Here is a 144,179-nt window from a genome sequence, read left to right as displayed (position 1 = left end):
AGGTGGTTGTCACCGATGGAGGCTAAGGCTCAGAAAAAACTCAATATGGAGGCCAAATGGCCGAAATATTGGGAAATTTTGGAGCAAGAAGGAGACAAATTGAAATTGCAGAGTTTTGAGAAATTGAAAGATAAAGTGCGAGATTGGCTTCATTATTATCAAATAAGAGAGGTATATAATTTGGACAAAAAAATTGGCTTCCGGGTGGAAAAATCAAAGTTGGAAACAGAACTGTTAGAACCCAAAACTAAGATACTTTCAAGAATGTATAACTTGCTGTTAAAATGGAACACTCAGGATGAAATGGTTAAATCTGCTATGATTAAATGGGCACAGGACATTGGACATAACATTATGTTTGCTGACTGGGAACAGTTGTGGACCACAGGTATGAAATTTACGGCATGCAATGCCTTAAGAGAGAATATTATGAAAATGATTTACAGGTGGTACATGACACCAGTCAAGCTTGCAAAAATCTATCATTTGCCCGATAATAAATGCTGGAAATGTAAAGAAACTGAAGGTACATTCTTTCACCTTTGGTGGACGTGTCCAAAGATTAAGGCTTTCTGGGAGATGATCTATAATGAAATGAAAAAGGTATTTAAATATACCTTCCTGAAGAAACCAGAGGCCTTTCTCTTGGGCATAGTCGGCCAATTGGTGCCAAAGAAGGATAGAACTTTCTTTATGTATGCAACAACAGCAGCAAGAATACTGATTGCAAAGTATTGGAAGACACAAGATTTACCCACCCTGGAAGAGTGGCAGATGAAGGTGATGGACTATATGGAATTAGCGGAAATGACTGGCAGAATCCAAGACCAGGGAGAAGAGTTGGTGGAAGAAGACTGGACTATTTGCAGAAATACTGTAAAATTAATGAATGTTAAAATGATGTTGGATTGAAAATAAGTGGTATTGGTATTAAGATTAACAAGAATATGCAAATATGGATTGATAATGAATGGTTGAAAGAGGGTAAGGATTTGCTGAAATGTCTTTGTGAATGGGAATGTCTTTGTGAATGGGAATACAAAAAGGGGAGGTGAGAGGAGGTCAAGGAAACAAGTAAATGAGTCCAAAGATATTGAAAAATGGATATTTTTTTCTTTTTAAATTTCTTTTTCAACTGCTTGTTTTTTTTGCATTTTGTACCCTTTTTTATTCTTTTTTCTATGTGTGTTTTTTCTTAGTTCGTTAACTGTTGTTATAATTTTAGTTTGTTAATTGTTGTTATAATTTTTTCTATTTTGTAAACTTACGTTTTTTATTCTGTAAAATTTGAATAAATATCTTTAAAAATATATATATATATGGTCTTGGCGGCCACTGCTAGTCACCAGTTTAGCTGCTGCATTCTGGATTAATTGTAGTTTCCGGGTCACCTTCAAAGGTAGCCCCACATAGAGTGCATTGCAGTAGTCCAAACGGGGGGTAGTAGTAGTAGTATCATCATCATCATCATCATCATTATGGAATAGGACATTCCTATTTTCATTGGAGAAATGTTGGAGGGTGTGAATCAGAGGCTCATTTAGCATATATTTATTTTATAGTTGTATTTTTTAAAAAATAAGATTTTCTATTAAGACTTTTCATAATGCTTTACAATAAAAAAACAAACTAATATAAACAAAAGGGACACGGGTGGCTCTGTGGTCTAAAACACAGAGCCTAGGGCTTGCTGATCAGAAGGTCAGCGGTTCGAATCCCCGCAACGGGCTGAGCTCCCGTTGCTCGGTCCCTGCTCCTGCCAACCTAGCAGTTCGAAAGCACATCAAAGTGCAAGTAGATAAATAGGTACCACTCCGGCAGGAAGGTAAATGGCATTTCCGTGTGCTGCTCTGGTTCGCCAGAAGCAGCTTAGTCATGCTGGCCACATGACCCGGAAGCTGTACGCTGGCTCCCTCGGCCAATAAAGCGAGATGAGCGCCGCAACCCCAGAGTCGTCCGCGACTGGACCTAACGGTCAGGGGTCCCTTTACCTTTAAAATAAACAAAAATAAAAACGGGGGGGGGGGGGGGGAGGGATGCAAAGACCTCTTAACTTTGTAACACTTATTGCAGAAAAAGATGAACTCTCCCAGCTCTCACCTGGGAGCTTCCCTTTCTTCTCCCAGTCTCCCACCCTGGGAGATCTTCCCTTCCCTGCTTTCTCAGACAGGACCCTTCGCCAAACATCTATAACCTTAATCTGCATGCAGTCCCCTTCTTACCCCCAGAGGCAAGTGCCTATATTCTTCCATGTAGTGTGGTTCTGCAGTGGCACACAGTGTTAAGTGGCATTGCTGACAGAGCATGGAACCTCGAGAGATGTGCCCTGCTGCGCTCATGCTCACGCGCATGCACGCGCAAACACAAAGACATCTGCACATTCTCATTCAGAATCAAAGCAAATGTATGAAAATATTCCACATATCTCAGAAACCAAGCACAAACGCAGAAGCTTATAGACTAGCTGTGTAAAATAAACCAAGGCAAATCCCCAGGCCAGAGATGCTCAGATTCAAATGAATGGAATCAACATCCTGCAGATATGGCCATACGACATCATTCTGAAGATGCATCTATTTCAAGTATTTGACAGCTATTGGTTTCAGCTGCAATAATAGGCAAGTCTTCAAATACTTAGTAAGCTAATCTTCTTACAAGTCCTACATTCCGACCTAGAGAACTTGTCTCTCTTCTGTTGATGCTGAATAAAGGGGAACAATCTTCCCTGCAGATGCTTTTGCATGTCATGCTTCTTTTAGAGTTGCCAGATGTCAAGACTGACGTGGATTCTTCCGGTTTGCTTTGTTTCCTCAGCCCACACTCTACCCATGAGAAAATTTTGGTGGGACAGAACTAATGGGGGTGGGAGGTGGGGGATTCTGGTGACATCTAGCAAGTCTAGCTTCTGCTCATCATCAGTTAGTTACCAGATGCTGATTCATAAAGAAATCCACGAAGACTGAATTCTGTGGCATGTGATACGTAAGTAGCAGTCAACTACAACATTCTTTGTTTTCCTAGAGTGGACATGTGGTGGAATGCTTGGTCCAGCCAGTCAAAACCTTCCTGTTTCCTCCTGGCTGGGACATACTTCCTTTGCATGTGACTAGAGATGGGCATGACCTTACCTGTCCAGGTAACAAAAGGGACAAGGCATGCAGCACTCTTTCTCTTTCTGACTTCCTCCGTATTTGGAGCAGCTTTTTAGCTAGAGATGCTTCCAGCCAACAGAGGACACATGTATATACTTTGTAACTAAGTCTGCCTTCAGGTATTGAACTGTGAACAGAATGTGAGTAAACTACTTTTATATACAATGGTACCTCAGGTTAAGAACTTAATTCGTTTTGGAGGTCTGTTCTTAACCTGAAACTGTTCTTAACCTGAGGTACCACTTTAGCTGATGGGGCCTCCCGCTGCCACCGCGCCACCACCACACGATTTCTGTTCTCATCCTGAAGCAAAGTTCTTAACCCAAGGTACTATTTCTGGGTTAGCGGAGTCTGTAACCTGAAGCGTCTGCAACCTGAAGTGTCTGTAACCCGAGGTACCACTGTACTTTACACAAGATTGTGGTGTGTTTATTCTTTTAAGAGGGATATAAGGGAACTTACCAGCAACTATACAATTTGATCTGAGACAAACTAAATTGTATAATATTGTGAGGCTTACACAAGCCTGCAATCAGCTACCCGCTGTGCGTTTAAAAGGGGAATGTGAATCTCTGCTAAGGAAAGAAAGTTGCTAGCACAAGTTAGGAAGGATATTAATAAACAATATATCTTCTCCTGCCTCCCTGAACATTCCCACAAATTCTTCAAGCATCTCTGGGTCCTGAAAAAGCCAGTCATGATGGCTATGCTCTGCATCCATGCTCAGAGGCAATAATGCTTCTGGACACAGTCACTGGGAACCACAATTGGGGACATGGCTCTTGTGCTAGGGTGCTGCTTCTGCACTTTCAACAGGTATTTGATTAGCCTCTGTGAGAACAGATGGCTTGATCTTATACCCTCCAACATTTCTCCAATGAAAATAGGGACACCCTATTTAACAAAAATAAAAAATAAATATAACAACAACAACAACAACAACATTTCTATTCATACCCCACCCATATGCCTGGGTTGCCCCACCCTGGGCCGCTTCTGCCACATATAAAAACATAATAAAACATTAAACATAAAAAACTTCTCCATACAGGACTGCCTTCAGATGTCTTCTAAAGGTTGTATAGCTACGTATCTCCTTGGCTCAGGGGTTTCAAAGCTCCATAAAGGTAAAGGTAAAGACCATTAGGTCCAGTCGTGACCGACACTGGGGTCGCGGCACTCATCTCGCTTTATTGGCCGAGTCATGTGGCCAGCATGACTAAGCCGCTTCTGGCGAGCCAGAGCAGCGCACGGAAACGCCAAAGCGGTACCTATTTATCTACTTGCACTTTGACGTGCTTTCAAACTGCTAGGTTGGCAGGAACAGGGACTGAGCAACAGGAGCTCACCCCGTCGTGGGGGTTCGAACCACTGACCTTCTGATCAGGAAGTCCTAGGATCTATGGTTTAACCCACAGCACCACCCGCGTCCCTTCTCGAAGCTCTATACCCTCCCACATTTCTCTGATGTAAGTAAGATTTCTCTGATCTTACCATACCCTTCAACATTTCTCTGACGAACATAGGGATGTCCCAAGGAAAAGTGGGACACTCTGGTATCAAATTAGAAACCAGGGTGGCTTCTGTAAATCCAGGACTGTCCTGGGAAAATAGGGACCCTTGGAGGGTCTGTGATCCAGCAAGCTCTTCTTATGTCCTTAAATTCACCTCTTGCTTGGGCCTATGTTACTAACCACTTGGTAAGAAAGCATGCGATAAACCTGCCTCTCTGCGGGAATATTTTTTAAATCCCCTTTTGTTCAATGAATAGAATAATGAAGAATTTAAATAAATGTGCAATATCTTAGTATGGAGAAAAGCAAGAATTCTTCAATGCAAGATTCGGGGAGTGCTAACCAACTGAACACATATGAACAGAATTTACACACCTTATCTTAGGATATTTGCAAATAGTCTTAGTGTTATTAGTGTCCCAGACCCAATTCTAAAGAGCACCCTAACTGGTTTTCTACCCTATTTGTTACACAAATCTGTATTTTCATTGCTAAGCAACTTGTAGTGCCCACTTGAAAAGGGAGATGTGGTAATAACTCACTAATAATGGGTGCCATGTGGGGAAGGGAGGGGAGGAAAAGGCAATATTGCCTACCTAAGAAACATAAAATGTGGTTTATATTTTCAACAGTTTGAAAAGTGAAATGGAAACGGAATATTTGGTGCACCTGTAAAAACACATTTGATCATAACAGCAAGTACAGCATTCTTTGTATTGGATTCATATTTCATAAGTTGTGTTCGAGCAAGAAAAATGATGATAATATTAAGTATTTCCTGAGTTTATTTTGATGGATGGCAGCAGACGTATCTTTTACTTATTAAAATACAGATTGGTATAATTTAATAGATGGGTGTAATACACAGATGTTCCAAGGTTGCTTGACTAGGGTGATTATTAATCAACTTCTTTTGCACAACTCTTCTTTCATATTTATAAAGATATATGCAGAAGCCAGAATTTTTATTAGACCTGCATGCTAAGGGCTGGTATCAGATATCAAGCGCCTTATTTGAATCATGTTAGGGGATCAAAGTGACTTTTGATTAATGGATCTGTAAACATCCCATAACTTGTACAACTTTTCCTTTTACTCTTGCGGGAACATCCCTTAAAACAGCAGCCGCTTTTCAGAAGCTACCGCCATTCATTCTGAAACACTCTCCTTCGTGGGGTTCCTAGCAATACCCCCCTTCCCTTATGTGCTTTATTTTCCTCCCTCCAGTCTCCCAGATTGCTCTCCTCCACTCCATGCTCCCCATTTCAAAAAAGAGAGATGTTTAATTTGACAACACCTGTGAAATAAAATATGCGGTTCCATTCCTGAATTTTCTTGTATACTTGTAGGCAGATTGGATGATCTACAGAATGATCCTGATGGAAAAACCACCAGAGATTTTTTTTTACAGATGGAGGGATAGTATCCCCCCTCCCGCCTCTTTTACACACATTCAAGAGAGTGGCATTAAGTCCTGTTGGAATTTGCCTGGGAATAACAGGGGGCAAATTAAATTTGTGTGTGGAATTTGGGAACAATGGCAATATTTCCCGAAAGCTAGTAATTCTAGCAGAGCTACTTGAATGGCCACATTCTTTGCAAGTTGCCATGGGAGATTAGCTCTTATTATATAACTATAGAACCTTTTTGTAAACTAGGTCTCCGGTAAACATCATCATTCTCCCCATAATTATTCAAAACACCGGGCTGAATCTTAGTTGCCCTTCGCCCAACTTTGTGAAGAGACAGGGCATGGCCCAATAATGTCAGAGGACAAGGCAGGAATCCTACATGTTCTACTAAAGCATCATGGAATAATATATAAAACCATTGGAGGCTGGTCCATTAGAGTGAATGGGGCATTGCCCCACAAACTTTAGTCTGCAGTTCAGGACAGAGGGCAGGGTTAGATTCAGTTTTGCCCTTGTAGGACTCAAAGCTAAAATTAGTTGGCTCTACCAGTCATTGGATGTGGTGCCACCTACTGTTGACCTTCCTGCCTTCTGTCCTACCAGTTCCAACAGGCACCAGCCACCACTGTCTATAGTAGGTAAAGGTTAAGATACCCCTGACCGTTAGGTCCAGTTGCGGACGACTCTGGGGTTGTGTGCTCATCTCGCTGTATAGGCATAGACAGCTTCCAGGTCATGTGGCCAGCATGACTAAGCCGCTTCTAGCGAACCAGAGCAGCAGATGGAAACACCGTTTACTTTCCCGCCAGAGCGGTACCTATTTATCTACTTGCACTTGACATGCTTTCGAACTGCTAGGTGGGCAGGAGCTGGGACCGAACAACGGGAGCTCACCCCATTGTGGGGATTTGAACTGCCAACCTTCCAATCAGCAAGCCCTAGGCTCTGTGGTTTAGACCACAGTGCCACCCGCGTCCGTATATAGTAGGTATAATGCACTATAACAAGCAGAAGTCCCATATTGGCAAATGATGCTATTTGGTCACGTCTTGCCTCTTCACGCAGTTGAGTGGGGGCACAACAACAACTACATTTTACCATAAAATTTTACACTGAAACAACAATCGACAGGTATAGAGAGAAGCCCAGTTTACAAAAGGATAAGAATGAAGAAAATGGGAGATATTTAGGTGGGATAATCTTTCACTTTCAACCCTGCAGAAAACAATACACAAGTTTCCTTTGGGTTTGTTGCACAGTATATGTAAGTAGATATGTGGTTTCATACCCTCCAACATTTCTCTGATGAAGATAACGATGTCCTTTTCCATATTCTCCAACATTTCTCCAGTGAAAATAGGGACATCCTAAGGAAAAGTGGGGCATTCTGGGATCAACTCAGAAACCAGGATGGCTTCTGTAAACCCGGGACAGTTCCTGGAAAATAGGGACATTTGAATGGTCTTCAGAGTCTGTGATTTTGAAAGTGGGGGCATCTAAATTTCAGCTGTTGGAGCAGGTTTCAAGGCTAAGTGAATGCATGTTTTGCACAAAGAAGTCCCCATGTTCAATGCCAGATACCTCCAAGTTTGGAAGACAATGTTCTGATACCCTAGAGCAGGCTTCCCCAAACTCGGCCTTCCAGATGTTTTGGGACTACAACTCCCATCATCCCTAGCTAACAGGACCAGTGGTCAGGAATGAAGGGAATTGTAGTCCCAAAACATCTGGAGGGCCAAGTTTAGGGGTGCCTGCCCTAGAGAAGGACTACCATTCAGTACAGATAATACCAGACCAAAGCCTTTCTTGATACAAAACAGTTTCTTATATACCATACAGATCAGAAATAAGACCAGAAAAGTTATTACCTCACATATCCCAGTACTAGACACCTGTGGCCCTGAAGAGGTAATGGAGGGACAAGGGGAATGAGACTTCTCTGTCCAATCACTTGAGAGGTTCTGATGTGCCACTCAGTGAGTGACAGTTTAAAGCTGGGATGGGGAAACCTGTGGTCTTCCAGATGTTGCTGGACTAGAACTCCCAACATTCCTGGCCATTGTCCATGCTGGTTGGGGTTGGTGGAGGTCCACAGGATCCTCACCTCTGCTTTAAAGCTTGGCATAAAAGCACAACATTGGATGCAGGACAGACACCTGTCAGCCCAACTCAGCCCCATTGAGCTCAATAGGATCTACTCCTCATGCTGTGCTTGGCTTCAGTGGACGACACAACAGTCGCTGTTTCAGAGCCAGGTTGGAAGCAGATGATGTATGCTGGATGCCTTTTTGAATCTGGTGTCCAGCATTTCTACTGTTCGAACGGTGGACCTTTGGACATTGTGCATTGTTTTTAAATTAACTGAAAAGCAATTGCTCTTGAAGGGTGAAAGCATGAAGAATTATGTGCAACCTGATTGGCTCGGTTTCTTTCCCCCCCTCCCAACGTCCTCTTGATCTCTGGTAGCTCTAAATCATTTTGTTGGAGGAGTTATCGCTTTGCAGAGCACCGGCTGGGTTTTGCTCTGCCTCTGCTCAGCTTATCGGGAAGCCTCTCTCCCCCTTTGTCTGTGTATTTGACTCTCCTCCTTGCAAGCGTTGCCTCTACTGACATCCACTGGTAGCTGCGGGAGAGCTGTGATGAGGTAGAAAGTGCTTGTAAGCCATGTCAAGTTGCTGATTTAGTACCGCACTAGATGTCAGCCAAAATGTAAGGTCAAAATAATGTAACCCTTCCTATTTTTCTCCCCCTTTTCCTCTTCTTACTGGAGGGTGGTGAATAAATTTGAGAGAGCAAAGCCTGTTAGTAATATCTTTGGTTGTGCTCATCAATTAGCAATGCAGAGAACTCAATATATTTCTTGGTTCTTTAAAAACAAAGCAAAACATGAGCTATTGTTTGAAGAGTGGACTAGATTTTGGCTCTATCTACACTATACATTTAAAGTAGTATCATACCACTTTAATTTATTTCCCTCACAAAGCTGCAGTTCCCAGAGTTCCCTGGGGAAAGGGATCACCTGTTAAGCCACTCTGGAGAATAGGGGGTCTGCTAACAAACTCTCAGCACCCTTGATAACCTACAGTTCTCAGAATGCTTTGCAGGAAGCCACAACTGCTTAAAGTGTCATGATGCTGCTTTAAACGTCTAGTGAAGATTGTGCCAAATTCATAGAAGATTCAGTTTATCAGTGGTGACTAGTTGTGGTGGCTACAGGCAACCTCCAAGTTCAGTATTGCTATAGCTCTGCCCAACTAGGTGAGCTTCCCTTGTATAGTAAAGGTAAAGGGACCCCTGACCATTAGGTCCAGTCGTGGCTGACTCTGGGGTAGCAGCGCTCATCTCGCTTTATTGGCCAAGGGAGCAGGCGTACAGCTTCCGGGTCATGTGGCCAGCATGACTAAGCCTCTTCTGGCGAACCAGAGCAGTGCACAGAAATGCCATTTACCTTCCCACCAGAGCAGTACCTATTTATCTACTTGCACTTTGATGTGCTTTCGAACTGCTAGGTTGGCAGGAGCAGGGACCGAGCAATGGGAGCTCACCCCATCGCGGGGATTTGAACCGTCAACCTTCTGATCAGCAAGTCCTAGGCTCTGTGGTTTAACCCACAGTGCCACCCGCATCCCATTCCCTTGTATAGCCTGATAGAAAACTCAGGTGCTGAGTAACGGCAGGTGTGTCAACAAATCAGGGCTGTCGAGAAACAAAAGGGAGGTATCTTCATGTATGAGAGAACCCCAAAGTTGGCAGAAGTAGAAATCTATATTAGGAAAAGAAAACACTCCCAACACAGCCCAGTGAGAACTGACTATGCACAATGACCACAAAATATTGAGCATCATTGTTGGGGGGAACACAAGAGAGAGAGGGAGGGAGGAATGGAATCTCCTGAAATGGCAAGCTCGCTGGCTGGAAACGTAAACATGAGCATGCCACACTGCAATGCTTCTTTGCACTTCTATTGCTCAGAAGCTCTGCCTAAGGTGCATCTTGTGTGTGAACGAGGTGTTTCTCTGCATGTGGGCATGGACTGTTGATTTCGCCTTTTGACAGTTGTTTCTTGTGCCATACAGAACGCCACCCCCTCTCCACCTTCAGAAGCAACTCTGCTTGGGAGCTAGGTCTGTGGTGGGAAATTGGACAGGAGTCAGAACAGCCCTGGTAGTCTTCGTTGGACTATGTTTCTCTGTAACTGTTAATGGGAGGTTCTTAAGTAGCATGTTACCATTTGTGGACCCCTCAGGGAGTCTGACAACAAAGTGGAAGCTTTGCAAACTGTTGCTGTTCATAATTTGTGAATGCACTGGTTGGTTGGTTGGTTTTTTTGTTTTCTGCAAGACAAACAACCATTTGCAACAGCTTTTGATATGAACTTGAAAGGGAATCTTTGATTTAAAGCAGAGAACCAACACTTGGGGACTACCGATATTCCATGTGCTGGGACATCCATTAATAGTTCGTCTAGTGGACACAGAAAAGGGATGTATGATTTAGACAGATTCTAAATTGGAGAGGAGCAGAGAGATTGTGTGTGTGCGTGCGTGCTCGCGCGCACACACACACACATGTTTGTGGGGGGAGACTGAGCATCAGGGATCTGAATGTGCCTTCTCCTCACAGAAAGTTCAGTGCTTGGGAGTTCTTAATCAAGATTGTCAGACATTTCCTGCTCCTTTTCAGCCACCAACGGCCAGGCTAGGTGACTCCCTCCTTGCTGCTGAGGGGCGAACCAAGCAGGACTGTGTGATCTGCTGCCCACTGAACCACCTGCAAGTCGTTTTGCTCCAGCTGTAGCCGACCTCATGCAGAAAAGCATCCTAAAAAAGAGCTGGCTCTTGGCCAACGACACTGCTAGGGGTTTGCAGCTTAATTCTTTCGCTGACCTCCTCTTGAGGAGCATAATTCATTAAATACAATGCCATAAAGGCCACAGAGATTAGAAACAGAAGATGCTTTGCCACCAGTGAAGGCAATAACAATGGCCAGTGTGCTTTTGCTAGAAGCATGTTTTGCACAGCAGACAAATACATATTTTGTTGTTGTGATGGGGAATAGCATGGGAGAAAAGATCTCTTGCATGTTTGCATACTTGTGATCTACAGGTGCATAGTCCATAAACAGCAGTGTGCATAAACTGAATTTTTTGAAACATTGTGCAAGCCAAAACAAAGCTATACCTTGAAAATCACATTTATCCAGAAGTGGCAATGCCGTTCTCCAACCAAGAAACGTGTACAAAAAAATGTGTATACTAGGGCAAAGTGTACATGTAAATGCATATATTAGTTTAAATTGTTTGGCTGAAAAAAATGCATACAAAAACATGTTAAATTAGAAGAATTTTGTACTGAAAGGATGGTGAAGTTTCATGAGGATTTGTTAGGTACAAAATAGATGGGCTCCACTTGAACCACGTTGGAACTAGACTGTCGTTGGCAGAGTAGCTTTTAAACTGGTTGAGGGCGGTGGGAAGCTGATGTAGATAGGGCTGGCATACACCTGGGTTTCCCTGGACACGACACATCTGGGAATCGGGCTGCAAAATGGAGTCCGGGTGGATTTTTGCTTAATCAGCAAAATGTGCCAGATGTATGGCAAGTAGAGCATTTTTTTTAAATTTAAAAAATGCTTTAAAAATCCACCCACAGTCCCAAAACATCAAGACATAATTGGGGAGGTGTTCAACAACTTCAGATTTTCACTTTTGGGAATATGGCCACCCTAATGCAGATGATAAATACTGGAATCCTAAGCGGCAGCATTCCACAAGGAGTCATTTTGTTACAGGACCCCCTTGGAGACATAAACTAGAAGTTCATAACTTTCACCTGAGACGTAATGGATCAAGGGAGTCGTTCAGTTCTGCACACCCCAGCCCCCCGAAACCTTGCAGCCAATGGAAAACAGGACCACCCATGAGGCAGTTTTGTGCAATTTCTTTCTTTTGCTCCCATCTCCATTTTAAGTCATTTTGGATATCACAGTTCAAAGGAAATTGTCGGCGCAAGAATGCGCTGATGTGGTAGGTAGTTCCTCGTGTTTTCTTTCTTTCTTTCACCCCCGCAGTGCAATACTAAGAAGAGCGAGTTTCAGGAAGGCAGCCTGGAATAAGCTCATTCACCATTTCATTATTCGACGTGAGCCGAGTATCTTCATTAAAATGATAAGTCTCTCTAAAAGCTATGGGTGACATGTGACCTTCTAATGCAATGTGGTCCTACTTAGCCTGCAGGAAGATATTAAATGTCAGGACATTTGATTCCATGGATTTGATATTTATGAAGGTCAGCTGAAGTGTGAGTAATATAACATAGTATTCAATTTAAAGTAAGATTTGTGTTCATAAAAATGTGTTGGGTTTTTTTTTTAAAAAAAAGAACACACACACACACACACACCTGCTGCGACTTCTGTGTTAGATTTAATGCATAGTTTAAGTTTGCAATAGACTGGCAATTAAAAACTGACACAGTATTTCAGTTTAAATGAGGGTTAAAATATTAAGTCTGGCAAGCTTCCAAGGTATAGCCTTAATTTTTTTAAAAAAAAGTATGGAGACATACATTAGGTTGTGCATGCACATGTTAAACAGGCTGAACACAAGACAAGAGCCTGTCTTCTGTATTTTGGAGATGTACAGAATTTTCCTTTTGAAGATCATATAGGCACAAGTCCAAAATGTTTTAGAGGTTTTCTGGGAAGAGACGGAAAAGTACTTTTCTTTTGAACCTCCGCTACAGTACATCGTGCATTTGCTCTTTCTCCCTCTCCACAGGAGATTTCATTAGCTGCTCCTGGAGAAGTAGAAATAGTCAGAGAGAAATCTAATAATTATGGATGTGAGGGTTCGCATTACCACCACCCGGAGGGGGGCTACATAGGTATGCACTATCCATTAAGGTAAAGGTCTAAACCACTGAGCCTCTGGGGCTTGCCGATCGGAAGGTTGGCAGTTCGAATCCCTGTGACGGGGTGAGCTCCCGTTGCTCTGTCCCAGCTCCTGCCAACCTAGCAGTTCGAAAGCATGCCAGTGCAAGTAGATAAATAGATACCGCTGCGGCAGGAAGGTAAATGGCATTTCAGTGTGCTCTTGTTTCCATCACAGTGTCCCATTGCGCCAGAAGTGGTTTAGTCATGTTGGCCGCATGGCCTGGAAAGCTGTCTGTGGACAAACACTGGCTCCCTCGGCCTGAAAGCGAGATGAGCGCCACAACCCCATAGTCTCCTTTGAGTGGACTTAACTGTCCAGGGGTCCTTTACCTTTTACCTTGTACTATCCATTGATAGGCATAGTTATTTCAGTGTACTCAGTACAGTTACAGGTAGGTAGCCGTGTTGGTCTGCCGTAGTTGAAACAAAAAATAAAATAAAATAAAATAAATAAAAAAATTCCTTCCAGTAGCACCTTAGAGACCAAGTAAGTTAGTTATTGGTATGAGCTTTTGTGTGCATGCACACTTCTTCAGATACTAGTATAGGCCAGTGTTGAGCAGTTTAGACATGGATCTGTATTCAAGTCCCATATCATTCATGGAGTTAGACTGGACTGAATTGGCTGGGTCCTCTCCCCTCCCTGTTTTGCTCTCACTGTTTGCTTGAATCCCTGTGATTGTGCTGGTGGATTGACTAGGCTAAGGTATTTGGGAAGCTCATTCACACCCTCAGTTTGCCATTTTGGAGGGTACTCAAGTCCACAGGGTGACTAAGGACTTTAGAGAATACCTGATGTAACTTGTGATGACCTGTTAATGATGCTGTCTGACTCTGCCATTTGAAAACCTCTCCTGAACCATCCCCATTTGCCTTGAGATTTGGGCAGCATGCACATCGCTACTGTTTAGCCAACATGCAGGAGCCCATATGCAATTATGTCAAGATGAACAATCAGTGCATCAAAATTTTGTTTCCCAGCTTTTTATCAGTGTGTTTCAGGACACAGAGAGGGAGGAGATGCAGATGATAATCAACTTGCTTTACTTATTTACTAAATTCAATCACCAAGGCTACAGGTTCGATCCCTGTAAGGCAGCCTTTCTCAACCTGTGGGTCCCCAGATGTTGTTGAACTACAACTCCCATAACCCCTAGCTAGCAAGGCCAGAGCTCAGGGATGATGGGAGTTGTAGTCCAACAACATCTGGGGACCCACAGGTTGAGAACCACTGCTGTAAGGGGTAGCTGCATATTCTTGCATTGCAGGGAGTTGAACTAGATGATCCTCAGGGTTCCTTCCAACACTACAATTCTATGATCCCATGATTTGAATTGACTTTGCCCAGAACTGACATGACCTGCTTGCCCTTACCGGCCCCAATCCCAAGCAGCAGAACAAGTGCCTGGTTTGATCAGTTGCAGATTGAATGCTGGACTGGATGGATCTTGGCCTAGTCAAGCAAAGGAATTTTTAAATGCTTATGGAAGATCAAACCCATTTTTAAAAAAGGGATTGGGTAGACAAAGGAGCTAATGTAAGAACACCCATAGTGTGTGAAGTCCAGAGTCCATTAGCCCAGCATTTCATCTTTGACGATACCCATATGTTTCAACGCTTTGTAACAGTGAAAGATATCCGTACAGTAATCTCTTTTTTTCTGTGTTCACTGCCAGGGTGCTTCTCGGCTTCACCAGTGCCAAATTAGGAAATGGACCAGAAATTAAATAAGGAAAGAGATACCTGTTCTTGTTGGGATCCATATTTTACACAATGTGTGTGTGGTGTTTTGGGATTTTTTAAAAAATAAAATCTTCTAGGATTGTTCCTGCCGGTAAGTTTGTTTCAGCAGCTGTCAGGCAGCACAATCAACATCTGGCCTGTGGGTGTCCAGTACACTGAGCCAAGCATTGCTGCGTTGCTCTCAAAAGTTCTGTGATATGCAGAGAAAGCCTGTATCTGGAAGCACCTCGGTGTGTTTAACATTTAAGGTTTATTTGAAACACACCGAGGAACCACATCATACAAGATACAGAACAGAGCGGTAGAAATTGGGTATGTTTAGCCTGGAAAAGAGGAGACAGAGAGGAGATATAGATAGCCATCTTCAAATATCTGAAGAGTTGTCTTGTGGAAGGTGGAGCAAGCTTGTTTTCTCCTGCTCCAAAGGCTAGTACAGTGGTACCTTGGGTTACAGACGCTTCAGGTTACAAACCTTCAGGTTACAGACTCTGCTAACCCAGAAATAGAACCTCGGGTTAAGAACTTTGCTTCAGGATGAGAACAGAAATCGTGCGGCGGCGGCGGCGCGGCAGCAGCAGTGGGAGGCCCCATTAGCTAAAGTGGTGCTTCAGGTTAAGAACAGTTTCAGGTTAAGAACGGACCTCCAGAATGAATTAAGTACGTAACCAGAGGTACCACTGTACCAAAACCAATGGATTGAAATTACAAGAAAGGAGATTCTGACTAAACACCAGGAAGAACGTTCGGACAGTAAGAGGTGTCACAGTGGATCGGACGCCCTTGGGAGATATGGACTCTCCTACAATGGAGATTTTAAAGCTGATGTTGGATGGCCATCTGTCATGGATGCTTTAGTTGAGATTCCTGCATTGCAGGGGGTTGGACTACATGACCCTCAGGCTCCCTTCCAATGCTACAATTCTAGGTTTCTATGAAATTGTTTTTTGTGATTTCCACACAAATTAAGCAAACTAGCACCACAGAGAAAGGACTGCACTTCCTTGGTGTGTGTGTTTAGTAGGTTGCAGGGAGATTTTTTACCTGGAGGCAATGTGATATGATGTCCCAAGTCTACATGTTGTACAGTCCAATACTCTACAACCTTTCTCTCCTACCTTCACAGTATACAATTGTATACTGTAAATCATTCTGTGGTCCTCGGATGAAGGGTGATATACAGTGGTACCTTGGGTTACAAACTTAATTTGTTCCGGAGGTCTGTTCTTAACCCAAAACTGTTCTTAATCTGAGGCACACCTTCATGCCGGCATGTGATTTCCATTCTCATCCTGGGGCAAAGTTCTCAACCCAAGGTACTACTTCCGGGTTAGTGGCGTTTGTAACCCGAAGTGTTTGTAACCCGCAGCGTTTGTAACCTGAGGTACCACTGTATAAATTAAACTACATAAATAGAGGGGGTGGAGCCTAGGAGAGGTGAACAGGAGACTCAAAGGACCTCAGCCCATCCCTGGCCTTTTTTAAAGCAAGTTGCTCACTTGGAGCTCTCCGTGGTGCTGCAACACTTGTCCTGCCTTGCTTGTCCCCATGGATTCCTTTGCTGGACCAGAACAGGATGGCATGTGCGAGTGTGCATGTGCACGTGAGAGGGAGAGAAAGAAAAAACTTGCTCAAGGCCACTTAGTGAGCCCACAGCAGAGGCAAGATTCAAACTGGAGACCTCCTGATTCACACCTCAGTCTCTTAACCACTTTGCTACACCAGTTGAAATAGTAGTTAATAATTTATAAGGCGCAGAATTTTAAAAGCTAAGGAAAACAAAGTCTTTGTATACCACAGGAACTTCCCAACCGTGGTCTATGGACTGCCAATTGACTGCAAGTTTCTTTCCAGTGGTCCATGGCCCACTTTAAACATTTACATTGATTTTTTAAAATGTAATTTTATTGCTTCTCTTATTCCTTGTATTACATTCTGAATTCAATGGAATTCAAATTGTAATTAATATAATATAAGAAATAAGAGAAGCAATGGAAATTTAATTTAAAACAATGCAGCATCTAACGCAGCACATTACAATAGCTACATCAGGCAGGGAAATCATTAAATGGTCCACCAAGAACATAAGAAATGTTCAAGTGGTCTGTGTGGTGGGGTGGAGGGAGTCCAGAAACCACTAGCCTAAAACCAGAAAGACAGAGTGAGCATTGTGTGAGCTTTTGTGGGGGATGATTTGTATAATGGGATGTCACTACCAAACAACAACAACAACAACAACAACAACAACAACAACAACAACAACACCCTCTCTCTAGTTGCCACTCACCTCACCCCAGGTGGTAGAATCCTCCTGAGGAGAACTTCTCCCAATGATTTCAGCAAACCGGCAGGTGGTTTAGAGGACAGTTGTGTCTCCAGTTTACCCAGTTTATCCCAAGCCACATGAGGCATTAAAGGGAAGCACCAAATTGTGACTTGTGCAATAAGCATCAATGTAATAGGATTCCAATTTCTGGTCCTAGTTAGTAGCTTAGCAGCCATAGTCTCAATTAACTGCAGTTTCTTTAAAGGCAATTCCACATTACATTACAGTAGTTGATCTTAGGTGTTACTAGCTAGAGCAAGGATAGCCAGCATGATGGCTTCTGGATGTTATTGCCAAATCTGGCTAAGGCTTATGGAACTTGGATGCCAACAACATCTGAAGAATACCATGTTGACTACACCTAAACTAGGCCACGGATTAGTGTATTAGTCTACTTCCTGCTAATACAGCTGCCCACCCCATGTGATGGAAGAATGAAAGATAACACTGTGCATGTTGAGTGTGCCATGGCACTCACTATTCTAAACATGGAACAGTTGCAACATCTAGAAGCCCAGTTGATATTCAATGTTGGATCACAGTCCAGTAGTTGGGAAGCACACATAGAGCAAGGAAATGTAACTCATGTTTCATAACTTCACATGTTGTATCTTGAACATCTGGAAGATGTCAGCGAAGACGGATTCATCCTGGCTGTAACTGCATCTTGCTTACCAAGTTTCTATTTAAAAATAAATGAATTGGGAGGCAGTCTTTCTTTATGACTCACCTCTCTTAAAGATGACAACAGAGCTCTCCTAGCTGATAATGGGCTATCATATGATGGAACAAGATGTTCATTTATTGTTCTAATGTATGCTATAAAATAACAATTCTCAGCCTTCATATAGCACAGTTTTGCATGTCCAAAGTACTTTGGAGGAATGGTTTCAATGATCCCAAAATAATTATGCAAAATAGGTTGGTGATATTATTCCCATGTTACTGATAAAGGGGTGGGGCTACAGCCAAGTGGGACAATGACTTGACCAAGGTCATGAAACAAGTTCAGGAAATTTTAAACCAGGAACTCCATAGCTCAAATATGACTCAAACTCCAAGCTCTCAATTGTCAGGAGTTCGTCCTACACTCAAATAGGACCCAGGCAGAGACACATGCCCGACTGGCATGTTCCCTCCCTCCTTGTTGATCGTTCGGGAGCTTCAAAAGCTTTTTTCAGCCCAAACATCACAGCAACCGGTGCCAACAGACATCGACACACTTAGGGATCCACAGAGTCTTTGCAGCTTGCGTGACAGACCTCAGAAACTCAGCATTTTGGCTAATCTACTTTATTTACATATAAACACACACGGAGCACTGCAACATGGCTCCCTCTCTCTCTAGTATCAGACAGCAAAGAGAAAAAGAACAAAGGACAATAGTCCCACTTCACGGAACACAGTAACACAAACATCCTGTCTCTGACACTTCCCACTCTGTGGAGTCAAAACATATACCATCATGTGATAGACAACAATCCCATGACTGCAATCACGGAACAGGAATTCTAACATCAATAAGTATTAAAGTGTGGTGGCTGTAGGAACAGAGACTTGCCTAGTGAAAAGGTGGGTAATCTGGTGCCCTCCAGATCTTGTTGGACTCCAACTCCCATCAGCCCCTGGTGGCATGGCCAATGGTCAGATGAAATGGGAGTTGTAGTCGCCTGACATCTGGCAGCCAATGATCTTGGAACCAGATATTTCCCAGCTTAAACATATTGCCATTGCGCCAGTTCTGGTTACTTTTGAATAGAAAGGCAAAATGTTTCTACAGAGAGAGAGAGAGAGAGAGAGAGAGAGAGAGAGAGAGAGAGAGAGAGAGAGAGACCTATTATTGTGCTGGGAAAAAGCAGATGAAGACAATTCAGAGGCAGGAAAATTGTACATCAATACATTCTGAACACTCTAATATCAAAGGAAAATGGCTTTTCTGTCATGTTTCCTGACACAAAGAACAAGGAAAATGAGCACATATTGTATTGTGTGTTGCTGAAGCTGGTAACGGGCTTGTTATTCATGATGGTGATGGGGCTTGCTATTGTTTCATTAATAAGCAATTTCCTAGATTTCTACCAGCTGCACTTGAATGCGTACAAGCAATCTTGCCTGTAATTTAACTTCATTTTTTGAAAGGGGTAAAATGAAACTTTAAAAAAATAATAAAAAAATCACAGTTACTTCTGTTTTAACAGCTTGCAGTCAAGGACACACGATTCCCCCACCCCAACCTGTTTTTTCCCCCTTTTAAAATTTATTTTATAGCTTTAAAAGGATTTCTGTAATTTGCAGTCTTTACTCTGATGTGTGGGAGAAGACAAGGGAAGCATTTCCTCCAGAAAAGCCATGTGCTGCCTTTCAAAGGGAGAAAGATGGATATTAGCTTGGTGCATGTGTGCTTTCCCCACTTTTGAGCTTTGCACAATGTTTGAGCGTTTTAATGGAAAGAGTTTCTTTGGGTTCTGCAAACTATGAAGTTTTCCTGTGCAAGCCCCATTGAAAAGGGATATGGACAGTGAAACATGCTCATCCATTTCCATGCCCTTCCCTTCCTTGGCTTCTGAATTCATTTCATGAGGACTTGTGCAGGGTAATCTCCTGGTGCACAATGTCCACTCAAGAGTTCAACAAACAATTTTCAACCTCTTGCCATTTGGTGCAAAGATAAATAAAGAAAAAGAAAAGAAAAGAAAAGAAAGACAAAGATTGAGGTTTTTAATATCAGTTCCCATTGTTCCTCTGTCAGCCAGGCAGCAATTGTATATAACTGAAAGACATCCAGTTGATAAAAAGAACATATTTTTTACTGGCGGCAGAGTAACATGAGTTCAAAGGCTGCACATGCCAAGAGCGCATAACTCTGTAATGGCTGACATACTTTTACAAGTGTTTAGTGGTATTACTGACAGGAGGACTGCTTTGGTCCAAGACAGATGTAAAATACTTCATTTACCAAATATTTACTCCACAATTATCTGTAAACGTAGAACGTACAACTTGACATGGTCAAATATCTAAAGAACCTGCTTAGAGGGAATTATTCCCACATAATTGTCCAAAAGAATAATTTTAGGGAAGGTGTTGTTAGTAATAGGTTCCCATATTTCACACCTCCTGAACAGTAATTCAAGTTTGTATCCACTGCAAGCCCTGGCTTAGGGAGATAATGGTGGCTGCTTGAATAGAACTGATGGTTATGTGGTTACCTCAGTCATTTTTCAGTTCTATACAACTAAGATTGTAACTGCCCCCTTTTTATTATAAAAATAACTTATTATTAATTAAATATATTTCTTTCAAATCTCATATCTGGCCAGATGGGTGGGGGTATAAATAATTACACACACACACACACACACACACACACACACACACAATATTCTGGGGCAAATTCTCCTTCATTAAGGATACGAAAGGAGATCTGGGAGCATAGATTTCTCAACCTTCAACTTTTGTTGAGCTCTTTTGCCATTGGGTCATCGCTTCTCATTCCCATCTATGACAAATTGCTGTAAATATAGTCTACTTTCCTAGTGCAATGAGTACAGCACAATACGGGGCATATGTGCTCAGCTGAAGTTGCTAGTAAGTGCCGTGGAACTTTCCTCCAGGTAGAAATACTGTAGGTGAATACAGCTTTTTGGTTTTCCAAGTTTCTCATTTTTTCAACATTAAAATCAGTTCACTACATTTCTTCAGCCATTTGCATTAAAAAAACAAACAAACAAAACTCATGATAATCAATCACAGCACCTTCATGTGAAAATTTCCCAATAAATGGGTTTTTTTGCTATGCTAATATATACATATTATCAATTTATGAATTGCCTCCATTCAGTTTCTGTCTTGTTTTGGGATGTGTGAAGCAGGAAGGTTCACAATTAAATTTATTTCCCAGCCCTGCTCAACGAGTTACAATTCCCAGAGTTCCCTGGGAAAGAGGGATTGATTTTTTAAAACCTCTCCAGAAATTATAGCTCTGCGAGGGCTCCTAACAACTCTCAGCACCCTTGGCAAACTAGTTCCAAAGATTATTAGGGGAAAGCCATGATTGTTTGAAGGGGAGTGTTTCATGGAGGATAGAGCTACAAGTCATGCTCTTCTCCCCTACAGAAGAAGAAGAGTTTGGATTTGATATCCCGCTTTATCACTACCCGAAGGAATCTCAAAGCAGCTAACATTCTCCTTTCCCTTCCTTCCCCACAACAAACACTCTGTGAGGTGAGTGAGGCTGAGAGACTTCAGAGAAGTGTGACTGGCCCAAGGTCACCCAGCAGATGCATGTGGAGGAGTGGAGGCATGAACCCGGTTCACCAGATTACGAGTCTACCGCTCTTAACCACTACACCACACTGGCTCTACAGTTGGAGGTAGTACATAATGCCTCCAAATACCAGTTCCTGGAAACCGCAGGAGGGGTTTCTTGTACTCCTGTCCTGCTTGCGAGTTTCTGGTTGGCCACTGTGAGAACAGGATGTTAGACTAATGGGCAATTGGCCCGATCTATCAGCCTCTTTCTATGTTCTTAAGTGGTATGTTACTGTTTTAACTACATCGTGCACATGTGGCCAGATACAGCCCCCAGTGAGAAAATGTACACAGACAGTCCAGCAACCGAAACAGAGACCTTTTTTTTTTTTTTAAAGACCACAAGCTCTTCTGCTGAGCTACGGTAACAGTTCACTTGGTCAATAATGTCATGCCAACAAAGAGAGTAACTTGAGGAACCGGCAGCCACCATGTAATTGCAGATTCCAATTTGATGTCAAAGACTCTCACTGATAGATTCCATGCCCTAGTTGCATAAAACAGTGATGAAAATGTTAGAAGAGGCCTTGGAAAGCCTAAAAAGGAGTGTTATTTTTGCAACAGTGGGAATGAACAAACGCAAAGGGTATGTCGTTTTCAACACAGCCCTGGTAAGGCTTTTCCGAACCAGACCACACAGTGAGTTCACAGATGAATTCTGATATACATCCCAATGTCCTCTTGGACATTCTAGCAGTCATATTTCTGTACATTTTATCTGCACATAAATATGTTTTGTAGGAGTTATTGGGTGATGTTCCACCATTTCATTTCTCTGATCAGGGTCTTATGCCAGGAGAGAGATTCTAAGTACCTTTCTTTTTCATGGCACTTTCTGAAACAGTTCAAACAATATGTCCTCAAGCGTAAGAGAACCTAGAATGCAAATTAGTTGGAATAGCCACATAAATATTGTTGACATTTCTTGGTTTCCTTGAGAACATAAAACATTTCTCGGGCAGCAAGAAATACCAACAGACGTCTAGGTTCTTAAGACATTTGCCCATCTGTTAAATCACAGGCACGTATGGGGTTTAAGAAATACCACTTATATTTGGGTGTCTGAATGTGGCATGAGTCGGTCATGCATCTTGTAAATATTACAGCTACACCAATGGGTTGGTTTCACTGGGAAGCTAGGTAGGAAGTCCGCTTTGCTTCCTGTGACATGGTGCCAGAAATCAGGTTTTAAATGCATACATTCCTAACAAGAATGTATGCATTCTCACAGCCACTGTCAAGAACCTAGTGACTAAACTGTAAAATGACATGATCCATACAGCTCTTCTCTGTATCCAGGCATGCCAGGTGGTGGGGGCTGAGGGGTCTTCAGCTCCCCCCATTTTTTCAAGGAGGGGGCTGGGCTCCCCCCAAATCCTGTGGCCCCCACTCTGCCTCCTCTTCCCTGCCTAATAATAATAATAATAATAATAATAATAATAATAATAATATACTATTTATACCCTGCCCATCTGGCTTGGCTTCCCCAGCCACTCTGGCCGGCTTCCAACAAAATATTAAAATACCATAATACATCAAACATTAAAAGCTTCCCTAAACAGGGCTGCCTTCAGATGTCTTCTAAAAGTCTGGTAGTTGTTGTTCTCTTTGACATCTGGTGGGAGGGCGTTCCACAGGGCAGGTGCCACTACCGAGAAGGCCCTCTGCCTGGTTCCCTGTAACTTGGCTTCTCGCAGTGAGGGAACCGCCAGAAGGCCCTCGGTGCTGGACCTCAGTGTCCGATGTCACACAGGGAGAAGGAGGCTGAGCGCGAAGCTCTGCATTCCCCATTCACAACCCGGCACATGAGCGCTCGCAGGCTAGGTGGGGTAGGGATGCGTCACATGATGTGTTATGTGAGGGGCACACAATGTGAGGGGCAAGTCATTGCCTTTGCCAATATGTCAGAGGATTCTGAGGCATAGGCAAACTCAGCCCTCCAGATGCTTTGGGACTACAACTCCCATCATCCCTATCTAACAGGACCAGGGGTCAGGGATGATGGGAATTGTAGTCCCAAAGCATCTGGAGGGCCGAGTTTGCCTATGCCTGCTCTAGAACCTTGCATGTATTGAGATCAGTGCTATCTCCAGGGTTTGAGGAGCCTTCAAGCGTTGTACCATCAATGGTTGCCCTAACTTGGAAGAGTTAGGGCGTGCAAACTGAGAATTCTCCAAGGCCAAATCTTAGATGCTCTCTGCAAATTGGAAATGATTGCATTGTTAAGTTGGGGGGCCTTCTGCTGGTCTTGGAGACCTGACAAATTCCTAACCTTGCTGATTTTTTGGCATTGGCCTAATTGACATTGAGCTCTGCATCTGGTGAACCAAACACCTTTTATAAGAACTTGCCCACCACTCAGTTTCACAGTTTCTCACTGTGAAACTCCAGGGAACCACATGGTTCTCAGAAACATAGGGTCAAAACCACTGTTTTAGCTCTTCCCCTCCATGTGCATGGGAAAATGTCCAGAGCACAAATTTGCCTTGTGCAACAAAAATCCATTCATCTCATTCACAAAATATTTGGAGCTTGTTCATATCGTATACATTTCTAACATCATTGACCAGCAGACAATTCCTGCCCCCTCCAACTGACACAATAACAGCCTTTGGATCTGCTTAGTAACACCCCGTCCTGAATAAACACAAAGGTGAAGTTGCACACTTTAACGTCAAAGATTTTCTGTTTGTTTTGCTGTGTGCAAGAGACGGGGAGGGAAACAGATACCATTTAAAGATGAAAAGCAGAGTAGAAATAAAGTCTACTTGAACCCAAAAATAGTTATACCCACAGAACTTATAAAAACATTCCTAAGTAATGTAGTGTGATGACCCTTATTCATAATCACAGCAAATCTATCCAACTTTTTGATTTTTTAATAACCCCATCATTAATCTTTGTTGAAAATAATAGAGATTTTATGAAGAAGGTTCACCAAAGAACTTGGAAAACTTACAAGACATTTAACAGCTGAACAGTGTATCTTCCAAGCAGCCTTTAAGGGTGCTCTTTCAAAATAAAGCCTTTTTGATCTAGTTTTATAGTCTGGAGTTGCTTTGGTCTAAAACCTCATCTATCCTTTCCAACTAATAAGGAAATTGTCCTGCAATGCAGAACTCCCAGGACCCAGAGAGAAGCCATTTCTACACACATTGGTATTATTCTTGTGCTATCGACATTGGATTTATTGGTTCTTTGAGGGCATCTTGTTTTAACAGATGGATTTTTGTGTGTTGTCTTTAAAATGACATTAACAACTAACATTGCTTGTTTCTGTGTGCAAGCCTGCTACAAAAAAAGGGGGGGTCATTTTTATAAGAGTTGGACAATGTTTCTTCCTATAACTTTAATCTGGATTTCCTTTCTGATAAAGAACTGCTTGTTTGAAGATCCACCCTTCAGTTTTACGAGGATATCTTTCAGACATCACATTTGTAAAGCAAACTTGAAGGTAATCCAGCTGTACTTATAAACAAACATCACAGGCACAATTAATCCGCTTAAAGGTTTTATGAGGGGAAACATAAAATATCAAATAAAGGCTAATTGGGAGTATTTAAAAAATGCCTGAGCTAGTAACCGTCCACAATGTTGACCAGTAAATGGACGTTCAGAAAACAAAATGTAACTTAACAACTCGTTCTGATTTTAATCCGCTAAAGGGTTTACCTCCCATCCTGAACTGCATGATTCAAGTATAATGATGTTTTGTGACTTTGTGACAATGATGTTTCTTTTGGCTCTTGAGAGCCTAACTCAAAGAGAAGAGAACGTAAAACCCAAAGCATCAATAAAACACTGTGTTTCCGAGTTCTTATTAATCCAAGTCCGGCTTCTGCTTCCATAGCACGAATTAAGGCCTCTCATTATTTGTCTAAGAAAGATATGCATATTGGAAACCATTGCAATATGTGGTGTAGTGGTTAAGAGCGGTGGACTCGTAATCTGCTGAACCGGGTTCACGTCCTCGCTCCTCCACATGCAGCTGCTGGGTGACCTTGGGCTAGTCACACTTCTCTGAAGTCTCTCAGCCTCACTCACCTCACAGAGTGTTTGTTGTGGGGGCAGAGGGGAAAGAAGATTATTAGCCGCTTTGAGACTCCTTAGGGTAGTGATGGGACGCAGGTGGCACTGTGATCTAAACCACAGAGCCTAGGGCTTGCTGATCAGAAGGTCGGTGGTTCGAATCCCCATGACGGGGTGAGCTCCTATTGCTCGGTCCCTGCTCCTGCCAACCTAGCAGTTCGAAAGCACATCAAAGTTCCAGTAGATAAATAGGTACCACTCTGTCGGGAAGGTAAACGGTGTTTCCGTGTGCTGCTCTGGTTCTCCAGAAGTGGCTTACTCATGCTGGCCACATGACCTGGAAGTTGTACACCGGCTTCCTTGGCCAATAAAGCGAGATGAGCTCCGCAATCCCAGAGTCGTACGCAACTGGACCTAACAGTCAGGGGTCCCTTTACCTTTAGGGTAGTGATAAAAGTGGGATATCAAATCCAAACTCTTCTTCCTGAATCAAGCAGGGGTGTGGTTGGATGGAGCAATTCCACTAGCTCTCCATTAAAATGAAGTAATTACTGATCCCAATACAGCCTGCAAAACATCGCATATTAAATTCCAGAAGAAGATTAGAACTCATTCATATTAATGACTACTGTTTTGATCCTACGGTGGGATGCAGTCAGCCTCTCTGCAACAGAGTTGGAGCTGCTTTCCTGGATAGAGTTGGGGTACAATGGGGCACAGTCAACACAGAACTGATATTACCCACCCACCAGAGTAACATCAGCTGATCGACAGGTGTGCTGTTGGGGGAAAATGGCTTTGTGGGCCAAACTGGAACCACTAGTGAACCAGGGTTGGACCATAGCCGGGTGGTTCCTTACTCGTAACTTAGATGATGAACATTCCTCTTCTGAAAAGCTGGTTTTCTGAGTGGAACACAGAGTGCTAAACACAGGAAAAAAGCAGGAGCCACACACACAAAGGTCTATCAGCACTTGGTTCCTCATCAAGCTGCACATGTTTTCTTCTTAGCTCAGGACCACACTTCTTCAGGCGAGTCTTCTGGTGGCCACATAGTCATGGCTGTGGGGCCTAAGGCAAGGGTGGTCAGAACAACGGCTGTGACTCACCAGCCACACAAAAGCCAGGTGTTTCTCTACATCAAACTTTGGTTCCCAGCTGTTGTTGGACCACAGTTTGCATTATCCCTGACCATTGGCCCTGCTAGCTAGGAATGATGGGAGTTGTGGTTCAACAACAACAGCTGGGGACCCAAGATTGAGAAGCACTGCTTTACATGCAGACCCCCTTTCATTCTCCATCAAAACAGGCAAGAGGCATTATTGCTGTTCAAGGACACATTCCAGCAGGAGAAAGCACCTGAGGAAGGCGCAGGGCAGGGCCACTGAGAAGTGTGACCTGGGATGAAGGTATGGTCAGGGAAATTCCCAAGGACCAGATGTAGAGCTGGGTTTGGCCCCCAGGCCTGAGCTTTTCCTCACTTCCTCTAGCTGGATCAGTTACGAATGGTCCACATGTATATGAAACAAGGCCTTTCCTCTGTCTTGCCTTCAAGATGTTTGCAAGCAGCTACTTTATGCCTTCCCATGAAAGCAACAAATGATATATCCATGCAGCCTCCATAGCTAATGTGATCCAAATGTATCACAAGGAAAATACCAACTTGGCATTTTGAGCAAGTGTTGGCCGCTGCTTGTTTCAGCGGATTCTCTGCTAATGGCTGGGGATATATTACTTATACACCACTATGACATAGCCGAGCCCTACAGATGGGGGAGGAACCAATCAGGGATCTGCTTATAGGCCTGTGGTAGTGTTGCCATATTTCAAAATGTGAAAATTTGAAGCCAAAAGATTTGCCCAAAGTTGTTGAGCTTTTTTAAAAATTGAAAACTCCAAATTTGGCACTACCAACATGGGCTGCCATATGTCCAGATTTTCCCAGACATTTTAGCAATTTCCGCTAAAATCATGCAAAAATGTGTATATTAGACAAAACTGCATATTAAAAATATGTAAGGTAGGATATATTCACATTAAAATGGTGACAAATTCTCATAGCAACTTTTTGAAAAACAGTTTGTAAACTGATGTGGAAATGTGGATTGGGGGAAAAGGAAATTGGCATATTCACTCATCCCTACTTTTAAGTCACACTGATGGCCTCAAAGGCATTCCCTGTATATCTTCCTGAGAACTGCTTCTTTCCATACATTTTGTGGCCTGGCTCTGATCTGTGGGTATAAAAATACATGGGAAGAACAGCCCTTAAGAACTGCTAGCCTTGTTGCGATAGCGCACACACTGCAGTTATTACTTATAATATGTGTGCCCATGCTGAGGAGAATTGAATAGGAGAGAGAAAAGTAGGTAAAAACATGCAGAGAGTCAAGGACCAGTAGGTTTCCAAGAAGGGGAAGGGCACGGTGCCTCTGGATTCCTTCCTCTTGCTGCCTATGAGGAATTCTGCTATCCTGGGATAACCGCACTCCTTGTCATATGTTATGGTTTGCATGGGCTCAGAACTGTCATCACGCCTCACACAAGCATATTTTATTTTCTTCACCTGCTCATGTGGTGCACACCTGGAGTTTTACTTATGGAGTGCTTGGCTCCAAAAAGCACAAGAGGGTTGCCAGATTGGAAAGGCTGCCTTGTTCCCTTCATGTACACTTTTCTGAATTTTATTCCCCGTTGCTTTTATAGAGTAGTAAAGCATAACGTTGAGAGAACGAGGGGGAAAGTGTTGGTTCTCTTGCACACCTAGGAAAGAGGGGTGGGTGGGAGTGTGAGCTTATGGAACCAAAACCCCAGCAATGTCTGCCTGCTACTTCACATGAGAAGCTCTTCGTCTTGATGTGTCTGTCTACAGGAAGTCTTCAGTTTTTGTTTTTCAGATATGAGCTTCGGAATCAAGGGTTGCAGTCCACTCACCACTCACCCAGACCAGTTGATACATTCAGCAGAACTGTGTCGTAAAGCTCCTTTCCAAGCTGCTGGAGGGGAGGGGTATGTTTGAAAGAAACCTGATTAAAGTATTCTTTGACTGCAGATTCAGCACAGTCTTCTCCCAGTCACTCTGGGCGGCTCCCAACAGAATATTAAAAACACGATTGTGGCGATCACACAGGGTCCCTGGACGTTTAATGGTCTATTGATCCCTGTGCCACCACTGTGCTCGCTTCCCCGCTGCCACCAACCCGTTACTCTCGGGTACACACTGAGTCCAGACAGTTATTAAAATTGAACCAAATAAACAAGTTTATTTTATAAGCATTAACAAATTTATGGTTTCTCAGATAATATTCCTGTTAGTTTCTTTACCGGCCTATACCTTCCTAATACCTTCTGACTGATTATCTCATCTGTTTGACTGACTCCTCTTAACAAATTCTCTCATTCTCTCATATCAGACTAGCCCAACCCACAGACTTATCCTCTGTGTCCCTTCTCTAACTCCAGACTGACTTCTCAACCACCCTAACTCTAACTCTAACTCCTCCCCTTGGGTTCCCATTGGTTAGTCATTTTACAATTAGTTAACCCTTTCCTTATGAACCCAGTATGATGTCACACACCTAGGAGGGCAAACGCCACATGATAAAATATCAAACATTAGAAACTTCCCTAAACAGGGCTGCCTTCAGATGTCTTCTAAAAGTCAGATAGTTGTTTATCTCCTTGACATCTGATGGGAGGGTGTTCCACAGGGTAGGTGCCACTACCGAGAAGGCCCTCTGCCTGGTTCCCTGTAACTTCACTTCTCGCAGCGAGGGAACTGCCAGAAGGACCTCGGAGCTGGACCTCAGTGTCCGGGCTGAATGATGGGGGCGGAGATGTTTTTCTAAGTTCATCACAATGTTTTTCTCCCATAAGAGAGCATTTAGACATGAAGCTCTCATTTCCCCACAAACTAGGTATGGGGATCCTGCTGCTGCTGTCCCTACCATGTTGGTTCACAATCCCCATCAGCCCCAGGCAGCATGGCCAATGGCAAGGAGTGATCAGAACTGCAGGCCATCAACATTGGAAAGGACTCTGGATTTTTATGGGGGAAAGGCAAATTGATATTCTTTGCTGTTAACCATACTCCTAAATATTTAACCTCTTCCCCCCAATCTTTCAACAGGATATATCTTGTAGTTTAATCTTAACATTATCTTTAATATTTTTTACCAGGAGCTTGGTTTTATTTTTATTTATTTGAAGACCTGCTACTTCTCCCTCCCCCCAAAAAAATTCTCTTCTAGTGCCTTCGGAATTGACTGTGTTGGATCATTTATAGATACCACCACATCATCTGCAAAACCTTTAACTTTGTACTCTCTTTGTCCCACCCTTATTCCTTTAATATCCTGATTACATCATATTCTTTGCACCAAAACTTCTAAAACTACTATAAACAATAAAGGTGGCAGCCTTGTCTAGTTCCTTTTGTTATTTTACAATTCTCAGTCAACACATTATTCACCATCAGTTTTGCTGACTGCTCTGTGTATATTGCCTTGACTCTATTTATGAATTTGTCTCCAATTTTGGTTTCTCTCAGTGTCATGCTTTTTAAATTTGAAGCTCAGTTCCTCACATTTCTGCATCGGTTTGTAATTTTCCATTTTAAAAGTCTCCATAAAAATTCATCAATATTTTAATACAGATTTCTCCTTATCTACACTTTTTTCAAAGCTATTTCCCCTGATATATTGCTTTTTTGTATGTTGTTTTCACTAATATATGCATTTCTACACCTACCTAGGTATATGCATTTTCATATGCATTGCTTGGATGTAAAACTACATTGCAAAATTCATAGAATGTGAATTTCGAAGGTTACCTTTGTCTAGGATTCATGCATTCGTTTGGAAATTGTGAATTAGGGAGGGACATCCTTTAAAGCAAAGTGAATTGACTTTATCTCCCATCCCTACAACATTCCCATTGCTAGTCTATAAACTGGCACTTATCCTGAAGCAGTTCAATCTATTTCACCAAAGAGCTCTAAAATTTTAGTCACTTATTAGCTTTGCATTCCAGGCTTCTTCCAAGTAATCTGTTGCAACAGTCTGACAATAACCGTGTATGGTAAGCAAGACTGAGAGGGATTCATATGTCCAAGGTCACCTAGAGAAATTTAGGTCGGAGCAGGATTTTGAACCTAGAATTTCATTGGGTTGTGTTCAACAAGGCACTATGGTAATCATTCTGTCAGCGCAAGGATTTCTGCTTGCACAGCAGAACTTTCCCCCTCCTCTCCTCCCATATGCCCTAAATCTGTTGTAGGGGTTTCCCCAACCCTTTGGAGTAGATTTGGGGAGGTCACAGAATACGTGCAGGGAGAGGAGCTGGGTGGAAGTCTTGTTGCACAACAGATAATTCTTGCGGTGACGGGACATGGTGGTAGATTCATAGAGTTGCAGAAGGGTAGTCTATTTAGTACATGGGTCGGCAAACTAAGGTCTGTGGGCTGGATCAGGCCCAATTGCCTTCTGGATCTGGCCCGCGGACGGTCTGGGAATCACCACATGGATCGCCAGCGCTCACGTTCTTTCCCTCTCCCTCCCTCTCCCTCACACTGTGGCACTTTTCTCCTCAGGGACGGAGCAATCTTGTCCCACATCAGGCGCCGTTGATGGCGGGAGTCAGCTCACCCGCCTGCCCACCTCAGCAGGGCGGCGCTGTGAGGGGTGTGTGTGACACCGGCTGCTGGCTGCTGCTGTGTTTTCCTCCTGCTTCTCCTCCCTCTCCCTCAGTCCGCCCTTCCTTCCTTCTCCACACCCCTTTTCTGCGCCGCTTCCTTGCTCACTTTCTTTGTCGTCGCCTGCCTCCCTCCCTCCCTCCTGCATTACTCCCATGGCGTTCAGGTGGGTTGTTGGGGTGGCCGTGGCCACCGCTTGTGGGTTGGCAGGTGGCTTTTTCTTCTTCTCCGTGGTGCCCCTTGGGAAGCAGCAGCAGAAGGTGGTGTGGGTAAAAGCTCCGGTGATGCCCTGTGTGGCGATCACACAGGGTCCCCAGACGTTGCACCGTCTATTGATCCCTGTGCCACCACTTTATTTCTCGCTGCCACCACCCAGGCCCTACCTGGTACAATACTGAGTCCAGTCAGGGTTAAAATGGAACATAAACTTCTGTTTATTTATTGCAGTGTGGTTTCATAAATGGTATCGGTCCATTACAATCATGGGGTGCCTATCCAGACCTATAATTTCCGCTACCTGCTCTCACTCACTAAACCACCTCTCAGATATTTACTTGTCTTCCTAGCTCCTAACTGTTCCTGACTCAGCTTATTTCGCTGCAGTAACTCAACCTACCCACAGACTCTATCCCAATTCACTCCCACTCCAACCAACCACCCAACTCCCAATGAACTCCTCCCTTCGCCCCTCCCAGAGCTGGTTTTATATTCCCTCTGACTCCACCCCCTGGATTCTGATTGGGTAACCTGTTTAACTATTTCACCTCCAGCACTCTCATATGTTAAAGTCACACCCTGGTTCCCCTACCTCCATCTACAGTTCCTCCGCCGGGGCTGCTGCTTCTGTCTTCACCAGCCAACGCAGACTCCTACTCCTCCACGGCGCCTGGCTGGCTGGAGAAGCCCAACTGTGACTATTGGGATGACAACTGGGGTAAAGCAGGTAAAGCAAAGTATCTTCAGGCCTCTTCGCGGGCAGGCGAAAATTGTTCACCCACAAAAAACATATAATCCAGCCCCGACAAGGTCTGAGGGACAGTGGACCGGCCCCCTGCTGAAAAAGTTTGCTGACCCCGATTTAGTCCAACCACGTGCTTGATGTCCAAGCTTAACATTGTACACATTTCACTACCCTCAAGCAGTTTCCATTGTCCTCTGTACATGATAGAAATTATAATCATGACGAAACACACACAAATCCACCTAACTTAGAAGTTAGCTAGGTGTCGCGGAATGGCTGTTTTAGTTACAGTAGTGTAATACCTCTCCCTCCCTTCTTGGTGGTTAGAACTTCCTGGAGTAAAAGAAGTGTCATCTGTTTGGCTTAGAGCTGGCTGCCACATTTATAGAGGAACTGACCTTTTTGCTGGTTTGAACTAATGAGCATTTTAAAACAACAACAACAACATGATTTCCTAGTACATATTTTTCGTGGCCATGAAATGCTTCCACCGTTCTAGGCATCAACAAGCCTTATAGATCAATCATCTGCAAGTCTTCTCAGAGTTCGTCAAGTTCAACGGGGCTTGCCCCCAGGTGAGTGGGTGCAGGATTGCCTCCTGAAATAAGGAGCAAGGTACCAAGAGGCAAAATTCTCTATTGCATTTATCCTCATTGCAAAACTCAGATAAATTGCTCTTTATCGAGGGGAATCGGAGGCTGAGGCCAGGAAATGGAGTTTCTCAAGACCACGGTGGGTGATCTTTCATGGCTGAACGCAATTTGAAGCCAGGCCTCCCAAACTTCAAGTAACTGCACTAATACTGGCTCTGGAGAGATAGTGAAATAGGCATGGAGAATACGCTCCCTCAAGGAAACTCCTTGAGTTTTCTTCACAAGGCAAGTTCCCTCAAGCTTCACTAGGGAGGAAACTGCATTCCAGTGATGTCCCTCTGGAAAATCTATGGACTGGACACAGTTGCTCATAGATGGCTCTACACTCTGGGGGACAGGACCTCAGTCCAAGGAAAATTAGTGGCACTCAGGTTCCCCTTGAAATGAATGGACCAAGGCAATCACAACTAACTTAATCCCCATTGATATCAATAGAAGCTAAATGGGACTAGCGCTAGCTGAATAAGGACTGAGGGATGCATGTTTATGCCATGTAATTAAGATTTTTTAAAACAAACAAAAAAAGCCCATTTCCCCAGGTACCTCTTGTAACTTAGCTCTGGCAAAATCTCTAGAAAAGTTTGCGAAGAGTGCTGGAAATTGTAGCTCTATGCGGGGTAGCTACAGTTTCCATGATTCTTTGGCAGATGCCATGTATTAAATGTATTGTGTTGAAGTGACCAATGTTTTTTCCCCAACTATAAATTCCTGGAGGTTTTCAGGTCAAATCTGTGACACTTAAACTGGCATAGTTTGTTTGTTTGTTTGTTTGTTTGTTTACCGCCCTATACCTGGGGGTTTCAGGGCGGTTCACAGAATAAAATCAAGATATAAAAGCACAAAATACCTAATAAAAATAAAAACAACAACCCAATAGCTCCCTTCTCCCACAAAACCCACACATTTTAAAAGGGCATAGGATGTAAATCAGATCAACCAAAGGCCTGGTTAAAATGGAATGTTTTTGCCTGGTGCCTAAAGGTGTGTAATGAAGGCGCCAGGCAAACTTCCCTGGGGAGAGCTTTCCACAGATGGGGAGGCACTGCAGAGAAGGCCCGTTCTCGTGTTGCCACCCTCCAGACTTCTCGAGGGGGAGGCACATGAAGAAGGGCCTCAAAAGATGATCTCAGGGTTTGAGTAGGTTCATATGGAAGGAGGCGATCCTTGAGGTATTGCGGTCATGAGCCATTTAAGGCTTTATAGGTCAAAACCAGCACTTTGAATTGGGCCCAGAAACTAACTGGTAGCCAGTGCAGTCGGACCAGGATCTGTGTAATATGCTCAAACCATCTTGCAACCTGGCCGCTGAATATGTGAATAGTCTTCTTATGAAAGACCATATTCCCATCAGTCCTTCATACAAACCTGCTCAGGTTCTGAGATCTTTTTTTTGGGGGGGGGCTCCTTCTTTCATTCCCACCACCTTCATAGTGAGGACAAGGGAGAGGGCCTTCTCAGTGGCTGCTCCCAGACTTTGGAACTGCTTCTTGAGAAAATTAGACTGGCTCCCTCCTTGTTGTCCTTCCACCAGCAGGTGAAGACTTTCTTGTTCCAACAGGCTTTGGGCAACTGACTGCTTTTGTTGAAAGGGCTGGTGCCGTTCTGTTTTTATTGCAATTATTGGCAGGGTTTAAAAAAGATTTCATATATGCATGTAGTTTTAATTCCATCAACGGTTTTTCCATATTTTTAGTAGTTTTTATTTTTATCTGTAAGCCACTTTGAGCCCTGTCACGCTGCTGATAATAACGCCAAATATATTGTTCCATTTTACACATATAAAAATGGCCACATTTTAAGATGCAAGCTCTATTTGCTAAATTCAGTTGCCTGCATCTGCTTTGGACTGGTTTCCCATTTTCTCCCTGTCAACTTGTTGGAATGATAGAGGAGGCAGGTGGCAAAGATGCTTCCTGCTAAACTTCGGAATCTCGTGGATATTCATCAGCCCTGGAATCAAGAGGACCAACAGAAGTACATCTGTATAGCTGTATGTTGTGGGAGCCCAGCCAGTTTAAAGAACAGGGACCATTTGCGAGATAGAAATCTGCTTTATTTCATTACCGGTAACTCTTTCGGGGCAACTCAGATTTTTGTGGCTCGCTGCTTTGCTGCTGATTTATATACATATTCTATCCAGTTTGCATATTACATGTGTCTTCCACATGCATGTATATGTGTGGGATCAGTTGGAAACACTGGTGAGGGCTGCTTGTTTGTGTTGGTATGTCTGAACCATTCCTAAGAGTGTATCTCTCTCGCCTCCCCTCCCTTCTGTCTTGTTTCATCTCTTTGTTGTTTGATGGGAGCATGTCCACAGAGCCTTTCTCTGTTTCTTTGTGTGTGTGCTCAAGGGAAACGGGCCTCAGCTAAGAATGCAAAAGGCTTCAGTCCAAGAAAACAATAACCAGAACTTCGGTGCTAATAAACTGAAATGGTCTGGGGATTGATGCTTCAGATACGCTTAAAATGTAAATATAAACCATTTAGATGCAGACAACCCAGGCCTCTCAGACAAGTGTTGTTCATTTCCCAAACCTGTCTCTGGAGTAATCTGCCGTAATTTATTGCCTCGCTGTGAACAGCAAGTTCTCCTTTGTGTGGGACTCATTTGTTTGAAATATTAATCAGTTCCACGAGAGGAGTTGCATTTATGAACGTTTCCCACTGATAAATGGCAGAACCTGAAGTCATTTCTCTTTGCTGCGGTTTCCCCTAAAGGGCGCTAGACCCACGTTCAGGCACTGGCGGGATGGAGAGCTTTCTCAACACCTGCTACCGCAGCTCCAAAGCAAGAAACCAGCACACCATCTGCTTATAGGGGTTTTTAAAGGAACCGTGGCTGGCTCAAGACATTTTGCTGCCTGGGACAGTGTAGCAAATGGCAATCCTCCCTCAAAGTCAAGGCCAACCAAGTTCTTTTGGCACCTGAGGCAGAAAATCCCACAAGCACCTCTCCTCTTCGCCACCCCTAATTGTAGGGTCAGCCTGTTAGGGACACCCAAAGGCCTCTTAGTTTGGGAGGGGGGAAATTAGTATCCTCTTTCATTTTGTGAAAGGAAGGAGGGAGGTCCTAAAAGTAGAAAAGGACCTGCTCCCCTGGTCATCCTATCCACAAACTCTTCCCTTCTAGGACCGCGTCTGGAGAAATCTCTCCACTCATTAGGAACACTGGAAGTTGCCTTATACCAGCACAGACTATGTGCCCTTCTAGCACAGCATCTCCTGCTCTGATTGGCTGTGGCCCTTCAGGGTTGTGGGCAGAGGTCACTGCTGTCTCCTGCGACCTGCTTTGTTTTAACTGGCAATGCAAGGCAGGCACTGAACCTGGGACATTCTGCATGAGAGACATGTGCTGTCACTGAAGATTGCCTGCTGGGACTGGTTGGGATGCCGGCTTTATTTATAGCTCTGCAGACAACCAGCCAGCCAAGCTATTGGTGCCTCTGAGGATGCTGGGGAGTGGAGGGAGAGAGAAGCTAATGGGCTGTATGTTGATTAAATCTGCAAGTCAATAAGAGCAAATCCCTCCATGGAAATCTAGGGACCAGTAAGTGGAGTATGGGTGGAGATGATGTAACATATTTGACTCCAAGTCAAGATCTTACATTTTCGTTTACCATTGTCGGTGCTTTCAACAGGGCTAGATTCAGGTTCTTTGCTGCACCAGCCTGGAAACTGGTGCAGTGAAAGGATAGTTTTATCTTGCTTCTACTTCCAGACAGGGCCCTAAATGAAGTGATGCAATTAGCACCCGAGTAGAGATTTCTGGGATCACGATAATCCGTTTCCCTCTAATATCTGTAACAAAAGGTCCATCACATAACTTCATATCAACCTGAACTATCAACCATTTCAACTGGGATACTCTGGGCTAAGGCCAACCCTTTTACATTGGGGTATCTTTCCTTAGGATCAACACACATGTTATGCTACTGATGTAGTTTGCCTTTATGTGCAAGATGTTTTATTCACATATAGCTAGTGAGACTGGTGCTGGAGGAGACTCTTGAGAGTCCCATGGACTGCAAGAAGATCAAACCTATCCATTCTGAAGGAAATCAGCCCTGAGTGCTCACTGGAAGGACAGATCCTGAAGCTGAGGCTCCAATACTTTGGCCACCTCATGAGAAGAGAAGACTCCCTGGAAAAGACCCTGATGTTGGGAAAGATGGAGCGCACAAGGAGAAGGGGACGACAGAGGACGAGATGGTTGGACAGTGTTCTCGAAGCTACCAGCATGAGTTTGACCAAACTGCGGCAGGCAGTGGAAGACAGGAGTGCCTGGTGTGCTCTGGTCCATGGGGTCACGAAGAGTCGGACACGACTAAACGACTAAACAACAACAACAAGTGAGACTGGGACCCAGACACTGGCAACAAGTTTTTTTTTAATGCTTTATCTCTGTCATAGTCTCAATCCAGACTGGCAACTGTGGGGGGAGGGAAAATGTTGCATGGTGAAAAGTTTCCTTTCCTTAAAATAATAGGTATGCCCCCCAACCCAATCCAGATTGTGACCATAGGAGTGGGAAGGGTTATAGGCCCAACCCAGGGTTCCAATCTGGATTAGTATTCCCCCTACCCCCACCTCAAATATTGGCTATTTGTGAAAGAAAAATATTGCACTCAGTGGAGACCACGTGATTAGTTTGGCCCTTTGCATATCACACTAAAACAAATTTCTGTCCGCATTTCTGGACATGATAGTTTGAAAATCTATTTTACAGCTTTGCCTCCTGAGTAGGAATGGGGAACCCCACTGGCACATATGAAACTAAATGATGTGATAAAAATGACAATACAGTGGTATCTCGGTTTTCGAACGTAATCCGTTCGAGTTCCGGAACATTAAAAAACCGAGGCAGTCTGCAAATCTAATAGAGATAATTGGAAAGAAAAAAAATCTCAGTGGAAGCCGTTCAACTTCTGAGGCGTGTTCGAAAATGGAAGCATTTACTTCCCGGTTTTCGGCGTTGGAAAACCGAAATGTTCGACTTTCGAGACATTCAAAAACCAAGGTACCACCGTACTTTTCTTTCTTTCTTTCTTTCTTTCTTTCTTTCTTTCTTTCTTTCTTTCTAGAAATGTCCACCTTATAAACTATGTGCCTTTCTCCTTTTTTTTGCACTTTTGTAAATTACTCCATAGTGATTTACATCTTTAATAAGAAGGGACTGGCTGTGGAAAAATCCATCATATATCACTGGCATAGGTTTCCGTGTTAGCTGGTGCTTATTCATTTCAGTACTTGCTGAAACTATTTGGTATATAGTCAGATGAATTAGTGACCTCTGGCAGTCAGGCGTGTCCCATTCTTTGTGAATTCACCAGTTCTCCATTACATGGATATTTATTCGTTCAGGTTCATCCATGGGGAATGCCTGTAGGTCTCCGGTGGAACATCTACTTTGCATGGAGAAGGTCCCAGGTTCAGTCCCTGGTGCTCCAGAAAGGAATAGCAGAGAACCCTTTCTGAAAATCTGGAGAATCACAGGCAGTACTGGGCTAGAGGGATCAATGGTCCAACTTGGCAAAGGGCAGCTTCCTGTGTTCCTGTTTATTTAGGTTCATAGCTTGCCCTGTCCCATTGGCTTGAGGTGAGTACAGTGGTACCTTGGGTTAAGAACTTAATTCGTTCTGGAGGTCTGTTCTTAACCTGAAACTGTTCTTAACCTGAGGTAGCACTTTAGCTAATGGGGCCTCCTGCTGCCGCATGATTTCTGTTCTCATCCCGAAACAAAGTTCTTAACCTGAGCTACTATTTATGGGTTAGCGGAGTCTGTAACCTGAAGCATCTGTAACCTGAAGCGTCTGTAACCCAAGGTACCACTGTATTGTCAGGAACATGCCACTCCAGGGCACAGCAGAAGGGTCAGCCTCAGAAACTGAGCAAGGAGATGACTCTTTAGCCGAGAGCTGTCTGTCTTAGAGAAGACAGCTCGGGGCCCCTCCTTCCCAGGCAAGACACTGTTAGCTCTCAGGGTGAAGGAGAGTTGGAAGACAGCCAGAGCGAAGCCGGCCTGCCAACAGGTAAGCGAGAGACAGAGACAGTGTCCACTGAGAATGGGGAGGGGGAAGGCCAGACTTTCAGTACTAGGAGATTGGAGAGGCTCAGAGAGTTGTGGAAGGGGGGAAGGAGAAAGGCACGGTTCTGGCGCCCTTCCTGTTGGGGGAAGGATTCTGAGTCAGACTGAGCTGAGAGATGGTGGGAAGCTTTGCTGTGGATGTATTTTTTTCTTTGTAAATAAACTTACATAAAGCTGACGGAGACTCATTACTGGTTGCATGCCAGAGATCATTAGAAGTAATTAAAGCATAAACAGCTCAGGGCCGCTGAAGGACTGCCTCTCTCCATATGAAATGACCTGGACCCTGCAATCATCATTGGAGGCCCGTCTTTGTGTGCCTCTTCCACGAAAGGTCCAGAGGGGTGGCAATGTGAGAATTGGCCTTCTCTATAGTGGCTCCCTGTTGGTGGGACACTCTCCCCAGGGAGGTTCTCATGGTGCTTTCACTATATATGTTTAGGTGCCAGGCAAAAATGTTCCTCTTCAACCAGGCCTTGGGTTGATTAATATTCTACCTTCTTGACCATTGGACCCACTATTGGTCTCATCCACTCAATCCATCACAGCCTGTCTTTGCATGCAGGGGGAAGCCCCTAACTCACCAAGGGTTTGAGACCCATTGGCTACCCTAACCTGGTTTAGCTGGCCAATTGAATTCATTTCCCGGGATGTGGTAGTTATCACATGCTGTCAGCTTCTAGGAGCCACTGATGAGAGCTGAGTGCAAGATGGGGACCAAAGATGGACAGACTACCCCAGAAGGAGCACATTGTGTCTCCACCTAACACCCCATACATCACTGCTGGAGTGTAGATACTGTACAATTTTATGGTCATGGTGAGTGGGATACGCCAAATTTTGTATCCCACTCACCAATGGCATGTGGTACCCAGAAGGCTTCTCATGAAGGAATGCATCCCATGGGCTGTAAAAGATTCCCTTCTTCTGCTGCAAATGGAATATAGCCCATCTTGACTCTTCTGTTGGAATGCTTAAGTTAGTGTGAAAACTCCAGAATAAGTCCTTTGGGGAGTGTGGCTGAATTCTCTTCTGAACCCTTTTTCTTTTTTTGTGGGGCAGCTATATCCCCATACCCATCCTATTGCCCCACCTCGGTCAAACTCGCCCTGAGCAAAATCGACATTCCTCTACTTGGCAAAATCTCCAGGACGTTTCTTCCTGCTTGCTTTCCTGAATGTTACATTCCAGAATTGCCAATCACTTAAATCATATGGATCTCGGCATATTAGCTTTGGCAAAAATAGACCCCTGACATGCTGAAGAATAAGAATTCACACCTTCCCTGCATGGCTTCCCCCCTCTTTCCTTCCTTTCTTTTTCTACGTGGAAGGTTCTCACTTTGCTGGTAGTTTCAGAATAATTGCTTTTTCGCAAAGGGGGAAAGTTTCGAGTTGCTGATTGGCAACATAACTGATGCATCATTGTCAAGCTGGGGAGCAAGTTATGAAATTTTACTTGTGTTGACGTGTTGTCTAAAAGTGATATAGAGGGGAATATTTCCGAGCCAATGGAGTGAAGGTGTAAGTTTAAACTGAAGATTGCAGCATTATTATTACTAATTTTTGTTCATAGAATAAGTTCTACTATTGGAAAACACTGCCTGCCCACCCACTCTGTCTCATCAAAGACCTCATCCAGTAAAAACAGGCATTCATCAGTATACACCAAGGAAAAGAGGCAAAGTATTTTTAATGACATTTTTTTGCAGGTGTAGGAAATCATACCTCCTCATTTTATATGCAAGTTCTCGTTTTGACAAGAACTAAATGTTCCTCTCATCGGCAATGTAGAGGGTCCCATGTCCCCCTCTTAGGTTAATTGTTTTCTACGGCAGCAGCCTATAACTTTGTCAACTTTTCCGCTGCTAATCCCCCTTTCCATTATAGGAGAGTGTATTCCACCTTCTGTGTGGCCTGTCCTGTTTTCAGATTTGCTTTCAGATGGCCTCCTTCCTAACCAGAAGCCTGTTCAAGCAAGAGGCAAGGGAGAAAATTACTGCATTCTATTGCATGTATACCCTAGTTTGCTTTGTGCTGGAGTGATGTTTTCTATCATTAAGCTTTATTTACACCACATATATGGGAAGGACAATACCTAAACATACTCTCCAACATTTCTCTGATGAAAATAGGGACGTCCTATTCAATCATAATCATAACCATAATATTTATATAACAACAGCAGCAACAACAACAGCAACAACAACAACACAATAATTTCCCCAGCCACTCTGGACAGCTCCCAACAGAATATTAAAAACATGATAAAACATCAAACATTAAAATCTTCCCTAAACAGGGCTGCCTTCAGATGTCTTCCAAAAGTCAGATAGTTGTTTATTTCCTTGACATCTGATGGGAGGGCGTTCCACAGGGTGGACACCACTACCGAGAAGACCCTCTGCCTGGTTCCCTGCAACCTCGCAGTGAGGGCACTGCCAGAAGGCCCTCAGAGCTGAACAATGGGGGTGGAAACGCTCCTTCCTGTATTCTGGCCTGAGGCCATTTAGCGTTTTAAACACTTTGAATTGTGATTGGAAACATACTGGGAGCCACTGTAGGTCTTTCAGGACCGGTCTTGGTGGCCACTGCCAGTCACTAGTCTAGCTGCCACATTCTGGATTAGTTGTATTTTCCGAGTCACCTTCAAAGACATCTGACTGGATTGCCTCAGCCACTCTAGTCACATATATAAAAACATAACAAAACATTAAACATTTTTTTAAAAAAATCTTCCCTATGCTTTAAGATGTCTTGGAAAATTTGTGTCGTAACTTATCTCCTTGACTCGGGGGTCGCATAACTCCATACCCTCCAACATTTTTCTGATGAAAAAAGGGACATCCTAAGGAAAATGGGACATTGTGGGATCAAATCAGAAACTGGGGCAGTTTCTGTAAATATGGGACTGTCCCTCATAAATAGGGACACTTGGAGTGTCTGAACTGAGTGAAAGAGTATCTGCTCCACATACAGGAAGTCCCACGTTCAATTGCCAGCATCTCTAGGAAAGTAAGGAGAGAGCCTTGACTGAAACCATGGAAAGTCATTGCCAGTCAGTGTTGACAATACTGGGCTACATGGACCAATGGTTTGACTCAAGATAAGGCAGATTTCTATGTTCCTATGATACAAAAAAATCCTGTTTTCAGACTTTGGAGAGTTTTTTTTAAAAAAATATGTTGTAGGGCAGTCAAAAATCCGTAAACAATTCTGATGCGCTTCTAAATGAGTGTATGACTGAGGACCAAGCACATGAGGATGAAGGAGAATTTCTTTTGGTTCATGTGAACCAAGCTGTTTTTCAATTCCTGGATTAATGCATGAATTGGACACTGTTCTCAATGGCACTATGCGCATCTCTGGATTTTGCGATGCAACTCCATTAAAAAAAAAATGTACAAAAATGCACATATTTGGCAAGAACAACATTCACAAAAAATGTTTATTTGGGGGAAATGAACAGAAAAGCATACGAAATGGCATATTTTAGGGAGATAATAAGTGTAAAATGTGTGTTTTGGGGAAAAGTTTATAGCAAAATGCATATTTTCTGTTGGAAATGTGTACAATTTAAATGCAATTTTTGAGAAGGGACCGGATGGTTAAAGGTATACAGGTCGGAGCTAAACAGTTCAAATTGAGAGCATTTGCAGATGACCTAGTTTTGACACTACAGGAGCCAGAATCTAGTACTAAAAGAGTTTTAGAATTAATTCAAGAATTTGGTCAGGTTGCAGGGTTCAAATTGAACAAGTTAAAAATTAAGGTTCTTGAGAAAAACTTAACACCGACTGAAAGAGAGAAGTTTCAGAATGAAACAGGACTGACTGTGGTTAAGAAAGTGAAATACCTGGGGATTAATATGACAGCTAAAAATGGGAATTTGTTTAAAGATAATTATGAAAAATGTTGGGCTGAAGTGAAAAAAGATCTAGAAATCTGGTCAAATTTGAAGCTTTCCTTGTTGGGTCGAATTGCAGCTATAAAGATGAATGTATTGCCTAGAATGTTGTTTTTGTTTCAAACATTGCAAATTTTGGACAAAATGGACTGTTTCAAGAAGTGGCAGAAAGACATTTCTAAATTTGTCTGGCAGGGCAAGAAGCCTAGAATAAAATTTAAGATATTAACTGATGTAAAGGAAAGGGGTGGATTTGCCCTGCCAGACTTCAAACTCTACTATGAATCAGCAGCATTCTGCTGGTTGAAAGACTGGCTGCTTCTTGAGAATACAGACATTTTGGATTTAGAAGGTTTTAACAACGTTTTTGGGTGGCATGCATATTTGTGGTTCGACAAGGTTAAAGTACATAAAGCATTTAAAAACCATATTGTCAGGAAAGCATTGTTTAATGTTTGGATTAGATATAAGGATTTGTTGGAAAATAAAACCCCAAGGTGATTGTCACCAATGGAGGCTAAGGCTCAGAAAAAACTTAATATGGAGGCCAAATGGCCAAAATATTGGGAAATTTTGGAGCAAGAAGGGGACAGACTGAAATTGCAGAGTTTTGAGAAATTAAAAGATAAAGTGCGATACTGGCTTCATTACTATCAGATAATGGAGGCTTACAATTTGGATAAGAAAGTTGGCTTCCAGGTGGAAAAATCTAAATTGGAAACAGAACTGTTAGAACCCAAAACTAAGACTTTGTCAAAAATGTATAATTTGCTGTTGAAATGGAATACTCAGGATGAGACGGTTAAATCTGTAATGATTAAATGGGCACAAGACGTTGGACATAATATTATGTTTGCTGACTGGGAACAGTTGTGGACCACTGGGATGAAATTTACAGCATGTAATGCCTTAATAGAAAATATTATGAAAATGATATACAGGTGGTACATGACCCCAGTCAAGCTTGCAAAAATCTATCATTTGCCCGATAATAAATGTTGGAAATGTAAGGAAAACGAAGGTACATTCTTTCACCTTTGGTGGACGTGCCCTAGGATTAAGGCTTTCTGGGAAATGATATATAATGAATTGAAAAAGGTATTTAAATATACCTTCCTGAAGAAACCAGAGGCCTTTCTCTTGGGCATGGTCGGCCAATTGGTGTTAAAGAAGGACAGAACGTTTTTTATGTATGCTACAACAGCAGCAAGAATACTTATTGCAAAGTATTGGAAGACGCAAGATTTACCCACTCTGGAAGAATGGCAGATGAAGATCATCGACTGTATGGGATTGGCAGAAATGACTGGCAGAATCCGTGACCAGGGAGAAGAGTCGGCGGAAGAAGATTGGAAGAAATTTAAGGACTATTTACAGAAACATTGTAAAATTAAAGAATGTTGAATGATGTTGGATTGAAATTAAGGGGTTTTCAGCTGTAATGTTTTGAGATAAGGATTTGCTGAGTAAATAATTTGAATTGGAATACAAGAAGGGGAGGTATGAGGAGGTCAGGGAAATATGTCATTGAAAATTAAGTATTGAGAACTGTATGTGTTTTTCTTTCTTTTTGCTTATTTCTTTTTGTTTGTATAAAATTGGAAACTTAATAAATATCTTTTTTTAAAAAATAAATAAATGCAATTTTTGGACAGTATTTTTTTTTTTAAAAAAACAACTTCATGAGCACATGCAAAACTTACTTGGACTAGAAAGAGGTTGATCCACCCATCCTTGGCCAAATGTCTTACAGAAAAATATCTACATATACATACCTCATTTCCCCAATCTTAAACCCATTTCCCTGCATTCCTACATCAGTTTTAAGTTTTTTTAAAAAATCCTCATTAAAATCCATCATCACTTTAATGTGACATACTCCTAATATGCACATGTTTGTGTGCAATTTTGCCTAATATACCCACATTCACAAGCCACCATTCCCAATTTAGTGCAAGTCCAATTCTATCACTTTAACCAGCTTTAATTTTAATTGTATTGTATACCTTATTCACAGTTTAGAGATGATTCTAATTAAGCAGTATCTCAATTGCCCAAATAAATAAATGATACATTTTGTATGTTGTTTTTATGATCTTATGTATTTTTACAGACAATTTATCCTAGCGTGTGCATTTCTGTACATACTACTCAGCTAGAGAACTGCATTGCAAAATTCGGGGAACTGAAAATTTCAAAGGATGCCTGTGTTTCAGTTCATGTATTTTTGTTTTTATTTTGAAAGTATGAATTAGGTAGATTCATGTTTAAATGTGCACTGAGTTGAATTTCTTTCAATATACTGCAGTATTATGTTATTTACTACATATACATTGGGGACGCGGGTGCCGCTGTGGTCTAAACCACTGAGCCTTGGGCTTGCCGATCAAAAGGTTGGCAGTTTGAATCCCTGCGATGGGGTAAGCTCCCATTGCTTGGTCCCAGCTCCTATCAACCTAGCAGTTAGAAAGCACGTCAAAAAGTGCAAGTAGATTAATAGGTACCACTCCAGTGGGAAGGTAAACAGTGTTTCCATGCACTGCTCTGGTTTCAGTGTTCCATTGTGCCAGAAGCGGCTTAATCATGCTGGCCACATGACCCGGAAAAACTGTCTGTGGACAAATGTTGGCTCCCTCAGCCAGTAAAGCGAGATGAGTGAACCCCAGAGTCGTTCGTGACTGGACTTAACTGTCATTGGTCCCTTTACCTTTACCTATACATTATAAACAATTCCTCTAAAGAATTTACGATCGAGGCAACCCGTGTAGAATATGATCCGAGGCAGCTTTGCACTGTAAATGTAGGTTGAATTGTGAGCCAGGATGTGTGATGGTGCAGCTGTCACTACTTCTTCACCCCTAAAAAAATATTTCTGGCAATGGAATATGGTCGTTTTGTTTTTTTGGCTATTTTTAAAGGAAACCTTGGGGTTTAAAAAGCAAAGGCTTAATAAGTCTTCAAGTTTTAGCACTATATAAAAGGAAAGGTTTTACATCTCTATTAAACAGTCACAGTTTAGTTTGGAGGGGGAATGTCTGTTCCTCCAGGCTGACTTTTCACTCGCAAAGGTGTGGCTGGCTTTTGGTCTCCTGGTTTTAATCTCTTCATCCGTTCCACCTGTTTTGTTTGCAGTGCCACCAAGATACACAGAATGTTGGACCTTTCCGTCTTCAATTACAAGAAAGAAAAGAAAAGAAAGAAAGAGCACTTGTTGGCTCTTCATGAGATTTGATCTTTCTTATGCCTGCAGAGTTTATTTTTTTTCTTCCTCCCAGTGTTGATTCTCAACTTTATTAACTGTGCACCTCCAAGATAATTTGTTTTGGCTTGCGCATCTCTGCGGAAATGGGACAGCAAACTTATGTCATCTGTAAGCTCAATGTCTCCTCATTAAAGAGGAGATTCCTGTGGGGTCCCACCCCACCCATCTTGCAGTGTTATACAAGTTGCTATCGTAAACCCAAACCATTTCCCCTAGATTTGAAGCTGTAGAGCTTAGTAGTGAATCCCAGTAGAGAAGCCAAGGTTTATCGGAAAATGATGTTATCCTGGGACAAATAGATTTAGAGGTCACTTCCGAGTCCCAAAATAAAAGCTGTTACCTTGATGACAGTCTTCCCTCCCTTGCTTCAAATGTGCTGAGGGTTCCAGTCCAATTCCTATTGGACAGGTGTCCAGCACACGAAGGTCACCAGCTGGAAATGACTACACTTTCCCTATAAAAGTAGGTGGTTATTGCTAGCACAGCATAAAAAAGGCTGCTATAAAGTCCTCCTAGTTACCACAGCAGCTGTTATACAAACTCTGAATTCTGTTTGTTAAAAGAAAATTGTGCCCAGATGCTTGTGGTAAAAGTTTATGGCCTGTATTCTGCCTCCTGCCTCCAACTCCCATAGATTTCAATAGAAATGATGTAGATCCTTTTAAAATCCATTTTCTCAGCCCCTGGAGTGAAACAGGGAAGGCACAAGAATATATTCTGAGGAGGCACAAGGTGATAATGGGTATCTGCAATGTGCCAAATCCAAAGCAAGATTCTCTTGTGCATTTATTGGGCCATTAAGGGTTACAGCCCTGACAGTAAACTTTTAGGTTATATAGATTTAGGTACTCGGAACGGAAATAAACATGAATGTTACAGGCTTGTAACAAGAGTTTCTTCAAGGCTTTCGTTTACTGTAAGAGTTCAATGGCAGTGTCGCGGAAGAAGAAAAAGAAGAAGAAGAAGAAGAAGAAGAAGAAGAAGAAGAAGAAGAAGAAGAAGAAGAAGAAGAACTAGAAAGACTCCACAGAAGCAACCCCTCTGTGCTGCAAATTCTAGGATTATTCATATTTTTCTTAGAAGCATTCACACATTACGATCAGTTGAGCTGTATGCTTGCACAGTTATTCGACTATGTAATGTTCAATGAGTGTACAATCTGTATACTATGTACACAGATAGTTGAACTGTATGTTTGTGTAATGTTCAATGAGTGAACGAACCATGTGCTTGTGTACACAAAAGTTGAGCTGTACAAATTGGCAAGTGTGTGCTCTGTTACACAAGCACTTGTGGAAGCAGCTTGTGCCTGTGTTCAGTGTTACAGTGGTACCTCGGGTTACATACGCTTCAGGTTACATACGCTTCAGGTTACATACACTTCAGGTTACAGACTCCACTAACCCAGAAATAGTGCTTCAGGTTAAGAACTTTGCTTCAGGATAAGAACAGAAATCGTGCTCCGGCAGCATGGCAGCAGCAGGAGGTCCCATTAGCTAAAGTGGTGCTTCAGGTTAAGAACAGTTTCAGGTTAAGTACGGACCTCTGGAACAAATTAAGTACTTAATCCGAGGTACCACTGTATTCACGAGCAAACGTTTTGTTAATTCCTGTTTTCGCAATCCTGGAAATGCTTGTGAAAAAGTGTGCCTTCTTGAGTCATCCGATACATTTTGAGTGAAAGAAAGAGCATGAGAAGGTTTTCTGATCAACAGGGCATTTGTGTGAAGACCCTGACTCATATGTTCTTTGAAGAACATGGTGGAATGGTGTGGTGACACCGGCCTGGTCATCCTCTGTACAAGCATTATCTCTAAAAATATACGATCTGGGACTTGCTTGCCTTAAAAATAAAAATAGAACTCTGTCTGCAATCCTGTGCATACTCAGCAGGGAGTAAGTCCTATTGAACTCAGTCCTACACATATTTATGATGGAGGGAGCCCATTGAGCACAATGGAATTTGCTTTTGAGTAGCCATGTTTCAGACAGAATTGCACCGTTAATTACCCACTTTTCTGTTACAAAATTAGAATTAGTTTGATCCCCCCTGTCATTTGCTCTGGCTTCATCTACTGTTGGTCTCCTAACCTTCTGCGCCATCAGTACCAGCAGTCACCAGCCTCCACAGGGATGCAGGTGGCACTGTGGTCTAAACCACTGAGCCTCTTGGGCTTGCCAATCAGAAGGTCAGCAGTTCGAATCCCCGGGATGGGGTGAGCTCCCGTTGCTGTTCTAGCTGCCAACCTAGCAGTTCGAAAGCATGCCAGTGCAAGTAGATAAATAGGTACCTATGCAATGAGAAGGTAAACGGCATTTCTGTGTGCTCTGGTTTCCATCACGGTGTTCCATTGTGCCAGAAGCGGTTTAGTCATGCTGGCCACATGACCCGGAAAGCTGTCTGTGGACAAACGCCGGCTCCCTTGGCCTGAAAGCAAGATGAGTGCCGCAACCCCATAGTTGCCTTTGACTGGACTAAACCATTCAGGGGTCCTTTACCTTTTACCTTTTACTCATTGGAACCTATACAGTGGTACCTCGGGTTAAGAACTTAATTCATTCTGGAGGTCCGTTCTTAACCTGAAATTGTTCTTAACCTGAAGACCACTTTATCTAATGGGGCCTCCTGCTGCCACCGGAGAACGATTTCTGTTCTCATCCTGAAGCAAAGTTCTTAACTCGAGGTACTATTTCTGGGTTAGCAGAGTCTGTAACCTGAAGCATATGTAACCTGAAGTGTATGTAACCCAAGGTACCACTGTACTGGGATTCCGCCATTGGCAATGAATGCCACTGTCTCAAAATCACTCAATACTCCCAGCTGCCAACACGTCTATCCTATCTGAACTGAGTGTAACTATTATCACAGCAATCCACAAATGGTCCTTTCATGACCCCACACCCTCTGATCTCTTGAAGCTTTTCAGTGAATCCATTTGGATCCCTCTCATTCTGATCCGTAGGGACGCGGGTGGCGCTGTGGGTAAAAGCCTCAGCGCCTAGGGCTTGCCGATCGAAAGGTCGGCGGTTCGAATCCCTGCGGCGGGGTGCGCTCCCGCTGCTCGGTCCCAGCGTCTGCCAACCTAGCAGTTCGAAAGCACCCCCGGGTGCAAGTAGATAAATAGGGACCGCTTACCAGCGGGAAGGTAAACGGCGTTCCGTGTGCTGCGCTGGCTCGCCAGATGCAGCTTTGTCACGCTGGCCACGTGACCCGGAAGTGTCTCCAGACAGCGCTGGCCCCTGGCCTCTTGAGTGAGATGGGCACACAACCCCAGAGTCTGTCAAGACTGGCCCGTACGGGCAGGGGTACCTTTACCTTTACCCTTTACATTCTGATCCGAGGCTGCTCTCTCAGTGACTTTGGACTGTTTGGCTTCCTCTGCAAAACCAGTTTGTGCTGCAGTTGAACCCAGCTGTTCAATAAGCCTCTCTGTCCCTTTCCCCATTTTTTGTGTCGTGTGTAAATCTGTGGCCAATGACAGTCTTGGTATATGTCAGCTGCTCTAGGAGCATTTTGGCTGAAGTGCAGGTTACAAAATGCTAGGACTAAATCGGTATCCTATGATTGATCAAAAGTTCCACTCCTATTAAAGGGATTGCTTAGCAGCCTTTACGTGTTGGCTGCATCCCACCAGCTACTTAATGGGAAGTTCTTGTGCTTTAAACAACTTAGGGCTGTGGCTATCAGGCTGTAAGATATCTTAAGTGGCTTAGGGCACCTGTGGATTGCCTTGTTGTAAATCACTTATTATTGTATTGCGGCAAAAATGTATTATGAGATTGCCTGCCTCCGCCCAACTAACTATATATGAGATCTCGGGGGGGGGGGGATATTGCTAAGATTCCAGTACTTCTCCCTGCAAGATCTAGCAGCCTGATTTATATTATTATTATGATTAATTTTTGCTGCGTTAGCTTCTCCCAGTTAGTTTCTCCAAGGAAAGAACGAACAGCAATTCTGAATAATGGCTATTTGTGTAACAGTTAGAAAAGCTGCTTTACATTTGACTTCCATCCAACACATTTCTTGGGATCTTATTTCTCCCATCCCCCCCCATTCCATCCCAAAGATCAATGTTTTCCAAGCTATCAAAATCAATTCCAGCTGAAAAGTTGCTAGGTCTCATGTTGTTAGTATTATGAATCAGTGGACCTTCTGTCTCTATTGTCATTGAAGGGGGAAAAGATGGATTTTCTCCAGAACGGAGACCGCAAACCAGAAGCGAGTATGTATGAATCACTGTGGTTTACACTCACTTAGGAATTAAATTATTTCTAGTTCTTTCAGTGTTAGCAAATCAGCAGCTTGCTTCTCAGCCTTCCATCCACTAGTAACTCCTTGATTGGAACCAGCTAAGCCTAGTACAAAACCCCACCGGGAGAGTCCTGTGTTGCAGATAAACAGCTTTACAGCAATTTTCCCTCTGACCTTTCTGTATGTTTCACCACAGTTTCAGACTGGGGTAATATCCCTTGGAAGATAAGTACTTCCTTCTCTCTCTCTCTCTCTCTCTCTCTCTCTCTCTCTCTCGGGGTTAGCTGTTTGGAAATACTGTACACTTCAGAACGGAGAGTTAGCGACGAATATTTAAGAAAGTACACAGCTTCTTTTTGAGTCTCACTGAAAATATTATGGTTGAATGGGGAAGAGTATTCAGGATTGTACCATAAACAGTGACTGGGTCAAGGTGCTCTTCATGTCTGATTAGGCACTTGAACCTTGGTCTCTCCCAAGTCCTGGTCTGATGCTCTAGCCACTACAATGACTTAAAACAAAAAATCTAGCTGGCTAGATTGGCTATGGATTTAAAAGATAAATAAATTTATTTAATTTTCAGATTTTGAAATTTACAAACAATCATCAAACTACCAAACAAAAAGAGAATTCCATAAATTCCCATGGACTTCCCTCGTCCTCTTTGTGGGTCCTTGTGTTAACTTTTTCCCTCCTGCATCTTCTCTATTAATCTAGTTCTATTAGATCTCCATTACAACCATAGTCCAACATTCAGCTACAAGTATCATTCCATGATTTTAAGGATAAAACTATATATTTTCCCCATTCCTTATTAAAATTTTGGTCTTCCTGATTCCTAATTCTTCCAATCATTTTTGCCATTTCAGCATAGTCTATCAATTGAATCTGTCATTCTTCTTTGGTAGGGACTGTGTCTTCTTTCCATCTCTGGGCTAGTAACATCCGGGCAACAGTGGTCACATACATAAATAGTCTCTACTGGTCCATTGGTATTTAAGCACTTAGAATTCCTATGAGAAAAGCTTTGGGGTTTGGGGGGTTTTTTAAAAAAGAAAATGTTATTTTAAACATTTTTTTTCAGTTTATGATATATCATTTCCCAAAATTCTTTTACTACTTTACAGGTCCACCACATGTGATAAAAGGTGCCTTCTTTTTCCTTACATTTCCACTATGCATTTGACCTTGCTTTATACATTTTAGCTAATTTGCTAGGGGTTAAGTACCAGCAATACATCATTTTCAAACAATTTTCTTTCAGAGTATAACATGCTGCAAACTTTAAATCCCAGTTCCGAAACCTCTCCCATGCTGCGAGTTGTATATTATGTCCAAAGTCCCTCACCCAGTGTATCATAACTGATTTGAACTGTTCAATGCCATTATAATATTAGTTTATGCGTTTTAGAAAGCAATTAAGTCTTTTTTCCCTAACAGCTCTTTTTCAAATTTAGAGGTTTCATTAGAAAAGCCTTTGGCTATGGATTAATAAGGGCAATGGGGTAGTGGGAAGTTTCCATTTCCCCCAGTTGCTCTCTTAAAGCTGTCAAATTTTGGCAGTTTTGGCATCAACCTCATTCAGTAGGACAAAAAGGTAAAGGACCCCTGGAAGGTTAAGTTCAGTCAAAGGTGACTATGGGGTGCAGCACTCATCTCGCTTTCAGGCCAAGGGAGCCAGTGTTTGTCCACAGACAGTTTTCTGGGTCATGTGGCCAGCATGACTAAACCGCTTCTGGCGCAACGGGACACCGTGACGGAAACCAGAGCGCATGGAAATGCTGTTTACCTTCCCACCGCAGCGGTACCTATTTATCTACTTGCACGGGTGTGCTTTCGAACTGCTAGGTTGGCAGGAGCTGGGACAGAGAAAGTGTGACTAGCCCAAGGTCACCCAGCAGCTGCATGTGGAGGAGCGGAGACGTGAACCTGGTTCACCAGATTACGAGTCTACTGCTCTTAACGACTACACCACAGTGGCTCTCTTCAAGCCCTGTCACACATGGATCCACCTTTGGGTATGGGTGGATCCTTGAATATTATACTCAGTCATTTGTGGGGGGTGGAGAGCAGCTTTGGAATTGGTTCTGTATATAGTGTAAAATTGGATTGTTGATTTCACACTAGCTGCCATACTCACTTTTCAGTATAACCTGGAGTAGCTGAGGAGCTCAAGCAGTTGTAAGGAAGTCGAAGATCTTGTCATCTCATTCAGCAAAGTTATTAACTTACTGCCCTTTGGGAGGGAAAGAGGTGGGGGTTACAAACACTAAAGCAGGCCTATTTTTAGAGAAATATCCCTCCTGACTTCAATAAATCATACTCTAGTTTAATTACAAGTCCATTACCAGGAGACCACAGCGCTGTGGAAGTTAATTGTTCAGTAATAAATAAAGAGAGCTTGTGTTCCTCTTGCCGCTACTTTTGACAGTGTCTGAAGAAAATCAAAATGGTTCTTTGCGACTCCTTCTCTATTGTCCGTTTTCAGTTTTTAGCTTACTTTGTTTTAGACCTGGAAGGGGTGGGGTGGGGGTGGGGGTGGGGGGTATAGGAGAAGAGAAATGGTTAACTCATCAGGCTCCCTCTCAGGTGAATGTCACAGTTGGTGGTGGGATGAATGGACCAGCCAGGCTCCATCTGATGGCGAAGGCAAAGAGCTGCAAAATGTACAACCCTGCAAAACAGTAGATGGGCATCTAACGGCTCCTTCTTGTGAAGTTATGGTGCGGTGACATGTCAACCTTGACGTTGCTTGTGCTTTCCTGTCCTCCTGGAGTTCCTGATATACTGGGGTGGTGGGGAGAGGAGAAGATTGGTGTAGTGTCATAATCAAAATGCTTCTTTATTTTTAGATCAGTGTTTCCCAATCCGAGGGCCAAATGGCATCCTGGGGGCCCTGGGATATTCCAAGGGGGCCACAGGTGAAAAATCACGTAAATGGGGGGGGGCACAGCCATTTTATGATTGGGGTAATATCAACTGGATTTTGCTTCCGAATTCTCTGTTTAGAACTATAGTGAAGAACTGATATCCTTTTAGCACTGCCTAAGAATACACCTCTTCTCCCAGGACTTTGAGAGAAATGGATTTGGTAAGACCACCTGTAATTGATTAGGTCCATCTGTTTTACTGGTATGGTGTGATTTTTAATTATAATTTTAATGATATATTGACTTGTATTGCTTTATTGTATATGTTGTAAACCACCCATGGGTCTTAATTGATAAAGAGTGGCTTAGAGATGGTGTTAATAATGGTAGTAATAATAATAATACCATTAATAATAAAAAAGTTGACTGGGTATATATCACATTTTCATTAGTAGTGTTGCCAACAGGTCATATGTGGGCATAAACCTAGTGTAGTGAGACCTGATTCATCCTACAACCTCTAGACTAATCAATTGGAGGGAGGTTTCTAATTTCTGATATGATCATGTCTCCCACTGCTCACATATTTATGAATTCATCCTAGGTGGGAAAATATTTTGTTCTCTGCTAAATCTGCCAGGGAATTGCCAGGTATAATTACCCTAAAACTAGGCCATCATCTAAACATCTCTCCTCATCTTGCCCTTTTCCATGTGAGTCATTGAGTTAAGTTGGAGTTAGATATGATGGCTAGAGTGGTGTTTCATTTCTGAAAGAACACTTTCTAGACTTGTGATGATGATAACAACAACAACAACACAATAAAACAGCAAACCTTAAAAACTTCCCTAAACAGGGCTGCCTTCGGATGTCTTCTAAAAGTCAGATAGTTGTTTATTTCCTGGACATCTGATGGGAGGGCATTCCACAGGGTGGGTGCCACTACGAAGAAGGCCCTCTGCCTGGTTCCCTGTAACTTTGCTTCTCACAGTGAGGGAACCGCCAGAAGGCTCTCAGAGCTGGACCTCAGTGTCCGGGCTGAACGATGGGGGTGGAGACGCTCCTTTAGGTATACTGGGCCGAGGCCGTTTAGGGCTTTAAAGGTCAGCACCAACACTTTGAATTGTGCTTGGGAATGTACTGGAACTTGCTTCCACACAGTCTGGAGTATGAGATCCTAACAGGTTTTGACAAGGCAAAGATAAACACAATTGTACATTTCCCAAAAGGCTGAGCCTCAAAACCTGTACCTCAAATATACTGAGTAATATTATTTACCAGCATAAGCCCTGGTCAATAAGGGTTGGGTCACAGCTGCAAAGTGTCAAGCACTATGCTGAATATTCATATAAACCCCCTCCAGCCATTCAAGCCCCATACAATGAGGGTGAGAGCAGGGATGAGACTCCTGTCTCTCCTGCCAAGTTCCTGTTGCCAGCTTCATTGCTTTCCACATGTTGGGAATAGAACTTCTGCAACAGAGATTCTTTTGAACTTCTGTAGGCTTCCCATTCAGTCTAGTAACCCAGGAAGCTCATAAATCTAAATCTTGCAGGGAGCCTAGAAGAGTACATTAGGGTCCCCTGTGGAAGCAGTTCCCTTCCCAACACATGGAAAGTGATGGTGACCCTGTGTCCAAGAGGAGAACATCCGAAGATGGCTATATTTGAATGATTATCAGGCAGAAAGTGGAGAAGACATATCCAAAGAAGGTCACAAACAAGTTGCCTAGGTCAGTGTTATCATTTCTGAATGGTTTGCTGTGGGGGAAATTAGCAGTGCTGCATGGTAGAACCCAGAATCAGTGCACTGTATATCTTAACGGTGGTCATTCGGTGGTTGATTGTGTTCTCCATTGTGAAGTCTTTGATTTTAATCGGATCATTGTGTGCACATATGGATATTCCTGGTGGCCTAACCAATGAATGTAATTAAAAGAAATGATGGGCTTTCACTTTAAGCAAACATCTGGTTTTACTTGAAACAAGATGACTTAGCTGTTTCAGAAACATACTTGTAACCCCGGATTCACATTTTCATCTTAAAATATATATTTTCTCTGTTCGAGCAGCATGCTAATGTAAACACTATATATAACTGACAACCCAAATTTTTAGAAATATTTGGTGCTCTGGGCATTAGTGAGACCACAAGAATTATTACATTTTTGATTTGATCTCTGTAAATCAGTTTCAACAGTCACTCTGATTTAAACAATTATTCTGATTTATATTCCGAGAGCTATAATTTGTAGAGAATGTAACCATGCGAGAATATATATATATATATATATATATATATATATATATATAGTCTTGGCAACTTGGCTTTGTTGTGATGTCATTGCTTTAGAGTTAATGGAAATACTGAGGGAATAGAAGGAAAATAAGCCCCTCTCTTTGAAGTGTGTTTTGCAAAATTTCCTTCTATATCCCCATAAAGTATACTCTAGTTCATACATTCTGCTGGGTCTCTGATGTCTGAAATAGCATATGGCAGAAGAGCCTCTCCCATCCTTCACACAGATAGCCTACGGCAGCCCACCACATTCTGGTTTCCTCCAAATGCTGGGGACCTGCTAATCCCAACAGCTCCAGCAAGCATGACCAATGGCCAGGGTAGTGGGATTTGGGATCCAAAACATACGGAGGGCACCTGCTTGGGGAAAAGCTGGGCTGCAGTGTGAACTGGTCCTTCTCTGTGAGGTCTTGACACATGCTTTGCAGGTTCAATCCTTGCCATGAGGGTCCTGATTCAATCCCAGGCATCTTCTTCTCCAGGCTCCCATCTAAAAGCATTGTTTACCAAGGACTGGAAACCCCTCATAGACTTTTGGTATGAAAAAGGAAATAAAACAATGACATATGGATTTGGGGATTGAATAATATGTTGGTTTATAGAAAGTGGTTTTGTTGGGTGTTGGAGTGGATGAAGTGACTACAGTGGTACCTCGGGTTACATACGCTTCAGGTTACAGACGCTTCAAGTTACAGACTCCGCTAACCCAGAAATAGTACCTCAGGTTAAGAACTTTGCTTCAGGATGAGAACAGAAATCGTGCTCTGGCGGCACGGCGGCAGCAGGAGGCCCCATTGGCTAAAGTGGTCTTCAGGTTAAGAACAGTTTCAGGTTAACAACGGACCTCTGGAATGAATTAAGTACTTAACCCGAGGTACCACTGTATTGTTTTCTATTCTCACTTTTAAGTTGTTTTCTTTCTTCTTATCTTTTTCTCTCTTTTTCTCTCGTTTTCCCCCTCCTCTTTTCCTTTTCCTCAGCTAGTCTGCCCTCAGCAGCCCCCGGCTGGTTGCCCAGGAAAGTATAAAGACGAGGAAAAGTTTCTTACAGTCCTTTTTTATTTCAAACATTACAGAGAGAGGCTATAGAACCCAGCCTCTTGGATAATGTCATCTTCCCAAGTGAATCTCCACCCCTCATCCACTGGCGGAGGAGGGGGAGTACGGTGAGGGCGGTTCGCCTTGGATGTCATCCCTGGGGGGTGTGACATCGCCGTGCCACCCCCCTGGGATGCTCACTGCTTGCGGTGCTCCCCTGGGACGCTTGCCATGGGCAGCGCCCCCACGGGTGGCTAGCCCTGCCCCCAGATGCACAGCATGTGTGCTGCTCCAGGTGCCAGAATAACTAGCTCCACCTTTGCCCCTGTCTCTCCCCCTTTCTCATTCGTCATCCTCATCATCTCCTCTATGGGTGCCACTAAGTGCCCTCTGCCTTTGAGCTCTTTGCTCTCCTACTTTTAATGCTCGCCAGGTTCTGGGATATGGAGGGTCTGGAATGCTTTCTAATGACAATGTATCAGCCCACTGCTGCTCTGACTCTTCCACAATTTCCTAACTTTCCCCCTCATCTGTGACCTCCCGCAATCCCCTGCTGTAAATATATACTGTCTTCCTCTTCCTCCTCCCTGGAAGGGTCAGGATGGGGAGGCGGTCTCCACCCCTCCTCCTCCTCTGCCCAGCCCTTGACATCTGCTGCCCCCAACATCACAAGTCTTGAAGTACATTTCAACTACCCTCCAGGTTGGCTCTTTACATGGAATGGGGATAGGACGCCATCTTGCCTTCACCACAAGCAGTAATATGCCTTGAGCTGGCCATGGTGAGGAGAAGAATGACTGGAGCAGATCATAGGAGCCAACTGCTAGGGGCTGAGGTCACTTTGCCACCCCAGTAAAATATTTGAAGGGGCCAGGCCCCCCAAAGTTGATGAGCATTGCGATTCAAATGTTGTGCATGCACCACATCTTGTGATCAATAATGTTGGGCAAAGCTTACCTGCCCCACCCCCAATATTTTATTCAAGTTGGCACCCCGGGGCAGATTTTGAAGTACCATAACATCGTGTGAAGCGCCATTTCTGTTTAATTATCATTTGCTGATGTTTAGAGAGTTAATTTTATTGTGTATTATTATATTCTCATAGAAGAAGAAGAAGAAGAAGAAGAAGAAGAAGAAGAAGAAGAAGAAGAAGCAGAGGAGGAGGAGGAGGAGGAGGAGGAGGAGGAGGAGTTTGGATTTGATATCCTGCCTTTCACCCCCTTTAAGGAGTCTCAAAGCGGCTAACATTCTCCTTTCCCTTCCTCCCCCACAACAAACACTCTGTGAGGTGAGTGGGGCTGAGAGACTTCAAAGAAGTGTGACTAGCCCAAGGTCACCCAGCAGCTGCATGTGGAGGAGCGGGGAAGCGAACCTGGTTCACCAGATTACAAGACTACCGCTCTTAACCACTACACCACACTGGCTCTGAATATGACTGAATATTTTCTTTATTTGATATAAGTTGTTCTATTTTAAAGTTATGTTTTATTATGACTTTTTGTATTGGATCGGATTATTATATGGCGTGTGTTCTTTGCTGTGTATTTTCTTGCTGTAAAACACCTTTTCTATAGTAATATAGAAAGGTAGTATACAAATTAAAGGTGATTTTTTTATTATTATTAAAAGGGAGAGAAAGATCTTCACTACCATAGGGGCAAAGGCGATTTGGAGTTCTTGTGTCGTGAGCTGTGTCTGTGTAAGAATGAAAGAAACATTTAAGCACTGGTAGAAAGATTTCCTCACTTAGCACTTTTACAGTCTTATCAGTTAAGAACATTTGTTTGTATAACGCTCCTTTTTAAGAGTCAAGAATTCTTTTGTCTTTATCTCTGCAAAGCTAGATTCCCAACAATGACATATACGCACCGCACTCAGATATCCCAAGATGGGGAAAATGTCATTTATCAGCGGCAGAAGAAAGAATGGAACTTTCACCATCGGAACGCTATCTAAACTAGTTTACTGTGAGATCTGAGGGAGGACAAGTGTGTTTTATTAAAGTGCTAGTTCTCATGCACTTCATCACATCTGCTTTCTTAAAAAAAATAAAAGAAAAAGAAACAAAATAAATGCAAAGTTATTAAGAGAAGCCCTTCATTATGAAAAGCATACGCAACTGCTATATACAATAGAATGAAAAACAGTGAAGAAAAATCTATTCATATGGAAGCCATCTATCTGCATACACCTAGATAGGGTACTTGGGGATTTCCAGCGCTATTGAAAAGGTTATCCCTAGTACAATATATTAAAAATATGCCTTATGTGATTTAGGGATTTGAAGCAACGCTTCAAGACTTTCGGAGAGGGAGGGAGGGAGGGAGACAGATTTGAGTCCATGCTGGAAATGTGGAATTTTTTGTGTACTTTGCCAGACAACTGAAAAGAAGAGAATATAGGTTGTGTGTGTGTGTGTGTGTGTGTGTGTGTGTGTGAATTTATTTCCATGTAAAACTACAAATAAGTTTGCTTGCTAAATCCAATTTCTTATAATGCCTCTCCCACATTTACCCTCTGAAGGATAAATTCAAAAGTTGTCCTTATGCCAAAAATGTGCTTGACCTGACAAAGACATCTATGCAGAGTGTTTTATGGCTACCGGGGGATATTTTATTGATGCAGCTTCAGATTTATGGTATTAGGGTGCAACCTTGTGTGATTCATAAGGCACAGAATATCCTAATGTGACCAGTATTCATATATGGGCAGCTGCAACTGTGGTGGCTGGACTTATTTCTCTCTCCCTCTCTTTCTCCGATCTGTTTATCACATATAACAGATCACCCCAGACCAGACAACTGGACAAAGTATTTCTTAAAAATCTTAGAATTGTTGAGTTGGAAGGGAAGACGAGGGTCATCTAGTCCAACCCCCTGCAATGCAGGAATCTTTTGCCGAATGTGGGGCTCGAACCCACGTTCCTAGATTAAGAGTCTCAGGCTCTAACAACGGTGCACAAAGTGATATTCCCCATTTGGAATATCATGGATTATCTGACTGAGACTTCATACACATACCCTGTGTATTGGGTTAGGCTGCTTCTGCTGCCTAATTCCCAGTTTGAGTGTGTGTATGGCAAAGAACACGGGACACGGGTGGTGCTGTTTGTTAAACCACAGAGCCTAGGACTTGCCAATCAGAAGGTCGGCAGTTCAAATCCCTGCGACGGGGTGAGCTCCCGTTGCTCAGTCCCAGCTCCTGCCCACCTAGCAGTTTGAAAGCACGTTAAAGTGCAAGTAGATAAATAGGTACCACTTCGGCGGGAAGGTAAACAGCGTTTCCGTGCGCTGCTCTGGTTCTCCAGAAGTGGCTTAGTCATGCTTGCTACATGACCCAGAAGCTGTATGCCGGCTCCCTCGGCCAATAAAGCGAGATGAGCGCCCCAACCCCAGAGTCAGCCACGACTGGAACTAATGGTCAGGGGTCCCTTTACCTTTATAGCAAAGAAGGAAAGTGGAACTTGAGTCAAAAGCTAGTTCAGTTAGATATCTGATGATAACACTGCTCATCTCCAACTAAAATAGCTGATCAGTCTATTGTAGGTACAGCCATACCTTGGTTTTCGTACACCTTAGTTCTCAAACGTTCTGGCTCCTGAATGCCGCCAACCCGGAAGTGAGTGTTCTGGTTTGCAAACTATTTTTGGAAGCCGAACATCCGATGGGGCTTCTGCAGCTTCTGATTGGCTGTAGGAGCTTCCTGCAGCCAATCAGAAGCCACGCTTTGGTTTCTGGATGTTTTGGAAGTCAAACAGACTTCCGGAACAGATTCCGTTTGACTTCCAAGGTTGTATTTGACAACCGTTTGACTTCCAAGGTTGTGTTTGACAACCACTCAAATTGTACGTACCATTTCGATTAATCCTCCAACTCGTGCCCCCCCATTTGAGAAATAAAACCCCTTATTTTGTGAACTGGCAACTGTTTCAGTTCCACCTGCACAAGTAAATGAGCAAAACTTTAATCGGACATGACCTCAGCTTGAGCTATATATCACGCTCTTTCAGCTGTAGTCGATATTTTTACAAATCTCTACAGTTGCATCCATATTTTTGATTCATTCGCAAGATTTTCTCCAAAAAGATGCCATTCACCTTTCTTTCTTGCTACAATAAATAAAATTAATGTTCAGGCATTATGAAAAGCTACAGTACAGTCCCTGGTTCCTCTTTTGGGATGGTTGCTTTTGCAGTTGGTGAAAGAAATGAGGTTGAAATGAAGCCTGCCTCTGTAGGCATGTTACAAGTGATTTTAACGCTCGCGTTGAAGCTGAATCAGCCCCACTTCCATGTTTGCAGTTCCAAGGTCTTCTGCAGGGGAGCCTTTCAAACAGAAGCTCTCCTAAGGCTGTGCAGAAATCAGAACTGAGAAAGGGGAGAAGTGGCAGATAGGTTAACAGAGGACAATAAAGCTTTCATACAAAGACGCGAGTGCTGAAATGATGTAGAGTAGCTTAGAAAAGCATTAGCAAGTATATGGAAGCAGTTTGTCAAAATTATGTCTGATTATAAGAGTAAGAACAGGCCTTCTCTGTTCGCTAATTTATAGAACTCAAGGTCAGAGGTATCTGTTGAACACAGCCATGGCTTGCTTAGTTTCTACATTGCACTGTATGTCAATCTCTGAAAGCAGAGAAGGCTGGAGAGAGAGAAAAGGGTTGATCTATAAGTCCTTAAGAATCATGTGACATTAGGGAGGGAGGAGAAATTTGATTTAGTTTTCATTTTAAGGCAAACCAACCTAATTCACACTTTCTGAAACAATGCCAGAACTGAAAAACAGCCATCCTTCTGATGCTACACGTCTCTGAATTTTGCAATGAAGTTCTTGAGCTGCATAATGTGTGCAAAAATGCATTTACTGAGGTAAAGTGTGCATAAAGGGAATATATTAGTGAAAAATAATACACAAGACCCCCTAGATCATTTTCACATTAACTATCGGCAAACCAGGTGTTCCCCATCTTATACTTGTGTAGCTGGTTCTTCCTGACTGTGTAGAACCTTATAATTTGTCCCTATTGAAATTCACTTTGTTAGTATTGGTTCGCTACTCCAATTTGTTAAGGTCAACTTGAATCCCAATTCTGTCTTCAGCAGCATTGGTGACCCCTCCCAGTTTGGTGTCTTGAGAGTCCTATGAAGATCAAACCTCTCCATCCTTAAGGAAATCAGCCCTGAGTGCTCACTGGAAGGACAGATCGTGAAGCTGAGGCTCCAATACTTTGGCCACCTCAGGAGAAGAGAAGACTCCCTGGAAAAGACCCTGATGCTGGAAAAGATGGAGGGCACAAGGAGAAGGGGATGACAGAGGACGAGGTGGTTGGACAGTGTTCTCGAAGCTACCAGCATGAGTTTGACTAAACTGCGGGAGGCACTGGAAGACAGGAGTGCCTGGCATGCTCTGGTCCATGGGGTCACGAAGAGTCGGACACAACTAAACGACTAAACAACAACAAGTTTAACATAACAATACACTGGGTTCACATCATCTATCTTTTCCTTGGGTTCACTTACCAAAATACAAAGTCATTTGTCTCATTGGGGGTTTCATTATAAGGAGCAGAGGGAGAGATAGGAAATGTACAGTCGTACCTTAGCAGTTGAATGGAATCCGTTCTGGAAGTCTGTTCGACTTCCAAAACGTTCAAAAACCAAATTGCGGCTTCTGATTGGCTGCAGGAAGCAGCCAATCAGAAGCTGCGGAAGCCTCATCGAATGTTCAGGTTGCTTCCAAAAGTACGCTAGCAAACTGGAACAATCACTTCTGGGTTTGCGTCATTTGGGAGCCAAAACTTCCTAATTCCAAGACATTCGGGATCCAAGGTACAACTGTACTGTGTTTCTAACCAAGTAGATTTCCACCTTCCAGCATCATGGAAGAAAATCAGGAATTCATGTAATGGACTTCTCGTCATCCCCTGTTTAACTGCAGAGAAAGGAGAAGGAAATTAATAATCCACCAAATATTTCTTCTGAATTTTTCCTGCCCTTCTCTGTCAATTCATGAGAAAAGAAACTGCCTACAAAATAATTTGCTTCTGCACTTCCCACGGGCATCCTATTGGCCACTGTGAAAACAGGATGCTGAACTAGAATAGCCTTTGGTTTGACCCAGTAGGCCTTGTCTTATATTCTTATGGGATTCTGAGCCAGCACATTCCTTTTTTTAAAAAAAGCCTTAAAATGTATGGGATCAAACAAATTATACATATTCCAAACTCAAAATTAAAATATTGAGAGAACCATGGAAACTCCTTTTCAGAAAGACTGGCCAGAACAAAAGTATCCCAAACCAGGACTTCCGAGTTAGCGCCATCGGCTAATGGCGGATTCCCTCCGAGCTCCGGAGGGAATCGGCTCCGCAGGATTGGGTGTTGACCGCTGCGGCGACGCGGGGACCCTCAAAAATCACAGGTGGTGAAGCCTGTGAACCTGGTGACTCGGCGGGCACCATTTGCGCCCCCCGACCTGTGAAGGAGCCTTCTTAAAGGCTTCGGAGCGGGGGACGGGGTGAGCGGCGCGGTGCTGAGAGTCGACTGCTTCTCCTGCGGAGTGAAGCCGCATTGCCATGGTCGGAGAGCGCTGACTTCTTCTTGTGAACAATTGGACTTTAAAGCAACAACCCGTGAGTAGTACAGAAATTGGAAAGAAAAAAAAATTATTATTTTTAATTAGGCACGATCGGGGAAGGCGCAAACAGGAAGTCCGTCTCCCCGTCTTGTAAATAATTTAAAGCAAGGACCTGCTAACTAAGGTCGAGAGAACCCTTTCTTTTTTACTTGGTAAAAGACATTAATTTCACGATTTGGCAATATAAGTAATCTTACTGGAGGATAAAGAGCTAATCTTGGGAGCTGAAGTGCCACCCCCCCGGACCTGGGAGTGCTCCGCGAGAGAGCCTGCTGATGAGGTATTGAAGAGTTTGACAGCTGTCAAATTTAGCTGTCAAGACGGGAAAAGAGAACTTTGTTTCTGTTGTTTCTGCTGGCTATATTTGTTACAATTTGGTTACAATTTGTTGAAAACAAGGAAGAACTGTTACAAACTAACTTGATTTTTGGATTTGAACTGGAAGGAATATTAAGTTACCAAAATCCCTCTAGAGGCGGATTTGGGACATTACAAGAATGGCTGGAGGAGGGAAAATTCAGGCTGGGTTGGACAAAATTTTTGTTCTCTTGGGAAAGTTACAAGGCCAAATTGATGTTTTGGCTACAAATGTTGCAACTCTGAACTTAACAGTAAATAACATCACTGAATTTGATAAGGATTTGACTCAGGAAGCCCATGCAGCTGGACAAAAAGAGAAACTTTAGAGCTTTGAGAGTGTGGAGAAGGAGATATATGTTGTTCCTGAGGAAAAGGAAGGAGGAGCTGTAACTTTGCAGATGATAAAGGAGAGCCAGAGGCCTGACAAGATGGCTACAAAGGAAAATAAGAACTTGATGTCGAAAATCTGGCTTGAATTGGAGATTGAAGAATGGAGAGATCTCCTCATGTGGAGATCTGAAGACCCAAGGATTACAAATTTGCTTAAGGTGGAAGTTGGAGCTTTGGGGACATTTGGACTTGAAAGGAATAAGAAAAATGATTTGGGCTCCACTTTTAAGTATGGAGGTCTGGCTGGAAGAAACATGGATCCCGTTGGGCCAGAGCTTCTCCGAGATCTGGTGTTTAATATTAAGGACTATAAAAAAAACCGGCAGAGAGGAATTGAGAGAGAATTAAGAGCCTCGGACATGAGATCTCCAGGCTGATAGTAGACTAAGACTGATGGACATTTGTTGGGGATTGAAACCAGGAATGGGGGGGTGGAGTTTGGGAATCCAAAGGGTGTATAATTACAATCTGTTTTATTTTTATTTTATTTTGTTATTTGTATGAAAATTGGGGAATTCGTGGAAGGGAAATTGGGTCGACGTTAGAAAAATGTTTTAAGAATGAGTATTGATGCATAAGTATTGTGTTTAAGTTTGGATAAGGCAAAATTGGTTTTTTAAAATGAACTAAATAGAAAAAGGTTAAAATTAGGGATAAGAACTTGCTGAACTAACATTTTGAATTGGAATATAAGAAGGGGAGGTGTGGGGAAGTCAGGGAAATATGTTATAGAAAAATAAGGATTGTGAACTTTATGTGTTTTTAAACCTTTTTGTTTTTCCTTTTTTGATTCTTTTTTAATGTATTAAAGTTGAAAATTTCAATAAATATCTTTTTTAAAAAAACAAAAACAAAAGTATCCCAAACCAGCAAGCAGAATTGAACAAATATTTACCAGAAATCTATTAGATACCTGCATATTTTGCAGATGGGACATGGGTGGCGCTGTGGGTTAAACCACAGAGCCTAGGACTTGCCGATCAGAAGGTCGGCAGTTTGAATCCCCGCGACAGGGTGAGCTCCCATTGCTTGGTCCCTGCTCCTGCCGACGTAGCAGTTCGAAAGCACGTCAAAGTGTAAGTAGATAAATAGGTACCGCTCTGGCGGGAAGGTAAACGGTGTTTCCGTGTGCTGCTCTGGTTCGCCAGAAGTGGCTTAGTCATGCTGGCCACATGACCTGGAAGCTGTACGCCGGCTCCCTCGGCCAATAAAGCGAGATGAGCGCCGCAACCCCAGAGTCGGTCACGACTGGACCTAACGGTCAGGGGTCCCTTTACCTTTACCTTATCTTTTGTAGACTTGACCACAAAGCATTTTATTGAACAACAGCTACTTCTTCAGTGTAACCAGGCTTGTCAAAGAATACATTTTTCTAAGTTTTGCATGTAACAGATTCTGTATACTGTGCATGATTTTGTGTGGCAGCAGTTAAGTAAAATATAAGGATACTTGAGTATTTGCTTGCTTATGGGATGAGAAATAACCACACCATTTAGGGATTTAAATGCTGGTTTCAGAGTAATCAAAAACTTCATGCAGCACTTAAGAATATTCCCCCCCTTTTTTCCCTCCCTTGCAAAAATAGCCTTTGTTGACTTAGGTTATGATCCCGTTCTTAGGTGGAATCTACACACATATTAAAAAAAATGTTCTGAAAAAGCTTTTCATCCAAGCACATAATAAACAGTAAGACAATCTAGGGATACTCATCAAAGAAAGTTCTCTTGGCAGAGGTTCTGGTGCTATACATAGAAAATATGTGGAGCAGATATTTCACCTGGACCACAGTGTGCAGCTGTAGCATACCTGTTATATAGATGTAAAGCAGTTATGTCCTTTGCTATGAGCAGAGAGGGCGTACTCCCTAGGAATTTGAATGAAACTGAGGTATAGGCAGGGATCAGAAGCATTTCTGGAATGTTATCTTATTTTTTATCTCATTTTTTGTTTGTTTAAAGAAAAGCACATTTGCTAAAATGCTTACATTAGTATGATTTTTGGTGCTCTCTTTCTGAGCTAAGCACTTCCCTGAGACATCTCGTTCACAACTTTATTTACAGAGAAAGATGAACTTGAGGCCGTTTGGCGCAGCTTTGTTGAAAGAGTCTTCCTCTTACAGCATCGCTCCAAATGGTTTGTTTGGACTGTTTCAGAGGTGACATCCAATACGTAAGATTCCCAGCCTGACAAGTGGGGAAACGGATTATCAAAGGAAGCGAAGTATAGAAACAGGAATATACAGTTCCCTGGCATTTGACATCATTCCCTCCAGAGTAGGCAAATGGAATTGGAACATGTTATGGAGCAGTCAGCCGTTAGCTTTTCTGCATGGTCATATTGGTGATGTGGGGAGAGAATGATAGGATCAGCCAGCCTCGCCTAATGTGGTACCCACGAGATATATTGGGAATTTTAGAGAGGGACACCATGTTGTGCAAGGCTGGGCTACGCTCACCTCCTGTCCTCAAAATTTATCTCACACTTCTGCAGACATAAGGTGTCAGTTTGCATTTCTTGATGCAGAAAGTATTGATCGGACGCGTAGAGAGCCAGTGTGGTGTAGTGGTTAAGAGTGGTAGACTTGTAATCTGGTGAACCGGGTTCGCTTCCACGCTCCTCCACATGCAGCTGCTGGGTGACCTTGGGCTAGTCACACTTTTCTGAAGTCTCTCAGCTTCACTTATCTCACAGAGTGTTTGTTGTGGGGGAGGAAGGGAAAGGAGATTGTTAGCCGCTTTGAGACTCCTTAGGGTAGTGATAAAGCGGGATATCAAATCCAAACTCCTCTTCTTCTTCTTTCCCATTCTAATTAATTCAAGAGGGTTCTGGAAGCTTCTCTGTGTGAAAGAAACTGGAAGTTTCTAGCCGACACACAAGTTTCTATTCTGCCTAGAAGCATGCAGAAGGTTCATGATGTTTGGATTATTCCTTCAGAGAAGCTGAGTACAGCTGGCTTAAACTGGTTCTGTTATCTCTTTCTGTCAAGGTCATGCTGACTATAATAAGTTGAGGTGAAACAGGAAGGTGCTCCTCCTCCTCAGGCATCCAGCTCACCGCCACCATTGCCCCTCTACCTAAGCCTTGCTTACCAGGGTCACCCAGCTGCAGCTTCTGGGTTATGGCAACATCTGATGAGAAGCCTATGAGATCTCAACAGAATCCGGAAGCCACAGCCACTTCTGCTTGCTTCTTCAGTGGGGAGTGGGGGGATGAGCAGGGTGCTTCTCCCACCACAGTAGTGAGGAGAAGCAGTGGCAGCAGCAAGATTTCATAAGAGTTCTATGAGATCTCGCCGGAAGCCATCGCCACTTTTCCTTGCTTCTCTGGCAGCGGCAGGGGTGGGTAAGTGGGATTCTACAGTCCAAGGCAGCTGCCTTAGTCCACCTAATGAGTGGTCAGATGTTTTAGCCCCTAGGAGACCCTGCTTCAATGGACCAGTGAAATATCTCACACAGAGACACGCGCACACAGTTCATGCAATGTTGGAATGTTCTTTTGATCATAGAATCCAAATTGTAGAGCTGGAAGGGACCACAGGAGCCAGTGTGGTGTAGTGGTTAAGAGCGGTGGACTCGTGATCTGGTGAACTGGGTTCTCATCCCCACTCCTTCACATGTAGCTGCTGGGTGACCTTGGGCTAGTCACACTTCTTTGAAGTCTCTCAGGCCCACTCACCTCACAGAGTGTTTGTTGTGGGGGAGGAAGGGAAAGGTGAATGTTAGCCACTTTGAGATTCCTTAAGGGGAGTGATAAAGCGGAATATCAAATCCAAACTCCTCCTCCTCCTCTTCTTCTTCACGAGGGTCATTCAACCCCCTGCAATGCAGGAATCTTTTGCCCAACGTGGGGCTCAAACTCATGACCTTGAGATTAAGAATCTCATGCTCTACTGACTGAGCTATACCAGTTTTCACTTCACCCATCATTTGGGAAGATATGCAAAAGAAAAGAATATATATATATATATATATATATATATATATATATATATATATATGATTATATAAATGACCCCTTGATTTGTTGGGCAAAGTTGACACTGAACGAGTCACATTCTGCTGAACTTCATCACCGTTTCTTCTCTCTCTCTCATTTTTCTTTCTTTTTTGTATCACTCTTCCTGCTCAGGCCCTGACAATTTAGCCTCAAATGTTGACACATCAAGAGAACAAGGCTGGGAAAATGCCTCTCCCACCAAAATCAAGCCACAAATTGCAAAATCAACACTGAGCCATTTCAAAGCTATTAATTCTGCCATGGCAGGATTCAGACTTAACATCCTCTGATCCGAGGTACCGAGATAATATATTCCCCTGTACAACAAGAAAAACCCACAGTGTCCAAAGGAATTAGCCTTCTCTCCAAGCTGCAACAATTATGTGAAATATTTGCCTTGCCAAGTACAAGGAGAGCAATTCTTTTAATATCACACCGGCTGTCGTACGTCATTTTAAATAGAAATGTCAGGTGGAAGTTCACCTTGCCGGTTTTGTTCACTAAGAATCTGGGGATTGATTACTTAACCCAATCTGTATAACTCTTCCCTCAAGAAGGTATTGAGGTGTAGTGGTAAGAGTGCTGGAGCTGGGAGGACCTGGGAGACCAGGGTCAAATCTTTATTCAGCCTTGTCCCCCTCTCCACCAGATACCCACGACTCACTCTGGGCCCTCGCCTTCCATTAATAGGAAGCTGCTGTAAACTGTGTCAGACTACTGGTCCATCTAATTCAGTCTTGTCTATGTTATCTGGCAGTGCTTCTCCAGGAGTTTAGACAAGGGTCTCTCCCAGTCCTCTGGAGTTACCAGGGACTCAACTTGGGGTCTTCATCATGCAATGCAGATTAGATATCCCTGAGCTATGGTCCATCCCTGCCTCTTAAACTAGATTAGGCCCAGTTCATGAAGAATGTAACATAGACCCTCCAAGTGTCCCAGATTTTTCAGGGACAGCCCTGGATTTACAGAAACTGTCCCAGTTTCTGATTTGATCCCGGAATGCCCCGCTTTCCCTTAGAAAGTCTCTATTTTCATTGGAGAAATGTTGAGGGCTTGGTAGGACGTCCTTATTTTCATTGGAGAAATGTTGGTATGTATGGTAACATGAATTCATTTTGCTCGGAGTGGATCCACAGTGGGAAGCAATACCAAGCAATAGTGCTATTTTTCTAGAAAAAGAGGTGTCGGAGCTCCCCTTTGTTCTCTTAGAATGGCAGTTGTGCCCACCTAGGAGGTGCCAGAGCTGAGCTCTGGTTGAAAAAAATAAGCCCTGCCAATCAAGGCAGGTGACAAGGAATATTTCCTTCTGCCATGATAAAGGTGGTTTTTGTTGTTGTTGTTGTTGTTGTTTTTTAAAAAGCGTTAGCCCTTCTTCAAAAGCAAACCTTTCAAAAGCCCAGCAAATTGCTAGAGTTTACACAACAGAGACATCAAACAGACTTCATCAGCGAGTAGCACACCGTTTTGTTGGGCCGATGCCTAATTACTCTTCGAGCTTTGTTCCTTCGCAGGGATTTCTCTCCAAAAGTCTTTAAACAGCAATCTGTTAGTCTTGGCAACCTTCGGTCTGGAGTGTAATATTCATCAGGGTCTTTCTTTTTCAGTTTCAAAGGCAATACTTACATATAATGATTTTGCTGAGAAACCAAACAGAAAATGTGTATTGTGGTGCTGAAAACACATTTCGTGGAGTTGTTACAGGCTTCTTGGAAGAAGGCCCTTCGTTTAATGAGTCTTTCTGCATTTGTGTCTGTGTGTTTGTATTTCTTCCCTTCAAGTTTTTATTAAGCTCTGCAGGGCTCGATACCCCAGAGGACGCTCCGCGGAAAGTTACGCTGGGCTGAAACTGTGGTGCCTTCTCTTTCTCTCTCTCTTTCTTTCTTTCTTTCTTTCTTTCTTTCTTTTTTTACACCTGGTGAATTTCCACGATTCCTTCATGCTTAGCAGTGCAGCATGGAAACCTACTGTGAGGGATCAAATGATCTGTTTTCTTTTCCCTTGAGGTGAACCACATTTTGCTTGTGTGAGAAAGCAAACGTTCCTAACTAGACCAGAAAGCTGCCTACTGCTTTGGAGAGGCTTCGAACAGGATTGATATAAACTGCTGACCTTCCTTGATGGGCCTCCTTGCGGTCATGAATGGCACCCCCACCACCCGCCTGCCCCCTCAGCCCGTCTGTTTTAGACATGTGTTTATTAGTCATGTCAATGGAGTTTTGCTTTAACTGTGTTAAAACCCTCCTGAGCTGATTATTCTATGAAACCTTATATCCCCCAAAAGTAGAGGATTCCATGCCCAGCCTTGTGAAATGGCAACAGTGGGAACTCTAATCGCATTGGCCTTGAGGGCTATGTTGGTGTCATGATTCCAAAGTCCAGCAAAGCTAGAGGATCAGGCACTGTGGTCAAGTATCGTGGAAGACTGTGCAGGAGAAGTTTTATCTTCCGGCAGAGAATATTCTTTTGAACTATATACCTATTGTGTAGAAATTAACAACGGGACAATGGAAATGGATTCTACGCTCCGAACGGTGGCCAAGAGACTGATACCGATGTATTGGAAGAATAAAGATGTGACCATTAGGTCCAGTCGTGGCTGACTCTGGGGTTGCGGCGCTCATCTCGCTTTCCTGGCCAAGGGAGCCAGTGTACAGCTTCCGGGTCATGTGGCCAGCATGACTAAGCCGCTTCTGGCGAACCAGAGCAGCGCATGGAAATGCCATTTACCTTCCCACCAGAGCGGTACCTATTTATCTACTTACACTTTGACGTGCTTTTGAACTGCTAGGTTGGCAGGAGCAGGGACCGAGCAATGGGAGCTCACCCCGGCGTGGGGATTCGAACAGCCAACCTTCTGGTTGGCAAGTCCTAGGCTCTGTGGTTTAACCCACAGCGCCACCCGCGTCCCAAAGATGTGATAGATACCCTTTAAGCAATGGACCGACAATATGACAACAATATTCGCAACTTATGAACAGACTGCTTACAGGCGTAGGCTTTGACAATATATGACAATATTATTGAACAGGTTTATACAGAACGTAGTAGGCTATTAACATCTATATATGTATTAGGATAATAACACTATATCAATGTATTTAAGAATGTATGGGATTACAGTGGTACCTCTGGTTACGAACTTAATTCGTCCCGGAGGTCCATTCTTAACCTGAAACCGTTCTTAACCTGAGGTACCACTTTAGCTAATGGGGTCTCCTGCTGCCGCCGCGCCGCTGGTGCACCATTTCTGTTCTCATCCTGAGGTAAAGTTCTTAACCCGAGGTACCACTTCCAGGTTAGCAGAGTCTGTAACTCAAAGTGTTTGTAACCCGAGGTGTTTGTAACCCGAGGTACCACTGTATAGTACATTGCTTTTTTCTTTCTTTCTTATACACATCCCTTGTGATTAATATAATTCTAAACACTGGAATTGCTTGAGCAATATGGAACTAAGGGGCATCCAACCCTTGAGCCATCTATTATTATTATTATTGTATATTTGAATGTAACATATCACATTAAAAAGCCGCTGCCTCTCTAGTTCCATCATATATGGATAGGACTTAGTCTAGGGCCGTGTGCAGCCCTGCAGACTCTCTAGGACTCTGGCTTGGCCATGCGACCTCCCCAGGCCACACACTGGAGCAGGCTCTGCTCCATAACCTGCTCCAGTTTTTGTCTGGCTAGAATTCATCCTTGAACCGTGAGAATGCTTCCTGCTTTCCTGAATGGACAGGTGTGTATGTAGAAACCTCTGCCTTTTGTGTGATGGGAATACAGCTTACCATACAAAGTTCTGGTGTCATGTCTGTTGAAGTAAGGGTAGCTAAGGAGCTCAAATTCTATATATGACTGACACCCTTCTTTGGAAATTAAACCAATGTCCAGACTTTCACATTCAAAAACTTGCCTTGCAAAAACTTAGAGATGAATTAAAACTTAATATTTACAGTCACACGCTCATCCAATCATGGGCTGACAACCTCTTCTTCTAACTTCCAAACAACTGTATTTTCCTCTCTTCCCAGAGCTCAGCCCTCAGCCTTCTGTATCTCAATCAGGCTGTGCCTTGCAGCTCCTATGAGAGTTTTCCGCTTTTACCTTCTCCTGCAGCTTTGCTCTCTTTCTTTCAAGAAGCACACCAACACTCTATTCAACTTAGCAGTGTTCACAGTGGATTCTAAAACAGAGCCCTCTTGCTTCACATAAAATGGAGTCTTTCCTTCACTGGATATCTCCCATGTGATCAACGTTAGCCAATCACATGAAAACTACTGTAGAACTCTCTAGAATTCAGCTACCAACCAATCAAATGTAAAGACATAGCAATGCATGCAAGCATTTACAATATCGGTGAATTAAATTACTGTACTTAACAATATCTACGCACCATTTGCTTGGACCTGGGAAGTTTGTCCACAAGGAAATGTAGTCCTTGAAATGAAAAAATGTCCCCCCCTTTTATTATCTGTGTTTAGTAACACCTACACTAATTGGACTAAGCTCAAAGAATTATTATTATTTGGCCAGGATACCCTGTTATATGGGGACGCGGATGGCGCTGTGGGTTAAACCACAGAGCCTAGGACTTGCCAATCAGAAGGTCAGCGGTTCGAATCCCAGTGACGGGGTGAGCTCCCATTGCTCGGTCCCTGCTCCTGCCAACCTAGCAGTTCGAAAGCACAAAGTGCGAGTAGATAAATAGGTACCGCTCTGGTGGGAAGGTAAATGGCGTTTCCATGCGCTGCTGCTCTGGTTTGCCAGAAGTGGCTTGGTCATGCTGGCCACATGACCTGGAAGCTGTACGCCGGCTCCCTTGGCCAATAAAGCGAGATGAGCGCCGCAAGCCCAGAATCGGCCACGACTGGACCTAATGGTCAGGGGTCCCTTTACCTTTACTTACCCTGTCATAATTCATATGAAAAGGGATATAGAACACCAAAGGGAACATGGATTGTATCCACGGTGAGACTTTTATTTGTGAAAGTGTCATGATGTTGCACAAAATATTTAGAACTTGCTGTGGTAAATATTCTGGCTCGGTATCAGGGAGAACGGCATTCAAATTTAGCTAAATCCCCTTCAGAATCATTGAATGGTTTTGTTTGTTTGTTTGTTAATGCCACCAATAAGGGTGCCTCTGCTGTAAAATTATGAGCACATGAGTCATCAAGATTTTCACTCTGCTCTGCTATTTCTCTAACGGCCCATTAAAGAATGGAAAAACAACATGGTTTGTGTAAGCATAAAGCAGCCGAACTCTCAGAGTGGGGACACTGAAAACCAAACTGAAATGAATCATCGGCCTTGTATGGAAGCTTATAAAAACTCAGTTGTTCCCTGGGGTTCAGTAGGCTCATTTGAAAACTACTGACTAGCATTTCTCAACTGATGACAACATATGGTAAAGATGCAGAGGGTATCCACTTTAAAGCCTGGCTGGCTCTCTTGTGTCTTGCCAGGTCTTGTAAAAGCAAGCCCTCTGTCATGAATAAGGGGATTCCTCGACAGATTTCAGAGGACCATAAGCAGTGGGTTGGTTAAAAACTGCCTCAGTCAGCAAGGGACAGCTTCCCTCTGTACTTGAAAGCATGACAGGGTCCCAATGTAGCCCCCCCTCTCTTTTGGTTAACAAAACAAAATTCCACTACCTTTCTTCGTAATTTACGAGGTGTTTCTTGGAACGTATTTTGAAGCTCGAGAATGAGAAGAGGAGAGAGGAAGAACAAATGAATTTACATAACTTTTGGTGGCCACTAATGGTCATTAGTTTGAAGAAATAAAACCAGGGGATGGTGGATGGGCTTGTTTCAAAACAGGGAACTGGGATTTGTGAGATGCAATGCATTCTTTATGTCTAGCTAGAATGTTCTTGTTGTTTAGTCGTTTAGTCGTGTCCGACTCTTCATGACCCCATGTACCAGAGCACGCCAGGCACTCCTGTCTTACACTGCCTCCCGCAGTTTGGTCAAACTCATGCTGGTAGCTTCAAGAACACTGTCCAACCATCTCGTCCTCTGTCGTCCCCTTCTCCTTGTGCCCTCCATCTTTTCCAGCATCAGGGTCTTTTCCAGGGAGTCTTCTCTTCTCCTGAGGTGGCCAAAGTATTGGAGCCTCAGCTTCAAGATCTGTCCTTCCAGTGAGCACTCAGGGCTAATTTCCTTCAGAATGGATCAGTTTGATCTTCTTGCGGTCCATGGGACTCTCAAGAGTCTCCTCCAACACCATAATTCAAAAGCATCAATTCTTCGGCAATCAGCTAGAATAGTCATCAATAAACCCCTACTTTCTTTTCATATCCCTCCCCCAAACCGACATCTTTCACAAAGCCTTCTACTTACCTTGTCATCTATCTATCTATTTATTTATTTATTTATTTATTTATTTATGAACAAACATTTATATACAGTCGTACCTTGGAAGTTGAATGGAATCCATTCCAGAAGTCTGCTTGACTTGCAAAACGTTCAGAAACCAAGGCGCAGCTTCTGATTGGCTGCAGGAAGCTCTAGCAGCCAATCAGAAGCCACATCGGATGTTTGGGTTCCAAAGAATGTTCACAAACCAGCTCACTTATGGGGTTTGTGGCATTCGGGAGCCAAAACATTCAACTCGCAAGGCATTCGGGATCCAAGGTATGACTGTACCACCTTTCTTTCTCAAAAGAGTCATGCTAGCCAACAGCAGGAGAGATTGGAAGGATTCCAACTCTCATTCATTGGGGCATTCTGGGAATCTACATATGTCCCGCCCCGCCCCCCTCCAGTGCAGCCATGCTAGGGCTGGATTTAAGTTTGATGAGGCCCTAAGCTACTGAAGGTAATGGGGCCCTTTATATGTCCAGCTGTCCTTTGTCAAAAACAAATTGTCACTGGTTTTGGTGTTGAATATATGCTATATGGTAACTTATGGACCTAAGTAGATCTATAGATCTAAAGCCATTTGCACATGTTGCCACGCAACCAGTCCATGCAGAATGTAGGCACCCTATATATAGAAATGAGCAAACCAGTGATATTTTAGGGAGCCAGCTAGCAGGCGGGGCCCATTACTTACATCATAGGAGCCCACACAACACTAAACACTATTGCTGTATGTAGGTTTTATTTTATTTGGTTTTTTATGTTATGTTTTGGAAATGTACATCCAGTTTTTTCCCCTTTAATTTTTTTGGGGGCCCCCAAGAGATTGAGGCCCTAAGCTACAGCTTGTTTAGCTTATATGTAAATCCGGCACTGATTCACAGTGATGCCGCACTCTCGTACAAGTCAGTGGGCTCCCACAAGAGCTGACAAATGCTGCCACGTGAATGAGCTGGCTCTCACGAGAGCGTGGCACCAAAAAGCACATGCTTTGATTTCCATCAGAGGAATGTTGGAGCATATGGGATTGCTGAAAAGCATGTTGAATACCTGCCAAATTCCCTGCGGTTCCTGACTTCATAAGAAGCTGTTGCATATGCTGGCCATGCAGCCGAATTGTTCGTAGTCCTCAGGAATCAATGGAAGACTACTCAGAAACTATTTATTTATATTTAAATTGGAACTCACGCGATGACAGGTGAGAAGACAACTAAACAGAGGATCTTTGCAAGTGAGACATTCCATACCCAAATCCAAGTATGGAAAGTATGCTTGTGAGTGCAGGCCATTGGACATAAAGATCGGTTCATTCCTCGCTTCCATATGGCTGGGTTTCTGTTATGGAAGCGTTCAGAAGTGTTGTTTATGGACGTTGCGCAACCATTAATGCCAACAAAAATAATGTTAACTAATCTGGCCCAAACAGCATTTAGCAAGATCCAAACCAATACATTATGCGCACATATACTAATAACAAATCTCAAATTGTTTTAGAAATGGCATCAGGAGAACATTAGCCAATTTTGATCCTAATAATTATTTGCTTCCTGAGCTCAAATCTATTCAATATGCTTTTTTGCAAGAATAAATATTTGTTCTGCTAATTGTTCTCCAGTTCTCATGGTTATTTTTAAAGGACGGAAAAGCTATGCTGGGCCAGCAGCTATCCATGAGAGAGAGAGAGAGAGAGAGAGAGAGAGATCTGGTTGTGTGAGGTTGTTGTTGTTGTTTTTACTTTAATCATCCTAAAGTATTTGAAGAAATTAGTTTATCCAGTACTTCTGTTTTCTATCCAGATTTCAGTTGTCTGTATTTTTGTATACCATTATAAACTACTTTTCAAGTAAAACTTTGCCAGACTAAACCCAGTTTTTCCTCCTAGGACTTTCCATTCACCCCCCCCCCCAATATATTGTGGCCACCTCAGAAATATTCATAAAATGTGGATTCCTGCAAAGTTAAGCTAGGTAGCTATTTCAAGGACTCTTGTATTATTTGGTATCTTATTAAGAAATTACCATCCCATCATGTCAGTTCTATGGAAATAATCTGCCTCTTTGGGCTACGGGTGAGGGGAAGGATTCAAACAGATAAAGGATATACATGGATTAAGTGCTTAAAAATAGATTTTTTTAAAGCAAACATAGGGTGTTCCTAGCCCAATTCCTGAACTATAGAGCTATGCACTATTTTGTCAACACAATTCTACATAGCTGCCAATGTTCAGTACCGTAGAAAAGGCCCCCAAACTCACATAATAAAGAGAGTAGATGTATGGATCCCCATTTTTAGATGACAAATATTGGAAGAACCAAATTATGTTTCAACTTGGGATTTCTCTTGGCTGGGATTCTAGGGGCTTTCATCCTGGTTTTCTGCTGCATGTTTGCCTCCTGTTTTATGTGCTAATTTTCCTCCATGAGATACCTTCTAAGGAGACATTTCCACCCATGACAAAGCTTCACTGACAGTTCTATAAGGTTTTATTTTTTTGCTTTTGTTTTAGAAAATGTATTATAAAGTTACACATAACTGAATCCATGCAGATCAAGAAAGCAGTGCGTAAGTTCAAAGGGATTTATTTCTGGACAATTTCCGGGATTTAATTCTACTATAAAACACACACACGCGCGCAAATATGTTGTAAGGAAGAGAACAGAGAATCGAAAGATGCATCCAAGTCGCTATCAAAGCTGATTCTGGAAAGCGTGACTGTCGTTCTTCCACCCATTTTAACAAATGATGTGTAATTTCTCCCACAGGTCTGTTGCCACAAATCTTGGGTGCTCCCAAACAGCTGGAATTTGAGAATACAATGCAACCTTGACCGCATTCCACTGAAGCAATGCTCAGTTGCTTGGAGAATCCATTGGTGAATTCCTTAAGTCTCATTAATCACTTAAGGAGTGACACGGCAGGGGAGACCTTTACTTTTCTATTTCTCATTTGTCCTTAATATTCCCTGTTTATTACAAAATCCCTTCCTTTTACAAAAGTGATAATGTAGCTGTTTTCCAATACAGCTTTATCTCTTTTCACTCCCTTTAGGAGACAGCCCATGTGTGAGAACTTGGAACGAAATGGTTTTGGATGAACGTGGACCGCAGGGTAGATGTGCTCAGGAAACCCTTCAGAGTACAGAACACCTGATGGACATGCATCACAATAAAATCTTCTTGCAAAACCTGCCTGCCTTACATTTAAAAATACATTTAAGGTATTTTTAATCTTTGTTGGAAGCCACTCAGAGTGGCTGGGGAAATCCAGCCAGATGGACGGGGTACAAATAAATTATTATTATTATTATTATTATTATTATTATTATTATTATTATTATTATTATCCCTTCCCTTGATTTGCCTGAGAGAGAAGCGAAAAAACCCTTTCATTTACTATTCAGGGCCTGCAGCAGCTGAGACAGAGCATTTGTGTTGACTGGCAATGGAAACCTTTGTTCCATATTCTAGTTAATGTTGTGTATGTTCTCCTTGCCTCGTCATCTTTGGAACACCACAGTCTTCATCTTTCACTTTGTCTGCTGTCCTGAAGTAGCAGGAAAACTCCTGTAAGGATCTTTGAATGCACAAATAGTGAACATTCAGGGTTAACACCTCTGAGGCCACACACTCAGCATTTCTCTGAGGGAAATGGTGTTCTGGTGAGGGAAATGGTGGCCTTCATCGGTGGTCGCCATTTCCCATCCACTGCGTGACATAACATCATGTCAAAACATTGAGGGTTTCCTGAAGAAGAAAAATGGTGACTGACCACTAGTTGGAGCCAGCATTTCTGTTAAGTACTGAGCTGAATAGGATCCAAAATGCAGCAGTCTGATTGGTCCTAAAACAATAGGATTCAGAATGCAGGAGTCTGATTGGTCCTAGAACAATAGGATCCAGAATGCAGCAGTCTGATTGGTCCACAGGAGCCACCCAATCCAGCTCCACATGGAAGTGAATCCACAACCTGATTGGCCTACAGGAGAATCCCGGAATTAGCCAATCACGTGGGGCCCATTCTGTAAATAATGCATATAAAGCAGACATTCTAGGGAAACTTCCATTTCTCCTCACCGCTATGAGCTGAATAAAGAGCATGAAATCTACTCTCGACTCCTAGTATATTTCAATTTCCACACACACACACACACACAGACAATTTTGAGCTGCAAAATCCTGCACTATATAGTATTGTTTCTCCAAGGGGAGTTCAGGGGAAAGAAAATGGTGGACATCTCCATTTCATACACCCTGAAAATCCACCAAAAATGTCTCTGCAGGGGATTTAGTACATAGCTTTAGTACATTATTTCTACATAACGATGCTTTCCCAACATGTGAATGGCAGAATGGGAGAAAAAGGGCCAATTGTTGGTTTCATAGCTGTCAACTTTTCCCTTTTCTTGCGAGGAATCCTATTCGGAATAAGGGGATTTCCCTTAAAAAAAGGGAAACGTTGACAGCTATGGTTGGTTTGCAGCTTATCAAGGAAGGAGCTGTTTCCTGATGTTCGAGCAGCCCCTCCACCCAAAATGGGCCATCTCTAATTTTAAAAGAGAGAGAAGAGTTGGCTTACATCAGGCTGCCTTGTTTCTCTCCAGACCTCCCTTCAGAGAGTTCTCAGGCTCCCTCAATGCCCATAATCGCACAAAGCAGGCAAATGTGAGGCCAGAAGTTTTTTCCTTCACTGCTTCTCTGCTGGATCCAGCTCATGCCCTTTTGTGGTCTTACAACACAGCAACATTCTTCAAAGTGCAGACATTCCTTTGAGCTTCCTATCCAGCGGTGGCACACCAAGAATGTGGAATTGCATTAGGGCCAAGCATGTGAACGTAAATCTGTGCATGCATATTTGCTGATTGCATACTGTGGCGGTATGCCAGCAAATAATCGCCAGGCACACTCTGTTTGGCAAGATGATCAGAAGTGAGTGGGAAAGGCTGGGAAGGAAGTCTGAAGATAAAGGTGTTAGCACCCTATTTCCTTGAAGGAACAGCTGTTATATATTTTTTATCATCTCTCATGTTGTTTCATCTGGTGCAGGTTATTAGTATTATTAAAGCTTTTTTTTTACTGCTTTTATTTAATTGGCTCTTGGCTATAAATTTATAAATATTTCTGAACAGTAGAGAGCTGACCTGCATTTCCCCCACAAAATAAAGGCAACTATACTTGTATGAATACATAAATGTAAAAAATTAAGAGGCTTCTGGACCCATAGCTATTCTTACTGTGAAATATGGCGTGCATCAGCAACCTCGATGTGTGAATGGTCAAATAAATGTTAAGCAAAGTTGTGATAACTGAGGGTCATTTGTTGTTGTTGTTTAGTTGTTTAGTCATGTCCGACTCTTCGTGACCCCATGGACCAGAGCATGCCAGGCACTCCTGTCTTCCACTGCCTCCCGCAGTTTGGTCAAACTCATGCTGGTAGCTTCAATAACACTGTCCAACCATCTCATCCTCTGTCGTCCCCTTCTCCTTGTGCCCTCAATCTTTCCCAACATCAGGGTCTTTTCCAGGGAGTTTTCTCTTCTCATGTGGTGTCCAAAGTATTGGAGCCTCAGCTTCGCGATCTGTCCTTCCAGTGAGCACTTAGGGCCGATTTCCTTAAGAATGGATAGGTTTGATCTTCTTACAGTCCATGGGACTCTCAAGAGTCTCCTCCAGCACCATAATTCAAAGGCATCTATTCTTTGGCTGGTGATCAGCCTTCTTTATGGTCCAGCTCTCACTTCCATACATCACTAAAGGGAAAACCATAGCTTTAACTATACGGACTTTGTCGGCAAGGTGAAACAACTGAGGGTCATTATGTAGAGAGAAATTCGGCTGACATGGAAAGTGTTCTTTATGTCACAAAGCTGTCACACAATCAAAAGAAACTTAATATTGTGGACCCTCATTTGAGAGTATATCCTACTGAAGACAGAGAGTTATTTCCAGGTAAACACCCCCTGTTATTGGTAAGAATCACAGACTTGTAGAGATAGAAGGGACTACGAGGGTCATCTAGTCAAACCCCTTCCATTCAGTGGACAAGACAATCCTGTCACCTGCCCTTTGGAATGTACTTTTCCTAACTGGGCCTTTGGCTTTTTAAGCAATCTTTGGCCTTTTAAACGTGTTTGTGGGAGGGGTTACTGGGGTTATTTTTGTTCTTACTAGGAGATATATTTTAAGTTTTCATTTTGTATATTTATGCTGTAAACCACACTGTGATCTTCAGATGAAGGGCAGTATATACCGTATTTTTTGCACCATAACACTCACTTTTTTCCTCCTAGAAACTAAGGGGAAATGTCTGTGCGTGTTATGGAGGGAATGCCTACGGGTGGCATGCCTACGGATTTTCCTCCTCTAAAAACTACGTGCGTGTTATGGTCAGGTGCGTGTTATAGAGCGAAAAATACAGTAAATTATTATTATTATTATTATTATTATTATTATTATTATTATTATCATCCCCTGTTGTGTTTCTGGCACCTACACTTCCAACAAGTAGGGATCTTTCCCAGTCCCCATCTGTACTGGAATTGTTTTGAAGATGTTTATATAGGTTTATTGGTTGTTTGCTGCCCTGGACTCTTTTGGGAGGAAGGGAGCAATAGAAATTCAATAAATAAATGTTTTGCAGCCTCTGGTACAGCTCTCACAGGTTGAATAGATATGAATTCTCAGGAGGGGGTGGGAGAGAGGATGGGCCTATATTTCTAGCCTTCGGCTCTGCTCCTGAGATTTTGCCATCAAGATGCCAGATGTGAGAATACTTATGCTACAGGAACACAAATTCACTTGGGAATTAGGAAATAAGATCACTCAATAATTTAAGCAGAACTCGTCAAGTGGTCAACTGCTGTTTTTAGGTTATGGCAAGAATACAGTTTTTTCAGGGTGTTATTAAATGATACATTGCCTTTATGAATCATGGAGACAAAAACACAGATTCCTTCACGAACAAGAATTTGAAGACTGAGTATTAACAGAATCATGAAACGTCAACAGACGCATTCCTCCCCAAGAATTGGCTGCAAGTTTGTACCAGTGAGCAATGGGTCCAACCCTCCTCTCAGCACTGTGAGATAGATAGATAGATAGATGATAGATAGATAGATAGATAGATAGATAGATAGATAGATGATCGATAGATGATAGATAGATAGATAGATATAGATAGATGATTGATAGATAGATAGATAGATAGATGATAGATGATAGATAGATGATAGATGATAGATAGATGATAGATGATAGATGATAGATGATAGATGATAGATAGATAGATAGATAGATAGATAGATAGATAGATAGATGATAGATAGATAGATAGATAGATAGATAGATATAGATATAGATATAGATAGTTTAACTGAAATGTAAGTAATTTCTGGGTCACTTATTGGCAGAAGTAGGGACAATCATGCCTCACATCTGGAAGGTTTTCATGGAATGGCATTACAGTGGTACCTCTGGTTATGTACTTAATTCGTTCCGGAGGTCTGTTCTTAACCTGAAACTGTTCTTAACCTGAAGCACCACATTAACTAATGGGGCCTTCCGCTGCCGCCACGCGATTTCTGTTCTCATCTTGAAGCAAAGTTCTTAACCCGAGGTACTATTTCTGGGTTAGCGGAGTCTGTAACCTGAAGCGTATGTAACCCGAAGCGTATGTAACCCGAGGTACCACTGTAGATCTGTGGTATCTGAGAGTGTGGCAGGCTGCTCTTTTGGAAAAATTATTGCAAAAAGTGAGGGCAGTAAAAGGACGCTTTTGAATCAGTTTGATTTCTGTTTATTAACTTTGCTAATGCAGGAGAACATGATTGTTTCCACTGTGAGCACAGGCTTGCCTTTGGATAGACTAACTGGTTTTTTGCTGCTCTTTGCCATGTTATGCACCAAAGAAAAGAAAGAAAGAAAGAAAGAAAGAAAGAAAGAAAGAAAGAAAGAAAGAAAGACGGAAGGACGGAAGGAAGGAAGGAAGGAAGATGGACTAATCCTTTTTTAAAAAAGCAGTATTGCTGTGTTGATCTCTGAGATAATACATTTCTACTTCTCTAGGCACTTACTTTCCATTTACTGACAACTTAACTCATCAGAGATGTAAAATTGTGATGCCTGTGCTGCTGTTGCTTCATGAACCAGGGAAGGGGTTGGGGGTAGTTTTCTCTTTTTGTTTATGGTTTTGTTGAAATCATTGACCCCTATGAAATCAGTGGGGCTTAAGTGAGCTGAACTGCAACTAAAAATTCCATGTTTTTCTTTCAGTTTTTTAAAATGCATGCTTTTGTTTAAAGGTTTTGCTTGTTTGTTTCATATTTCTGCTTCCCCCACCTCTTTTAACAAAAAAAGGGCAGGTACAGGGACATAGCATGGGGAGGCAGGAGGGCTATAGCCCCGGGCACATGATTTTCAGGGGGTGCAAACCAGGCACCCCTGCCTGCCACCATTTCTGGACCCTGGAGTCTGTTCTGTCCTGGCTGCCATGTCCTTGGCCTCCTTGCTGAATATTTGCCCAGCCGGCTGGTTGGGTTCCCATGCAAAGATGGGCAGGCAACATAGTGTGGCCCCATGAAGCCTCCTTGCCCTGTGCCCGCCCAGTGGCATTGATGGTGAGGACTGGGCTGGCACGAAAGGTTTTTTTTTCACCCCCTGTTCCCGCCACCATGTGTGTGCATGCGCCCTGGGTGCAGGCAAACCCTGCAATGCCCCTCGGCAGCTGATCTAGAACTTTATACAAAAGACTTTGGACTTAGATCACCATGGTTACACTCTAACATGCCTCTGTACACAAGTAACTTGTGACAGATGCTACAGTTGAAACCGGCATCTTGTAGAACCTGAATGAAGCTTAGTTGCAGACTGGGTTGCAGTGGCAGAGTCACTAGGGGGTTCTGGGAAACCCACAAATGAATTGTCAAGCCAACTTCTTATTACCCCAATGATGTCAATTACATCTTCATTGAGGACCAATTTGAAGACCATCACTCAGCTGGATTGGAAGGCATGTCCCAGGTAGCAAGAGAAGAATGGGCCAAGTTGTTTGAGGCAGTAGGACACCTTTGGGCAGCTGAAGGTGCTGGGTCTGGAGGGGCAAAAGTTGTGGGTAGGATATGAGAGCAGAGAAACGGGGCAAGAGTAAAAAGTCATGCAAAGTTTATTATTTGAAGACATTGAAGGAATGGTTCGAGTTCTGTTCTGGTTTAGGAGGGATTTCGGCTCAGGTTCAGCTCAACTCCTTGTTATAGCACTTAACAACTCTTTTCAAAATATGTCCCACTAGGAACTAGAATGCTCTGATGACCCAATCTATGTATATTGAATTCCCTATTTTAATACCTGATGTATTGAGGCACTTCTTGGCTGCATGGTGGCAAGGAACAAAAACTAAATTTGTATTTATAATTCTAACATGGTCAGCTCAAATGTATGTGAATCATTTTCATTTGGGGCAGTGCCATTGTTACCATGATATTGTTAATAGTTTGTGGCCTGGAACTCTTGAAAACTTGCACCACTTCGGAGATGGGGGGCATACAACTATCTGTCATCTATCTATCTATCTATCTATCTATCTATCTAATCTATCATCTATCTATCTATCTATCTATCATCATCATCATCATCTATCTATCATCATCCATCTATGTTTTGACTCTCTAAGTAGCAATGAATGGGCTTTAAAACACACACACATTATTATAGATTTTTTCTTGGCATTATTTCTATGCACTGCACAATGATGTGTGAAATGTGAAGTGAAAAAGCTGCCAATATGTGGAGAGAGATTATTAAACTGGTGGAGTGTAAGAGGGATAAGTTAAATTGGGATGATAAGAAGAACAAAATTCTGAGGTTGTCAATCACTAAGTATTAATGCAGCAAGAAGCTGGAGAATAATATTCTTGTGATAGAGTTTAGTAAAATAATTATGTACAAAGAATTATGATGGGTACGCTGTGTGTAGCGTATTTTTTGTAGGTGTGTGTAAATTATTATTATTATTATTATAAAATAATTTATCAATTCATCATTATTATTTTGATGTGGTTTTTGTTCTGAAAGTGATTCATTTAAGTCAGTGCCAAAGCCACCAGTAGGGGATAAGGATTTGCCCTGATAATTTATTAGTAGTAGTTTTGTGGACACCCAGTGGCAGCCATCCCCCCTCAAGCTCTCTTCTCTTCCTTACTGTTTATGCACTAATGTTATTTCTCACACATTTATTGTGTTACTTTCCTTAATTTGATACCATGCTGTTTCCCAGTGGGATGCCATTCAAACGTTATATCAGTGATCTCAGAGCTGAACTCCCAATGGTTTCTTTTACAAATGGCTCCAAACAGATGTGTGGCACACTTTATTAACTTAAGTACCCATTAGTTGAAAATTTCATTAGTTTGGGGGGAAAGGGGATCAGTTTCATCAATAGACCTGGTATGGGTAGATTCTTTGTGTCAACCTGACCCATATCAAAATGGATTATTGTTGTAAGTGAGACAAGTGACCTAATGTTCTGCCTATTATGCACACATGATCTATAACCTTTTAAAATACTAGTGTGGGAAAACCGCACACTTCAGTGAATCCCCAAACCATAGATTCTTAACAGGTGGCAGTTCCTCACTTAGCAACATTTGTTAGAGGTTGTCCGTGTGTGTGTGTGTGTGTGTGTGTATGAATTATCAGGGGTACAGTTTCCAACTAGGTAACCAAGGGGAAATCAGAGCAGAGAATGAGAACGAGACAATGAGCAGCATAACACACATTTTAATGAGCTCAGAACGGCCCCCGGTGGAACTTTGTGCATAGTGCCACCATCTGACTGCCTGGAAGCATTTCACCTGAGAGCTTTCATTCCCATTGAGGAGGGTCCCTTATGTACACCGTTACTTAGAGCAATAGCAGAACATTTGGAAAAGCCGTGTAGGACATGTCACATCACTGGCATTGTCAAGGGTCACAGTTTGTAAGCTTCAGGTAATGCAAACTGCAGTGTGGCCCACCTGAAGGGTTGCCAGGATCACATGGCATTGGGAAGCTGGTATCTGCACCACTTCCTTCCAGGCTTAACTCAAAGTGCTGATGATGACCAACAGCCTCTAGCCCCACCTCAACCTTTTAAGATTAATGAGGAATGCCCTCTTCAGCTTACTGTGTGCTAAGTCAGAACCCCAAGGCTGCAGAGAGGCCTCTCTTAATTCTCTTCTTTTTTAGAGTTGCCCAGACCCAGACCTTCTGGAAGCAGTGAAAGCCCATGACTATTGAGCTGCTCATCAAAGTGTAGGCCTCACAACTGGTGTTTGTGTATGTAAACCATTTCAAGCGGGTGAAAAGGACGGGCTGCCTCCTACCCAATGGAGTCACAGACTCTTCACTGACCCTAGCCAGAGTATCCTGTGAGCAGAATCCCATAAACAAAATGGAGAAACCGTGATGGGATGGAGTTGATAGGGCTATTCTTGAAATTCTTTGGTTCCTCTGCCAAAGGTTTAGCTTCCAATAATGAGAATCGTTTTCCAAAGATGGGAGTCATCTCTGACAGACTTAGAACACACTTGCAAAATCCCTTTATAACGAACCCAAAAAGTGTCCCAGGAAAAGAGAATGAAAAGAATACGATTCAAAGAAAACGAAACAGAACAAACCTCCTTTCATAAATTAACAAGGTAAGGGGAAAAAAATACAGAAGCTAGCAGAGTGAACTGTTTAATTAAAGGATACATATACACAACTTTTCTACTGACATTGCAAAACAAGTTTGTTCTGAGAAAAGCAAGAAGGGAACGGAAAAGGGTGGGAATCCTATTAGTCTGATCTCTGATATGTACAGTGTGTTCTAATGGCTAAATATAAAACCAAATAAATTATTAGGCCCAAATATTTTGCTTTCAGAAATTTCAGAATTTTCAGACTTAGGAATATTCGCATGAGGCCTTCCTGCGAGGTTGCCCAGAGAGGGCTCCTGCACTTTCAACAGCTGAGCAGCAAGAGAGTGCTCATTCTTGAAATACTGCCTTTAATGAACTTTGCCTATTTAAGTAGTACTGGCAGAGTAAAAACAGTGGGACACCAGCCTGCTTCAGAACAAGGAGCTGACAACCTCAGTTTAAGCTGAAGATTGCCTGAAACAATGGTGGGCCTTGGACTGAACCAAAAATAAAATATTCAACAATTAAAATAGGAATATAAAAATAGTGGTTGTACAAACCAGAAAATACTAACACGGTTGACGAGAAAAAGGGAAACTATGTTGACAAGTACAGTGCTTGACCCTTGACTGGTTAGAGGACTATTTAGGGCACGAAAGAAACTTAATGTTTAACTTTGTAGACAGATCAATTTTACTCACTGATGATGCCTTTGATTCGTTTTATGGAGAATGCACATTCCAACCCAACATGTACGCTTCTGCCTACTTTCCTCCTGTTACTTGCCTAATTAAAATTTATTTATAGTTCACATTCTTAAGCTGGGTTCTTAGGCTGACTTTTTCATCACATGCTACTTCTTGTTCCTCTGGGTTCTCATCTTCCATTGAAGCAATTTTCCAAACGTTTTGCTCAATGTGGCCCTGTTCCATCTGAAGCCTCTGTAAAGGCTTCCATTAAAAAATACTGGATTATGACCTATGACCTAAAAGAAAACTGGTTTCAATGAAAGGACACTAAAATGTCACAAAGAATTAATTTATTGGCTTTTGAAAAGCATTAGACTAACCCACAAATTATTCCGTTTTCATTTACAAATGCCAAATTCAAACAAATAGCTTTCTGATGTTCCAAGAGCAATGATTGCCGCTGGCTTTAAATATGGCGTGGTAAAAGTTTGCACTACCTTTCTTTCTCTTTGTCCGTTCAAGATTGCAAGCGCTTCTGTACATTTTCCTTGATCTGTTGCATGGTCAGTTGCCCAGCGCTGATCTGCTGATCAATGAAATATTGCAGGTCCTCCCATTTCCTGGAGCTTTGTTCGACACCTTGCTGAATCAGTTCCCGCGTTATTTCCAGTTTCTTTCTCATATCTTCCTCACTGAGCTGGCTCATCTGATAAATGGTTGGCAAGTCAAATGGTTTTGGGATGTCTATCCTGAGCTCTCCTGGGCGGACAACAATATAGGGCCTCAGTGTGTCAGCTGTCACTTGTTCAAACTGATCCAGAAGCTGTTGGAGGTACCGGAGGAATGCAGTATAGTTTTCTATTGTCAGGTCTATCAGGGTCTTAGTGTTAGCGATAAGCCTTGCATAGGAATCAGACAGGTGCTCGTATGCCTCATATACCTTTGCCTTGACTTTTTGGTTTTGTTCTGCAGCACTCTTCTTAGCAGCTTCTGACCAATATAGAATCTTGTCATGAGCCGACTTGGAGAATTCAGTTTCATAGGTCTCCAAAAAATCTTTCACTTGATCTGTCAGGTGTGCAATCATGTCAGAAGCCCCACTGATCCATTTGGCATGCCACTCAATCACATCATTGATCAGACCCTTCAGCCAAGCCACCACCTTCTCTTCTACTTCGTAATATTTGACAGACCACCCAACAATGCTTGGGTCAAAATATTCCTCCCTCAGGGCTTTGATGCTTTGCAGCAAACGCTCTATCTCCACGGAACTAACCTGTAAAGTCTGCTGGATAAACTTTCCAACCTGCTGAGTGAAGTATCCTATATTGTTTGCTAATTCATTGAGTCCTTGACGGATCTTGGCCGAGAGTTGTCTTGCCTGGGCTTTTAAATGTTCATAGTTTTGGGCTTTCAAATTTGCGATCAGATCTTCTGCTGCTTTGAAAACTTGCTGAGCGACTTCCTTGAGCTCTCTTAGATATTGTGTGAAGTCAATCTTTTCAAGGGCAAGAAATAGGTTACTGACTCTATTTCTAACATGTGTTAGAAAGACCTTAATTTCAACAAGTATGTCACGAACTTTGAGGGTCTGGCCGGAAATTGGAATTTTAACCTCTAGTTCATTCGCATATGCATTCAGGTCATCAAAATATTCCTGCATTTTTGTGATGCAGAGCTCTGCGGTGTTTGCTAACTTCTCAGTGGCCATCACATAAAGTTCTTCACCAGTGTGCTCTCCGTCTACTCCTGGCACCTGGAATTTTGTTACCTTCAAGAATTCTATGGCAGAATCAATAAGACGCTTCACCCTTTTATGGTATTCTGCGATTATATTTATGGTGGCTTCAAAAAACTGGGCTCTGATTTGGTCATAGTCCATCTGGTTGGCTTGATCTGCAGCTTGGTGGTACATCTTCTTGGCTTTCTTCCTCAAGATTTCATATTCCCCAGTGACCTGGTTAGTTATGCCATGCAGCCCCTGTTCCAGTTCATTGATAGTGCTTAAAGTAGCTCTGTAAGACATGTCAGCATTATGTTTCAGGTTGTCCTTCAGCTTCAAGGTGGCAGTGTTGATCTCAATACCCATATGCTCATGGTGGTACTTGTTAACACAGTTGTACAAAGCACCGGCTATTTTAGGAACCTTCTCTTTTAAGCCTTCAAGTAGGTCTATGGCAGCATCCTCTTTCCAGTTGGCTTTGACTTGAATCAGTTCAGGATTTCGGAATGATATCTCGCTTTTAAAGAGATCGACGTCTTCCTGAGGGTTAGACTGCAAATGCAAAACACATTTTTAGGAAATGTCACTCACCCACTACTCTTCCAAGAAAAGCCCAAGCCATGTCTTCCACTAATAGACTTATTTTGCACCAATGTTTATCATATCTGTGGTTATGGCTTATGCCTGTTTGCTGTGCCCTTCCTAAATTGTTTTTTTAAAAAAATTCAAAATTTTTATTAATTTTCCAAAGATTTTTAAAACACAAACACACAAACATACATCCTATTTAAATCTTGGTAACATTATTTAGTGACTTCCTCAAATCCCCTTGGTTGAATTTTGTTATATATCATTTTAACAGTTTTCCAAACTCAATTTTCTCAGAAAATTTAACTTAGTCACTTGACATCTTTCATTCTTTCAGATTTGTCTTTAAACATCTTAAATTGTTTCCTAACACACTTAAATCCCAAGCCTATCTAAATTATTAAATAATTTCAGTCAACCCAAGGACACTAAAATATGGGAAATAAAAAATAACATGAAACAAAAATTTGGCAGAATATGACCCGGTGTATAGATATAGCTTCTTTTTGCAGTAATCATTTATAATTTAAAAATCCAATGGCCAATTATCAGGGATGATGGGAGTTGTAGTCCAACAACTTGGGGGAGGGGCAAAAGGTAGGAGAAGCCTGCGTTCGGCTAACATCTACAAATAAGTTAAAAGTGGCCTTAGAAAAACATATCTTAGTCTTCCCCTAATGGTACTGCTAGAAGTCTGGCGACATATTCAAATTCTGAAAAACTCAGTTTATGCTGAAGAGATGAAAGAGAGAAGCAGAGCAACTGTGCTGTGGCAAATGGAAAGATAGACCCCAGAAGTGGCATATCCCTTTGTCACAGAGCAGCCTGCTCTTACCACACCTCTGTTCCTGGTGAGAAACAGTCTAACTCAGTTAACAGGGACCTCACAATACAGGACTGTCACAATAAAACTTGACTTCCCCGTCTTCTGCCTTCAAACCCATCTATCATAAAGATGGGCACTGTGCCAGTAGTAAGTTCATGATCCTTTAAGCAAAAGCACACGGCCTAATTCTGGCCATGCTTACCAGAGTTCGGTAGAAAACCTCGCCCTTGAAAGTATCCGTATCCAGACTGATGAGAGAGCCAAGGGTTCCAGCTGAAGATGAAGATATTGAGGTAGCAACTCTTGCAGTCTGTTCATGGAAACGCACTTGAACATCAGTGAAGGTTGGGCTGGTGACATCCAGAGATATCGTGTAGTCAGTGGTTCTAAAGCAGGCAGAATCAATAAGAGAAAAGGTAATTATTAATTATTATTAATTTAAAAATACAGTTGATTTTAAATGAATGTCTATCTCAGAAGACTTAGAATGATAGAATTGTAGAGTGGGAAGGGAAGCTGAGGATCCCATCCAGGGCTTTTTAAAAAACAACAACTGAAGCTCAGCTCTGGCACCTCTCAGGTGGGTGCCATTGCCAAGTTCATGGTGACCTCCAGCATCTCTTGTCTAGAAAAATAGCACTGGGCTCATCTAATCCAACTCCCTGCAGGAATAATAATAATAATAATAAGAATAATCATTTTTATTTATACCCCGCCCTCCCCAGCCAAGGCCGGGCTCAGGGCGGCTAACAAGCAATAATAAAAACAAGTTGAATGAATACAACTTAAAACAAGATTAAAATACAACAATTAAAATATTGAAACATTAAAATATTAAAATGCAGCCTCATCACAGGAGGAGAAAGGAAAAAGAAAAAAGAAAGAGGGGGAGAGAATCAAATTTGCTCCAAGCCAAAGGCCAGGCAGAACAACTCTGTCTTACAGGCCCTGCAGAAAGAAATCAGATCCTGCAGGGCCCTGGTCTCATGAGGCAGAGCGTTCCACCAGGCTGGAGCCAGAGTTGAAAAGGCCCTGGCTCTGGTTGAAGCTAATCTAACTTCCTCAGGGCCAGGGACCTCTAGGGTGTTGCTATTTATGGACCCTGAGGCTCTCCGTGGGGCATACTGGGAGAGGCGGTCCCGTAGGTACGAGGGTCCTAGGCCATATGCAGCTGTCCCATACAGGGATTCAACCTGCAACCTTATCATGATCCAGGCCATGTTCTTACCAACTGAGCTATCCAGGCACTCATTTGTTTATTATAAATATTTGTCCCCCTGCCCTTCACAAAAACTCAAATGCACAGTTAGAAGCACCATATTGGCTTTGCTGCTGGTGTGGTTGCCAATACCCCACTCTCCCTCCCAGCAAGCAGCAGGAGACCCAGCTGCCAGGAAACTAGTGAAGTGATTCTGCCCCACTTTGGAATAAAGTCTCATATCTGGTGATAGAATCCACAAAAAGACCTTGTGTGATAGGCAATTCTGTCAAACACAGAGTAAACCCACTGAATATGACTTAGTTGACTATCACCTCCTGTTTTCAAATCTCAAAGTAGAGCAGATGGCACCTTCAGACATGTTTCCTTGGATGTCATTCCCTCCCTTCTCCCATTTTGGGGGGAGAGAGGGTTGATAGGAGCACACTAAGTGAAAGGACAACATTTAGCACACATTTTATAATGGCCATAGCTCATTGAATTGGGATTCCCTATAGAGTGTGCCGTTTAGGTTGACGAAAACAAGTCCTTACCCATTTTCTAGTACAGTGAGACGCTCTTTATATTCTGCACTCAGGTCACGATGCACAAAATGGCCGTTTCCTTCAATGTTGTTACCTTTGTAGATCCACACACCTATGAAGAAAAGGTTCCACACAGGTGAAATTATAGCTAACGTAAATGGAGCCTGCATTGAAAGTCTAGGGCTGAGATAATGTGTACTCAACATCTCACTTTTCCATTAAATAATAAACTGCTGCACTGAATGCAGAAGTTTTTGTCATTGGTTTCTACATTTTACAGGATCTGCTGCAGCTATTATAGAGAGCTGGTCTACTGCACAGACTCATCTGTAAACTAGGGGCTCATCTATAGGTGTTGCTTAATGGGGATAGAAAGCTTCCTGTACCTCATCTTTGTCCATATGAGGTGCTCCTCAAAACCATGGCATTCCCACACTTTTTCCTCTCCATGGAGGATCCTTTTTGGAGTATCTCCATACCAGAGATACTCCAAAAAGGAGAGGGCATAAGAAAATGTGTTTTGAGGAAGGGGAAAGTGCAAAAGGCAGTGACTCGGAAGAGAACAATGGATATTCCTGGTTCAAATGTCCCTCTATGAGTCAAAATCTTCCTCTAGCCTTAAACTACCTAGTTGACCTTTCATATTTGGTCCCTGGCCACCTCCAACAGCAATATGTGATTACATAATAATGTTAGTCTGCCTTATGGGACAGCTGAAAATATTACTGAAAATATTGGTGAAACTCTTTTAAAAATTGAAGTATAATTCCTATTACTTCAGATACTGCCTGAAGTATCAGATTCCTAGCACACTCTTTCATTTTCCTTCCACAATGTAGCTTTTTTATTCCATTCTTTTGGTATAGTATGTACCTTTTGACTGAGGTACAGTGGTTTTGATATGAAGATAAGTAAATGGGAAGAAGTTTATGAAAGGAAAGTGGCCTGACTACTAAAAGCTGCCTGTGTTCCCTGAAAAGCTTCCTCAAAGGTTCGGGCAGCAACTTCTGAACAGTATGGAAGGAGGGGTGAGGGGTGCTGGGGGGGGAATCACCCAAAATTTAGCGAAGGCATCTTCCATTCACAGGTTGTTGTTGTTTTGAGGGAATGCAGGTGGCTGGAGAGGATGGGACACACTTCCCTTGCAAAGAACTTCCCTCAGGATCCAAGACACCTAAAACTTATATAAATATATATATAAAATATCTTACCTTTCAGATCATAGGCCAGGAACTGCAGTGGTGAATATGCAGTAAAATCAATGGAATGGTTGAAAGAGTCTTTATTGTTCTTGAAATCTGTTTTCCAGGTGGTACTGTACAATGGTGAAGCAGCTTTGAAAGAAACACCTAAAGCTCCAAAAGTGGGGATGTAGATTCCAGCAGGGAAGGAGATTTTAATGGCTGGGATTTCAATCTGCTGTTCAGGAATAGTAATCGTAGGCAACTCAAAGTCAGCTATCTTCTTGGCTGCAGCGCTGAAGTCCACAAAGATTTTACCCAGAGAAAGAGTCTTTGGCAGAGTATATTCAGATACAGTTAATAGCTTCTCAGGTATAGTCACCTCAAAGTAGGGAATTTTATATTCTTTCAAGCTGGTCACTACATCGTACTGAGGAAACTGAATTTTTGGAAGTGATGGAAATCCAATGTGAAATGGCGTGGTGGTCAGTCTTTGGGGGATTTTGATATCCTGTAAGTTAATTTCAGGAATTGTGAATGTAAATCCATCCGTCAGCTGGTTGACATTTATGGGGATAAAGTACCCATCTTCATTTTTTGTGTATACGAAGGATGTTGACAAATTTAAGTACTGCCTTTCTCGAGGACTAGTGGTGTCATCTAATTTCAAGATCTGCCATAAGCTCTTGTCATAAACTGGCAGCACAAGGCCTCTGAGGAAAGCTACATGACCTCCCAAAGAACTGGACAGGTCAAAATGAGCTTCTGTGTTGTCATTTGATAACTGCAAGTGATGTCCAAGGAAGAGGGAGAGGGTTTGGCCTTCGATCTTCCACTCAATCTTCTGATTCTCACTGTTGGTGGCAATGGAAAAGTCTTGATTAACTGAAGTCTCACCGAAGAAATTATTTGGTTGGCTAGCTTGTACCTGAAGATGCACTGACATACTTCCAGGCTCTACTTCTAAAGTCACTTTGCAGTTCTGATGTCCTTCAGTTCTTACAATTGGATAATATTTCAAATGATTTTCTCCATTGTGGTCCCATAATGCATAAAGACGACGAGTGGATGCTTCAATGGCAACATTTTCTTTTGTGTCAAACTTCCAAATTCCATCAATGTCAGAGGTGGTCTCAAACTTGACTGAGGAACGAGCACCTTTAGCATTTAGGTAGGCATCTGCTTCATGAACCAACTTTCCAGAAAATGGTCTTCTCTTGTGAAGCTCTCCGTTGATGAAAGCATTGGTTGAAGTATCTACAGATATATAAGATACAATGCTTTCCAAGGTGGCCTTGTGGACAACTGCTCCTTCAGCAGTGGCACCACGAGTGTCAAGAGCGTAGTTTAGATTAATAGCTGAGGAAATGACTGGCTTTGATTTAGCATTTCCCTTAAGCTCCTGCCTAAAATTCATGTTCAAGCCTGGCATGCTGCTTTTTGCTGTGGTAATCACTGAAGCTTCTATATTTCTCCTGGTGAGACTGATGGTGCTGTCGTGGTTTCCCACTATGAATTTGTTGTTCAGGGATAATGCAGTTGCTAGCTTCAACCCTCTTTTCCTTGTGAGGCTGGTTGTTCCGTCCAATTTATATTGCAGGGCATCAATCACAGAAGTGGAGGATGAACTCAAGCGAGCAATAATATCAGATTGGTTAAAAAGGCCAGCATTTGTGTTCAGGGTAATCACACTAGATTTGAATGAAAATTCATAGGTAATATTTCCCATGGCTGGAATGTAGATTCTGTTTAAAGGCGAGTGTGCTCGATAGCTGGGAAGCTTAAGAGTCTGCAGACCTTGGGGAACATGAAGGACTGGTAACTCCAATGATGGAAGGACCAATGTATAGGATGGCACTGAAAACCCAACAAGTGGGACAGTGAAACTTGGAGTGCTCATTTCTTTAGGGATCACATAGCCAAAAGCTGGGAGCTCAGCAGTAAAAGGAGATACCTCAATGTTGACCACTGGAACAGTGTACCCTGGAATCCTGAATGTCTGTGGGACTTTGTTAACTGAAGTATCTATTTTGTACTTGTCAAACTTGGTCTTGGCTTGGTTATAGGACTCGGTCAGGAATGCTAAGGTGTTGTCTCTACCTTTCTCAAAGTGCCTGTTGAAGGTTGCAATGTACTGATTCAGGGCTTGATGTACTCCATCCAAAGGAATTTGAAACGAGTGCATATTTTTGTTCTTCTTGTACTGAGCTTTCAGGTTTAAATCAAATGATTGCTTTGTAGTCTTCAGTAAATTCTTCAGCCCTGAGTCTTCCCACAGAGAGTATCCTTGCATGGGGGGTGTCTTGATGCCCATGATAGATTGTTCAGGAAACGAGAGGGGATTTTTTAGGAACTCCAAGTTAGCATCACCATTCATGGACACAGAAGCTTCAATACTTTCTTCGTTGTTACCAGCAGACATGTTATGGACATATCTGTATTGATTAAATCTGCCCTCAGCTGCCCAGCTGACTTGTTGAGTGGAGGGACTCAGTGCCAGTATATAATTATTCACGAGCTCAATTTTGCCAACGATTTTCATTGGGAAGCTAACTTTTACATTCATGTTATTATTTGTTGATGTGCTCAGTTCAAAGGGCTGCACCAAGAAGTTCACATCATTATTTATAGTCCCAGATATGCGTCCGTTCAACTTAGCATTGTGTGTGCCCCTCAGTTCTGTTTTGAGCTCTGCAAGATTCCCTGTGCCTTGTACATTTAAGTCACTACGTCCCAGCTGTGGAGATTCTACTACAGATTGAACTTCAAGCCTTGCAGAACTTGGTAGATTATATTCATATGCCAGTCTTTGGTCGACTCTCAAGTACTTATCATTGATCTTGTTTTGTGCTACGAATGAAGCTATAGATCCCCCTAAACCGAAGCTGACACTTGATTCATGGGTTCCTTCACCAGAGTAATCAAAGGCTGTCCATTTCCAGTCTCCTCTGCCAATGGAAGTAGCTGATATGCGTCCTGCTTCTAGTGCTGTTTTTATTTCATTACTTAATTCTGCTTGGCTGCTGAAATTTGGAATATATAGCCTGTGTCTGTAGGTTGTCCTGCTCTCTAAGGAAATCTTCTTCTGGAGGCTGCCTGTTAATTGGTTGTACAGATCTATAGAGTTACGCTCAGTATGGAATTTTGCTGTAGTTTCTGCATTTCCCCGAACAGAAGTCCCCAAAAATGTTATTTCACCTGCATGAATCGCATCAATGTACACGTGGGAGAACTTCAGGTTGTCCCTTAGGATTAACTGCTGCATCTCGGGAGCTGAGAGACTTGTATCTGCAGTCATTTCAAAAGCAAGGCAGTTGATTTTGGATGTTGCTACTGCTGAAATAGACCCCAAAAATTCTGGGCTGTGGGCAAAAGCTGTTGTGTTCTTAAAAGCACCATTAGTAGTCAATGTGAAGAAGGGGGAGGTTACTTTGAAAGCACCAGACAATGTTCCAAATGTAGGGACCATCACAGAGTGTGGAATGCGGGGCAGCTGGAATTCTGGAATTTGGATCTCTGGGAACTGGAATTCATTCAAATTTAGTTTTGGGATCAGTAATTCAGGTATTTGGAGCTCAGGGAAATTCATTTCTGGGAAAGAATAGTCAGAAAAATACATATCTTTCATCTTTATATCTTGGAAATACACATCAGCAGTTGGCAGCTGAAAGTCACTCGACATGATCTGGTCAATCGTCTTCACAATCTTCAGCTTGATGTCATTCAAATCAATTGTATAAGATGGCACCTTGAATGTATTTAGAATGGTGAACTCAGGAGTAGTAAATCTGACTGGAATTCTGATTTCTTTCAATTTCTTGAGGTTTACCTGATAAGATGGGACACGCAGGTCAGTTAGTGGAATAAGGAAATCTGGAGTGTGAAAGGTGGCTTCCCGCAAGACCCGGAGACTGACTTCAAAAGCTGGTATGTTGATTATGCCTGCTCTGATCTCAGGAACTTTGAAACCAGTTTCAACAAAGTGGTTGAAACTGTCAGCCATAGTTTTTACATTGTATTGCTCAGCTAAAAGGGTAATCTTCTTTGAGACAGTTTTCCATTGATCATCTAGGAAGGTGATTATGGTGCTGTAGAGCTGGCTGACCTTCTCAAGGTATCCCCGGATTTCTAATGGGATATCCATTTGATAAATTCTCTCACGTGCATCTTCCAGGTACTCACAAGCTTTACTTTTCAGTTCACTTAATGCTGTTGAGCTTAGGAGATCACTAAGCCAGTTAATGATGATGGCAAGTCTAGTGTCTTTTAGTTTCTGTATGTTCTGAGAAACCACAGCAGCGACATCTTTGATGTATTGTTTTGTAGTTTCCATTTTCTGAGGTAGCTCCAAGGCTTTGATTTCATCATTGATTTTCTGTGTTGTTTCCCGGATTTTATTGTTTGTTTCATCTACAAATTTGTTGTAATCAAATGACTTCAGCTTCTTGATAAAAAAATCAAGAAAGTTGTTGACTTCATCCACCAGATTTGTGTAATCAAATGATTGGAGCTGCCTAACAGCATCATCAATGAATTTCAGTACTTGGTTGAAGAATGATTTTATGTCAATTTTTTTCAGAGACAGGGTTAATTTCTGGATTGTTTCTCCAATTTTCTGTTGATTATACAACTCAACTATTTTGTCCATTAGAAATTTGACCTGCTGATCAACTCTATAGTTCACAATAAGTTCATGCATTTTGTTCCGAAGTATATTGATCTTCTCAGTCACTTTGTAGTCCTCCATATAATTTAGAAGAAGATCTTTAATTTGCTCCAGAATTTGATTAAGTTTTTGAATGGGAAAGGACACGTTCAGCTTCTCTATAAGTGTTCTAATATCAATTGCCTCCACTTGCTGCTTCAAACTCTCTGCAATGCGTTGGGCATCTATATTCTGTATCTGTTTCTTCAGTTGATCTAGTTTTTCTTGCACTCGAGCTTTGATTTTGTACTCAGCATCCATATTTTGAACCCAAGCAGCAGCACTGCTTCCTATCTGGTTAAAGTCATACTGAGAGATGGCAGATTGCAGTTGATGAATTGTGTCAATCATTTTTTTACTGATTTCATATTGCCTGTCTATAACTTTCATTTTTTCAATAATCTGCTCAATAAGTTGCACAACAGCTGCCTTTAAGTCATAATTGCTCCTTATATACTTTTCCGTTTCAACCAGGAAAACCTGCAGTTTAGACAAAGCTGCCTGGAGATTAGTTTTGGCATTTTCCAAAGCAAGTTCAAGGTCATCCACTGTTATGCTGTAATCCTTTGCAAATGCATCCAGTTTCTCTTTCAGGTTGTTCACTTTGCTTTCCAGATCAAATGTCTTCACATAGTTATTAACCTGCTGGGGGATTTTATCTAATGCTGCCCTATATTTTCTCACAACCTGATCTATATTTACACCCTTCAGGTTCTTCTGAATAGATTTGAGTACAGCTAAGATGGACTGCCTCATTTGCTCATAGTAAGCTGGTAGCTTTTCCAAGAAGGGCAGATTGATGACATGCATGTTCTCATTCTTATCATACTTCACAGAAAGAGCAAGTCCAAACTCTTGTGTCTGGGCTACATTTTCCCTTAAATCTAAAACATCAATTAAATTGACTCTCCCCCGGTTTGTGAATGGTATAGTTATAGGAAAGTCCAGTACAGAAAGGTCTGCTAAGGTTTTTCCATCCAGCTCCACCCCAATAGTTTCTGCATCATTAAAAGCACTAAAATCTTGAGTGTACACATTATTGTTCAGCTGGCTCTTCATCTTCCATGTACTTCTTTGCTCAGATGGCGTAAAAAGAGCAGTGACCTTGTTCTCCAGTAATGTCTTGTATCTTTTCTCAGAATTGAAGTTGTGGCCAGTGGATCCCCGATAATCATGAGAAAGTGAGAAAGCAAGGGGTTCAACTTTTAGCAGGAATTTGCTGTACAGCTGTCCTGACTGCTCTCCCAAGATTGAGAGTCTCCCATCCCCATTTGTATGCATGTCAACAGTGACAGTAAATGGGGCTGTAACAGATCGTATTGCATTGGAAAAGGTTAGGGATTTTGAGTCACAGTTTGTGTTGATGACGACCGACGAAGAGAGACCTGCAACGTCCAAGTTTACTCTGTGGGTGAGAGCTGCACCTCGAATGCTCGCTACTGTGTCGGTCTTAACATGCGCCACCAGATCTGCATAGGTAAAGGTATAGGCATGCTTCACTTCATCGCCGCTGTAGGCACCTTTCACATTGCCATCCAGATTAACCTTCAGGGGCTCAAGTTGTAACCGTGCGTTGTTGTTTAGATCAGCATTGCCGAATTTCAAGTCGTTGTTCACGTTGGCTGTGAGAGAATAGGGTTGCAGCTGGAAGTCCAAGTGGTGTTTGTGGGACTTGCCCAGACTGATGGTGTGGTCTAAATTGGAAGCGTAAGTCAAAGACAAGCCCACGATGTTCAGGTCATGAGTGTTTTCCAGCTTCATTCCTTTGTATGACCCGATCAAGCTGTTTGCAAACCTCAGTCCGCCTTTGTTCACCCTGAAGGTTAAGGTGTTCTTGCTGTCTGCATCCAAAATGCTGCCTTGATATACACTTGTCAGCACGATTTCTGTGGGAGCCACTCTTCCATCCAAATCAAATTTTGCATTGTGTTTCCCAAAGTGTCCTCCTGTATTGATCTTCACGGAAGCCCCAGCGACGCCAATCCGGGCATTCATTTCGTTCTCCAGTTTCAAAGGATTAAACTGCAGGTTTGTTGTTGCAGTGCTTGCCAGGCCATCGAGGTTAACACCTAATGTAGACTTGTGCTCAGCTTTGAGTCTTTCACCTTTCCCAGACATGTGGCTAATCAGCTCGACACCTTGGCCGTTAACAGAGCTCGAAATCAGGGCATAGCATTGGTTTTCTGCGTAATTGGCTTGGTACTCGGAGCGAAGCGCAGCTCCCTTTCTGTCCACAGAGAAGTCAAACTTGTTGGCAACTGCAAAGCTTCTGTGGTTTCCAGCGGTCTCAGAGGAAAACTTCAGCTGGCTGTTTTCATACTTCAAGGAAGCCGTGTTAGTCAGAAGACCATTCTGTACATTCGAGATGGACTTGACTGTCCATGGGCCACCTGTAAACCTGGCAGTCATCTGGTTAGTAGCCTGAAGCAAGGAAGAGTCAAACTTCAGATTGGATTCTCCTGCCCAAACGAGTTGGTTCACATCAAAGGTGCTTGACAGTGTGCCTGTGGTTTTAGCAAAGGCTGAAGCGATATTCAGTTGTCCTTCCACGTTTTTGTTTTGAAGAAGCAAGTTGTTGCTCAATTCGGCATCTTCAGCATAAGACAGGGAAAACCGAGTACCCAGCGGGCTGGATGTTTCCAGTGTGAGGGTCCTCCTGACCACAGGAGTGGGTTCAAAATTGCCTGTTTCGCTAAATTTAAAATTTGAATTGAGGAGTTTGTGTTGCAGTGAACTTTCATAATTACAAGCCATGTTGTTCCCATCAAAACTTGCTTCTCCCTGACCTGGGGGTGGAGAGAGAAGAGAAAAGTACAATCAACTTTTTTAACAACAACAACAACAACGAAATAACTTGAGCTACGGTGCCTTGTTGGAATATACTGCATACCCTTCTACATTCATAGGTCCTGCAAGCCAAATTCAAGAAATATACACTACTGCATGTTTACCTAGAAGTTAAGTTCCACTTTGATGAAACTTGGAAAGGTGTGTTGGATTGACTTGAGTGGAACTTAAAGCCCACCATAGTTAAAAGCAAACATTTGGATTTTAGCCTGCAATCCTATGAAGACTTACATTAAAAGTAAGGTTTATTGAGCTCAGTTGGGTATAGCTTACTTCTGTATTGACATGTTTTGGATTATTCCATTGAAGCCTTTAAGACACAGATGATATGTGGGGTTTGTCAATTTAGCAACCAGACTGTCATTCAGTTTGCATTTAAGGTTTAACTAGGTTGTGGCTGTAGACACCACCAATGGAAGCAACTGTAGAATTTACTGATGGAAGTAACTGTACAATTTACTTTCTCACCAGAGGTTTGTTTGGGGTTTTTTTTTGGCTTGGTTTGGTTTTTAGATAATGGAAGCTGATGATATAGAAATGCTTGTGCTTTTCAAATGGAGTCTCTTTTGCACTTTCATGAAAAGATTTTAATGTAAAGGAAGGGGAAAGGCCACAACAACATACAGACTTAAAGTGTGGTACAATGGATAATGGGCTGGACTTGAATTCTGGATACCTGGGTCCAGCTTTCCCCTTTCTTACTGGCTGCATTTGGACATACTACTAAAACAGATTTTAGCTTTATAGGAATGTGCCTTGGTCTTGCAAACACTCCCTTCCCCTCGTGTGTCATGGCCTAAGGGTACTGAAAGCTTTTGTTTTCATTTTCACCTAATTATACTTTATATTGTATGCAAACTGATTGGTTTAGGAAAATAAACCAAGTTCAGACTGTGGTTTCTTATCACAGCTTGTGGCCTTAAACCAGTGTTTCCCAAACTTGTGTCTCCAGCTCTTTTTGAACTACAACTCCCATCATCCCTAGCTAGCAACACCAGTGGTCAGGGATGATGGGAATTGTAGTAAAAAACAACAGCAGCTGGAGATCCAAGTTTGGGAAGCACTGCCTTAAACCATAGTTCTAGGTAAAGGTAAAGAGACCCCTGACCATTAGGTCCAGTCGTGGCCGACTCTGGGGTTGCGGCGCTCATCTCACTTTATTGGCCAAGGGAGCTGGCGTACAGCTTCCGGGTCATGTGGCCAGCATGAAGAAGCCGCTTCTGACGAAACCAGAGCAGTGCACGGAAACTCTGCTTACCTTCCCACCGGAGTGGTACCTATTTATCTACTTGCACTTTGACGTGCTTTTGAACTGCTAGGTTGGCAGGAGCAGAGACCGAGCAATGGGAGCTCACCCCGTCGCGGGGATTCGAACCACCGACCTTCTGATTGGCAAGCCCTAAGCTCAGTGGTTTAACCCACAGTGCCACCCGCATCCCTAAACCATAGTTCTAGGTTTGTACATAACAAATCACAGTCAGTTGAAAACAGAAGCAAAAGTTTCTGATCTTTTTGCAGCTGGACAGAAGCTCCTGAGACCAAAACTCATCTATGGAATATTAAGCTGTGGTTTAGTATCAGAACTCAGCCATTAAGTAGCCTTGGGTGTGACATTATCTCTCAGCCTCAGTTCCCCAGCTGAATAACAGTGACCTGTTTCTCTTAACATTGTTCTAAAGGCAAACAGAAAGAAGACTGCGGACAACTTTGCAAAACAAAACTGCTATGTGACTATTGCATAGGATTTTTTTCTTCATAGTGTTGCATGTTTAGTATAACAAATTAGGTAGATTAATGCACATGGGAGAATATGATCAGGCTGCCGTAATTCCTTGCATGAACAGTCACAATATTGAGTAAGTCCCTGGTATCATACACTCACAAGGAGCCTTGTGAGCATGAGCTTTATCAAACTCAAGAGGAGGCTTGGCCAAATATGAGTTATTAATTTTCTCATATTAACTCTTGATGCACAGAGAAATGAGCCTGTGACATATTTCTAGTAAAAAGTATTGAACCGACGAGAAAACACAACACACGATTAATTACGTAATATGCTCATAATCTCCACCACCACCACCACTCTAGAACAGATTCTTACCTTGTACATTATATGAAAGTAGTTCCAAAACAGAGTCAGCTCTCACAAAGTAGTTTGTTCTTAGGCTGTAGACATCCTTTGTGGTGTTCGCCAAGGAGTAGGAACCTGACCAGTTGTAGTAATTGCTGTACATATTGGAAGAGATCTCGAAAGTGCCCAGCAAAGGCACCCGAAGCGTGTATGACTCTGGGATGGTGAAACGAGGAAGCCTGTACTCTTGAGAAGCCATGTTTCCTCCCATTGACTGCATTGCCATTTGAGACACTTCCAGAATCTTAGGCACTCTCATGTCGTAGGATGACCTTCCACCAAACGGCAGTGGAATGGTAATGACAGTACTCTCCTTGTTCCAAATGTATTTGATCTGGCCATCGCTGCAATAAAAAAGTTGCCCATAATTAAGATCCCACAAAGTCCACAAAATAACAAATGGTTGCACTTTGCCTAGGAAACTGCCCTATTCTAGGTTGGATTTTTTCTTCATCCACCCCTGTATCCTCTGTATTTTTATCCTGTAAACTGTCCTGAAATCTTCGGATGAAAGGTGGTACATAAATTTAACCAGAAGCTTTTTTTACTAGGAATTTTAGGTGCAGAGATATCAAAGAAGCAGAAACGATTATTCATGTACGCAGCGACAGCAGCACGGATACTAGTGGCCTGGTACTGGAAAGGAGATAAAGTCCCAACTACAGATGAATGGCTAATGAAGATGATGGATTACGCTGAAATGGCAAAAATGACCGGGAAAACCAGAAAGCAGGAAGAGAGGAGCTTTAATAAGGAATGGGAGAAACTGACAAATTACCTAAGAGAACACTGTAAACAATCTGAAAACTTTGGCAGGATTTGAGTAACGCTTGTAATGTACTATAAACTTCGGTAAAAATTGATTATTTTAAGAAAAACAGAGAAAACATTCGATGCAGTTGAAAAACATTGAAAATGTAAACCAAGGAAGGATGGAGGGAAGTCCAAGGATTCGGGGAATCCTAAATGTTAATGATTATGTTTAATGTTTGAATTCAAATATGTAGTGTAAAACTGATTTTTTAAAAAAATTAAATAAGTAAGTAAGTAAGTAAGTAAGTAAATAAATAAATAAATAAATAAATAAATAAATAACCAACCAATACTCTCTGGGATCTCTCTCAGAGAGTCTTTCCTATAATGTGCTATCTGGGATCATTGTAACTGGAGATCCTAGGGCTTGAACGTGAGATAAAAAGCATGTTATCTACCCTGAGCTATTGTCCCTTCCAAATTCCAGACTACACTCCCCTTGTATACTTCCCTTATACAAAATGTGCTAATTTTAGCAGAAAGCTGACAAGAGTGATTAAAGTGCAAGACAATGGGTGGCTATTTTTTTTCTAGAAACATGGTTCTGATCCAGGCATTTGTCGTAAACTGGATCTTGCACCAGTGTATCTTGTATAAGAACAATTTGCCCTTAGTAATGAGGCTCGGCTTCAAGGCCACAAAGGGTCCTTGTCAGCACCAAATAAGACATGTCATCTGTCACTTTACCTTTTTAAGAAAAGCTCCTCCGGGATGGCAAAAAGTTCCATGTTCTGAAAATTGAGCTCCTGGAGTCCACTTAACTTATCCTGTAGATTTTTCGCATAAGGAATGTTTTTGGAAGCCTGCTGTAACCAGGTATTGGTTGCCTGCAAGATCAGAATAAAATATCAAGCGACAAAGAGCCTTGTGATCAGAAAAGTTGAAATGAGCAATTCATCATCATCATCATCATCATCATCATCATCATCATCATAATTTTTATTTATATCCCGCCCTCCCCGGCCAGAGCCGGGCTCAGGGAGGCTAACACCAGTAAAATTACAATAAAAACATAATGGGGGGGGGACCTCAATTTAAAATACAAGTTAAAATGCAGCCTCATTTTAAAAGTAGCCCATAGATCAAAACCATAAGGGGAGGGAAACATAAGGGTCAGACTGAGTCCAAACCAAAGGCCAGGCAGAACAGCTCTTTCTTGCAGGCCATGTGGAAAGATGTCAAGTCCCGCAGGGCCCTAGTCTCTTGTGACAGAGCGTTCCACCAAGTCGGGGCTAGTACTGAAAAAGCCCTGGCCCTAGCTGAGACCATTCTAACCACCTTGCAACTTGGGACCTCCAAAATGTTGTCATTTGTGGACCTTAAGGTCCTCCGCGGGGCATACCAGGAGAGGTGGTCCCATAGGTACCGTAACCCACCCTAACCCACCTGCCTAGTACCCCTAGTGCTGAAACACAATGCAAGCAGTCACATTCTAGCCCATGGGTCGGCAAACTAAGGCCTGGTAGTTCTTACTGGAATCACCTACATCTCTCATCAGCCTGATTCAGAGCCACATGAAAAGTATGCTCTATGACAAAAAAAACCTCCACTTACTACTATAAAATTTGAAAAAATATGCCGGACTGTCATATCTGTATTGGCTACTCGGTGGTCCAAGAGATTGTTGGCATGCTTCTGCAAAGTCTTCGAATAATCTGCAAAGTCTACGGGTAGCATGGCTGACATTTTCTTCAGGGCTGCACTCTGGCCTGATTTCCACTGCACTTCAATCTTCTCATTATCTAAGGCAGAATGACAAATGTCACCTTATTATTTCCCATGGAATCCAGTTTGCAAAGTGGGGAAAAACCAACACCAAAACCCTCCATTGACATGTGGTGGAGGAACTTGCATGGAACCCAAACCATAAAGACCCAAACTGCCTTATAGTGAGACTGATCACTGGTCCATCTAATTCAACATTGTCCACATTGGCAGGAGGCAACTGCCCAGGGTCCCATATAGACATGTTTCTAAGCCCTAGTTGGACATGCCAGGAAGTGGTGCTTTTTGCAAGGAAAGCAGCTGCTCTACCGCTGAGCAAAGCGATTTTATGGCATACAGGATGTGCAATTCAGGCCTGCATGGTTTGGGCTCTTCCAAAGAGAATTCACATAGATGGCTATGCAATTGTGTAGCCTTGTTGATTCAGGGCTGGCTCAAATCATTTTGCTGCCCGAGGCAACAGACAAGATGGCCCTTTCTGCCAAGGCACATACAGAGGCCAATTGGACTGGTAGTTGAATCTTACTCTTGTGAAAGGACAGTGTCTTCCATTGCACCTGAGGGCAGCAGGCTTGTGTAGTGGGTACAGGGCAGGCCACATGTCACTTGTGCTTCTGGATGCTTCCCCTCCCCCTCAACATCTGCCGCCTGAGGCAGCTGCCTCACTCTGCATAAGGCTGGCCCTGTGTGGGTGGATACTGAAGGGTCCCAAGGTTTGGAGTGTGATAAGTGGAATTCTGATCCTTCACCACATATTGGTGGCAGAGAAGGTGTTTCGCATTGACACATGATCCTACCGTATCCCAAGACAATTCTCTCCGAAATTGAGGAGCCGTGACTTGTAGCTGAACTGTCAATCTGGAATGTCAGCCCATTCTGCGACTGTGTCAGTAATACATCTGTTTTTGCTTGTGTCCTCAGGCGAGGAATGGAGATGGAAGCTTCCACTGCTGACTCTGTCCCAGCGCTGTATCTGGAAAAACACACAACGAAAAGACTCCTGGCTTAGCAAAAATCTACCCTTAGAAATTCCAGAGGGGCAGAAGCCTAACTATATCCAACTAACACCACAATATCTGCAAAAATGAGAAAAGCTTACCCTATGCGTCCCGTAAGAGTAACTTCGGGAATTTTCTTGTTGTTGATGTCTAAGATAAAGCTGTAAGCGCTCCTTTCCTGAGTGGAATAGTCAGTAAGTCTGAAGTTGGTACCCAAATCAACGCTGAAACTGGGAACCTGGAGGTCACTGGTAAAAATCTTTTTGCCTCGATTGTACCTGAAGATCAGTGTGGCTTCACATTGTTTTGCACCTGAAACAAGCAGTGACAACAAATAGTTTGCAAACAGAATTAACAAAGATTGCCATGTACGTTTCTGAGCACAATTCAAAGTGTTGGTGCTGACCTTTAAAGCCCTAAACGGCCTCGGTCCTGTATACCTGAAGGAGCGTTTCCACCCCCATCATCCAGCCTGGACACTGAGGTCCAGCACCAAGGGCCTTCTGGTGGTTCCCTTACTGTGAGAAGTGAGGTTACAGGGAACCAGGCAGAGGGCCTTCTCAGTAGTGGCACCTGCCCTGTGGAATGCCCTCCCAGCAGATGTCAAGGCAATAAACAACTATTTTGCTTTTAAAAGACAACTGAAGCCAGCTCTGTTTAGGGAAGTTTTTAATGTCTGATGATGTATTGTTTTTAATATTCAGTTGGAAGCCACCCAGAGTGGCTGGGGAAACCCAGCCAGATAGGCAGGGTATAAATAATAATTTAGTAGTAGTAGTAGTAGTAGTAGTAGTAGTAGTAGTAGTAGTAAAGCAGTTGTGATAACTGAAAATATTAGGCCCCCCGAAACAACTAAGCAACTGAGTGGTTCTCTGGATTGTGGTTTTTAATTATAAAACAACCCTTACCTTCCAACCAATCTCTGGGCTAAATCACTTGTGCATGTACAACACTCAGTCTCTCTATCCTTGATGACTGACAGCTGGTAATGTAAACTGACACAAACTTTAAAGCCCTGAACATGGCTTATATCAAAGTTCTATCTGAGGTGTTAAATCTACCATCACTTGGAGAGATTCACTCTAGAAAGAGCCGTCTAGCTCAAGTTCACCTTGTTTTATACGTATTCATTTCATCAAAACAGGTGAAGATTCATCTCCTGATCTTTCAAATCTTGGTCAGTTGATTGCCCTATTTACCCATTGTTGTCTTTTTAATTGTATATATTGCTTGTTTTATGTTGCTATGGCCATTGGCTAATGCAAATAAAGTTTATCTATCTCCTGATCTTTCAATGTGATTTATTGGCATTGGAGCTAGGAAAGAGATTATTTTATTTTGACAGTAAAGAGACTTGGACGCTTTTGCAAATCTTTGCAACTTTCACATGCATCACTAATTCCACAGCCTCTTACCTGCCGCTTGAGCCATGAATTTCAAGGTGTCAACCAAGTCCTCCTCCTCTTTGTTTACTTCATAATTAGCACTTGCTATATATTCCTTTACTTCTCCTGTTGGCTGTAGTTCAATTTCATACCTAATGATGTCAAAATGGAAATATCATCTGTCATTGCAAATAATGAAAAACAATCATAGTTCACTAGAGGAAAGCATTTCACTAATCAGGTATTGGGGCCAAATAGTTCAGCACTAGGAGTTTTGTTTTGTTTCCCCCCCAAAAAATTAAGATGTATTTGACACTGGCATCAACACAAAAAAACACCATGGAATCACCTCCTCACATGCAAACTCCTTAGCATTGGCTCTGGCCATGTTACAAAAATATCCTAGGAGTCAGCAAAATAGTAGCCATATAAGCATAGAGACTAGTTCAGGCACCTTCAACCTCGGCACTCCAGATGTTTTGAGACTACAATTCCCATCATCCCTGACCACTGGTCCTGCTAGCTAGGGATCATGGGAGTTGTAGGCAAAAAACATCTGGAGGGCCGAGTTTGGGGAAGCCTGGACTAGTTAGTTGCATATATATATTATACTTTCCTCTGGGAAAAAATCAGAAATAAAGAAGATGGCACACACACACACACCTATAAACATAGCTGTAGTTAGGACACTGTATTCTAAAAATTCACCATGCAAATATAAGATGCAGAGTTGGACAATGAACTTAATATGCTAAGAATATCCATTTTCTTTCTTTCTAGCCCTCAGGAAGGTAAAGAGGAACGTGTGTGTGTGTGTGTGTGTGTGTGTGTGTGTGTGTGTGTGTTTGATGCCTGAAACCTGCACAGCCGCAGGGGAGGTGCTGGCCAAAAGACAGAGCTTTCCACGACTCCTGGAAGCAGAATAAACGATGTGAAAGAAACAGATACAGGAACATTTGCACGTTTTAAACAGTCACAGAATCTGACTTCTCTTGGTGGAGGATCCGGCTGAGACCGAGGCAGCAGAGAAGGCATATGTGCTGCATATGTACAGAGAACCAACTTACCTGGTTTCCCCAGTGAGTGGATAGTAAGGTGCTGTCTCTGTTGAGCTGGCATTGGAGTATTCAACTCGGGTACAGTAACTAAGACCAGCAAAGAAAGATGCACAAGTTGTCCGGGACTCTCTGTTCTCAATCAGAGGAGGAATCACTTCTGTTCGGGTTGGGGTGACCAAGGTCAAGACGTTGCTTCAAAAGAAAATGGAATGTTTATTTCATGGTCTAGGATTAGGCAGTGGGTGAAAAGAAGAGCCTGTGAATATTGCTCATTTGGATTTAACCAGAAATCTGTAGCAATGCACCTGATAAGCAAATTATTCTAATTACCGGTATTTACAAGAAAAAAAAATACAATAACTTCCACAGTGCAAACCTGTATGTGTCTATGCAGAGGAAAGGGATTTCGGTAGGACTTACTCCCACCTTAAGTAGGCATAGGATTGCAGGCTTATTATGGGATCTCAAAGCACCTTCTCATCTCATCCCTGAACTGCAAACTACCCCAACTATTTAGCTTTAGCACCAGAGAAATTTAAAACTACTAGAAATGTTCAATACATGGCAGATACCTTAATATTTATTGGGACGCGGGTGGCGCTGTGGGTTAAACCATAGAGCCTAGGGCTTGCCAATCAGAAGGTCGGCGGTTCGAATCCCCACAACGGGGTGAGCTCCCATTGCTCGGTCCCTGCTCCTGCCAAACTAGCAGTTCGAAAGCACATCAAAGTGCAAGTAGATAAATAGGTACCACTCTGGCAGGAAGGTAAACAGTGTTTCCATGCGCTGCTCTGGTTTGCCAGAAGCAGGTTAGTCCTGCTGGCCACATGACCCAGAAGCTGAATGCCGGCTCCCTTGGCCAATAAAGTGAGATGAGCGCTGAAACCCCAGAGTCGGCCACGACTGGACCTAATTGTCAGGGGTCCCTTTACCTTTACCTACCCTAATATTTAAACTGATTCACGTAATGCATTTCGCCTTGGGAATACTCCCATGCAGAGAAAGACAATGTCTGAACCAATGGATAATGCTTACAGCCAGGAGCTGGTTTTGTGAAGGCTGCAGCTTGATAAAGAGCCTTGACAACTGTAGCAATGGTTGCTGGGCATTTGCATAACAAGCCTACCCACCAGTTACCTTTCTCGTGAGCATGGAAAAGGCAGCACATATTTTACAGTTCAAGGGCATAAGCAGAGTTGCTCACAGAACTCAAATCCCTCCAACAGTACCTGATACTGAGGAGCTTGGTTGGAGTCTTTGGTGCAGGAATGCTGACCTTCAGCTGCCCAGCTTTCAGTCCGACATGGGCTTCAATTCCGGACTCATGGTATATGTTGGTGTTCATCTGCACGCCGTTTCTAGCAAACACAGGGATGTTCACTCCTATGTGAGTCACAAATTCAACTGCCACGGATGGTTTTGCAACCAGTTCTGCTTGTATCTAGAGGGTGGACACAAAATACAAAAAATATTTATTTCTATCACAGAAGTTTTCTTTTTGATACGGTAAATAGGGGAACAATCCCTTTCTATTCCTGGTGATGGGCAGATTGGCAGTGCATTCTCCTAACTAGTCTGTTAGAAAATAAACTTTGGCTCCTCGGGCACAATGCCAAACCAGCAATGCACTGGAGGATGGGGACTGGCCATCAAATTGATTTTGCCATGCCATGCTACTTCTGTACATAGGCTTCCCCACAGATGGATGGCTTTTCAGCCAGTTGTGTTGGTAGAGCCTGGAACCACACGCCCAGAGGATGTGTGGATATGATCTGTTCATCAACATGTTCGGAACACAGCTTTCTGATGACGATTCAAGAACCAGAGCAAACATGAGATCAAGATGCTTTGCTGCACCCATGTGACACACAAATACACACACCCCTGTGTATCATTCTCTACTACAGCCTTTCTCAACCTTGGGTCCCCAGATGTTTCTGGCCTACAACTCCCATCATCCCTGACTACTGGTCCTGTGAACTAGGGATCATGGGAGATGTAGGCCAAAAACATCTGGGGAACCAAGTTTGAGAACCACTGCTCTACTAGGTCAGCTCTGCAAGATACAAAAGGATGTTGTGTGGTCCTTTCCAATAAAGTCTTTGAGGGAACTAGAGCGCTATGTACACAATAGAACTCCAATTGCACTCTCCCACCCTATGGTTTTCTGCAACTGGTATTCAGAAGCATGTGGAGACAGAGCAGAATCATCATGGTTAGTAGGCATTGATAGCCATATCTTCCATAAAATCCTCTTTAAAGGAATCCAAATTGGCAGCCATCCCTGCTTCCTATGGGAGCCTTAAACGGAACCACACCATTGGCTTCTCCAGCCCAGTATCATCTACCCTGATGGGCAACTCCTGAGTCTCAGGTGGGGGTGTGTGTGGCTTGTCTCACAAACTGTGTTCTGCAGTTTGACAAGCAGCTATGCATCCTCGTATGTGGAATTGCAACTAAGGTAACCACACACACAAAAAGAATTTACCTTGAGGCCTAACTCTGGCATAAATTTAAGTCTGAATGCCCACCTGCATCCTCATTGTCATTCCAGTCTAAAGTAAAGTTTTATAACTTTGTAACAGGCCTTGAATTCTTGGCAGGGCAGTAGGGAGATGAGCATATCTGATGCATAGCTGTCAACTGTCCCTTATTTGGCGGGGAAGTCCCTTATCCCAGCGTGGTGTCCCGCTGCTGTCCCTTATTGATGATGTCCCTTAAATTTCCAGGGTTTCAAAGGAAGCAGCTCCTCTCCCTCCCTGCCTGCCGGCCAGGAGGAGGGAGGCTCCAACTGTGTTGCTTGGCTGCGTCGCTCACCCAATAAGGAGTCTAAGAACAACTCGGGGGTGAAGTTTGCATGCCTTGTGCCGGTCAAATCGGCCGCGTTGCCTGGGGACTCGCCTTTGCTCAGCGCTTCCCAGCGGAGAGGTGACGGTGCTTTTCCTTGCTGCATCCCCTTTGCCGGGTTGCTGCGCTGTGGGAACCACTGCTTGAGGCTTCGTTTGGCTGCTGGCTGGGCTTTCTGCCTTTGGCTCGGAGGGGCTCAGAAGTTGAACATACCTGTGCTCTGAAAATCCCTTATTTTGGCTGCTGATCCCTTATTTTTGAGGCTGCTGGTCCCTTATTTTCAAATTTATAAGTTGACAGCTATGATCTGATGAAATCCGCAAGCCCTGACCTCCCTCCCCCAGTTTTATCTAAATCACTAGACCCTCACACCCTTCCCAAAACCTTAGCTAAGGGGTCAATGGGGGGAAAAGTCAGGAAATTGCACCACTTGTAAAGTGGTGCACTGTTGCGTATTAGCTTAGCAGCACATGTGTTACTTGCCAGCTTATACAATAAGTTGTAAGCAAGCTAAGACTCACAGTCCTCTGTAAAATTTTCACTTTAGCCTTGGCTCCGGGAGTGGCTACTCCAGAGAAAGCAACCTTTAACGGCAATCCTGCACCTGTTGGCAGCTCAAATTCATTGTCCATGAAGATGTAGTGAACAAAGAGATCGTTGTCAATCCCCCCTGAGATGGCTTGGGCGATCTATGGGCAAAAATGAAATCATTTGTTAAATGCCTACCGCATACTTTCCCAAAGTAATTCGGAGGACGGTGATGATAAAGATGATGGTCATCTTTTTCGTTCTTCAAAGAACAGACGTTTAAAGAATATTGGAAAATGTTTATTGAATATATGAGGAGGGAGAATTGTGTACATTTGAAAACATGGGCAGCATTAAGATAAATTCAACAGTGTAAATAAGTTTTGATGGATGTAATAATTGAATACTGAATGGTTTAGTTTATATAAAATATGCAGGGATTTATGTCATGCAAAATGAACCATGGAAAGAGAAGAAGGGAAGTCATTGATATTTTAAGGTTGTTTAAATGAATATTCTAAAATGTAAAACAGAAAATTTAATAAAAATTATAGGGGGAAAAGATGATCATCATCATTGTCTCTGTGTCCTGTGATATTCATGCAAGTGCCACTTTGCTACAGCCTTTGTATAATAATAATAATAATAATAATAATAATAATAATAATAATGCATCAAAGATGTATGGGAAATTATTTCAAGCATCTGATTTAATGAAGAAGTGGTTGCAGTTCAAGCCACAGGCCTTCATTATATACCTGAACCCACCCCTAAAGAATGGCCCATTCACAACTGATCCCCCAAATGAGTGAGCAGGTGGGATCTACTTCTCCAGCAGCAAGCTCAGCCCAGGGACCTCCTTTGTTTCCTGAGAAGCTGCCCAAGGGGCTCCCCTGTTGGATTATGGAAAATGTGGAAATGCCAGTTCACAATGGCATCCACCAAGAAGGGTGAGCGGTCTCGTACGAATGTTGTTGTTGTTGTTGTTTTTAAAAAAGTGTGTTGGGGAGTACAATTTGGATGAATACATTGGTGAGGGCTTCAACCCTTTGGTGCTCTCCCCACTGCAGTCCTAATCCAGATCAGTGTGCAATGCTTTTGGAAGAAATCCTCCCATTCAATGGTGGTCTGTGTCCCAATGAAAATAGCAGGCCAGGCCCCACACTCTGCACCAGGACCTCAGTAGGAGATGCCAAGAGTTAAGTTCTCTTTTAAATGAAGGAGACAGAAACATGCACAAGGTGGTTTTCAGCATTTTGAAAATATACCTTCTCGGGCACAGTCTGAAGCGTGAGGAGGCTTTTCCGAATTAGATTTCCAAGTAGCTTGAAGTCACTGAGTTTCAAGTAGCCAAGCTCTTCCCCAAACATTCTCAGGTAGGCTCTGGCTTCAGGTGTTTCTTTGGAGGTGATTTCTCTGATCATTTTCTCAAAATTAAGCATGATTCCTTTCATGGGATCCTGAAAAATGTTTTAAAGAAGGCAACAAGTAAAACATCAACCACTGTCATAACCCTCTAGGATCACACGAGGTACTGATGGCTAGCAAAGCCCGTGTGGAATGTACAATCTCATCTAGAAGAGGGATCTCTGCCCAAAATGGCCGTCAATATGATGGCAACATTTCTTACTCTGAGCAGGAAACAAATTTCCTTTAAAAAAAAATTGGTGTTTTCTGTATACTTTTGGTGCGTCTTGTCATTTTCATTTTTGAGAGCAGCTCCATGTACAGTAGACCCTTGGGTTATGTTACTCGCGAGTAACGTAAACTTTGGACTGTGAAAGCGGCAAACCCAGAAGTAATTTTCCAGGTTTCACCGCTCATGCATGTGCAGAAGCGCTCTGTGCGCCATGCGCATGTGCAGAAGCGCTCTATCATGCCATGCGCACGCGCAGAAGCGGTGCCTCTGGATACGGATTTTTCAGGGTGCTCACGGACCCCCGGAACAAATTAAATTCGTATCCAGAGGGTCCACTGTACAGCCTTAGGATAAAATGTGCTTTTCAACCACTGCACCCCACAAAACTTATTCAAACATTGCTACAGAGTTGAAGGGTTTGTTTTTAAAAGCCAACAGCACCGTTTCATCTAGAAAACTGTGGTATACCTGATCTTGTGTTCCATCCTTGGCGTACCCAAAATATTTGAAAAGCACTTGAGAAACTTCATCTGGCACCTTGCCATCTACCCAATACAAAGCTTTTGTGGCACTGTCAGGGAAAAACCCATTCGGTCCGAACATGGCTTCTAGTGTCGGCTCAAAGCTTTTCCCATCCAAGCCGATCTGATGGAAATGAGAAAAAATAAAACAAAGCAGAGTGAGTAATAGAAGAGTATTTTTTTTCCACTTGAGAACTCCAAGTTAATTGGAAGGGGGAAATTCTACAGGCAAGCTGCAAATGCATAAAATAGAGAGTTGAATGAGCAAGCAGGGGTCTAGCTTGTGGGTAATGCTGTCACTTATCTTGACTTCCTCTCAGTTGTGTGTTTTCGGAAGTAACTCATTGCATTCATGAGCCTTGTCTTCTGATATCAAGATGTTAGCAAGACATAAGGAGAGCCTTGCTGAGTCAGATCAAGGTAAAGGACCCCTGGACGGTTAAGTCCAGGCAAAGGCGACTATGGGGTGCAGAGCTTATCTCACTTTCAGGCCGAGGGAGCCAGCGTTTATCCACAGACAGCTTTCCGGGTCATGTGGCCAGCAGGACTAAACCATTACTGGAGCATGGAGGACTGTGACAGACAGCAAAGCGCACAGAAATGCCGTTTACCTTCCCACCGCAGCAGTACCTATTTATCTACTTGCACCGGCGTGCTTTCAAACTGCTAGGTTGGCAGGAGCTGGGACAGAGCAATGGGAGCCTATCCCGTTGCAGGGATTCGAACTGCCGACCTTCCGATCGGCAAGCCCAAGAGGCTCAGTGGTTTAGACCACAGCGCCACCAGCTCCCTTTCAAGGGTCAGAGCAAAAGTCTATGTAATTCAGCATCTTGCCTTCTACTTGACCAATCTGCTGCATGTGAGAAGCTCAAAAGGCGGTTGTGAGGGTGATAGCCCTCCTTCACTGTTTTCCCCCAGTGATTTGTATTCAGAGACATACTGCCTTTCATACTGCAGGTAAACATATAGGCCATCATGCATATTGGCCATATTATTTCATTTTTATTCTTGCTCCAATTGACGACTGGCACCCTGCCATTTCTTGCACCTTTTGATAGCTGAGATCTTGCGAGTGTGCACATAATTTCCAATTTCATCAAGTTGCTGTTATTTTGAATTTTTAACCTTTGTACACTGCTTTAAGGCTGAAAAAGCATCGTATAGAAAATAGTAGCACATAATATAATACAGTCGTACCTTGGGAGCCGAATGCCTTGGCTCCCGATCAAATTGGCTCCCAAACAATTGAAACCTGGAAGTGAGTGTTCTGGTTTTTGAACGATTTTCGGAAGCTGAACATCCAGCGTGGCTTCCGTGGCTTTCAATTGGCTGCAGGACACTCCTGCAGTCAATCAGAAACCACGCTTTGGTTTCTGAACGGTTCCAGGTGTCGAACAGACTCTGGGAACGCATTCCGTTAGAAAACCAAGGTACCACTGTACAGATACATTTATACCCTGAAGTCAATATTAGCAAGCAGACTGAAGTAAATGCTAAGAAAACTGTTGTATACCTCAAACACATCTATGGGATTCAGCCCAGTCAACTGCAGTGTAGTTCTTAGCATGGATTCCTTAGGTACATAGCTGCTTGAATCAAACAGCAGGTCTCCTTCCAGTTTTCCTGAAATTGGACCATTGGTCCATGGCAGAGACAGCGTCTTGGAAGCCTGATAATTTTGTGAAAATCTTCGGAAGTCCTTAGCTGGTGGAACCTGGGCTCCTTTGAGGGCCTCATTAATTTTTCCTCTGAGCCTGATGACATTAAAATAGAGTGGCAAAATTATTAATACAATATTTTGTACAATATTCAGGTAGAATTCAGCTATGGTAGGTTTCTGGCATAAAAACTCCATTTAATATATTTTTTATTCACATCTCTTTAGGGAACGTTATACTTAGGGGCTTAGAGTTCTGGTGCCTTACCTCAGCAAAAACCAATGGGACTAACGGGAATCTCACAAAGAGCTTGAAATGTCAGCTTCACAGGACCAAAAATATAAAGCACCCTCACATGTTGCCACATATAAAATGGGGTTTTGGTTCTGGGAGCCAAATTATATTGCAATTCCGGTGATGGTTCAAAAAAGGCTAAAATGGCAGCCCACTAGCCCAAACTGGTCCCCTTACTTGAAATTTAGTGAGAGTCTTCCTTCTTCCAATATAGCTGATTCCCTTCTAATTCAGCAGCACCACAGACCACAAAAATTGTGTAGCAATTTGTGCCATTATCCCTTTGATTACAAAATGGCTGGAGAGGGGGGCATTCTAGCTCTCATACACACCTCAGAGGTACTATTTTTCTAGGAAAAGAAGTGCCAGAACTCACCACGAACTCCTCCATTGTTCTCTTATAAACCTATAGCTCAGTTGGTAGAGCATGAGTCTCTTAATATCATGGGTCATGGCAATGGTACCCACCTGAGAGGTGCCAGAGCTGAGCTCCAGTGAGCTCTGGCTGAAAAAGAGCCCTGCACCTTAGTCAGGGATAGCCTGGTCCCCCAAAATGAAGAAGCTGGCTCCTACTAGCCTATGTAAATATCTACCTTATGGACTCTTGATTTAATACGATTATTCCATTAATCGTAGGTAAAAAATTTGAAGCTACATCAACAGATTTTAAAACAATTACTTACAATTCAGTATAAGGGTCTGTCGAGTCTAAGATGTTGGCAATGTGGGAGGCTACAAAGCTTTTCACTTGTTCATTCTTGTCCTTCTGAAGACTTTTAATGACCTTGGAAATGTCAGATGAGGAAGGGTTTCTCATCAGCATGAGATAAGCTGCCAGACGTTTCTCAACTGGTGAAGAAGCCTCCTGGAAGACCTTGACTAGAACCCCTTGGTCCTGTAACAAGATGAACAAAGTAAAGTTAAAGAACAAAAAATGGCAACTAGAAATTGCTTGACTTCTGATTTAGGAAACAATTGAATTTCAGTTCTCCTCGTTTCCGCACACAACGTTTATTTTAATAATGAGTGACGCTGTTTGAGGTCGATCACAGCTGTAAAGGTTATCTTCAATATGATCACCAGTGTGATTCAATGAGATTCCTGCTTTTAAGTAGGAGTGTACCTCGGGTTAAGAACTTTACCTCAGGGTGAGAACAGAAATCGCACGGTGACAGCATGAGGCCCCATTAGCTAAAGTGGTACCTCAGGTTAAGAACGGTTTCAGGTTAAGAACGGACCTCCAGAACAAATTATGTTCATAACCAGAGGTACCATAATAATAATAATAATAATAATAATAATAATAATAATAATAATATTATTCTCTGACATCGCTACATTTAATATATAATTAGATTACACTAGTGCTAATTTACACAAGGTCTGCACAGTTACTAAGAAACAAAATGTGATTTGTTTGATTGCTTAAAGCATAATTTTATGGAAGGGTGGGGAATATGCAGTACATTCTGTTTACCTCAGCAGTGATACTCATTTTTCTCAGTGCCTGAATGGCTGCTTTCTGGACTGCAGGTGATGCTACATTACTTCTAATACACATTTTCAGAGACTGTTTCACATTGGGATTGGCATCTTCTATCACTTTCCCCATATTGCCAATGGCCTGTGGATCACATAAAAAAAGAGAGTTGAATATAGGGGCTTCCCTCTCCCAGCTAGGGAATATCAGCATGCAAACAAGGGCAAATGATGCATTTTTAAACTAAAATACAAAAAAAATACCCTCAGGGTCAGGTAGGTAAGTTCCTCATCTCCGGAGCATTCGTTGCTGATCTGTGACACCATAAAATTAGCAACATCATTTATTTCTTCTGTCACTATCCTGTTGCTATCGTAGAATCTGGAAGAAAGGGAAATCATATCAAAGATTTTTAAAGCTGCATGGAGAACTTAGGTGCTAAGACATTAATTGCAAACCTTAACAAAATGCATTTTTCCCCCAGAAGAAAAAAGAAACTTCCCACATTTAGATATGTTTTTCTATAATGGACTTGCATTTTGCCTACTTAAACATAGAGCCTGTTGATGCCATTGGACTCCATTGTGACCAGGAATGATGGGAGGTGTATTTAACAACTTCTGGGGACATAACACTGAGGAAGCCCTCTCTAGAGGGCCTCAGATTTGTCCCTGATTTTGTAGATCATGATTATTTTTCTTCTGGCGTATCTGGTTAAATATGTGCTATTAAATGCAAACTGTATTTATATGGCTAACAGCCTATCAGTAATTCAGTAAAATTAATAAATTCAACCTATATACTGAAACTTGCATATGAACAATAGCTTTCATGGGAAAAGCACATATTCTTTATTTTTACACGATGGAGCTAGTGTATTCCATTCCATTGACCGCAAGGGGAGAGGGATGAATACCCCCCCCCAAAAAAAAGAGCAAGGAAAAGCCATTGCACCAAGCTGGTGGGGCTTAGAAAGGGTGGTAGCTCTGCCATGGAATTTCCTCACTGCAACCATAGCTGTCAGGCTTCAAGGAATTGGCTTCCTCCCCCCCCCACACCCCGCCTTGGCAGTAGATAAGCAGAACAAAGGAAAAGGAGTCTTCTTACCAGTTAGAAACTTTAATGATCACAGCGAGAGAACAAAGAACCCATTTCCTAGGAATGGCGGTGCTCCCAATTAAGGATCACACCCCCTTACGTCCCTAGTCACCCACGTCACTCCTACGTCTTGTAACCTGAGTTTGTACCCTCTGTGCTTTCTGTTCTGCCACTTTCTCAGCTCTTCTTGATTTTGGAGAGAGCAGATGAATGCTTTCCAGAGACAGTGAATCTGTTAACTCTCTCTCTCCCAGTGCTTCTTCTCCTAGCTGTTCTCCATCCAGTATTTCCCAGCTTCTGCCTTCTGAAATATGCCCCTCTGCAAACCACTGTTCCAAATCTATACTGTCCTTCTGCTCCTGGGAAGATTCAGGATCTGGAGCAGGAGCAGGGGGAGGGGGAGGCTCCCACCATTCCTCCTCAGTGCAGCCTTCCTCAGCACGGTCCTTGACAATAGCACTGCTGTCAACCAGCTAGCAGGGACGCGGGTGGCACTGTGGTCTAAACCACAGAGCCTAGGACTTGCCGATCAGAAGGTTGGCGGTTCGAATCCCCCTGACGGGGTGAGCTCCCATTGTTCGGTCCCTGCTCCTGCCAACCTAGCAGTTCGAAAGCATGTCAAAGTGCAAGTAGATAAATAGGTACCGCTCTGGCGGGACGGTAAATGGCATTTCCGTGCGCTGCTCTGGTTCGCTAGAAGCGGCTTAGTCATGCTGGCCACATGACCTGGAAGCTGTCTGCGGACAAATGCCAGCTCCCTCGGTCTATAGAGCCAGATGAGCACGCAACCCCAAAGTCGTCCGCGACTGAACCTAATGGTCAGGGGTACCTTTACATTTACCAACCAGCTAGTTGGCTAAAGATCTTTTAGACAATGCTGTAACCACATTATATTCCTTTAAAAAATCAATTTCAGGTAAAAAATGCACCCAGTTGCCACATACCTGTTGACGGCGTGACTCAAGGCATAAAAAGAAGCTCGACTTGGGCGATACTGGGCCGTGTTGAGGATCTCCCGTATCCTTTTTGTGCAGGGTGAAGGCAGCAGCGCCAGGCTGTATGTGACGGCATCCAGTACAAATGAATCGATGTTGCCTGTCCGCAGGACTTGGAGGATCGCACCAAAGCACTCTGGGGTACCGCACTGAGTCAGAGCCTGTATTGTGATCGAACTGAAGGGAAACAAACCAACCAATTTCAAATCTGACGCAAAGGATTTGACACCATCATGGCACCATCGTTACGTCATCCATACACAGCCATTTATTGTTATTTCTCACACTTCTGCTCCTGTTAACTTTTATACGTACCCACCACTCTATAGAAATGTGCCGATAAATGAAAAACAATGACCATGTGTGTACACATGCTAAATTATCATAACACAGCAGATGGCCGCCCATACATTTGGTGGGTGGAATGGGATATGCTGTGCCAGTGTTGTGTGGAGGGACACTTTGCTTTCATCCAACCCTCCCCAGCCTGATGGAAATGGGGTTTGGTGGAGGCAGCGTGTTTGGGATGGATGAAGGAGTGGGTAGAATTGAAAGATGCAGGAGTTTGGGACTTAGAAGGATACAACCGAGCATTTGGATGCCTTAGCCACCTGTACAGTGGTACCTCGGGATGCGAACAGGATCCGTTCCCGAGCCCCGTTCACATCCTGAACAGAACGTAAGACGCAATGGCACGTCTGTGTCTGTGCCGGTCGCGTTTTGCTGCTTCCACGCATGTGCATGGCGTCATTTTGAGTGTCTGCGCATGCACAAGCGGCGAAACCCGGAAGTAACACACTCTGTTACTTCTGGGTTGCCGCGGAGCATAACCCGAAAGCACTCAACCTGAAGCACATTCAACCCGAGGTATGACTGTACTACGATCAGACTAAAGTGAACAAGGGAGTCTTTAATCATGTGATCAGGAAGGGCCTCTATAATGTTTGGGCAAGATATAAAGAACTTTGAGAAAGGAAGACCGCCATGTTGGCTATCCCCCCAATGGAGGCAGTTAAAAAATTAAACATGGGGGGGGAATTGGGGAACATACAAAGATCTCCTTGAATTCAAAGAGGGATCTATAAGACTTTTAAAAGGGACAGAATAGTTACAGATCGGTTTCTGTGTTTTCAAGGGAATAAGATTTTCAAGAAGGACAAAGAGAGAGGATGTATCAAAGGGGGGTGGGTCTGAATTTGAAAAAAGAAACCATATTGGGGAATAACAAAAAATTAATATCTAAAGTATATAAAATATTGTTAGAATGGGAAACTAAAGATGAGCTAGCTGAGGCTGCGATTATACACTGGGCATCAGATATTGGACATAATATTTAATTCTCGGCTTGGGAGAAGTTACGGAATAGAAGGATAATTTTTTCGGCTTGCTGTTTGATTAAGGAGAATATATTAAAGATGCTTTATAAGTGGTATCTGACCCAAATCAGGAAGTCCCTAATTTTATTTTCACCTCTGTCATGAACTCAGTGGCCTCTTGAATTTTGATACCGAGAAGAAGGGTTTCGTTCTGGATCATGGGTGTATTAGACTATCTGATGGAAGGTAAATGTTTAATTGTTGTCCTTGGGACCTCTGCAAATAAAACCCCATGTTGGCCAATATTCTTTCTCCCACACTTTTGCACGGTGCATACTCTCGACTTCTGTCTTCCCATTGCAACACCTGAACAGTGGACTATTGCAACAAAGCTTTTGACCAAACAACCAGTGAGCTGCTTTCACTGTGACTGCTTCCATATTTACTCAGTTCCTGTTGATAAAATACCTGGAAGTTTCCATCATCTTTGGCACCAGAGGACCCAGAGTAGCATTGTGTAAGCCTCTCAGTCCGGTCACAAATCTGTAGAAGAGACTGGCTCTTTTCTGGTTCTGCTGGGAGACGGACAGTTTCTGCAGTTCTTGAAGGACTCTCAGAACAGCATCGCCATGCCTGTGGGATTTGGACTCCACGCTCTCAGAGGACAAGCCTCTCTTTACCAGGCCATTGACTGTAAAGAAATGCATGTTATCTTTTTCAAAAAAATGCTTTTTATTGAATTTTCTTTAACACAAACAAAACAAAATAAATACACTAATGTTCTACAATCTTATGTACACTTATTTTTCAACTCTCTATCGAGCACGGACTTCCCTCCCTCCCTTCAGAGGTTTTCATATTAATCTTCCCTTTTTTCACAGATTCTTAACATCCTCCTGTCCATGTCATAAGATTTATTTTAATCCTACTACAGTCTTTAAACTTCTGCAATTATTACGTATATACTCCACAAATTTACTCCCTTCACTTCTGAACTATGTTTCCTCTTGGTTACGGATTCTGTGGGTCAGTTTTGCTAATTCCATATATTCAACCATGTTTTGTCTGCCACTCCATTAATGTTGGTATTTCCTGAGTTTTCCATTTTTGGGCTACTAAGATTCTGGCAGCAGTAGTAGCATATATGAATAATCTCTGATCTGCTTTTCTTATTTCATCTCCTATAAACCCCAGCAAAAAAGCTTCTGGGTTTTTTTGGGAAAGTATATTTGAACAGTTTTTTCAATTCATTGTAAATCATATCCCAAGAAATGCATATTATCAGAAGGATGCTGTATGTTTGCATTGCTGGGACACCCTCTACACCCCCCAAAAAATAATGCCTTGCAAAATATAAACATGCTGCCCTAGGCTGTATCCCACAGTGACTTAGTGCCAATGGAAAACACTGGCATGGGATAATCTGTTTTTGTTGACCTACCGTACCTACTGCAGATCCTTGGGCTCTTCAGAGATCCCTGGGCTCTGCTTTTCAGAGTTGAGGGACCCTCTCAGTCACTATAGGTAATGGCATGGAGGGTAGAGACCATTGGCAAAAATTATGTGCTTTGTCTTGTGCCAGTGGCATTGCTTTCTACTGGAGAAAAGTCACCAATGGATACAACCTTTCATCTTGATCTTACATACACCCCTGGGATAGCTTAGTCAAGAGAGCATGAGATTGTTAATCTGAGGGCTGCGGGTTCAAGCCCCATGTTGGGCAAAAGATTCCTGCTTTGCTGGGGGTTGGACTAGATGACCCTCGTGATCCCTTTCCAACTCTACAGTTCTGTGATTCCATGATCATTTTTGAATAAACAACTCATCCATACATTCTCAGTGTTTCTGTGATGAAATCAGCTCGTATTGGTCATGGGGGTTATTTTTTTATATAACTACCATTTTCAAAGAGTTCAAATTATCAGGTTGTGAAACAGCAAAACCTTCATGCTCCCCAGTAAAAAATAGCCTCATTGTGACAAAATGTCAAGTAATTTCTGTCCTTCCGAGCCCTACAAAAAATGGAAACTTTGAGTTAGCATGAAGTTCCCTGGTTGTCTTTTCAGAAGCCCTACATTGTGTGGTGCGCATCTGATGGGTACGGTCTCAGTTCATTCATATTATCACTGTTATGTGAAACCCCTTTGCCTCATAGGTTGGGATTTTAAACCCAGACGGATCCAGGAACATGCCTTCGTCACATCCAGCTGTACACACCACAAACATAGCATAGGTTTCTCCTTTTTTCTTTATATATTGGGAAATTGCATGTAGCTGGTGCTTAGCCTTTCTCTACATCTGTGAGTTTGAACACTTAAAATTCCTTGCATTACATAAGCCCCGTAGGAAACAGATCAATCTGAGAGAGATTTCTTAAGCCTTACCATCTATGTCTCTGTTGTTGGTTTGCACGGTGTTTTCAAGTTTCAGAAACTGTTTGACTTTGGACATCATGCCATACTGTTGTCTAGTGGGCAATAAGGGGAAAAAGAAACATTTTAAAATGCAAAGTTGTATACAACACGCATGTTTCAACCACAGCCTATAACCCTAATCGGGAAGGGGTCAAGAGAGACACGACATGGAACCTACTTGTACGATGAAGGGAGGAATAAGTGCTCTTCCGTACAGGTTGCCTCAGCTACGTGCTTCTTCGCTGCATCGATGGTGTACTCACAGTGCTGTTTGCTGCTTATCAGGGTGGACATTGGCGTATTCTGCAAAACACAAGGGTGGCAGAGTTAACTTACTGTTCGCCCTAACAAAACAAGTTGCACTGTAGCCATTCCCCTCCCCCAGCTGTACTGTCACCTGTATTGGCCTGCTAAGTGTGGCAAGGGGGACTGGCCACTTATCTGCTTCCCTGTATTTCTGATCAGGTGCGTCTCTGATCAGGTAAAAATGTTCCCCATTGCCTGGCAGGATCATGCTAGCCAAGCAGTTAAATGTACAATGTAATAAGTTAACACTTTACAAATGTCCAGGTGTCAATAACACATACACAATCTAATTCCAGAGGCAGAATCATCTAATGGTTGGATTTTCTTTTTCCAAATGGAGGGCCTCTATTTCTTCTCCTCCTTGCCCCCAACCCATCATGCCTCAGTTTAACCTGTGTTTTTCTGCATAAGGCTTAGGCTCACCTCATTATTTCGGTGAGGGCCATTTCTCCTACCTAAGAATGAAGCAACCTACAGAGAGGATTTAACATCATAAAAATACTTTCCTTCTTTTCTTTTTAATTTAATATCCAGCCTGAGGAAGAGTTATTGGTAACTTACAAACATGCTTTCGCATTGTGAATCTTGGTCATATAATAAAATTGTTTTACCACTCTAGGGTTGGGAAAGACTGGTTTCCAGTATATTGATAAGCTGGAAGTCAAGCTTTGCCTGTGATGATAATAATATCCGGATGCTGGTAGTATCAGAAATACAGGCTAGTCTAATTCTCATTTCATGCTCCTTACCAAGCCTTTAACGAGGGCAAGTGGGCTGACATAATTTCTGATGGGGCTGAAGTTTTCACAGGATTTCAGGTTTCTTCTGACTGCAATGTCTGCCGCGTTGCTGCCTTTTCTGCTTCTTATTTCAATGTCGCTGTCGCATTTCCCATATACGGTATCCTAAGGGGAGGGAAATATACATATTGTTTGCGTCTCCAACATCATTTGAAGCCTAACTGAGAGACTTCCCTGATGATCCAAGGTTGGCTTTTCCATTGGGAGAAGGTCCTTTCATCTTGGCCATTCAGCTAGGTTTCACTACATAGATGAAAGGAAAATAAAGTGATGGATGACTATGCAATTTACCATAGAGAGTGTTTGGGAATTGGCGTCTGTCTCCATGGGCACCATGAGAGCCGAGATTATTCCTCTCTTGATGTTGAGTATGTGCATAGGCTCATTGTCCTCAGGGTACAGCTGGAAATTCTTCCCATCTTGAACACTGAATTTCAGCGCATACCTGTGCAAAACAAATAAAAACAACATTTAGGGGAAGAAATGCAGATGTTCCAGCTTGTCAATATTCTTTTCAATTGTGGTGGCACTTTAGGACACTCTATTCTACTCCATGCCATTTCCTCTCCCTTCCTGACAGCTCTGTGTTTGTGTCCAAAATATGATTTCAAAAATCCTAAAGAGACAACTATGAGGTGAGCATTTAGATTTGCTCCAGTATCTTCTGTTTTAAAATTAACAATTCACTCTCTAGTTGCATCTTGGAGACACCACTGCTCTGTGTAGCTGCTATCATTCTCGACAGATGGCAGAAATTACAAGAACTATGGCCTCTGAATAATACTTGTTAGGCTAACAAGTAGATAGAGAGCTGTCATGCTCATGTCTAGCTTGTGGACTTCCTCCAGGCATCTTGTTGGCCACCATGAAAACAGGAAGTTGGAGAAGATAGGCCTTTGGCCATTATCACCAGGACTCTACTTATGTGTTCTTAAAGGTAAAGGGACCCCTGACCATTAGGTCCAGTCATGGCCGACTCTGGGGTTGCGGCGCTCATCTCATTTTATTGGACGAGGGAGCCGGCATACAGCTTCCAGGTCATGTGGCCAGCATGACTAAGCCGCTTTTGGCGAACCAGAGCAGTGCACAGAAACGCCGTTTACCTTCCCGCCGGAGCGGTACCTATTTATCTACTTGCACTTTGACGTGCTTTCGAACTGCTAGGTTGGCAGGAGCAGGGACCGAGCAATGGGAGCTCACCCCGTCACGGGGATTCGAACCGCCAGCCTTCTGATCGGCAAGTCCTAGGCTCTGTGGTTTAACCCACAGTGCCACCCGCGTCTTAGGGCTCATTAAATATCATTTAATGTGTTCTTAGGGCTCATTAAATATCATTTAAGGCAGTTTTTCTTACTGGGACATGTCAGCAGCAAACTTATCCAAGTTCCTTGACTTCTTCAGTATAGGCCTTCCCTCAGGGTCAATTCCAGACACCTCCCGGAGGGAGCAGTGACTTGTCCTGAGGACAAAATTGCATAGTTGTGGGACTTCCAGCTCAACCTGAAACAGAAAGAGTGCGATATAAGCCGACACAAGATTTTCTGCAACCAATTAAATTAACTGCAGGTTGAGGGATTCTTATTAACCAGTGATAATGTTCTCTTAGTTTCGAGTGAATGGCTATGCAGTGTCAGCAGAAATGATGCCGGTGGCTTGGGGCAAATAAACTAGCAAATAAGCAGGAATGGTTTAGAATCCAAATCAAATGGGCAACCTTGTCATTCCCAGATGGTGGAAATGAGAGATGCTGATGTTAGGAGCTATATATTCAAGGGTCTGTGGTCAAGAAAATAAATAATTGAGATTGATGTAATAGAGATTCAGAAGTATTCTCAGGCTTCTACCAATAGATAAAGCTTGTTACCAAAGAACATAACGTGCTTGTTTTTATCTAAAAACGCAGTCGAGGCCTAGAGTCAGTAACTGCAGCCAGCCATCTTCCCAAGCAGATTTTGGGGAGCAATTGGCTTCACCTCCAAATATTAACTCTCCACTCACCACAGTACTATTTGTATGTACTTTGCCACAGAGACCCTTATCATTGCTCATGTGTCTTTCTTAAATATTTTTAATTGGCATTGTTCCTTCTTCCTTCTTACCTTACACTGAATTTTGGAGCCAGTGTGTGAATCTGCCGTTCCTGTTACGCCGCTTGCTGTGTCCGCTTCATAGTTATAGACATATTGCCTCAAGTGCTTAAATCTGGTTGTGTCTCCTACAAGGCATACATGAGGAAGTAGATTTTTATTAATTTTTGCATACATCTACGTAGGTGTAAAAACACTGCGGTATTCTCTTTCACACTCAAAGTTCCTTTGACTGCAGTCAGAAACTTGAATGAGGAAATGGCAATAAACTGTCAGTGCTGGATACAGGAAACTATCTATCTATTTGTAACACACTTGGGTATTTCTTATGAATTAGTTAAATGGCTCTGGGTGGTGTGGTAAAATGCAATCAACTTTTAGGAGTGATGTGAAAGTGTTTTAATTAATTGATGGATTGTCCAGAAACTAGAGTATATGGCAGAGAAATGACAAATTTAACAAGCAAGGTATCAACAGTACTAGTATTATAAGAATTTCCATAGAACTTTCACTGTGTGACCTACTTAACCTTTCTTGTCTCCTTTAATCTCACAACAACCTTCTGAGGTGGATTAGACTAAAAGATAGTCAAGTGTAGTGTTGTGGTTGCTGTGTCGGATTAGTACTGGAGAGACACCAGTTCAAATCCTACACAGCTGTGAAACTCACTGGCTGACTTTGGACCGGTGAACACCCCTTTACCTAAACTACCTCACAGGACCATTGTGATAAAATGGAAGAAGATCTATGTATATTGTCTCCAATCTCCTTAGAGAAACTGCAAGCGATAACAAGTAAGCTTCATAAATGCAGTCCTTTTTGCTGCTTGTGCAAGTTTATAAAGTGAATCACGCTTTGGAATGCTGCAACCAATTCGTGTTCTGTGATTGAAATCTATTGCACATCCCCAATTTTTTAATTTTTTTTATTTTGGAACAACTGCATTATATAGATACAGTGGTACCTTGGTTCTCAAACGCCTTGGTTCTCAAATGCCGAAAACCTGGAAGTGTTTTGGTTTTCGAATGTTTTTGGGAAGCCGAACATCCGATGTGGCTGTCGGCTATTGTTTCCAGGGCACCTGCACTAATCAGAAGCTGTGCCTTGGTTTTCGAACATTTCAGAAGTCAGACTTCCGGAATGGATTACGTTTGGCACTTTTGTTTTTGCTATTTAATTTGCGTTTTTGTTTTTGAGGCTTTTTCGGTTAATTTGTTTTTGTGACTGTGTGGAACCCAGTTTAGCTACTGATTGATTGATTGTGTGACTGCGGAAATGGATAAAAGCCCCCCATCCAAACAATGACTGTGATCAGTGCAGGTAAGAAAAAATAATAATTTAATTTTTTATTATCTACAATACTGTCTTATTTACTTTATAGTACAGTACATTGATTATTGCTTTCATTTTATGGATCAGTGGTCTTGTTAGTTAGTAAAATTCCTGTTAAATTGCTGTTTTAGGGGTTGTTGTTTTTAAAGTCTGGAACGGATTAATCTGTTTTGCATTACTTTCTCTGGAAAAGCACGCCTTCGTTTTGGAACAGACTTCTGGAACAGACTAAATTTGAGAACCAAGGTACCACTGTAGTAGGTGGCACAGAACAACCTTTGTGTAAGGTGTGGACTGGTTTTGGACTGTCTCATCCGTACGCCCTGAACACCACAGACAGCATATATCACATCATCCACAAATAGATTTCAAACCACTGTTCTGTGCTCTTCACAACTTTCGGAGCACCTTTCTTTCCCTGTCAGTCGAGAAATGGAAACCTGACAAAATTCAACACCATTTCACTATGATTATAAGGAGACAAGGACAGCAAAGTGAAGATATCCTTTCAGAGTGAATAAATGTAACTGGATTCCCCCCCCCCTTGAACTTTTGGAATTTGCTGGTGTGTGTTGTTTAAATTCATTAACATGCTAGCGTAATACAAAACAGAACCAGTATTTTCAAGCAAGAGAGATACAAACACCTGCATGTTAACTGGGGTCCTGAATGTGCTCTCACATGAACAAGGGTCCTGAGGTGTGGATCCCCAGGGATGGGTCAAAAATAGGATACATACTACACCCAGACCTGTGAGCACTGGACTTTTGCTGCATGAACACAATATTGAAAAGATGGCCAGCACACTGAGTTCTAAAAGTGCAGCTGAATTGTTGGGGGCAACTCATTCCAGACAATCCCTTTCTCTACAACAAGTGATCGGTGCTAACACCTCCAACCGTTTGTTCATCTGCACAGATTTTTGTTCATTGCAATTACTTTGCAGCCCACTGCAGTTAAGTAAGAGGATCTCTGATTCCAGGCCTCTGCCAACAAACCACTTGGTACATATGGATGACTAAGTGAAACCAATCAACTATTAGTGTTTCAGCCACAAACTGACATTTAACCATATCTACTCCTGTACTCTTGCTCAACTGGCTCATCCAGACTGCCTTTTGTGCTGAAGTCTGAGCTTCAAATGTCCATGTCTGAGTGTTTTGGGGGGGGGTTGTCCCAGTACTTTCCCTGGGAAAACCCAGGTATTACCACTGAATTGGAGCAAATGGCAATTAGGTTTCTGCAGATTGGAGTTTGCTCCAATTCAGTGGTAATATGCGAGCTTTCCTGGAGGAAAGAACCAAGACCAAAAAAAACCCAAAACCCACTCAAAAACACTGGGAAGCACAGCACAAAACAAAATCTAAATGAGCCCTACATTTTACACAAGCACAGCTAAATTTTACTCAGAGTAAACCTATTAAAATCAATGGACCTAACTTAATCATGTCCATTAATGTCAGTGGGGTTACTCTGAGTAAAACATAGTTGATCGCCACCCAAGACAACTTTTTCCTATGCTCACTAAATCAGGAGAGAATTAGTATTTACTTTACTAATTCCTATGTACTATTAAATTTAGATACAACACCTGTAAAAACTTTGTTTTTATGAAGGTATATACACAAAACAAGATAAAACTGAGAAATGCTGCAAAATGCATAACAGTTCTTAGCTGGGTTGAAAAAGTAAGTTTGGCAGCAATCCTAACTAGGTCTATCCAGAAGTTTGTCCCGGTACCAGATTTAGGGAGTGTGGACAGCTCTCCTGCACAGGGCACCAAGCCCAGAGGACACAAAATTGTGAAGATCCATAATTGAGAAGATCCATTTGGGGGCGTCAATTTTTGGCCTAGCACAGGGCCCCCATTATGAAAGATTACCAAAGTTCACCCTGGTAGGGCCTACTGGATTCCATGGGGCCTATTTCCAGGTAAGTGGGGTTATGATTGTAGCCTAAGTCATGAGTCTCTGCAGACGGCGCTAAAATACCATATTAGGAAAGCAGAGCTTATCAAGGGACAGCGAGAAAAACACCAACTCATCAGATACTTTGACCCTCAAAATGAACATCAAGTATCTAGCCAAGGAGTTCAGGACAAACAAAGTACTTTACAAAGGTTGCTCATAAACACTTCCTGATCCCTTGACCCTGTCATTTTCAGGCTACCCACTCCAATGTTTCATTTTTCAGCAAACATTATATACATTTTAAGGAGTGTCTGTGGTTTGGGACATTTGCAAGGCAATGGTGACAGTCAAAGGAAGGCTACTGACTGCCAACATTCACTGAGTTTTCAGGCATTCAGAAATGTCTGAGATTGATGGAATTTGCATATGAATGTCAAAAACACATCTCATTTCAGACATTCGCCAAGACACGTTGGTACATTCTGATATTTGAGGTAACACTAGCTAAGAAGTAGACAAAGAGTTCCGTCATTTGTATATCTTGGATAATATAGACATAATTTCTCAGATCCACACCTGTAACCCCCACTACAACATAAAGAAATGAAAAGTCAGCTGACAAGAAGCAAGGCAAGACAAAGGGAACCCATGTTTAAAAGTCAGAACAAAAACTGCTGCCTTTCACAACCATTTTGGAAGCTATTTCTCCTTTACAGTTTCTAAGTGCAAAAGAGTTTTGCACAAGTAAGGATCCCATAATATAATGGTATCATTTTGGGGTCATGTTTTACAGCAGGGGTCCCATGAGCCCACTTGCAAAGCAGAGAAACTGTTGTAGGTATACCACACACTCGCCACAACCAAGAACACAGAACAACCTATTCTGTAGGCTACGGAAAAGTGCTTCTTTCAAGCTAACTTCAGCAGTGGAAGGAGGCATTGAAGAGCCACAGAAAGCCTCTGAGATCATATGTGTGCCTGCAGGCACCATGCTGGTGACCGCTGTTTTAGAGGAAGGGATCAGGAAGGCATATAGGCACGCATGTAATCCCCCCTCCATGCACACAAACCCGCTTCACAACATATTTAGCAGGTATAAGAGCCAGCAAAGAAAAAATATTGATTGATTTTATTGAATTTATATACCCACAGCTCTCAGGGTGGTTCACAGAATACAATCAGAATATAAAACCACAAAATACATAAACAAAATAAAAACAACTACCACCCAATAACAGCCTGATTCGATTGTCTCTATTGACCCCCATTTCATGTTTCGGATAGGCTGTCAATCTTTACAATTTTGGAAGCACATCACACACATTTATGCATTTTGTCTATATTTGTCATCCTCCCCACTTCCTGACCCCCAAACCCCAGTATCAATTAAAGCTAGAAATACTGCTTCGGGGAGGTGAATGGTTAGTAGCCACTGCTATCATCCCTTTCTAGCCAGTTTGTTTGCATCATATGAAACCCAAACCCAAGAATTCATTGGGCAGAAGTTTTAAGAAACCAGGAAGAGAAGAAGAGCATAAAAGACCAGATAAAAATTGCTTACTTGAACAGCCTGGATTTGAATTTTCTGGCCCATCTTCTGTAAAATAAATTAAAACAAAGGACAACTTCAGTTCCAATTATATACCAGAGGAACAAAATACAGTACAGTCGCCTTATAAACATGCCGTTTATTGCTGTTGACCCACTTGAGCAGAAATGTTCACTCAAGCAGTTTGTGGATTGAATGATAAAGCTGCGTTGACTCTGATTTTTGTCTTTGCTAACAAGTAGACAATTTATTGTGCTGGTGAGGGATAATGCTTCAGTCTGAAAAATGCAGACCTTCAAGAGCAGCATGGCTGGTAAATGAATTTATTGCAAATTGTCCTCGTCAATAACTGTTCTCCATCAAAATATACATTCTGCCTCAGGCTGCTTAGACAACTGTCAGCTTTGAAAGGGTAAGTGCTGCTAAAATATGCTTCCTTTCCAAAGGCTGTTTTGCTATGAGAATGAGTATGTGATTTGCCATATGCTTCTCTGTCTGAAATGTTGAAAAGATCCATTTGTGTAGTGTAACATGCATATCAAATTGCTGATGAATCCACATTGTTGATCCAGAGAAAGCATTGAGTTACACTGAGCACCCAAACCCAGTGGAGAACCTGATCCTGCTAAAGTGCTATTTTCTTTAGTGAGTGAAGAAGAATGCAAAGGTATTAGATGCAGTCCCACTTTCTGAAGAATGCAGGTCCACCAAGCAGAAAGGGAAACTGAACCCAGAGGCAAGAACATCACTGTTTTCCTCCAAACAATGGGACTACTGAAGCAACTTTACATCCCAGTCTGAAGCATGCTGACAGAGCAATCCTACTCAGAAGTAAGCCCCACTGAGTACATTGTGTGTGTTCGAAATTCCCAGATTGGTCATAGCCTTACTTTGAGGTCAACTGAAATCCACAGAGGTTTCATCTGGAAAAAATGTGTTTGGGATCAGGATGCCAGCCTGCGATCCTGAACCCAGTTCCATTTGTTTGAAGCCACTGACTTAAATGGGACTTTAAAAAGCAAAGGTAGCAATGTTAGTTTCAGTCAAGGGGAAAGCTCTCCAAAAGCAATGGTTGGGCAATACCTTTGTTAGGACTGATGCCCAAGTCTTTCTGGGTTTATTCTGATCCTAATGGGTCTTGCACCTTGGTAAATGTGTTTAGGATTGCAACAGCCTGATGGCCCAGTCCCATGCATGTTTAATTCTGGAACAGGTCCTGAAAAGTCCAAAGGGGGCATTCTCTTCTCAGAAAGCATGCATAGGACTGTTGCCTCAGTGCGTGTCCTTGGGACAAGATTGTAGCTTCATATTTCATCAAATGCTCTACACAGTGAGTTACACTGCAGGTTTAATTCTTAAACTGTAGAACTTGGAAAGCTCATTCACTATTTGGTTGTTCCAAATAAAGGTATTTTCCAATTAATTATGGGCTTTTTATTATGGTCCAACACATATTTCTTTCCATTTACTTTTTTTGATCAATGTCATAAACCACATTGGAGACTCTGGTTTAAAAATAACAACAGCAGAATGCACTCTAATGAAGACACGAAGGAGCCTTTCAACAGACATGTATTTCTGTCACCAAATGCCATCTAACTTGTCACACCGCAGCTGACAAAACCTCAACCTCCTCCTTAAAGGGGTAAAAAGCTAAGTAAGCAGAAAACACAGAGTGCCTGGTATGTGGAATGAAGCAGGCATGTACCAGCAGAGTGAGCATGTCTAGAACGGATTTTCATAGATCCACAGTCTCATCAATAGATAACCATCCCTTATGGGAACAACGGGCCATTGCAGTCTATTCACCACTTCTCTATTAAATGCAATATCTAGGGACTGTCTTCAAAAGGGAAGACCTTTCCGCTCCACCTCCACGCTAAATGGCAGAAGCTACTTACGTGCCAAGGCAGCACTGCTGAGCAGCAGAAGCAGCCAGAGCTGTGGGGGTCCCATATTGACCCTGTGGCTGCTCTGCCTTCTCCTCTCCTTCTTCTCCCAGTCCAGCGTCAAAAGGGAGTCTGAGCGTCCCCACTTGGACCTGCCTTTAAATAGTCCGTGGGAAAGCAGCTGAGCCAAACGGTTTAGAAGTTCAGAGCAAATTACAAAAGGTCCAAAGGTTACAGTCCTGGATCCTCTCCGCAAGAGCTGTGGGAGGCTCATCTGGGCTGGTTCAGGCAGCAGAAGTGTGCAAAAGGCATGAAAGGGCAAAACAGTCCCCTGAGCTTCCTGGTTCATTCATATGCCATCTTACAAATGCACCCGTTTACCTGGGTATCTTTTGCATACAATGGTGGGTATATTTTACAGACAATATTATAGCGTTAGGCATCCCAAAGGACTTTCCCCCATAGCTGTCAACTTTCAGATTTGAAAATAAGGGATCAGCAGCCTCACCCGTCCCAGGGACAGTCTACGGGATATCTAACAATCTGGGATACCAGCGGGAAACGGCGCTGGAATAAGGGAATTTCCCGCAAAAAAAGGGAAGGTTGACAGCTATGCCTTTCCCACTTAACTGAGTGGAGAACTACATTTGAGGAATTAGGATCCTTGACTTTTAGGAAACATCTGAAGGCAGCCCTGTATAGGGACGTTTTTTAATGTTTGATGTTTTAATGTGTTTTTAACATTTGGTTGGGAGCCACCCAGAGTGTCTGGGGGGCATATAAATAATATAATAATTATTAAATTATTATTATCCTCGCCTACTAAAACTCTGAACTGGCTGGGATTAATATTAGAGGGCTAAGCATGTCTATCCCTAACTGGTATACAAACGATCACAGGTGTAGGTATCCTTAGGCCAATGTAGATTGTTTGGGCCAAGGCTTTAGAATTGCAGTTGAGATCATCAGTGCTCAACAGAAATCCATGAAGTTCACACCCTTCAACATTTCTCCAACGAAAATAGGGACGTCCCATTCCATAATGATAATTTTACTATTTATATCCCACACATCTTATTGGGTTGCCCCAGCAGCTTCCAACATATACAAAAATATAATAAAAAATTAAACATTTTTAAAAAACATTCCCTATACAGAATTGCCTTCAGACGGCTCGGGGGTCGTATAACTCCATACCCTCCAACAATTATCCTGTGAAAGTAGGGACAGCCTAAGGAAAAGTGGGACATTCTGGGAACAAATTAGAAATGGGACGGTTTCTCTAAATCAAGGATGTCCCTGGAAAACAGGGACACTTGGATGGTCTGGAAGATGCTACTCTTTGCAAGCGTCATATATTCTGTGCACTACTTAGCATCTTCTTTGTGCTCTCATGTTCTGTTTTGGAGGCTGTGGTCCTTGCTATGTTCCTCTTCCTTAGCTTCTCCCTCTGTTTCTCCTCCCACCACCAGTCCCTGTGCCAGCCTTGCATAAGACTAGAATACACATGCATTGCAAACAATCAAGATATCACACTTTCATGGCAACGATTGTGTGACTTGTTGCATATGAGGCCTGGTTCAGTGCATCATCTCATATCAGCAAAGAGAAACATGATTGATTGTAAGGTTATACAGTGGTACGTCGTATTACATACGCTTCAGGTTACAGACTCTGCTAACCCAGAAATAGTACCTCGGGTTAAGAACTTTGCTTCAGGATGAGAACAGAAATCGTGCTCCGGTGGAGCGGTGGCAGCAGGAGGCCCCATTAGCTAAAGTGGTGCTTCAGGTTAAGAACAGTTTCAGGTTAAGAACGGACCTCCAGAACGAATTAAGTACTTAACCCGAGGTACCACTGTAATGATGTTAAAGATGTGCTTTAAAAACGCTGGGCATTTATCAGTCCTTGCAGCCAGCTATTTGTTCTGTTGTTTTTCCACAGCATTTTCAGTCCCTGAAACCATCTGAACTGCTCTCAGTATTTCTTCTAATAGAGACAAGAATCTGAACATTCACACGTCTGACTTTGTGGAAGCACATGTCCAGTTTTGAGCAAAAAAGAGATTGTGTGTGTGTGTGTTTCTGTACATTGAAAAATATATAGTAAAACAGTGTACTTTAAGAGCATTTGTTGCAGTTACATTTTTAGTTTTTGTGATAACCAGAAACAGAGATGTGGATTGGGAATGTTCACATATAGATTGAAACATGAGGCTGGGGGGAGGAGAGAAAGACCCATCCTGTGGGTCCCTGCAAGTTTTTCTCTTTGTTGTTAATAGCAGCTTGAGTGGTTGATCTGTATGCTTCCCACTTGCACCATAGCCTGACACAAATTGCCCTCTGGTCTGTTTTCAGGGAGGGAGCGAGATCCCACATGCACTCACAGATCAACATTGTCTCTGGTTTGGCCTTAGTTTCCTTGGTTGTCAGATGAAGCCTCTTAAAAGTTGCTGGTGGCATTTTCAGCTGGCTTGTCCATTCATTCATTCATTCATTCATTCAATACATGTTTATTCCATATTTCAGACCTAAGGGTATCCTATTAAAAAAAAAAATCACATATCAAGTTGAAACAACAATTCATCATTAAACAAGTAAAGGTAAAGGACTCCTGACAGTTAAGTCCAGTTGCGAAAGACTCTGGGGTTGTGGCACTCATTTCGCTTTCCTGGCCAAGGGAGCTGACGTTTGTCTGCAGAGTTTTTCTGGGTCATGTGGCCAGCATGACTAAGCCGCTTCTGGCAAAACCAGAGCAGCACATGGAAACGCTGTTTACCTTCCCACCAGAGCGGTACCTATTTATATACTTGCACTTTGACATGCTTTGAAACTGCTAGGTTGGCAGGAGCTGGAACAGAGAAAAAGGAGGTCACCCCGTCGCGGGGATTCAAACCGCCAACCTTCCGATCGGCAAGCCCTAGGCTCAGTGTTTTAGACCACAGCGCCACCCGCGTCCCTATTACCTAATTCATCATTAGTTATACCTTAATGCTGCTACATGAGAATGTTTTCATGTCATTTTAGTTATATTTATTCTGCTTTATTGTATGTTTACCATATACAACAGTGTGGGCACTGTGGGTTAAACCACAGAGCCTAGTACTTGCCGATTAGAAGGTCGGCAGTTCGAATCCCCACAACGGGGTGAGCTCCCATTGCTCGGTCCCTGCTCCTGCCAACCTAGCAGTTTGAAAGCACATCAAAGTACAAGTAGATAAATAGGTACCGCTCCAGCAGGAAGTTAAATGGCATTTTCGTGCGCTTCTCTTGTTCGCCAGAAGCGGCTTAGTCATGCTTGCCACATGACCCGGAAGCTGTATGCTGACTCCCTCGGCCAATAAAGCGAAATGAGCGCTGCAACCCCAGAGTCGTCCACGACTGGACCTAATGTTCAGGGGTCCCTTTACCTTTACAGTGTTGGGCCTTTGTTGTGATTTCATTTTTGCTTTGGCTTATTGCAGGTAGCTCAAAGCTTTATTTTTGAAGAAAAGCAGCTTGTGAGCATATATATTATTAATCTCTTTCCTGCTCTCTCCTCTCTATATGAATGCTCCATTATACTTTGAGAACATGAAGAAAGCAAAATATAAAATGTGTGTGTGGAAGAGAGATTGATGTACTGTTTGGTACAGTTTCAGTTTTTAAAAGAATTCAGCACATACTTTGAACATTTAAAATACAATACCAGATTTTCAAACTCATTCCTGAAGTCTTAATAAAAACCTATCCACAATTGTGGAGCACTAAGCTTTGTTTATTTTAAAATTTGATCGTAATGCTTGACTTATAAAGGCAACTTTGTGTTCAGCTAACCTAATTTGCAAGTGGTTGTATTTTCAAAGAAAAGGGAGAAATTTCAGCAGCTAACTACAGTGGTACCTATAGATGCGAATGGGATCCGTTCCGGAGCCCTGTTCACATCTAGAAGCAAACATAACCAGTGTAGGCACATCTGCGCATGCTCACGTCACTTTTCGCTGCTTCTGCTCATGCGCGTGACATCATTTTGAGCTTCTGTGCATGCACAAGCGGTGAAACCTGGAAGTAATGCGCTCTGTAACTTCCGGGTTGCCGCGGAGCACAACTCGAACACACTCATCCAGAAGCACATTTAACCCGAGGTATGACTGTACATGTTACTTGCAAATGCACGCATTAGAGCTCAGAGCTGGGTTTCATTTTAGACAAGCAGATAGTGCACGTGTGTGTCTTTAATCCTTTGTTCCACTCCAGTTTACCCTTCCTTTTCTAAGTGTTTGTTCATGTTACCGCTTACTCCACATCCAGTGCAGTTTCACTTCTGGTTTTTGAAGCCACATTCATACGATGTTAGCCACAATCCGTATTGATCCTACAGTGCCTTGGCAAACCCTGCTGATTTATGCATTGTTTCTCAAAGCAGCTTCAATCTGACTAGCAAACCTAAGCTGTGTTCATGTTGTACTGAAGAACGGTTCGTACATTTGAGACAGCTGTCACACACGTGCAGATGGTTGCGCATACACAGATGGCAGCTTCATGAAAAGGTGTGGGGTATTGGTGGCTGCAGGCGCAAAGAAACCACAAAGGCCATGCATATTAGACGAAGATATCTCCGCCTCCTCTGTGATGTGTACTGTGCAAATGTGGCTTGAAATGCAATGGATGGGAGGAAATGAACTTGGCACATGTCCCAAGTCTGCAACCCTAAACACACCTACTAGTGCAGGGGTAGGCAAACTTTTCTGCTGGCGGGCTGGATATCTGCACACTTGCAGGAACGTGCGCATCCATGCGCATGAGCACATGCCTGCCGCTCTTTCCCCGCTGGCTTTCGGAGTCATGGCGGTGGGGGGCGGAGGCGTCTGTGGCTTCCTATTGGCTCCAGGAGCTTCCTGCAGCCAATAGGAAGCTGTGGCTGCGTTCTGGAAGTCAGGACGCCATTGCTGCCTGCTCGGTCAGTCCCTGCATGGAGCTAAACTGGCGTGCCGCGCTGGTTGCTCTGTGTGGGGACTGACTGCTGGCTGCGCAGCCACAGCTTCCTATTGGCTGCAGGAAGCTCCTGCAGCAAATAGGAAGCCGCAGACACCTCCTCCTCCCTCACCATGGATCCGAAAACCACTCTTTCCCCACCATTTTAGCTCCACGTGGGGACTGACCGAGGGGGCGGCAAGGGCTGGCGGCCGGTTTAACGACCCCCTTGGGCCATATCCGGCCTGCGGACTGTAGTTTGCAGACCTCTGTACTAGTGTGTGTGTGTATCACTGAACTCATAAATGATTTCGGATGTGGGTGGCACTGTGGTCTAAACCACTGAGCCTCTTGGGCTTGCCGATCAGAAGGTCAGCAATTCGAATCCCTGCGACGGGGTGAGCTCCTGTTGCTCTGTCCCAGCTCCTGCCAACCTAGCAGTTCGAAAGCACACCAGTGCAAGTAGATAAATAGGTACCGCTGAGGCAGGAAAGTAAACGGCGTTTCCATGCGTGTTTCGTTGTGCCAGAAGCGGTTTAGTCATGCTGGCCACATGACCCGGAAAGCTGTCTGTGGACAAACACCGGCTCCCTCGGCCTAAAAGAAAGATGAGTGCCACAACCCCATAGTCGCCTCTGACTGGACTTAATGGTCCAGGGGTCTTTTACCTTTAATTACTTTAATTTAGTATTACTAAGCAGTATTTGTATGATTTGGCTTCAACTGACTTTTTTTTAAAATAAAAAAAACAACTCAGAACACTATCCAAAACTAATCTCTATCCTCTCTGGCTAATTATTGATTGCTTATTAGTACAGTCGTACCATGGTTATCAAGTTTAATCCGTTCTGGGAGTCCGTTCGACTCCCGAAATGTTCGAAAAACAAGGCACGGTTTCTGATTGTCCAAGGAGCTTCCTGCATTGAATCAGAAGCCGCATTGGAAGTTCAGCTTCCGAAAAAGTTTGCAAACTGGAACACTTACTTCTGGGTTTGTGGCATTCGGGAGCCGATTTGTTCAGCAACTAAGCCATTCGATAACCAAGGTACAACTGTTATTTGTAAATATTGGATACAACTGAAGTTCAGAAGAACTGAATGATTCTTAGGACTAATGCACTAACTTTCTACTTGTTGAAGGTAATAAACTGTTGCCTATTATCCCACCCACTGGGCACTTCCAGACTGTTGCTGCCTTCAGGTGGGATTCAAACACATTCAAATTGCATAAATTAGGTTGGTTTGGCAGGATGAATGCTCAGTGATCAAGTCATCTGGAAACTATCAATGTCTCATGCCTTCATTCCTGGTGGTGGCAGTGGAGCAAAGATGCAGTTAGCCTCTTGGTTTGTGTCCACACAGAGAGACTTGTCGCAATTGTTTTTCTTTGTTAGTCCCAACTCTCTTTTATTATTTAGATAATCCCCAGATTGCAAGTTTGGGTTAGAGATTATCTGCTGATAACAGCAGGTGTCAAGGAAGTGAACGAAACAGATGTTATTTAGTAACAGGAGGAAATCTTCTAGCAGTTCATTCCACCCCCTGTTCTTTAGGAAACAAGTTTAGTGAAGGTAAGCAGAATACCTTCCTCAAGCAAAGCCTGTCTGGAATAGCTTTGGTAGATTATCTTTCAGGGCTCACATTCAGGGGCATAGGAAAGGGGGGGCGGGGGAGTCCACCCCAGGTGCCATCATGGAGGGGGGGGGGTTGACAAATTATCAAGGAACAATTATTGCCCTACTAGGTTGTTTCATAAAAAACTTTTTTTTGAAAATGCCTGCTCCAAAGGTCTTATTTTACTACGCTTGGGATTATATAGCTATATCTGAAATTTCATGCATATCAGTTAATATCTTGACCCTCCTCCACAAAAATAGTTGTTTACTTGGCTGTTTTCCTATGTCGTGAAGGCTGAAATTTCAATTCAGTGGAGCAAGATCTAGTGAGTGTTGGAAATGTAAAGAAACAGAGGGTACGTTCTATCATACATGGTGGGAATGTAGGGAGGTTAAAAAAACTGAGAAATTATTTATAATGAAATGGAAAAAAAAATGTTTAGAGTAACCTTTGTTAAAAAAACCCAGAAGCCTTTCATTAGGTATTGTAGGAGCGGAGATTCCAAAAGACCAGAAAAAATGGTTTATGTATGCTACAACGTTCGCCCGGATACTGGTAGCCCAAAGGTGGAAAGAAGAAGTCCTGATCAAAGAAGATTGGCAAACCAAGTTAATGGACTATGCTGAAATGGCGAAACTAACTGGAAAGCTCAGAAATCAAGATGACGAGAAATTTTAAAAAGAATTGGAAATGTTTATTATGTATTTGCAAAAGTATTGTAAACAAGTGAATACATTGGCAGGGTTTTAAAAACACTTTTTAGAAATAGTACAGGAAATCTGAGGTAAAATAATAATAATAATTTGGAGTAGAAATGATATGCAGCTGAAAAGAAAACTTAAGAAACCAGGGGGAGGGAAGTCACAAGGTTCGGAGAATCCTGTTTTATGGATTTGACATTGTTTTTGTGTACAATTTTCTTTGTTTGTGGTTGTTATTGTATTTGTTATTGTGTTTTTTGTTGAAAATTTAATAAAAATATTATATATACAGGATGCTTGATTCACTTCTTATTATAATCTTCCATTTTTGTTTTGAAAGGCTTTTCCTTAAGTCACCCTCCCCCTACTTGACACCCGTCAGATTTTTCAGAGCAGAACTCTTCAGATAAATGAATTTGTTCAAGATCACAAAGGTTTGCCAAAATTAAATTAAAATAGCATTTCCCCCCCACCTCATTCCAGTGACTCTGCCCCAAAACCTATGAAAATTGCTGGGCAGAATACTTGGGCTCAACTCTAGATTGGAGCCTAGAGAAGTTTATGTACCTCCTTCAAAGCACAGGCAAACAATAAACAATATTATTGATTATTATTATTTCTTAAGATTTATATCCCTCTTGGATGTAAAAAAAAGTTCACAAAGAGAATAAAACAAAATTATCAGTAGAAAAAAGTAAAGACAATTCTTTAAAACAGTCAGAAGAAAAAGCCAGCAATTAATGAAAGACAGATTAAAATATACATCAACATTTACATGTCTGGGTAGGCTGTCCAAAGCAAAAATGTTTTTAGCAGGTGCTGAAAAGAGTACAGTGATTATTCTGCCTTTGCCTGTGTAGATGCCCTAAGCATCTTGTATTTCATTTTGTACATGCTCACAGAAACGTACACCAGAACAGAGGCCCTCACTGTGTAATAAAGGGTTTATTGACTCTGGTGCTGTGCCCAAAGAATACCCCCCCTGAGTCATTCTGCATATTTTCACTTGACTAATGCAAGGGAGTTTCTCAATAAGTAAAAATGAATGTACTTTGAGTTCTCTTATCACATCCCCTCCCCCCAGATAATGAACTATTGCAGCTAACAAACAAACACATGAATAATGTGAAGGTGTTTTGATTTAACTAGGCCATTGGTCCATTAGGCCCAGAATTGTCTAGTTTTCTCCAGCTCTCCAACATATTTCCATAACCCACTTTCTGAAATCTCTTAACAAGAACTGAACTGGAACCATTTGCCTGCAAAGCATGTACTCAACCACTGAATTTCAGGTAACTTATACATGAATGTATTTTATTTTATTTTAATTTTTTTAGGGAAGGATAGGTCATCTCCCCACTTTATCTCAAGCCCAATACAGTGGTACCTCGGGTTAAGAACTTAATTCGTTTCTGGAGGCCCGTTCTTAACCTGAAACTGTTCTTAATCTGAAGCACCACTTTAGCTAATGGGGCCTCCTGCTGCTGTCGTGCTGCCGGAGCACGATTTCTGTTCTCATCCTGAAGCAAAGTTCTTAACCCGAGGTAATATTTCTGGGTTAGCGGAGTCTGTAACCTGAAGCGTATGTAACCCGAGGTACCACTGTACCTCTTTTAGCTAGGAATCCCACCAAATACCAAGGCTATCTGCAGCTTTTAATGTACAGTGCACGCTCAGGTTGCGAACGTGATCCGTGCTGGATGCACGTTCGCAACCCACAGCGTTTGCAACCTGCAGCGACACGGCTACGCACGTGCGGGTTGTGATTCAGCGCTTCTCCACATGCGCAAAGCACGATTTAGCGCTTCTGTGCATGCGCGACTTCCAAAACCTGGAAGTAACCCGTTCCAGTACTTCTGGGTTTCGGTGGGTCTGTAACTCGAAAAAACGCAACTTGAAGCCTCTGTAACCCTGTGGTATGACTGTATTATGTAGCTGATTCCAATAACCAATTTGTAATCAGGAACAAGCCTGTTGGATCTGTATACTGTGGTACTTCGGGTTAAGTACTTAATTCATTCCGGAGGTCCGTTCTTAACCTGAAACTGTTCTTAACCTGAAGCACCACTTTAGCTAATGGGGCCACCTGCTGCTGCCACATTGCCGGAGCCCGATTTTTGTTCTCATCCTGAAGCAAAGTTCTTAACCTGAAGCACTATTTCTGGGTTAGCGGAGTGTGCAACCTAAAGTGTATGTAACCTGAGGTACCACTGTATTTAATATATATATTTCATCTTTGAAATATGGCGCTTACCTGGAGAGACTGAGGATACCATTCTTTGTAGTGCATCTCTACCTGCCACGTGTAACGGAAGCTGGGCATGATTTGTGGGAAACTGTGTCACTGGCCAAATTGGGACTCGTTGCTGGACCAAATCTGGGCTGTGGACGGAAGATTCTGCACCTCTGCTGCACACATTTATCTGGAGGTAGATGTCATTGAACTCAACCGGGCTTCCTTCTGAGCAGACATATAAAGAATTGTGCTATGAATATAGACACTCAGTTATCATGTGATAACTGCTGGCAGGCACCTTCTCTGCCAATGCTTGCCAGGCCTATGCAAGCAATTAAGTGTACATCCCTCACAATGGTCTATGGGTGTGTGTTTTTTTAACATTTCTTCTTGCTTTCAACTTGTTTTTAATTTTTTATGACGGTATTGTTTGGTTTTGTGTTTTTATATTGCTGTAAATCGCTGTGATTTTTTTATGATACAGCGGTGTGTGTGTGTGTAGTAAAGGTAAAGGGACCCCTGACCATTAGGTCCAGTCATGACCGACTCTGGGGTTGTGGCACTCATCTCACTTTATTGGCCGAGGGAGCCGGCGTACAGCTTCCAGGTCATGTGGCCAGCATGACTAAGCCGCTTCTGGTGAACCTGCCAGAGCAGTACCTATTTATCTACTTGCACTTTGACGTGCTTTTGAACTGCTAGGTTGGCAGGAGCAGGGACCGAGCAACGGGAGCTCCCCCCGTCACGGGGATTCGAACCGCCGACCTTCTGATTGGCGAGTCCTAGGCTCTGTGGTTTAACCCACAGCGCCACCCGTGTCCCACATAATATATATATATATCTATAAATAATATATTTAATAAAAGCAATTATTCTACACTACTACAAATGATGGAACATGTAGTAAGGTAGTACATGTTTTATACACACACACACACACACACACACACACACACACAACCTACTTTACTACATGGTCCATCAATTGTACTAATGTAGAATAATTGCTTTTATTAAATTGCTGTTATGCAGTTCCTTTAGTGCACAACATATACCTGGTTCCTGATAGAGCATGCGACTCTTAATCTGAGGGTTGTGGGTTTGAGCCCCACATTGGGCAAATGATTCCTGCATTGCAGGGGGTTGGACTAGATGACCCTCACAGTCCCTTCCAACTCTATAAGTCTATTATTCTATTAGGAAATAAATCTGTTTATATGACCATATCCCCACATGCTGCGGGTGAAAGCTTGTTGTAAAATAATAATAGTATTCCTGCACCAAGAAAACTAGCCTGTCAGCAAGGAGGGTAAACTAGAACTTTTCTCCTGGGCATTTTGCTTTCTATATGCAGGGATTTTAAATCATGTGAGCCCTCAGGTGCAGCCATGAAACAGGTTGACCTCTCCATCTACTTCTCCAGAGAACTAGACTCAGAGTATGTTTGCTTTGCTGAAATGCATAGTAAGGTCTTTCCAACCTAAACATTTCCGCATGAAATAACAGAGGGAGAATTCATTATGAATGTCAAAAGTCTCAGGGAATTCTGCATCCAATGCAGAAATCTGTTTGTTTGTCTGATTGATTGAAAAATCTGTTTGATGGATTGAAAAGACTGGATACATTTAACAAAATATAAAGTAAGGGGTTTGACCCAAGTAAAATGGTTTCATATTCTCTGGAAAGTGTGTCTTGCATATAGGCAAAAGCAATAATATTGAATTCCAGATACTTGTGCATGTGTTAGGTTAACTCTGAGAGGCCATTT

At 42.7% G+C, this 144,179-nt stretch overlaps 1 protein-coding gene across 1 annotated transcript; it reads right to left on the bottom strand.

The window, feature by feature from the left end:
* Window positions 1–85,873: 85,873 nt before the first annotated feature.
* On the bottom strand, window positions 85,874–133,042 carry APOB (apolipoprotein B). The gene is made up of 29 exons (XM_053380872.1): window positions 132,919–133,042; window positions 131,030–131,065; window positions 126,239–126,354; window positions 125,494–125,639; window positions 124,431–124,584; window positions 124,089–124,244; window positions 123,212–123,336; window positions 123,004–123,086; window positions 121,088–121,310; window positions 119,253–119,480; window positions 117,474–117,591; window positions 117,208–117,354; window positions 116,414–116,625; window positions 115,292–115,532; window positions 113,726–113,902; window positions 112,887–113,078; window positions 111,612–111,779; window positions 109,473–109,684; window positions 108,253–108,435; window positions 107,216–107,337; window positions 105,902–106,112; window positions 105,600–105,775; window positions 104,632–104,819; window positions 103,765–103,904; window positions 102,235–102,608; window positions 92,612–100,072; window positions 91,410–91,512; window positions 89,860–90,043; window positions 85,874–88,795 (listed from the first exon to the last, which is right to left on the bottom strand). The coding sequence occupies exons 1-29, from the start codon at window positions 132,971–132,973 to the stop codon at window positions 87,038–87,040; spliced, it is 13,689 nt and encodes a 4,562-aa protein (XP_053236847.1). The 5' UTR covers window positions 132,974–133,042; the 3' UTR covers window positions 85,874–87,037.
* Window positions 133,043–144,179: the final 11,137 nt, after the last annotated feature.

The sequence above is a fragment of the Podarcis raffonei genome, chromosome 3, assembly GCF_027172205.1.
Source record: "Podarcis raffonei isolate rPodRaf1 chromosome 3, rPodRaf1.pri, whole genome shotgun sequence".
Lineage (NCBI taxonomy): Eukaryota > Metazoa > Chordata > Lepidosauria > Squamata > Lacertidae > Podarcis > Podarcis raffonei.
This window is presented reverse-complemented; position numbering and strand designations above follow the sequence as displayed.

Coding starts and splice junctions, on each gene's coding strand:
- APOB (XM_053380872.1), bottom strand. CDS start 132,973: ATGGGACCCCCACAGCTCTGGCTGCTTCTGCTGCTCAGCAGTGCTGCC. Junction 117,355..117,473: donor TTACCTACCTGACCCTGAGG/GTATTTTTTTTG, acceptor TGTGATCCACAG/GCCATTGGCAATATGGGGAA. Junction 106,113..107,215: donor ATTCATGGCTCAAGCGGCAG/GTAAGAGGCTGT, acceptor TGCTTGTTTCAG/GTGCAAAACAATGTGAAGCC.